This window comes from Trichoplusia ni, chromosome 15 (genome assembly GCF_003590095.1).
Source record: "Trichoplusia ni isolate ovarian cell line Hi5 chromosome 15, tn1, whole genome shotgun sequence".
NCBI classification, from domain to species: domain Eukaryota; kingdom Metazoa; phylum Arthropoda; class Insecta; order Lepidoptera; family Noctuidae; genus Trichoplusia; species Trichoplusia ni.
Genome location: NC_039492.1, coordinates 4,622,877 through 4,744,772, shown reverse-complemented (window position 1 = coordinate 4,744,772; position 121,896 = coordinate 4,622,877). Strand labels below are relative to the sequence as shown.

Here is a 121,896-nt window from a genome sequence, read left to right as displayed (position 1 = left end):
GATATTATTAATTATTAAAGACACCACAGACGGTCACAAATAATAAACCTGGTATGAAAACCATTTTTTTTGGAAAAGAATACACTAGAACCAAATAGGCAGGCCTGATATTAAGCAAAAATTAAGATATACCTTTCTAAAAACTAAAGTACGGGACCTACATTTGCTTTTACATTTCATAACAAGAATATAAGTTTTAAGAATGATCTCATTTGTGTATTAACAAGGTTGTCCATGTCTTGACTTGGGTTCGACCCGGAGCAATTGTTAACTTTACGTAAGGCTGTGAGGGTCACTGCGAGAGCCCCTGTCCATCGTACAACCCGCGCAATAAGTTTCGCAGATATATTTGACGTTTTGTTTAAAGAGCAGATTTTAAGTTTTGAAAGATTTTGGTTGAATACTGTACGTTGTTGGTAATTCTTTTGTTTTCTATTTTACTGATCAGTTATACAGCTGCCAAACGGTGAATGAGTGTTAATAAGCTTTAGGTGTCAAGCTTTTTAGTTAATTTGTATTTTAAGCGACCATTTCGTTTTAGGTTAATAATAGAAAATATTCATGGTTTAAAAAAATGTGCACAGCTTATTTTTTGACAGTTGTATAGGTAAAAGTAATGGTTGAATATAATAATTATCCTCGACATAAATTTTAACGCTTGAAATACCTAATCACAAATAAATTTAGCTGTCAATTACTAGTTTCTAGATTGAGTTTTGTACAGAAACCGTCATATTAGCTCATTGTTTACACTGAACACTATAAACTCTATTCCCAATTCGTAGCTCAGTTCTATAGCTTTACTCAGTAATGGCAATAAAATGGCTGCTAATTATAGAACTTTACATGTTTACCATCTTCGACTGTATTTTGTTATGAGTTCTGAACCTTGAAATATTCTTGGACTAAATTCATGACTGAAAATAAGTGAAATGGAAGAGGAGGTTTGTATTTTTTTAAAGAATTTCGGATTGGATCAACAGATTTTATTGATTATCTTTTCATTTAATGCGAAATAACAGCCTCTTAAAGATTTTATTAAGTTGGGCTGAGAGTAGTTTTTATTGGAAATTTCTTACATGTTTTTGTTGTTAAAACAGTAGTAACTATTGAATTATTCTCAACCAGTACTTTATATCTAACCTATTTCATCTTCTCATTATCTTCATCCCTATTTTCATCTTCTTTTAATCTAAAACAAACAAATAATAAATAATTGCTATAATCCCTTCATCGCTCTACTTAAAAACTCAGAAGTTATACTTACCTGTAAAAAAAAGTTTTAGTTCTTAAAAAAATAACCTCAAAATCTCCAACACGTTGCTCCCAAACTTGATATGCGTACTGTACGTTGTTTTCTTTCAGTCTGAGCTTATTATGATACACTTTAATAACGTTAGCATACATCATTATGTGTTCGCTGTCCGTCGAACCATGGGTAACATGCTACGTTCCCGACATGCAAGAAGAACACAACGATCCTATTTGGTAGAATACTAATGAACGTTGGCCCTTCGGTTCCCGCTATTTTCTTTATGGAAATCTGAGATTCGTTCGAGAATGAGTTTGGCTTCAAACGTAGTTATCTGGAGTTTGAACTGTATTAATTACAGTATGTGTGAACTATTATTTTAATTTTACATATTTGTTTCAATTTAGTTGAAAATACCAGCGCCATTTTTTGTGCTATCTAAAAAAGGTTTCTAGCCATTTCATTGGTACGCCCACAGGTTTAATTAATTATTTTTCGAACTTATTAATAAGTCTGTCGGATAGTCTGATAACTTACCGTTTATTTACAAGAATAAAAAGTTTGGTCATCAAAGAGTTTAGGTAATAGGTCCTATGAACACGACACACGTAAATATACGACTTCTAAATGCCATATAAATCAGCCACTTTTTTTTTGGTTACAGAAATAATCAATGGTTGGTGTAAATGCTCATTGCTGAATATAGGTATATGAGAAGATGATTATTGTAGGAGTATATTGATTGTATACAGGGTACTGCTTGGGAGTTTGTTGCGCCGTTTCTTATCTCACAGCAAGAGCACTTAAAAGGCGTTGAAGTGTGGGCGAATCTGGGTGCTGTCCGATGTAATTTGACATTCAAAAAGTGCTACCTAGTAGCTCAATTTGAATACATCAATTTTGATTTTCTTTTTTCTGCCTATTTAGCAATATTATAAGTTGATATTATAATATGTATTATTTTAAGTTTTAAATGTAGTTTAGTTAAAAAACACACAATAAGGTTTGAAGTTAGTAAAACATCGTTCAATAGTCCAAACGACAAGAGTTCAGGTGTTTTAGCTTCACTAAGATTTTTATAAAACTTTTCAGTCTGAACGATGCTCTGTTGTGAATATTTGAGGAAGACACTGGGAACAGTAAGAACGGGTCACTAAATAAGAATGTGTTGAACGGTGGTTTGTTTCAATTAGTTTAAATAGGGAGCAGTTACATAGTGGTTTCTTAGGTTTACCCGAATGTTAGACATTGAAATGAAACTACTTTTACGGATTTTATCGCGGTTTAATTTTTGATAAGGATAAAAGATAACCCAAGAGCAGCGCTGCAAGACATCACGACACGGTGAGCTCATACTGCGTGGGTCGGACCACAAATAATTAATTAAAAATATGAAGGTAGAACGAGCGACATCTTCTGTCAAGACGAACACCATCTCAGTCTGCCCGTGACCATGATACCTGCAAAGGTGTCGAATCGTCGCTAACTAAAATCAAAAATTAAACCGCGATAAAATCCGTAAAAGTAGTTTAATTTCATTTTAATAGGGAGCAGTTTTTATTTTTATGTGATGATTTGGAACTGCTTTTTATGTATGACCAGTGGTCCTCCGCCTGCTGGGTATATTGCTGTGAAGAATAATACTGATTTTTGAAGTTGATTAAAATAAACCCTATTTTACTTGTTATCCCTCCAAGAATATGTATTATTATGTATGCAAAGTTTCATGACGATCGGTTAATTATTTTTCGAGTGAACAAACTTACATTCATAAGGTATGTATAGTAGGGACTGAACATGTTTTTTTTTAGTTTATTATAGTATTTACAAAGATATATATACGTTAGATAAGTAGGAACCTATCACTTTTTTCTGCAAATAATTTCAACTGAAACTTTTAAATAATTGCCATAACTTACTGTTATTGTAAATACCTACCGCAATAAGTAAGGTCTTTTTCCCAAATTATGTTAAATGCATAGAAAAGAAACCAAGTAGGTATATGTAGCTACCTATGCCTAAGTAGATTTCTTTGCAGTAAGTTGTCCTTATTGAACATTCTTAGCGTCAGTTAACATTTAAACGCTAAGTAAATGCAACTTCCAGTATCCCGTCAAGGCCTGTCCTCCCAACTAAGCCTTCGCAAGCCGACACAACCTAACAGCGTATTGTATCCCTTTAATTCCCGCAATCCGCACACTAATAAATTAACGCCATTACTAAATTATTCCCAGCTTCTAGATTAATCTAGAAGTCGGGCCGCAGTCCGACGCGGCCTCTCTTACATTATTACAGCATTCATTAGAGTTCGCTAATTACTCCTTGCTTTAATGAATAAGCTCTAATGAACCACTTTCTGTTAATTAAAGGCGGCGCGGGGGGTGGGGGGGTGGGCCGACTGTAGGAGGAACTTTTCTCCGGGCTCTGATTGCAAATGTGAATTTGTGTAAGTCTGAGTGGAAAGAGTGTTTCCACTGAAAAGGGGTAATGAGGCGGTCGAGTGAGCCCGAATTAGTTGCAACTGCGCGCCTAGATAAATTACATGAGTCGCGTTGCTAGCTGTCAACAAATAAACTACTTACACAAGAGTGGCAAGCTGAAGTTTTCTTCTAATTATAATTAATTTAGCACTTAATTAGCTGTCTATTAGATATAGACTGTCTTATTATATTTGTAAGAATATTAAATGACATAATTTTTCGTTTCTACAAATTATAACGTCCACTATGATTTTTTTTTAATTTGTAAATATCTAAGGAAAGCTTCTTAAGGTAAATTAACTAAAAGTACCTAGGTACATAATAATTCAATCTCTAAAACCCTAGTTCACATAAATACTTAGACCTTTGTTTAGTCCTAGCTACCGCATTAGGTTAAGTAACCTGTAATGGTAGATTAGTGTGATAATTAAATAAATAAATAAAACATATTAAAATAGAAAATAAACCCTTTCAATTGAAAAACAAGACAAAATTCACACTAAAGACGACAAGAAAGAAAATATTATGAACTTTGAAGATTTCTTTCATAATTTTATGGTTACAGGCGCGTATTATAACCACATACCTACTGTAGACGTTCTGTAATAAGCAAATTAGACATGTAAATCTCTTCAATACTAGTTCTGTATGTAACATAATACATATTAAACAACCTTAATTATTATTGCTATCGAAAGCATAACGAGTGAAGACACAATGTATGAATCTATGAATATTTTCAAACAAAGATAGGCGCGCGGTACCGCGGTATTTTCGTAATACATTGTCCAATCGCTAAAATAGGTCCGCAGTGTGCTAATACAATGTTTCGAAGTGTTTTCTGTAAATATTTTCCTTGTAAGTTGTTTTTAGATATCCTAAATGATAATCTGTATTTTAAGATAGCGCTGGGTGGGCTATGTCAATCCACATTTAATCACCCTTCTTTCAATGCATTGGGGTAAAAATGCTTCTCATGTTCCTAGTGGTAATAGTTCCATTGCTCGGTTGGTTGTTAAGAGCGTCGTAACGCTAACTATCATTGTGTGCAATGTACCGCAGGTTTGAACCCAGTGTGGCACAGATATTTGTATTATCCATTGATCCACAGATCGCACACAACCCAGCGGCATTTCATTCGAATGTTCTTTGCATATTTCAATGTTTTTTGATTTTTCAAGAAAAAAATATTCTACCCTTTAGGGAGTTTTCTTTCCAATCACAAGATAATATAGAAAAAGCTTTCACCCCCCACAACTGTTAATTGACTTTCATCAGACATGTCTTCTCTGACTCGCTAATAATGCATCTTTAACACAAAACAAACTAAATTGAAATCGGTCAATCCCTTCGAGAGCTACGCCACAGACAGACTAAGAGAAACGTCAAACTTATAACACCCTTCTTTTTAAATTGAGGCTTAAAAATGTTCACTAGTTTTTAATGTTTAAACTCGACTTCAAAACAAACATTAATATCTTTCAATCTTCTATACTTTTCCTATAACGGATACAGTTTACCGAAATGATTAGTACTCTAAGCACGTCAAAACGGGACCAATAGAACACATAAATGGGGATCACGAAGCAGAATAATAACCAATCAAATCGGCGCGTTAACAGTACATGTATGGGACAGTTAACACGGCTGTTACGCCTTCATTAAGCGAAGCCACGGGAATTAGGACATGGATTGAGATTGACAAGACTACCATTGATTAGGATAGGCAATGGTAATACGAATATTCTATTGTACGACGTACTTACATATTCATAGAAAGAAATTCTAGCATGAGCTGGATGCAGTGCCGTATTATCCATAAGGCACTTTAGGCCAGTGCCTAGGGGCCCAGCGCTCCCGATGAAATACAAAAAAAAATGAAACCACGGTAGAAGCCCACATTATTGACACTTATGCATCTAAAAAAAAAGCTCGATAAATTTTTCACTGCATGAAAATACCTGGAACCAAGGGAGCCCCCACTCCTTTGTTGCCTCTGACCTCTGGGCCCCTAGATCCGGCCCTGGCTGGATGCGAGAAGATGAAGATAGATCTCGATGGCGTGCAATTGGGAAGATCCACGTCTGCAGTTTATGGATATGAACAGATAAAAGCTTTTGTAAGCATTTAAAATCTTGGAACTAACTCACCAACTTCATTGTAAATTTGCATGTGAATTCTTCATTCCTGTACCGGCAAATGTGTTCTGTTTTCGGGTAGGTACTGTCGATATCAAAAGTACAAGTGTCCAGCAATCTATTTTTTTTTAGAGCTTTGTAAATTAAATAAATCAATCAACTCAGCCTATTGAGTCCACTGCTGGACATAGGCCTCCCAAGTTGCGTCACAACAGCATTGCATTAAAGGTAAAAAAAAGATAGGTTGTAACTATCTATTACCATTTATCAGTAACAGTCTCTACCAGTTGCTATAGTTTTCTTCGTAAAGGCATGTCACTAAAAAATGTTGCAGATATTCTTTTAAGTAGGTATTAAAAGACGAGGGCACATACTAGTAACAAGTTATTAAGGTGCGGTCACAAGAAAGATCACCCCTCCGGCGTCCCACGGGCGTCGTAAATACTAAGACTGGATACTACCTAAGATGTTTTATTGCCAAAGCCACGGAACGACGTATAAGTCATCCTTCTGAATACTTTTAGTAAATAACAGTTAATGTATGTTACACTAAATTATAATATATCTTTTTAATGAACCGGTCAAAATAAAGTTTTGTAAGAAAAATAACGAACTAAAGCTCCTCTATATCAATGTAATAATTGTCTTTACACCGACATGTCCGTCACCGCACTTCACTCGGTATATTTACTCAATTTGTTTGAGACTTAAAAAAAAGTTAACACTCTTGGAGTGTATTTTAGTCTAAAATTCAGATATAAATCCAATGCGCCTAAAAACAATGGTAAACAACAATAAACATACCCAATCGAATACAACATTTAAAAATTCAGATATTTATTTATTTATTACGTGTTCGTATAAAAAAAAGACACAAAGGTCTATGAAAATATTGTTTACCTTTTTTAAATTCATAAACAAATAGAGTATAGTTAGGGTCCAACATCTCATGTTCTCAAATACTTTCTTATATCACTGTCACTCATTGTATCACAAATTCAAGGGTTGTTACTATTACTGTATTAGGTACCTACTTGACAGAGTAAAATGCTTGAATAAAGACAAACTAGCAAGACTACCTATAACCGACAAGCAATGAGCCCCCCCTCACACAATTTTATTCCTACTAGCCTTACCCACAGGAATCTGATGAAACAATTACGACGTTTTACTAAGAGAGCGAACGTAAACAATTAACTAATTACCGGTGGTTTTAGGACACGTTATGAAAATGTACTCGAAGGTGCGTAACTTGAATACTCAATAAGCGTGAAACTACCAAGGATTGTCAGGAATTGACAAATATGGAGTCGGCGAGCGTATAAATACGAGCATCGGGTCTAAAACTCATTATAACATTATACACACAGTTTGGATAACGTTCTCAGGCGCACTGACATCTAGCAACATGTTCAGTTTCATCGCGGTAAGCCGAAGATCAACGTTCTATCTTTACATGTTTAATTTTTGCTACCAGGGACAGGATTGTGACATTTCGTATGAACATAATGTGAAAGCTCTGTAATAATCGTATCCAGACGTCGATTGACTTTTTAGAGCGTTAGACTTTTTGGCTTCATTTTAATACTTGTAATGTATGGTAGATTATTACCATGTGTCGCATTTATTTACAGATTGCATGCTTGCTCGGCGTAGCGTCGGCTGCCCCCTCCGGGTATGGCGATCTACCCATTGCTACCAGCAGCATCGTAAGGAAACCTTCTATCCATCTAGAAAATTCTACGAAACAAAGTCATACTAATGTCCTTTCGTTTTCCAGTCAGTTCCTCGTTATGGCTTCAACTACGCTGTCAACGACCCCGTGACTGGTGACAACAAAGCGCAGACGGAATCCCGCGACGGAGGCGTTGTCAAGGGCTCGTACTCTCTGACGGAACCTGACGGCACCATCAGAGTGGTGGACTATACCGCCGACCCCGTCTCAGGATTCAACGCCGTAGTGAAGCGTATTGGCCCAGCCGCTCACCCACAAAGCTACGTCGCCGCTCCCGTGGTCAGCAAGCAGATTGTGGCCCCGATTGCTGCTGCACCTATCGCCCCTATTGCCGCCGCACCCATTACTAACGCCTACGCTTCAGGTCTTGGCCTCGGCGGCTACGCCGACAGCGGCCTTGACCTCGGCAGTTACAACTTGGGCTACGGTGGTCTCGGCTACGGAATCGGCGGTCTCGGCGGTCTCGGTGGTCTCGGCGACTGGAAGCACTAAGTGATAGCGTGATAGCAAGTGCCTGAACCCCAACGGACGTTATTGCGACCTTACTCTCCTTTCGCATCTGAATGTTCCATGTTCATAGGCGATACGAATAGTATAGGTTGATCATGTATTTGTGAAATACTGGAATAAATAAGTGTCACTGTGTTGTAAATACCTTATTTGTTTTTTTTAATACCTAATCTACACTTTAGTAGTTTAAGTTCATAAATATATTTTTTATCACTATAACGTAACTGCTGCCTACTTGACACTGAGGGTATTTTTTCTGGGCTACTTTTGAATAAGGCCGTGTTACTAACGCCAGGGACAAAATGTACATAGATGTAATAAAATAAAACAATAAAATTACATTTAGCTACACAATTATATTTTATAATAAATACCATCAACACATTTATCCGTCATATTTAAATGCACATATTATTTGAGCGGTTACACCGTCGCCATGGCAACCACATCGACAAGTAACGTACTTTGTTTATAATTTGAGATATTTACACGAAATATCCAAGGATTATATATTATTCAGATACTAGACTTGTGATAACGTTTCTAGAAACAAATACATACATTATAATAATAACGAAATAGTAACACACTTTTGCACGCAACTGTGTGCGTGACGCTTTTGTAAGTAGTTTTTTAAACGTTTTGATTTGAACATGCGCGTTTTTATATTAGCATTTTTTGCTTCAAAATTCAAACGTAATGTTTTAAACTGAAATATTAATGGAATGTTATTTTTTCGGTATCATAATATATAATTAGCATATTTTTTAAACAAAGTTTCTAGAATTCGAATATTATTATTAGTATTAAAAATATCGTATTTGCCTATAGAAATGAGTATAAAAATCCAAGTATCTATGTAATAATAAGTAATCTGTGAACAAAAACATTTGCCTATATTAGTAATACGATAGAATGTTGTCGCGTTGCGTAACATTCGGCGTTACGTCACTCTTCGCGAGAGACCCTCGCCGAACAGGATGAGGCAAAGCCGGTCCACCAGGTAGGCGAACACCATGTCTGCTATCAACACTTGGACAAGGATAAGCCGGTACTGAAACAAAATAATTTTTAGTTACTCATGTGATACATTAGCGTTCGAAGACATTATACAGTTAAATTAACTGTGAATGTTTGAGCAAATGTAATTTTCGAAATTACGAACAGACTAATCATATTCTACAATCGATTTTAAGGATAATGCTGCTGCAAAGTGGATTCACTGTGTCGGGAGAGGGAGTAACAAACGGTCACACGCACAGACTCGTCCATATATCTCCAGGTACGCAGTAAAAATTGAATTAACCTACATTCCTTCATGGGTTCATTCATCATACCACTTTTAAGTCATATTTAGAAGTAAATCATGATTTCCCGATTATGAAGGACTTTAGCGAATATAAAATCGCGTAGCTCCCTCTCTCGTCTCACTGAATCTGAGATGAACTCACGTCTGGCGGGAAGTAGACGATCTCGAACATGCTGGAGAGGTCGGGGAATACGCCGGCGGCCAGCGCCAGCACCGCGCCGCCCGACACCACGATACTGTACAGCAGCGGCTTGTTGTCGCGCAGGCCTTCCATAAACGGCTCGCCCTGGGGATAAGGGGAATGGATTGAAAAAAAAAACGAATCTTAAATTAAGTCATGGTATAGTTACCGCAAACCGGCGATGTGTGATATTGATTTTTTGGGTCCCGTTTGCGGTATGAAGAAAGTGTAGTGATTGGCCCGCAGCGCATCGCGTCAAAGCCGTCACTCGTGATTCCTTCTTTGATGCAGTTGCATGCACCTCAAAACGACGAGTACGCATCCGGCCAATTCAATTGATTGGCGTTTTATTTTGTCATGAGTGTACGATCCGCAATACGATCCCCAGTCTTCCGCCGAGGGCTCAAGATCCGTGCCGGTAAGTATAACTATCGTGAGGATGATTCATTATAAAATGATGCAAAGCATTCACGCGATTCTAGTAATTGCCCGACTAGTTTCGGACGTAAACGGAGTCCTTAATCTTGAGACGCCGCGTGATTGAGACTGATGTATCATTGAGCAATTATAACGCGTTTTAGGAATAAATGTCACAACTTCTATATGACAGATGTTTGATACTTGAATTAAGCTAGTTGGCTGCGACAGGGAAAGTATTATTGTATCAGACAAAGTAAAAACAGTTAGCCACATATTGACAAACATTCATTTTCCATTTTAAATAAATCATACACAAACTTAAAACTTACACCTCAATAGTGTTCTTATAAAACTAATTATGATCATAAGGGGTTTTGTTTCAGGATCACAATGCGTTACAAGTTTATAGCTCACCCTATAGTTGATAGCGAAGGTTGATATCTGAAGTGACATGGATATGATGTAGACGGTGCTGTTGAGGAGGTCCGGGGCGAACTCCCGGATTTCGTCCTCAGCAAGGTCCATCTCCAACTGGGGTTTCGTGTCCCTGCAAATAATATTTTATACTTTAAAACATGTACTCATCATCTCAGCCTATAGCTCCACTGCTGGAGATATGCCTCTCCATACGTTTTCCAGGGCGAAAGGTTCATTGCTACCTGCATCCAACGAGACCCAGCGGCTTTCACCAGGTCGTCGTACCAAATATGGTACTACTAAAGTAAAAACGCTAAGACTATATATAAAACGCTCTATCTCTTTTCCCACTTATTATCGGTAAAGTGTCTATAACTAACGGAATTATCATTAGAACAGTATTACAGCTTGCTTTAGAGTTTCGATATAGAAAACAAAACCAATTAAACTGTCAAGCAAAACCAATTATTACAAAAGCCAAACATTTTGTATCATGCAAATGTACATGTCTAAAAAACTATGAAATTAACTAAACAAGTTTCGATTTTTATCTTCTATTTACTTAATTCTTAATATGTATAATATTAGTTGTTACCTTCCAGGCGACCGTGCCGTGGCCTCATTCACCAGGTACACGAGACACACGAAGTGCACAGCGAACTGCGTCAGTACCGTCATTATTGTGTAAACGTTGAAGATGTTCGGCAATGGACGCTGCTTCGATAGCTGTTTCAGTGGCTGCAAATAAAAATACAGGGTTTAATTACTGCCGGAAATAAATTTCTCTAGGGACAGGTCTAAATTTGGTCACAGTAAGTTTTACTCCTGAAAAATTGACACAAGTGGCAACTCACGACACGCGCCACGTCAGTTCGTAATCGAGGACTACTTGGGGCCGAAACTAGTCGGGAAACCCAATAAATACGTGGGTGCAAACCTCAAATAAAATAAAATTATTAATTAGATACGTCGTAAAACGAAAAGTTATGATCCAAAGTATTAAAAAAATAACATATGTATCATTAGAATATTCTTTTTTACAAATGTCTACGAAAACAGTTTCGCCAAGCAGTTCATACCGATGTTGTGTAGCATGACAATCTCTTTTTTGTGAATGAAAAGAAAAACGCTCTCACCTTCGATCTAGAAATAAACAAGAAACAAGAGGCCAGCAATAGACTCTGCAGCGTGGCTTGCGTGTCCGAGAACTTGATGCCATCGAGATAGAGCACCGACTGACTGTACGCCAGGATGAGCGCGTTCAGAGCCAGGATCTTGAACATCTGCAGGGTAGTCACCAGCGTGCAACGACCTTGCTTGATTATGTGGCAAACTGGGGGCGAAAATTTTTAAATTCACAGTTTGATTTTTACTATTGCGGTTAATAAGTTATTTTTGAAACTGAAACCTAAACGATTATAGGTGAAAATGAAAAAGAAATACTTTATTCCATTTCCACTTTACTGTCTTGTCCTACGATTCCTGTACCTGTGCAGTAGTTTTGGTGGGTATCAATTTAAAAAAAAACTATTGAAAATACTTTAAGGGAATATAGATGGTCAGAAAATAAATCTACCTAAAATCTTTGCTAGGTTTTTACGATAAAAATAAAATAAAAACGCAAACATTTTAAAGATTATGTAAAACTCTTTGTCGCGTTAATACAAGTTAAGCGGATAGAAACATTCACCTGTTGATTTATGTTACGCTTTTGGTCTGCTACAATTAGTCACAGCACAAAGTACCAAGACATTAACTTGATGCACTGAGACTTACTGCAGAATATGCTGGAGAGTCGGCTGGTGAAGGGTGCCGCGACACTGGCGTCGCCGAGCCTCACTAGTTGCGTGTCTTCCTCCTCCAGCTCGCGCATGGCCCGGCGCAGGCGCGCGGCCGCCTCGGCGCGGGCCTCCTGCCTATTGGCGGGCCGACGCGGGGCCTCTTCCACAGCTCGCTCCTCCCGAGGCCTCTCTCGTGGCTTTTCCGGTGCGTTAGCGAGAATTGCTACGCCAACCTGATAAAAAAAACAAACATAATACCTCTATAGTAAATTTCACTGACACGAAAATTTTATGTATTTTTATTAATAAAATTTTAATCATCCTATTTCTTCGTTTCTGTGGCGCATTATCAATTTTTCGACTGAAACTTTTATTTTCGATTTGTTTTTATTATTATATTTACAGTAACAGATCTGAGCATGAAAATCATATATAATTTTTTGATTACAGTAATTTTACTTACATCGGCATGTTTCAGAGCACCGACGTCGTTTGTTCCATCACCGCACATGAGCGTCGTATAACCGAGTGCCTTCAAAGTCACCACGACGAACTCCTTCTGTTTCGGAGCAAACCTCGCGAACACCTTGATATGGGGCATCAGCTCCAACAGGAACTTGTAATGGTTCTCGTTCAGGTACGTCAGACCCTCCCCCGTTATACACAGGTCAAACTTCGCGGTCAACTGCTTCGAAGTCTTAAACGGATTCACAGGAAGGTTTACCTCTTCATCAATGGACTTCCAAGCCCACTTACTATCACTTTCTGTCAAAATTAGAACTTCCTTTCTTTGAGTAAACTTCAGTTCCGTAGCTACGTGGCACGCAGTCAATGGGTTGTCTCCAGTTATCATCACAACGGAATGAGAAGCATTCACTATTTCGGCTATCGCCCTCTTCGAGTCGGTTTTCAATGGACACGAAATAATTACAAATCCAACAAATGTCAAATCAGATTCAATGTCCTCGCGAGACATGTCCCTAATTTGTTGAGAACTTAATTTCCCTAAATTCCTATAACCTAACGCCAAGACTCTCGCACCTCGTCTCGAGAGAGTCAAGTAAACGTGATCATAATGACTAGGAACCTCTTTGAGCATAGACTTAACGGTTTCTGGGGCACCTTTTACGCTACTAATGTAATGGGTTTCTATAAAACCTCTTTCGTTGACCTGATAGCCTGCTATAACAGACATTCTTTTAAGGGCACTTGAGAAGTGGTTTCTGTGGACTATTTTCAAGCCTGGTGACTTTCCTTTCTTTGGCACGACAGCATCTCCTTTGGTCAAGTTCCACTCTGCTGCTTTCAAAGTAGCTTTCTCCAAAGGATCACCAACCACGCCATCATCCAATTGTACAAGAGAATGGCATGATGCTAACACTTGTATTGTTTCCATTGGTGCTTGAGATAGTGGAATGACTGTAGCATCTTTGTGGTTTTCTATACCGGCTACGCCTTCTACAACTAAATTATCACTTGTTAGAGTACCAGTCTTATCGAAACAGCATATTTCTACTTTTCCGGCGAACGGTATTCTGAAAGGTTCCGTACAAAATACTGCTAACTTAGATAACGACAATAATGAAGTATTAACAGCTAGTGACAACTCAATTGGCAATTCAGGTGGCACAACTGAGGTCAATATCAAAGTGCATTCTAAAAATAGTTTGTATCTGTTCCGCTCAGGATCCTCACAACCCTTAATCCAAACATATGCAGCCGCGGCAATCGCGAAGATAAGTAAAAATAAAATGAAACCAAATGTCTCAAGATTGTTAGCAGTCACCCTTTTAACACCAAACAAAATTGTTCTTAATAGCTTTCCTTGTGACGTGTTGAAACCGTTACGAATAACGTAACCAATGCACCCATTGTCAGGCGCCTTTAGAGCTGTTGAAGTGCCTTTGCTAGGTGAGGAATGTTGAACAATCTTGGTACCACCAAACAGCATGTGTAGTTTTCCATCACCTTCTGGATCTAAGTTTTGTTTGAGGTTTTTTTCATTATCAATAGATTCCTTCATTTGAGGGACACTTTCTCCAGTTAACATTGACTCGTCAACTATACATGAACCTCGGAGGAGGACAATATCACAAGGGACTAAGTTATCATTGGTAGACCTTATGAGAGACACAACATCCCCAGGCAAGAGCTGGTCGCTCATTATTTGTCGCCATCTCCTATTCCTGTATACATTTATATTATAGGGTTTGTTCCCCATTTTCCTAATTTCAGCCATGTTTCTTAGCTGCTGCTGTACTAGGGTGCACTCAAACATCACAAGCATGACAAGGGTAAATATAGAATAGTACCAGTACTTGTCTAAACACCATAGAGCAACACAGAACACTTGGAACACAAAGAATGGTGCGGTAGCTCTTTCTTTAAACAGTTCCATGAACTCGGGAACAACCTGGAACAAATTTTCATATTACCAATGACTTGTATGTAAGGTTGCTGAAACACAGACACTCTGTATTCATGAATTCTTTTGGACATGAACTGATAAATATTAATAAGTCATTTATATTCATAATATGTACACACACAAGCATAGTTTCCTGCAACATTCATAACTTGATGTGTAATATGTAAAAAAAGGTTTATTGTGTAAGATACTTTTAAAACAAGTCCAGTTACTATAATATGTATATTTTGTGTTGTATATGAGACATTTTAAGTGATCAATATGCAATGTTTTTCAACAACTTTAATACCAACTGTGATATACCCTTTGAATCAATTTTCTGCCTGACAATAGTTTCAAAAGTAAATCAATTAACAATACATAAAAACATTGTGTATAGCATTGATAGTTCCAGTTTCCAGTAAATTTAAAATGTGAAAATTCCCAATTAAATTAAAATGTTCTTCAATATGCCTATTGTTCTTAGATTGGTGAAACAGAAATGTTATGAGTAGGGTATGTTTCAAGGGTGTTCCTTAGTACATTCATAATTCCTTCAGGGGTTTGGTTTTTTATTATAATGTCTGTAAAACATAATATTTCAGTGATTTTAATAAAAAATTTAGTATTCTCATTTTTAATGGATTGATGCATATATTACACTTCATTAATGACTTTTTAACCTGACTATATGTATGTTTACTTATTATTAAAACGGAATGTGCTGTATTACCATAATCATTTCATTTTTCCCATACTCCTTTTCAGCTATATCGATGGCTTCATCATCAGTATACCCTTTAGACTCCATATACTCCTCATAAGTCTTGTTTGTTGGAAACTCAATGGTGTGAAATGTTTTCTTCTCCCAGTCATAAACATATTTGCTCTTTTGAAATATAAACCATACATCTGGATGAACACTACCTTTTGTAGTTGACTGAAATAAATGAAGATCAATGTGTAAGATGCAAAAACATGATGACAAGGCAGTGAAAAAAAAAAAAAAAGTACCTTAGTGTGATGAAGTTTGACAATTTCAGAAAACCCATTGTTAGATGTTGGTACTACTTTCACTATTTCAGCTTGAATTGGGTCCTTAACCTAAAATGCAAGAAAATAGGTATCTTTCAATTGATCACTCAGAGCAACAATATCATGACAGAATCACAACTAATTTTTTATCTGCAAGAGGTAATTTACTCACCGACGAACAGGATAGGAAACACTGAATATGCACGCTCCAATAGCAACAGAGACAAATTAGAATTTGTATGGTAGCTACCACCACGACACTCACAAACCCAGCCTCGAAGTTGTCCTCAAACCCGTACACAACGATCCATGAATAAAACACGATCGGGTAAATTATCAAAAAAGGTAGCACAGTCCCTTGCAGAACAGTGGGCACCGGCTTGAAAAGCTGTGTATATTGAACTAAATCGTCCAGTGACGACTGCATCTTATTGGATACCATATTATAATCCTATTGCGTCTTAAACTGAACCAAATTATCATTGACGGTTCCTTCTAACTTTTTAAGGTGTAGTTCAACATAATATTACATTTCACATAAGAAACTTATTCAAAATATAAATAAAATTCGATTTTTATTGAGTTTACTCAACTTGACAGATTGACAATCAAGAGAGGAGGGAGGGCAGGAGGGGTGAAGAGGAAAACCGGAAACAGCGTGCAGAACAAGGAGCATGCGTGTCAGGTGAGTTTCATAAAACGCAGAATTTCAAAATTGCGCCTTTCTAAGTTCATTTCAGTCTGTGCGTTTTTTATTACAGTTTAAATTAAATTCCCCAGTAGCACGCTGTACGTAACGGGCCTCAGGTAATTTTACGAATATGCAGATATAATCAGATTGATGAGTTTTATAAGTTAAAAAGAAACAAATGAATATAATTATTTGAGTTCAAAAACTGATTTCATTCACTAAAATTTGCCTTATATTACTTTAGTTTTCTGTGGTATAAGTATCATTATACTATATCACCGTATATCACTGAGGCCCCCAAAGACAATATACTCACTCTACTAGCGAGGCCCCACAACAACAATAGTTCAATGATGTCAGACGTCAGTGTCAAAAAAGGCGCCAAAAGGTTTTTGTTATCAATTCTTGTCAGTTACCTTGTTCGGCGAGTTAAATAAATGTTTTGCGACTCTCCTACTGTGCCCGAGTTTGTCAGCAAATAAGAATGGATCTTAATATACGAAGAAAATCTACTAAAGTCCAGCTATCCGGCAGCCTCGTAGAAACGTATCCTCATGATCTTCAAATGTACAAGATTCCACCTACTGAAAACATAACACTTCAGGAGTTCGAAACTTTGGCTTTAGAAAGAGTAACATTATTAAGATGTTTAGCCACGGCAACTACACTTAAAGGGCTACGAATGTATTCAGAAGAATGGACAGATTATGTGATCGGCGAGTTAAAAACTCAAGGTTTAAAATACTATGCGAAACTTTGTGAAAAGACATCATGTGCCACAACAGAAGCGGATTTGCAAGCGCGGCGAAAAGATCATATAGCACACTTTATTCTGCGTTTAGCATATTGCCGAACTGAAGAACTGCGTCGGTGGTTCATTGCTCGGGAATTAGAGTTGTTCAAAATGAGGTTTGCAACAATGAGGAGTGAAGCAGTCGAAACGTTTTTTAAAATAAACAATCTTTGCTACACCAACATATCGGATGAAGAGAAAAGTGAAATTTTGCATAATCTCAGGGAGTCCACCCCACATCCAAATATAGATAACATGAAGTTTTACAAAGTTAAATTCTATGAAGTGTTAGACTTGGTAAAAATGAGAAAGGTTTACCTTAGTGGTGGCTATGCATACATTGCCCACAAAGACTTCATATCTGTACTGTCTGCTCAATACAGGACACAGTTGAAGCAAAGCTTGGCCATAGCTTCTCACCACCTTGGTGAAATAGAACAAGACGAGAGATTAGTTTCCTTGTTGAAAGGCTTGCATCAATCATATTCTGGCGATGACTATAGCAATGCTAAAGCTATGATACCAATTGAGAGTCTGGACTCACTATCTGTTAAGTCATTCCCTTTGTGTATGCGGCAGCTACATGAACAGTTACGGCTAGCTCATCATTTAAAGCATGGAGGAAGATTACAATATGGATTGTTCCTTAAAGGTATTGGTGTCACACTAGAAGATTCTCTTAGATTCTGGAGAGACGAGTTTACTAAAATAATGGAACTTGATAAATTTGAGAAGCAGTATGCTTATAATGTAAGATATAATTATGGTAAAGAGGGTAGCAAGAGAAACTATTCTCCTTTTAGTTGTCTGAAAATAATAAGTAATACAGTTGGGCCAGGAGACTGTCATGGATGCCCTTACAAGCACTGTGATGTCAGTATCCTCAAGAACAGGCTACAAGGATATGGTTTTGAATCTCAAGGTACCTACATAACTTTAAACTGTTTTTATTAAATCTTTTAACAGGTTGGTAAATGGTAGACAACTTAGGACTATACCCTAGTTTTTAGCATAGCTTACACATGTATCATTTCTAAATAAAGTTTTAACTTTTGTATAGTTTGTGATGTCACAGACACTGTTGCTGCAATATATCTTGGCTTGGAATACGACTAATAATTGTTTTTGCTTTTCAGCAATCAATGAAATAATAGATATGACAAAGAAAGGACATTTCCAAATTGCATGCAGTAAGCATTTCGATGCTGTGCATCATAGTGACCTGGGATTGGCCATCAACCACCCAAATCAATACTTTGAGGAAAGCCAGAAAATTGCTAAAGGAGACATCAAAGTAGAGATCAAGAAAGAAGCCAAATCAGCAACAGTTAAAAAAGAGGTGGATGACTTTGATGGAATGGATTTTGAAGAAATAATGTAAAGGCATCTTCATAAAATTCGGATAACAATAAAACACAGAAAATAAATTTTCAAAAGATTTTTATTGATTTAATATAATATTACAATGATATCTATTTCATCTTAACATACAAAGCTTGTCTGACCAAATTGCCAAGGTATAAACCACATATAAAAATTAAACCTACAGTCGACATGCCTACGATTAGAAAGTAATTCTTATATGGTGAAGATGATACCTCCTTATAAATATCGCCAAAATTCTCTACCACGTTCAACTGGAAAGGAAAAACGAAAAATATATTTATGTTACCTCATTTAATGTATTACCATATTTTATTGTTTCAAATTTAAGAAAAAGGGATTTAGTATTTTTTTATTGTTATTACTTTTTTTATCAGCAAATTTACGTTTTTCAGTATCATTACTTAAACTTACCGCTGCCACATGCTTATACATTTCTAATCTATTTGTCAGTGCTTTCTGGCATTCAGCCTCTAACTTTCTATTACCATCATTGAGGATAATCTTCAGACATTTTAAGCCTGAAACAGAGAATGTTGGATATATGCTCTATATATGTTAAATACGATTTTGTGCAATTATAAATTCTATTTGGTTCACACGAATCACACTGGTACACTTTTTTTTAATTTTATTGCATGTATATACATTTACATCAATTACGATAGTACCCGTAAAATATCATCATAGTATAAATATTTAGGTGACTTCTTTGATTAATACATAGGCTTCAAAAGAAATCATGTGTTTTATGAACTATAAACGACATCCAGGCGGAAAAGCCTCGATTGAAAGCTAGTATTTGAAAATTACAAACAATGATAAAAAGACCAATTCACACAATCAACTTACGTCTGCCTGCACCATGCTCTAAGTCTTTGCAGTACTTCAATAAGTCGAAAGCACACGCCCTTTCCAGCATGGGGTCAGCCTCAATATCAACTTCAGTTTCTTCTATGATTTGCGCGACTTCATGGGCACACTCAGCCGATACAATCTTATGATTCAAGAGAGCATTTTTCAAACATTCTTGAACCTGTCAAAAAAGAATATGATATTGTAGATGCACTGCTACTGAAATAAGAGTTATTCATTCATTAAAATCAAATAATAAAGACTGTGTTCTAGCTAATTACGTATTTTATTTTAGTATCTATAGGCAGTCGCCGATAGTGAAAAATACCATCAAATTCCATCTCACGGCTCACATTCGGCAGCTGCCTATGCTGTTTGGTTTTAACATAGCCTAAAGGTCATACTTGGCCATCATCATTTTCTAAATCATTCGACTCTGCACATATTGTTCTGATTTCAGCTCTGCATAGTTTCTTTAACAAAGGATCAATACGATAATGTAAAGCCTGTTCTTTCAATACATTCGCTAATTCATTTTCACAGGAATGAGTTAGTTTTGATTGTCTAAACTTTTCCTTCAGACAATATAACATCTTTCCTTGCAATTCCATATCCTGTGGTTCTTTTGCTGCAAAATATTAAAAAATCACTCAGCACTTTATTTGTAGTCTGGATATTTAAAATTTATATTTGCAAATACCATAATAAATAATCCTTCTACATCCAGCTTTTCTTAGGGTTTCATGTGATCTACTCTACTAGTTAATAGTTTTTGTCTACCTAATGGAAAAAATGATTTTATACCAATGATGTTAGAACAATAAGTTGTAATATCCATTTTGCAAGCTATTTGCAAATTGTTATTAAATCTGTAATCCATATTTTGTTCTACCATCCTATTAACAACCACACGGTTGCACCATTCATCAAAAAGTGGTTCTCGACGGTGAGCCTGAAAAAGGAATAAAAAGTGTAGTAAGAAGAAAGTTTTGTTTTAGACATATTATACATTGTTGTCTATGGTATTCATATGTACCTTTAAACAATCTAATATATTTGACGTATCGGTATTATGGCAGTATAAGTCAATCATATCATTACAAGTATTCATCAGGTGATAATCAATGGCATTGTCAGTAAACTCTTGCTTCCTTACTACAAACAAAGCCTTTCGACAGGAGTCTGATAGTTTATCCCTAAATGTCTGAATACAGTTCAGGGCTCCTGCCTTATCATGTCCTGCACTTTTACAGTAGGTCTGCAACTCCTCCTTACAAGAATTTATTAATTCTGGGTCTAAGTCTAAATTCTCCTGTTGCTGATAGAGTTGTTGCCTCAACTGCTGGCGACACATTTTAGATATTGTATGCTTCCTCTTACTTATAGTATCATTTCTCACTATTTCACTAAGACAATTAACCACTTGGTTCTTGGTTTGAGCTTTAGGGCAAAACCGAACTACATAAGATTTGCAAGCATTTTTAAATTTTCGTGTAAATCTATAATTTTTTAATGAGATCAATTGTTCATGTTCAATAGCTGCTCTGCAATTTTCATTTGCTTTAATTTCCGGATCATTTTTATGAAATATCAAACACTCCATAACATCATCCTCTTCCTTCTTACTCTTAAGCTCTGATGAGCATAGCCTCTCCATAGGAACTCTACAATTTATATTTACAATGGTATTCAATTCAATATGGCCACTCTGTGTTTCAGTAAAGTTATTAACAATTTCTCTACACTTTGTAGATAGGTCTTTTATTTTATTCTGCAGGCATGATATTTCTTCTCCTTTACCAGTATTTTCAAAACAAAAGTTTATGAGATCATCCATGCAGTAATCCTCAATTTCTGGCATCATGTCTACGCTGATAGCTCTTTGTCTCATTACTCTTCTTACTTGGCTCTCGCAGGCAGGTTTCAATTTGCCTCTAAGATCAGGATCATAAGCATAATTATACAAGCATGGAAAGACACGGGGATCCTTATCTGACTGATGCTCGCTGGGATCAGCCCAGTGCAGTTTTGCTTGACATATAGTAACTGCATCATACTTACAAGCCTTGTATAGCTGAGGATCCAACTTGAAATTTCTGGATATAAAATATTGTATCTGCAATAGGGCTGCTTCACAGTCATTTGTCATGAAAGAAGTTCCCAACTTCTCCATAAGACATGACATGACTCTACCATTACCGTAACTAACTTCTCGACATGCTCTGTCTACGACAGGTTTGCAAGCTTTACGAAGAATAGGATCTACTCTCCAGTCTTCTCCTGGATCGGCCTCAAGGACTAGGACCTCTAAGGATTTCTGGCATGCTGAACTGATTCTTTTGTCCTTCCTCCTTCTTGGCCTAGCATGTTCCATAAGGCAGTGAATTGTGCGACCCCCAGCTTCAATACCTTTACATAATGTTGTAATATCATTGGCACAGTTCTGCATCAATTCTGGTGACAGTCTATAGTCATCCATGAGCATTTTACGATGGTCAATCATTTCAGTGGTACATTCTGGACTTAACTTTGTGCTTTCATTTCGTGATACATTTTCTAAGCATAACAATATTTGTGCTAGTCTCACATCCTTATCATCAACAACACCTTTTCTGCAGTGATATTTTCTAATATCCTCTTTACATGCTTTCACTAAACCTTTGCTGTTTTTATAATTCATAACAATTCCTCTTTGGTCATAAAACAGTTGGTCTTGGCACTTTTTCCTCATACCTGTAATGTAAATAGTTTTCCATTAAGTGAGTTCAATTAATGTAAATATGATTGCAATAGTCAATACATGGCATTTAAACAAGTATTATGATTATCAAATGTTTGAAACAATAATTACCATTTTCATACCTATGTCTCACAAGACATTTATACATTAACCAGGAGTCTGGCACTTCATCAGGACAAAAATTCTTTTGATCTAAGTTACAAGCGGCAAATATTATTTTGTCCAACTGCAGAGTATTATACTTCATTTCTTTCAGTACAGACACCTCAGATTGACACTCAGGTCTGAGCTGTACATCTTGATCATTTAAACAATTTAAAGTTTGTGTCTGTGACAGACTCTTTGGATCACGAGGGATCCTACCACACGTGTGGGCTTCTATATCATCATAACAATGTTTCAAAAAACTTCCAATAATTTGCCAATCATTAAAAATAAGAGATTCAATTTTGTTGATCATCCTCCCACATTCTAGAGCCCTTACACTTGATTTTTTCTTCAACACACAGTCTATTACGTATTCCGATGGACTCAGGCAGTTTAATATCGCAGGCTCTTCTTGACATGGTTCCTTCAGTTTATGTTCCAAATAAGCATTCTCCAAAAGCTCTGTTTGATGGCTCCATAACTTATGTTGGCAGACATTCAGCACTTGAGTTTTATTATATGACGCATTTAGAGAACAGGCCAGTATTGCTAGATCGTCATCTAAGTTCGAACACAGCTTATGATACAAACCACAACCAGATATGTCTAAGGAAAATCTATCACCGGGTTGGTTTATCAAGTTACCCAAAATTTGTGCGTTTCGATTAAATATAAGTAAATACGCAGTAAGAATTCCTGCTGTCTGAGATAAAATGTTATAACTTAACATTTCGCTGCCGGTTCGTGAGCTACCGTGGAAGTACGGTCAGCAAATTTTAATTAAACATATTTTTTTATTCTTTGAAGGGATGACTTACATGAAGCACATTGTTAACATATATTAGCACACAGAGCTAATTTGAAATGTTTCTGATAAATTATTGATACTGTTATCTTAACAAAGCACTATAAAATTTGTTAGGACTGTTTAGAGGCAGAGGTATGATGGTATTGTAGAACGATTTCATTCGTTCAAAACTTGAATTGCCATAATATAAAATTAAACCATTAAGTATGAACGAATAGATGATAAAATTAGGTAGGATAGCATAGACCTTACACTGATTTCCTTGTTGGGCCTGTTGGGCGTTATTATGTTAGGATTGGTACAAGTTAATTTATTATTAATTAGTTCAAATACCCTTACTATAAATACATGTCTAAAACAGTAATTTCTCACTTAGTATTAGATAAACTTTCTAAAATAATTCGAGTGTGTAAAGGCGTTGTGTGTTGGAATTTGTTTTACTTTTGCATAATTTTTGACAACTTTGAATTAATATATTTACACACAATATTTCCTATCCAAACCTAGTTTAAGTACGTATGATAATAACAGCATGGACCTTTTTAAATTAATTCGTTTAACCAGCACTGGTACAACTTATACTAGTACCGGTTATAACTAAACTACAGAGTATAGACCTTATTCATGCCACGATAGTTTTGATGATTGTTTTTTTACATGGTAATGAAACAATGAAATGACGTAAACGTTAAAAAAATGAAAACGTCAAGTCAACCAACAAGACCAACTGGATTCATTCAATATTTCGTTCTTAATTTTCAATTTGTTCCGTCCGCGAGTTCATTCGTCTCATTCATTGATGTGGTGATAAAGAAGAATTCGTTTCGATATAGCGTTTCGCATTCGTAACAATTTGGTAATACTTGTGTTTACGTGTGTTAAATAAATATGGAAGAATTTGTTGAAGTTAATCAAATATCGGATTTTATTTCTTATCTCCGCAGCGTAAGTATTGCTTACTTTTTTATTGTTCAGAATTTGTAATGACTACATTCTCAAAAATAACTTTCGCTTGAGTGTTTAGTATTGATTACCATGATAAGTGAAAGTTTTTTGTAACAATACTATGATATAAAATGCTTCACTAAACATTGGGACTTGCTAACATTGCGTCGAGTTTTGCGGCTGTTACAAGATAGTAGGCGGCAGCCGCGGCATTCGGCATCCACGGCTGTTTGAGTAACGACACAATTATTTTGCCGGTAATGTAGAGCAAAGGTGTATAATTTACATGTTTGCATTACATTAAACTTGTATAAACCAGTCAAACACTAAAAACGTTAAGTTAAGGCGTACGGTCATAAGCTATAATAGAAATATTTGTGGAAAAACATATTACTTAGTGATAAGGGAATCAAAAACCAAGAATTTATCCATCTCTATCAGTAAAATACTTCTAGAACACAGTCTTGCGAAATTTATCTTGAACACTAATGTTAACAAGATGAGTATGGTCTGTATTTACAATAATTAGGTTATTGCGAAATTTAACCTTGTACATAAGTAGATATCTGCATTTATTTTTATTATTTAAAATCAAACTGAATTAAAAATAAAGTCAGAATATTACTATAAATTCCTAGCCACTAAGCACTATGCACATCTAGTATTCTATATTCATGGTCTGTGACTCTAGCCAAGTCCAAAATCATTCATGTGGCCCTATACTTTTTGTATCCATGATATATTCAAGCCAGTATTAACGATGAGAATCAAATTGACACCTTCTGAATTATCACAATTACAATGGAACATTAAAACTTAGTTTAATTATTGCTATTATTGCTAACAACCTTAGGAACAAGTGTTAGTATTGACTATTTATTATGTATCAATTAAAAGCATGTTTGTTCATTTTGAATTTAAAAAAAGTATCAGGCTTATATAACTATACAATAATTGGTAATCATTGTATGGCAAATTCATTTATATGATGTTGCATGTAGTATTTATAAGTATTGTACAATCTATAATAAGCCTGAACAGCCACTGCTGGGCAAGGCATCCCTTGCTTATTCCCACATTTGTAAATTGAAGCCACTTCATCTTCCAATAGACAAACTGGGTAACCTGTAACAATTATTTTTTAGTAACACAATATTTTAACTTTTAATAAATATTATCTCACAATGATAAAAACTGCAATTGAGGCAACATTTATTGGTTATCATAATGTTAATAATAGCAAATATATATGATGTGTATGAACATTTATCTCCTGATGCTAGTGTTGTTCTATTTGTGTACAGACATTTAAACTATTATGACCAGCTGTAACCTGCAGAGCTACCTGAGACTTGCTAGAAAAGTTTTTGTGAAGGAACATTTTATTTGGTGTTTACTTACCATACAGTATGGCAACTAAGTAAAAAAACATGAAACTTTATTTTTTCAGGTTAAAGTAGCCTTCATTTTAATACAGAGTATTAGTTACTGAATAAAGTATGTTAATTGCTTAACTCAAATTGAGTAAATAGCAAACAAGTTGTACATTGTAAATGTCTTAAAAGTTCTTGCCAACTGTCTATTTATAATTTGTTTTGATATATTTTGTCTTATCTTATCACTAACAAATCTGGCCAAATGCCGATTTCGTAAATGTACATAGTATTTTGTTTTCGTGGAACAACAATTCTGTCTAATTCTAATTCCCAAAACGAAAATTCTTTAAATTTTAAGTGCATTGTTTTCACAATACAACAATCATTTATTTTGTCAATTTAATCATTATTAATTATTTTAAATCTGGAGGACACAACCAACTTGATTTAAAAACAAAATAAAAAAGCAAAATTCTGTATTTAAAATTGGACCTTGGCTAATAATTTGGTAGAGGTCATCCTAATCTGTGTTCAAGTTTGAATGTTGGCAATATATTACGTAATTATTAAAATCAGACAGTAAAAAAATTAAACAAATGATTATATTTAGAGATCTTATTAGCGTGACGGTTACCTGTGTGAATAACATTAGTTTGAGTTATGTATTAATCAACTGTCGTGCGAGAGAACAACATACTATAATTGTTCATCTATCGCCTTGATGATAATCGGATTCCATTTTTGAATTCGAGTGCTATTAAGATGATTCTGTAAATTCTGTTGGAAGATTGTCAGCGTCGTTCTAGAATAACTGAGAAGGAACATAACTTTAAAGGTTTTTAGTGTAACGTGTTTTCGAACCTGCAAGTCCTGTAACCACATGTGTTCGAATCCGGTCAATGACTCGTTGAGCCACGACGACAGTACTGCGTGCCAAAGCTAAGAAGTTTTATAAACAGATCGATCTTGTCAATAAATCAAGTAAATCTGGTTTTGAATCCGCGTTGGATTAGCTTTTTTATTGGAAATTATCTGTGGCTTGGAAATTATGTATGTATGTATTTTCGGAAATATCGATTCTTGTGAAAAACGTCTAGTGAAGCCGTAGTTTTCCTTAATTGCTGCTGGTTTACTATTTTGACGAAGTTCTATGTGTTAGTAGCTCAGAACAAAAATCTCTTGGTTTGTTACTTGATTAAAATTTAAAGTCTAAATATCAACAGATCTTGATAACGGTCGGCCCTGGCTAGAGTAAAATCCCCACAGACATACTATGCCATAGTGATAATATTGTATGGACCACCCTGTTAGATTAAATTACGCGAATGTCTAAGACCCACATTACTCGTTATCGTGCTTCATTTAACTTGCAAGACCTTGTCAAGTATTCCTCTATTCCCCTCAGGAGACAACTAAGCTTCATAGTTTTCATTTATTCTGATTTATATACATTACATTAACAGTTTTATCCTTGAGACTTCGACCTTAAGTTCGGCCCATGCCCCTATGAATCTGTTAAGCAAATTAAAATCGAATACGCAGTGAAACCTCGTTAAGTAACCTGGATTAATGAAAACCTGTATTCTTGATCGAATTACCTCCGCTAATGGGATTTTTCGAACCTTGGAAATGGGATTTGATTTCTGACTTTTTTAGGTTTACCTCTATACCTGTGACTTATCTACTTAATTGCCTTTATAAGAGGGACAATTTTTCACCTTTGGATATGTTTTAACACGATTGTTGTCAGACTTCACTGTACGTTTATATGATTCGAAACCAAGTGCCTGCCTAATACTATTATCATAGTTGTTTGTGTTAATAAGCTTTTAGCAGATTACACGGCAAAAAGGCCTCAGTTAAGTAGAGCCAGAATGAGATTAACACCATTACTTTTTGTATGAACTACCTTAAATTTGTTGCTGACAACTACAGCTCTGGAAGTGTGACAGCCCAATATACGGTGTCGACCGAAGACTCTTGTATATACCCTCAAAGATATTCTTAAAGACGTGGCTTTATGCCTTCAGTTTCATAGTATCCGTAAAAGTAGTTTAGACTCCTGTTTTTAAGGTAAGGCCTACCTATTTCACGAACGCTGGGTCATGCAAAGCTGCTATGGAGTTAGTAACGTCCTAAATCAGTTATTTAAGGTCGAGAAAAAATAAATATTAAAAGATCCTGTTGGAGCGTTGCCACAGAATTCACATCGACGTACAGATCAAACGCCGGAAATAGAATTGCATAGGCCATCCTCTCCAAAAATCTTTACACAATGTTTCCTTTGATCTAAGACTTGAAAAAGAAAATGCACGTCTTCTTAGAGCGCTTCTCCGCAGATATGTAAAACCCGTTTGAAAAAAATCATACAGATTTAAAAAAGATATTGAATAGGTACTTTTCATTTTATCACATTATTAAAAAGTAAAGAAGATTAAAAGCACTTAAGATGATGATAAAATTAAAAATAAAAGAAAAAATACGTAACTATCCAATGTTTTTTGAAATGTCGATATAGGTGTACTGTCGAATACACCTATATCGACATAATTATCACCGTAATTTTTTGGCTTCAAGTCACGGAACGGATTTATAGCATGTTAAGACAAGGTATCCGGATTACTAGGTTATAAATTATAATTTGAGTTCTTCTTGGGTCAACATCAAAATTTGCTATGGAGTGAAACATTTTGAAATACCTTTAGTCGTACATGCAGGCGACTCTTTGGAGTTGGACCATTGTAAACTTAAATTGTTACCAATATGTATCTTCATTTTAAATACTAAATATATCACTGGAACTATCTATAATTTTTAATTAATTATAAAGGGCCAATTTTTCAATCGCTAGATAACTTTTATTCGACGAATATGTTTAGACGTTTTGACAGATTTTGTATAGAATATATGTCAAAATGGTATATTTATTCCTCAGATAAAAGTTATTTGACGACTGAAAAATCGGGCCTAAGCTATCTTAATATATAACAATTAAAACATTTTAGCAGAATCGCTTTAAAGAACGGACTATCGTGGCAATGTAGTAAAATAGCTATTATCGATTAAAAACCAAATGCGAGATGCAATAATTACGCTACCCATACGCATTCATTGTGCAATCTGCGAGTTGCCTCAGTACGCTGTAGGTTACTGACACTAAAACAGTTTATAGACTCTCCCACACTTTGCAATGCCGTCCGGTATGGATGCAACATAATATTGTGCAAATATGGCGAGCAATCCTCCTACCCACGATAAATCTAAGAGATATGAGATAAACCTTTTTTACCTTTTAATTCTGATTTTTTAAGAATTAAAAGGTAAAAAATGTTATTCTGCTATTTCACTACATTGCCCCGATAGTCCGTTCTTTAAATCGATTTTGCTAAAATGTTTTAATTGTTATATATTATGGTAACTTAATTTATTCCTTTAAGACAGTTATCTTACTTGTCTTTGCTTTATCAAGTCACATTTGGCTTTTTTTGAACGCTGCATTTTTAATCTTCTCCTGCTCTTCTGTGATTAACGTCACGATTTTCTGTCAGTGCCCACGTTTTGAGTGGGTGGATTCCTCCCACTTTTGTATCCCTAAAGAGTCTTACTTATACTTTGTTGAAGTTTGTAGGGTATCAGTTCAAAGGGTGAATATTATTTTTAGGCTTGACATTTATATTGTTTTCTAAAGGTCATTTTTGAGCTCGCAAGAGGTGACTTTACCCTCCTTCGTTTTGGACGAAAAAGTCTAGGCTTTGTTTAAATTTTGTGGTCGTGAATTTTTAAAAGAAAATATTCTAGTCTGCCTATACCGCAATACGTATTTCACGATGGCCGTGAACTACAAAGTAGGCTCCATAAGCGATGACGTTCACTCTTGATTAATTACGTTACTTACTACCACGACCTCGCATATTGTTTAACCTCACTTTCAGCCTTTTTCTACAAATACAACATGAAACTCGATATTTAAATTCATGTTAGAGATTAGGTACTGAATGAATGTTAAACAAATCTTGTTATCATGAATGCACTGACGATAACTCTGAATCGGGGCTGGGTGTTTTAAAATGCTCTGTTACTAACTTATTTGAATGTATTCTTATTGTTTCGAACAATAAAAATCGCGTCGGTAAGAAAACACCATAATAACCCTAAATGACGAAGAAGTGATAAGTGCCAAAGTGTGCGAAACCACTACGAAAATAGCATCGATCATTTTAATTGTAAATTACAATGCTCGGACATGCTGTCTTACTGATTTAAAATTAAAATCAGTGATATTATGTATCACATCGACTACAACATGTGCGAATTGTTCGTGACAGTATTACGTCATGATAAACATCTATCGCTAAAATTGAAGACCCCGGACATCCTAACTTTTGAGGTTGTCGAAATTGCAAGTCGAAATATTCAAAGTCTTTATATTTACTGAATTTGGATGCTGATAACAGACTGTTAATGTTTAATTTTATTAATTAGGTACGGGAAAAAATATCCCAGCCATTAATGGTAGAACCGGTATATTTTTAATGTTATAACTTATTCGTTACTATTTTAAAACAATTACATACTTATGTTTTTCGAAGTGTGTGAACAAAATAGGTTGATATGACCCTTTTACAATACGACATAATTGTAATGTTTTGTTGTAACTACTATTAGACCTTCAAAGGGCCGTACATATAAATTAAAATGAAATTCATCTTTAATGTTTTTTATTAAAAGACTATGATGAAATACATCCCTCGTGTTGTTGCGAAATCATTGGACTGTTTATAGATAACACAACGGCCAAAACGTTGACTGCCCGTTGACCTTGAGACCATTATTTAATGTCCATCGTGCTATTCTAAGGCCAGAGATAGTGCTGTCACTGCTATCGAAAGGTCACCAACTTGTTTCACGCCTGCGACTGTCGTTAGTGCAAACTTGTTCGCAAAATTAAACGGCTATCCTGCAAATGCTGAGCTAAAAATATTTTTTGAATGAGAAAGTCTTGGTAGTGAAGCGAAGCTTTTATGGATCCTTCTAGTAACGCAGAGTTCCTCCCAGGGACTAGCTGGGCATACTCTAGAAACAACTGCTTTCTTCGCCAAGGGATGGTTGCTTTCTAATCAAAGTATGAATTAGGGATCGTCCAAATTTGCAGACTGTTTTTGGTTACGTTCGAACGGACCGCGGTCCATTCCTTTTGGGCCGTTCCGACTAAATACCCAAAGTCTAGCGATTCCGTTGCCATACAATAGAGCAATTACTACGATTTTAGCAAAAACTGTCAATAAAATGCGAATAAATGTATTATTGCAAAGTATACTCGAACTTTACCCGTGCCAAATATAAAAAATGTCTACTTTTTTATCATACCACAATGTATCCATATTATTATTGATCATCTGTTCCATATCGTTGCGCTAGTTTGAATTAGATAAAAGAAATGTTTACGATATACCCATCCTCCAGATTCTAGACGAATACGACACGACCTTTATTGGTATAAGGTTGGTACATATAGCAATATGGGATTATCTACAACAGAACAATTAATCATTGTGATTGTATCTAATTCCGAAATGAAATCGATAAAAGGAAACCTTTAATCTAGGTACCTACGGTATTAACCTTGACCGATAGTCTGGTGCGGTCTGTTTTGAAGGTTGTCTCATTATTTTTAATAAGTATTAGTGTTTTAGTAATCTATATACTAATATATGAAGCTAAGAGTTTGTTTATTTGTTTGAACGCGCTAATCTCAGGAACTACTGGTTTTTGTGTTGAATAGACCATTCTTCGAGGAAGGTTTTAGGTTTTTATTTTAGGTATATACCATCACGCTGCCACTAATAGGAGCGGAGATACAATGGAAAATGTGGAAAAAACAGAGAAAATTATTCATCTTCGAGTGATTCTGATCAAAAATTCCTAACTTAAATATTATATTCTAACCACGCGGATGAAGTCTCGGGCAAGAGCTAGTAAATAATACTTGTTCGGAAAGGTGGGAGCACTGATCACTCCGTTCTGTAGTGTAAGTGGAGTTTTCTAAAGACCACTTTGTTCTTTAAGTTTTTTTTACGAATCGTAAAGTCTTAGTAGCAGAGTGAGTGACAATTGGATCATCCATGAAGTAGTCTTGAAAGAAAAAATAGAAATTGGTATTTACTTACAAAAGCATTGTCGATCAAATGATTATTGTAGTTAGATGAGCACCAGAGCATTCTCTTTTTGAAAGCTTTCGATCAGAATTATTTGCCTTTTTGTCTGAGCGTCAATGTATGTCTGTAATCTGAAAATTTTGCAATATTGCAAGTTAAATTTGATCTGCTTCCCGTTTTCCAATTGGGCTGATAGAATATGTACAATTGCGTGACGATGCAATATTATTATATGACAGAGCTGATCTGAAGTCCGCTAAAAAACACCATCGAGTTAAAATTCGTTTCAATTGGCTTTTCGGGAACTTAGATAACAATCTAAAAGCTTGTTTACTTTTTGAAGAAATAATAGAGGATTAAAGCAAATTAACCAAGTTTCGTAGAGGATTAGAGTAAACTAAGAATGTCGCAGTTTTGCCGTAAGACGTAAATATACCATTAGTGTAATTGCCTCCAAGACAATTAGCGAAAAATATAGCTTAAGACTTGTAATAACAGGCTTGGACCCCAGTCATTGGTGTTTACATTTATATAGGTAAATTAAAGAACAGCGTTCTGATAATTATGTCATTAAAGTACTAATAGACAATTAAAAACAATAAATATTGTAATTCTGTAAGAAGTCGGTAAATTCAATTGTAACGCACAGAAATGCTTTAACGTTCACGACATCCCAGCAAGGCTTGGTCCGACGAAAAAGTAAAAAGAGACCGAACCGGTGCAACTCTGACATATCTCCGCGTTGTTTTTTCGGCCTTAGCTGAAGCTTTTTTTTACTTCGTTTACAAAATGGATTATTTTTCTCTCAGTATTACTTAAAAATCAATCAGCAAATAGGGATTATATTCAATAGTTAGCTAGGTACTTCGTCGTTTTAGAATTGATGCGATAACTTTTGTCACTTCTTATTCATTCATAAGCTGACGTGTCAATAAAAATATGGTATTTCGTAATAAAACCATTATAGTATAAACGTACATATATAGGTACTTAATACAATAACTAAACAGATGTTTTCTCATTATTTCAGATTGAATGGCGCGATCCCTGGCTCATAGCACTCATATCGTTCCACATTATTATAACATTCACATGTTTCTCCACGAGGAACTACGGAAACTTTCAAGTTATTTTATTCATAATATTATGTAAGTATCAGTTACAATTGTTTTTTAAGCTACGTCATACTAATGTATTATGCTACTCGTTGAACACCGGCCGAAATTCAAACGCGTTGGGATCTAGAGACTCGTAATGTCAGAGAATTGTATTGTCTCATGTAGAAACTGAATGAGTGCAAAATAATCCTCATAGTTCTGACCATAAATAACTTTGTTGAATCAGGAGGCTCTTACAAAAAATATTGGATGAAATCCCAACATTTTTCAGGATTATTGTTGTGGCATCACTATCCTTGTAAAGTATGAAGTCACGTTTAGTCGCAACAAAACAGGTTGACTGCTCTCTTATAAGTATGCAATCATCAGTTTTATTAATATGCGTGATTAAACCGTAGTTTTCCCTATCGATTGTTAATGGCAGTGTTTGATAAATAAAGTTTTGCATGTCCAGACAGCTACATTTCATCGCATATGAATCTAATCCGTTTGATCTCGTCCAGGCATTACCATAAATATTGTAACAATAAAATAGAGTGGTGGGAGGACGCATAAATCACCTTGATCCCCCCTAACGGCCTTGAGGTCTAGTTACAAGTTGTTATTACGTACGGAATAGCAATTTAAGACTATCAAGACTTCCACATAAATAGTACAAATCATATGCTACTCTCAATAAGGTTTTGTCTTTGAATAATCATTCACATTTTATCTCACGATCCATATTTTACTTCCAATTAAAAAAAAAAAACATATTGAAAAGGTCGTGGCGTATTTGCGCTCTAATTTAAAAAACGAATACAGAATTTAAAAAGTTGCGGCTGTGCGCCATTTGGCACTGCGACAAACGAGTGAAAGACATTATGAATTTATGAGAACAATAAAAAAGTGCAAAACGTTATTTGGTTTCTATTTTAAAATGTTTGTGTTTATTCTGTGACAGATTAATTAAAGTAATGTTATGTCGTAATAGTGGATTATAATCATGTAATTAATGTATAACCTTGAATTAATTGTTTCAGTGTTGCTAGTCTATTTTTCGGAGAATATTAACGAGGTAGCGGCGAGGAACTGGGCGTTATTCTCTAGACAACAGTACTTTGATAGTAAAGGCCTGTTCATATCAGTAGTGTTCTCCATTCCTATATTATTAAACTGCATGATAATGGTGGTAAGTTGATAATACATCGTATGATCTTAAATCTTTTATTAACGTAATGAGTGTGTTTGTTTACTTATCGATCTTGTTTTGATAACATTCATAGTTGGAAATATTTTAAATGTAACATTTGTTTTGTAACATTGGGATTGGGCGGGTCATGTTAGCCGCATGGAAAGCGATCGTTGGGCCAAAGTCACCACACTATGGGAGCCAACAGATGGACGGCGTCGTCGTGGGCGACCTAGGAAGCGCTGGCGAGACCATCTTAACGCTTACCGCGCGGGCTGGCTCCATGCAGCCCAGAATAGAGAGTCGTGGAAGATTTGGGGGAGGCCTTTGCCCAGCTGTGGGACACAGTGGGCTAGAGAAAAAAAGACATTCGTTTGTGTTTTGTTCACTTTTGATGAATTCCAATAACAATAACTGTATCTATATTTTAACTATGTTTCCTTCATATTTTCCAGGGTTCATGGCTGTATCAATCAACACAAATAATGACAAACATAAAGAAGGCACAGCTGAGACAAAGATTGAAAGAAATGAACATGAATCGGGAACAACAGCAACACTTAAAAGCTGAGTAATCGGTCGAGTCAATTATGTAGGTATGAAAAGAATCAATATTTTTGCTAGCATTGTGACGGAAAACGACGAATCTAATTTTAGGTATATGACGCAGTGATTTATTTATAATTAATTAATGTTACAAGGAATTTTCATAGGACTATGTCCAGTAAGCAATCGATACCAGCGTATGTAAATATTTCAAGTACGATTTAACGCAGCTGGTGTTCAATTCGTGGTCGTACGCGTCTATTAGATTTTGCTTGTTAATAAATTGTTATAGTAGAACTTCACGGTTTCGGAACACTTTTAAATCTATAAAACAATCTTGCAACCGCGATTATGTAACATTTTGTTGTCTTTGACAGTATTGGCTTCTTAGTTTGCAATTTTTCTGCATTTATTTTTGTTACAAACACTTTGTAAATTATAAAAAGTCAACTAACTAACAAAGTTTTGCCTAAATTAATGTTTCTTGCCGCATTCTATAAAGTTGTAAAACATAAATTAAGTTTCTTTCTTTTAACAATAGTTATGGCCAGTTACCGCCACGACGTTAAAGCATTTATTATGACGTCACAACACGTTTAGATGAGTAGCTTATTTGAATTTTCGAATGCGTGGGCTTATGTGTGATAGAAAGAAGGTTTATATAAGTTGTCACTTCACGCGTTATTAATGTGTTCATTTTGGGAAAAATAATAAGCGATTTGAAAACCTTGTTATTTGTAATTCTTCACAAAATACGAAGTTGGTTTCCCATTAACGACCAGGCAGGAAAGCTGTAGGACTCGTGATGATTTGTATCTAGTCGCCAGAAAAAATACATATTTTAATACCAACTATGAAAATAGGAGACAATATTAAGTAAGTTCTAAACGCAACATCGGCCGTTATGCTGGTAGCGCTCCTCGCGCTATTATGAATGTGGCGGTAACCTATAATTTGTTACTCAATGCCGAGTATTCATCTATCATCTATTCAAGTTATTATTTTGCTAAACAACAAGCAAATGTGCTATACTTACCTATGGTTTCCACGTTATACCCTACGAAAAATAGTAGGTAGGTGTTTCAATAGTTTGGAAAGCCCATATGTCTCGAACAGCGCGTCGAATTTGTGTTTATTATGATAATGGACACTGTACAGACAACATTCATTGCGTAAAAATATGAACGTGAGTAAAGCTTAGAACCTGAAAACAGCGGAATAATAGTTTTAACTAAAAAGATCGGAGTTTATAATTTTATTAAAATGTCCGTTTTGATTTCCACATGTGATTGTTGTGTTATTTTTAATCTAATATATTTATTCCATTTTTGTAACTACTTGCATTTTATTGTAACTTATGTACTTAACTAACTACGCGTCGCTTTTGTTCATACCACCTGTTTATATTGCATTTCTTTTAAATAATGCATCTATGTAAATTTATAAGCTTTGGCACTGTAACTATAGGACCTAGGTGCGAGAAGCCTGCTCGAAATTAAAAAAGATCAAATGTCATTTTTGTATTTCGAGTATCATAGATAAGTCAGACACAGCGTTTACAAAATATCGCACGTAGTACGTCACTCGTTACATAGATGTCGTTGGTAAAACATTTTATTTTTATAAAAGTTGCCATGTATTTTAATGTGGTGTAAAACTGTTTAGGTACCGGGATATCTTTTAAGAGTATTTTTATTTGGTGAGGTATATTATACAAATTAAGTTTTTTTTTACAATTTATATAATTATCTATAATTGTTACCAATTTGTTTTATAAAGTATAAACTATTTTCATTGTTATTGTGAATGTTTCTTTAGCTAACATTTATTAAACAAAGCAAACACTCGCCAGTATGTATAAATAATGAATTACTATCCTAATTGTGACAATATTTAGTAATTAATAATAGAAATTTTTAAGATAAATCTTGCTTACATCATCTATTTGCAGACAAAAGTGCGCCATTATCTTGGAGTGCTGTATTCCTGTCTTGCTCTGGTATCTCAATACATGTCTCGTGCATTGTATAAGATGACATAAGTGCCATTAACAAACATTCACAATGACTGTAATGTACGAGTTTGTGATAATTACTGTAGTAAATAGATGGTGCAATAAAAATAAGTTGGCTAGAATCGGCTAGAAAATTGTTTTCTTTTTTACATATATTTGTATGTTGTTTTTTCGCGCTAGTACTACATAAATAATAACACTTAGTTCCGTAAGGTAGAAAGGCATTTGAATAATTTATCGGATATAAATTATTGTTACAATTTTTAAATTACGATAAGTATTTTAAAACTAGAAATAAATAATGTCCTAAATCAGAGAAACACCAATATATAATAGCCTACTAAATTTTTAGTAGAATAGTTTTTAAACTATGCATTGAAATAGTTGCATCTCATAATAATTACGCGGCAACGTTGAAAATAACTTGTACGGAAATGAACGTTCTGCCTATAGTAATGTTACGTCCATGTCTAGTGTAATTTCATAGATATAATGTAAGCGACCGAGTTGCCGACGAGTAACGTATCGAAGACTGAGTTGTGTATAGCGTGAATTGGAAGTCATTTTATTTTTAAGTTTCATCCTTTGACAGTCTATACAACCCCTACCACGAGTCTACTTCACATTTTTTTGCCTTTTTACAAACATCACTCTACAAACAAATTCTAGTACTTTTAAACTCGTGGTAGGGGTCATTTTGTTTCTTTCACTGTGTATCTATAGGTAAACATGTACATGCTTAACACTGTTTTTATTATTCCTTTATGCAAAGGTAAATTTTATTTTGTTTATGCTTGAATAAAGGAATTGATCGAAGTTTTACTCTTTTATTTCACTAATGTACACCTTCACATTTTTGTAATGATTGTCCTACTAAAAAGAACGAAACAAAGAGGATCAACACAAAAAAAATATCACTTAAATTCATAAACCGTTTATTGCAACATCTTGTAAAGTTATTATATAAATCCACAGATATTTTTTTAGATATTTCTCTGAGTTTTATAAAAAAAAAGAAAAAATGCTTTGTATACGGCACATTTGCCTCCTTAAAAGTTCAATCATGATTTCTTGAGATTATCAAGTAAAATGTTGTGTTATGATGGGAGTTTCCCATTGGTGGCTATTTTCTCTTTAACCTCTTTTATCATAAGTGTCACAAGATTTTCCAAATCGACTTCGGGCTTCCAGTTCCAGTCGCGACGCGCTTCGCTGTCATCGAAGACTTGTGGCCAGGAATCAGCTGAAAACCAAAAATACATAAATAAGGCAGCACAGCTAGGTACGTATGAATCTAAAGTCTATTCTCATATTATTATTCCCCTGGCCTTATCCCGTTTATTTTTATTTGGGGTCGGCGCATGTCTTCTTCTTCCATACCTTTCTATCGGCAGTTATCTCACAAGAATCGCTCTTTGCAGCCATATCGTCATTAACACAATCCATCCATCGTTTATTTGGTCGTCCTCTTCCCCTATATCCATGCTAACGCGACATTTTCTACTAACTGACATTTTCTATTGTTCGTGACTCAATTTCTCATGCTATCTTGAATAGAGTATTTAAGGGGATACGAATACTTTTTTTGATAGCATTCGTCTTATGAGGGTACTGAACTTAACAAGAGTTGTTAAGTCCTAATTAAGGACTGGACTGGCCTATAAAACTCGAGTACTAATTTAAAATTAAGGTTTATTAACATGATACCAGTCGATTATTAGCGCTGGAGCTAAACCATAGAAAGTTCTGCCACCCAAGGTGCATGTTATACAATTTATCAAAGAGTACTGAAGTCGTTGGTACATCGCAAGTCATGTTTAGATACAAGTATACAGACTCAGAGCAATCATTCGTGGGTCGAACATATGCTTGACTTAGCGAGGATCGAACCCAAATTACGTCGCGCTCTTTAGGTTTAGCATGGTGAATTGATGACCAGTAGTAAATGCAACTGGATTATTCTTTAAGGAAAAACTACTCCCGTAGCAAGGAATTTAAACCTTGTGTCGCTTGGAATTTAACAAACATTCAAGACATATACACAAAGACACCCAAACTCAAGACAAATATTCGTGGATCACACAGTCGCTTGTCCTACGAGGGGTTCGAACCCGCCAGACGTCGCGCGCCGAGGGTTTGGTTTCCTGACCTGAACCACTCGGCTATCCGTGCAGTCAAATTCTTGGTCATTATGTATTTAACCAATCAAATAATAACTCACCGATATCCTGTCTGCTATCTGGCTGATAAGTGATCTTAAAGTCGGGGATATGTTTGCTCATAGCCGCCGTCAGTTCTTCAGGGGTGAAGCTCATTGACGTGACGTTGTAAACTCTCCTGACAAGCTTGTCATTGGGGGCATCGAGGAACTCTGAGAGGGCCCGGAGTGCGTCCCTCACGTGCATCATGGGAAGCCGCGTGTCCGGCTTCAGGTAGCACTGGTACGTCCCCTTGCGGAGAACATCGTGGAATACTGCGATAGCGTAGTCTGAAAAGTGAGGCATACAAATCATTAAATCTTTGTGATATCAGCAGAAAGAGTTTTTACTTCGGAATTTTCCTGAACTTCTTTTCGTCAATGAAACAAGCCCCATTGAATTCCCTCCAATCGAGATTCATTTATATAAAAATTCATGGTGGTTGAATCATTAAAAAAATTATTGAAATATACAAGACAAATATAGTAGTAGTTGTAGCTTGCATACAAATTTTACTTTATTAAAGTTTATTATTTATTTGTGGGTAACTTGTTTTTCTGTTCACTTTATCTCTTGTAAGTGCGGTAAAACCAGGGAATAGGACTGGTGGGGGAATATAGAAACGGATTTCGTTATGGTTTTAATGTGCTTTACAGGATAACTTTCAACTGTGTAATAAATTATAAGAAAGCTGTTTTCAGCCAAGCGAAATGATCGAAGTAGTCCTTTGCAAAATCTCTACCCTGCCACACCACACTCTCCTATGCAGCCTGTTTTCGAGACTTAGAAAAGAAAGTACCTACTTACAACATGGTCATCAGTTTTATTTGACTGGATAAAATAATTTAAAAAACGTATTTGCATTACCTGCATTTTAAAATTATTTTATTAAATGCGGTCAGTCAACTCTCAAGGCTTGAAACTTACGTAAAGCAATTTCACAAAAATAAATTATAAAGAATGTGCGACCATTGTTCATTATTTGAATTACGACAACATTTTGACAGGAAAACAAATAAATTATTAAAAAAGAGAATATTTTTGTTATGTGCTTCCCATTTGAATCGTTAAGTGACAGGCATATAAAATTTATGGGCCATTATATCAATTTGCTTAAAGTAATTAAAATTTAAGAAAATACAAAAAAATCCCTCACCTGTAGTGCCTCCGCCAGGAGGATCACTTGATATGACACCAGGAAACCTCAAACAACGGAAGTCCAAACCGAACTTATGATAGTAATATTCGCCTAACAACTCCGCATGCACTTTCGACACACCGTAAATTGTCCGAGGCCTTTGCACTGTCACATTAGGCGTTGGGTTCCTTGGAGAGTCCGGTCCAAACGCCCCTATTGTACTAGGCACGAAGAGCCTAAGTTTATACTGTTTAGCCAGTTCTATCACATTATGAACTCCTTCGATATTCACTCGTACAGCTAAAGGAACATTTTGCTCTCCAATTGCACTCAGTAGGGCCGAGAAATGGATCAGCCAATCAACGCCGTGGTTCACGACGACTTTCTGCAGTCCCTTAAAGTCTAGGATGTCCACGAAGATGTAGGGTCCATCATTCACTATCTCCTCGGTCGGCTTGATAATATCGGAGAGGATGACATTGTCTTTGCCGTATTTACATCGGAGATACCTCGCGCACTCAACGCCTAGTTGACCAAGGCCTCCTGTGAATGTAAACAAATTTAATAAATAACTTGCTAGATAATATTACTCAGATTGTAAACAAGTACGGTTATATATTGTCGCTGTTACTGCATCTCAAAAGCCTTCACTATTTATTTACTTGACTCCTCTATCATTCAATGAAGCATGGTGTTTTACGAGGAGACTGCGATATGTGTAGAATTATCTTAATCACAATACAATGCGACCCGAAAGTTTACCATGCAAATAACATACGTTAGTTTCCTTTTACATAGCAAGTTGAAATCATTGTTATTTCAATTATTGAGTTATTAAATAAATGCGAATGCAACATTGAAAACAAAGCATGCCATTTGGTTTTTCTCAGGTAAACATGTTATTGCCATGTAACTAACTATTACGTCTTGATAGTATTAAGATTACGCTTCAGGTTATTATTTTAGTTGGTAAACACATTATTCGGAATATATATTATACCTCACACAGAATAAGACTGTATTTTTCTAGAGCTATAACATGTTTCGGTCATAAAAAAACCAATCCAAAAACAAGTCAAGTTTTATTTATTTATGATTTGCTAGTCTTATTAGCTAGGTTCTAACAATGCTATAAGATTTAGCTTGCAATAGATACCAAACATGACCTCTAACTAGATCTGTACAGATACAGATCTAGTTAAGACGAATAAAACAAATCGTTTATCTGTTTGAAAAGTGTCGATTCTTTATTCTTTGTCCTTTTCGACCTTACGTTCTCAAAAGTCGAACCTGTATTATTATTTTGTTTCGCCTAGACATCAGGGAGCCTATCACCACCTAAGCAGTACCTTTGCAGCTTTCGCATAAACAGAGATGGCACTATGCGGCGTGTAGAGCACTATCTTTTTTCCACGACAGCAAAACTCAAGATATTTCTTGTATTTTTTTTTTAAAGGTCTTTTGAATAGGTAGTAGGCTAGCAGGGTTTTTAGGGATATCACAATACTTATTTACTTTATTTACCTAGGTTTATGTCACTAACAAAAAACTGAATGAATAAAACTTATTAAGATTACGTTTATCAAGTCTTCGCAGTTAGATTAGTTTTAAACATAACTTAATAAATTATTAGGTACGTATGGCTATTAATAAAAAATACGGTCAAGTGCGAGTCGGATTCACGATAGAAAGTTTCGTGAAAATGGGCTGAACATGGTCAAAGCAAATCGGTTGGCGAACAAATAAATGTTAATTATTGAACACTAAAAAAAACATCTTTTACGTTTTAGCGTTGTTAAACCTCGACCTTTACTTGGTTGTTGTAGAGGCAGCATAAATACATATTATAATCTGTGAAAATTTTATTCAACTGCCTTAGTATAACGGTTCATGAGATACCTATAGCCTAAAGACGGACGGATAGTGGAGCCTTAGTAAAAGGGTTCGATTTTTGCCCTTTGGGAACCCTAAAAGAAACATAAAAACGATCTCCTATTCGTCGAAATGACATAACACATGAAGATAAAAAATACAAAGGCGTCGTTTGTCTTCAACACTGGTCCATTATTTCAAATTGAAGGACTATACGGTATCAAATTTGTTAAAGACCACTAAGACGTTTGCTTAAACGGCATGATTGCAAATATCATGTTTTCTGGAACTGTTTGAAACTTATAAGGTTTTTCAAACCGAACTGTCGACACTTAAACAAGCTTTTCATTAAAACATTCAAACATCAATTCTTGTAAACCAGTTCCGTATACTCTCTAGTCAATCATATTTAATACTCCTTCGGCAAACGAAAGGAACCCTTTCGTTGATGATTATACTGCATCAAAACTATCTCTTTTAAACGGGACCTTTAGAATGCCAAAGAGGATCGATCAGAAATTAATTGTTACTCTGACTACGACTGACGAATTAAATGTACACCTTGAATTTGATTCTGTTAAAATAATTTAATCACAAGTTATTTTAGTCATTTATTGTCACCAGCGACGTGTGACCAAGTATTTGATAACCAGCTGAGATAACAAGAATGTTAATTTGTTCGAATTATAAACGTGTGTTGTATTAAATGTGTAAGTTGATTGTTGAGTGCTTCTACAAGAGATATTGAATAATAATAAAGTTTATTTAAATATTTGTCCCGAGTCTGGGATGTGGAGTGCTGGCTGCGATAGTTGATAATGTTTAACGTTTTTAAGGCAAATCATTTTCACGGAGAAACAACTTCTTCTTCTCTTCTTGTAGAGGAAATTGTATTAATTCGAAAAGACAGTAAGACCTCACAAGGCTTAACACAGTTTTTTTTTATAAGTGACGTTTTCAGAGATGTAGAGTCGAACTGAAGTATTTTTCCGAAGTCGAAAGTTAACCTTTATTTATGTGTATGTCATCGAATTAAGACCTCAGACTTGATACACTTTGATTCATGTCTTTTATTTCTGGAATGCATAATTTATGACGCCAAGTACTAGGTGCTCTACCAAATACTTTAAATATTGACCGAATCATTTAACCATTAGTTGTACCGGTTGGTTCGACCACGCGCTGCACGCCGGTCGGAATGCGCGGTTTAGGCAACAGTTGTTCCCGAGACACGCTTTCGCTTCAAAACTATCATTATTTTTATAAATAGTAAATACTATCACATTCCTAGTAAATAGGTTTATTGTATTTATACAACCTTCACAACATTATGATCCTTTCACTAACCGCACGTCTGTGACCTAAATTAAATTGCTAAACAGCCATAAAGGCTTATATTTTCTATATTTCTTGTAACTTTTACGGGTTTAATCTCTTTACAATAATAATTATGAATGCAATGTATGGTTATTATTACACCCAATCGAGAAAATACTTTTTTTATTTTTTGCGGAAAATTTGCGGCTGAAAAATTAATTCGTACGCCTAAATTCGTAAACAATTTAAAAAAACTTACCGGTAATCAAAATCTTTGGCACCTTAGTCTTACATTTATTAGCAGAATAGTTTCTAATACTTAAGTTAACAGTGTTCCGATATAAATTTCGTAGAAACATTATCACGGAAGACTGAACGTGGGATGCACGATAAAACACTGTGTGAGACAAACGGTAACTGCTAATACACAAGGTACGGAGGTCTGTCGCGTGAGGTTGAAACAGGTTGTACAACAAATATTGTTTGCTCGAGTGAAACATTTTAACTGCTACAAGCAATAATCAAACTTATATGTAAAATCACAAGGTTCATATAAGTTTAAAATGGGATACGAAAATTTGGTGGGTGTGTCGCGTCTATGTTAATTTTCGCACAAACTTGACATTGAATTTTGTTTTCGTTGGTTATCGAGCAATGGTTAGTAGTTTTAGATATGTACCAACTATATAAACAAACTTAAAAGTCTATCAAAAATAAGAGGATCCCTTAGGTTGTATCATCTTTCTCGATGTTATTTAGACAAACATGACCAAAATATATTTACGTCAGTTTGACAATTTACTTTTGTCTCGTTAAAACTCTAGGCTGTCATTTTATTTAGAGTATTTAATGTTTCGAATAATCTACCAATATTTTTGTTCAGGCAATTGTTTAGTTCAGGAGTTTGTATTAAAATTTAATTTAAACCTCTCTCTCTCATATGTGTCCGATTCGGCCATTCTCCAATAGAGAAAACCAATAAAGATATTTTTTCCATTCACTATTAATATTGATATCTTTTAAACTTTTCCATCAAAAGTTGTGTATTGCATAATATTTTCCGCGGCATTCAAAACAAAATTTCCGATCATGGTTCTATAAATGTTTCGCCAAATTTGACGTCAACACCCCAACTGTTATGCAAAGCAGACACGTGCGATGCTAAGCACGTGAAAATGGCACCATTACTTCAGAACATAATGACCTTGGCCGGTGCTAATACTTATAGGTGTACATGTACCTAAATGTTTGTTGGTCCAACCAGTAATTTATTGTCCTTAAAGTTGGTTAGCGACAGCTCTTTTTTTAGATAACTTATAGTTAGATAGATACACATACTATTATATCATACATTACCAACCAGCATAATGAAACAAAAAATCCTTCGCTCTATATTGGATTCCTTAGAGGCATGTGAGGTTTTCTAAGGTCAAAACATTAATCAAGGGGCCACCCAACTCCTAGAAGGGCTGTTGCAATTGTAAGAGAGAGACGCCGTTTTACGCTATATAGAGAATGTCTCGCTTCCACAAATTCAACAGCTTTAGCTTTAAAGATGGTTTAAAGGACTTGGGCTCCGCATATATTGGCATGCCTTCATTTTTGAAACAAGAGCCGAGTAGAGTCAAATCCTGACTCTGTAATAACATAAATATCCCTTATTCGGTAATCAGAATCAAACCGTACATTAACATAAAGTTATATAAAACACAAATTATGTTATTACATAACAATTAAAAAAACTCTCCAAATCACAATTCAACGAATTTGAATCTAATTACACATATTTTTCTGCGCGGCAAAGGCAGCGTGCCATACGTCCACAATCCGTGTAATACATTATTTTGGTAGGTAACAACGCAGATCGTAATCGCTCAGTTGTTATTTGCCGCCAAATCATTTATTTTTTGCACGTCGTCTATATTATATCAAGGTTAGCAGGATGTTAGCAAGTTTTCGTAAACTTACGAACTGGCGTAGCGATTAGCAAACAACTTTGAATTAGCATCGACATACTGTGATGACTGGGCGTTTTTTTCAAGACGGTATAAGAATCAGGTGTTTCTTGAAATACCATTAACCTAGGAAGCGACCAATTATTAACAACGTACAAGATTGGTATATTTCATATGAAATAGCAAAATAGCAGTATTGTTTCATTTCGATTACAGAAATACTCGTTTCAATAGAACAATTAAGGCGACACTTTGCAATTTCATTGTCCAGGTGGCCACCCTTCCTTGTTACCACATCGTACGATTTAATCGAGATAAGTCGCCTAAGCATTCTTTATTTTGCAACTTTTGGCCAAAGAATGGAAAATATTTGTAGAATAGACTCTACATATTTACAATTAAGTATGTTCTTCCATGCTATTTTTAAATTTTACCTTGTTTAAATATTATGGCCTTGTCCTATGGAGGATACTAAAATGTCTTTAAAGTCAACTTCGCTACTAAAATTGTTAAAAACACCGTCTTCCACTGTCACCGGTCACGGAAGCCATACAGCTCACCAGAATCGAAGTTTTCTTCGTGTGGAATTGGAAGAATTATGTACCTAAGAGTGATTTTGGTATTCAATTAGTTACGTAATTAAACCCTTGTGGTTCTCCTCATAATTTTACTGTTCTCTTGAACGTTTACATTCCTACTTGAGACCGAAAGTAGGGAAGGTTTAGGCTTCTGTAAACTGTTGCAGTTGTCCTCTGTGAGGAAGCTTACAAACCAAAAATTTTGAAAGTATTTGCACATCTGTAACTAAGGTGGGTAGTTACGCGCGGCAGCACGCGCCACAATGGTGAAAGATAAGTTACTTGGTGTGCATCGAGCTGTGAACCGAAAGTCTGGTGTTTACATGCGAAATACTCGTATCCCAGTTCATGTTTGGCCACCATAAGGCACGCTTGTTCAGCCGGGCTGTTGTTGTGATTGTTGCGTAATTGTGATCGTGGGTTCAGAGGAATTGAATTTGTGATCCAGCTAATCTTTGACGGTAAACCATCAATTTGTTGATGTACTTCAAACAAGATATTTGAATCTTCTGTGACTTCTGTGTAAGTTTTTGTGTAGATTTTAGATAAAAATAAGGTTAAATAGAATTGTGAATATTAGAACCTTAATTGTGTAAGGACTGAGAATTTTCGGGTGAGCGATTCTTACAAGATAATTTGGAAATGGTTGGATCTGAAAATTACAGGAAGATAGTTGGGGATATTTATAACAGACACTAAGGGGTCAGTTTGACTAAAAATAGGCTGTGCTCGATTATAGGAAAGGGTATGTGAGTAAACAAAAAAGAAATAACGTAGTTGTGAACCGTTAGCCCAGTCATACCATATTTTGATCCAAGCAGTCTATTTTTACTGCACTAATTTAAGAAGTTCTTGCAATTATAGCCTACTTAAATGTTTATATACTAAGCTATTATACACGTGTAAGTGAATCAACGTAGATGAGACATTGTGCTATTATCTTAGATGCCCTAGAAGTCTAAATATAGGCGTTTAAACTGTTATCAAAGAATCAGACGTTTCTAACAGTCGTGTTTATGATAGGTTATTAGTCTAATAGAGGTCTACAATGAGCACACTTACTATAATTACTTAGTGTTTGATTTTGATGATGTAAAAAATTCTTTGTAATACTTATTCATTTTTGGTCTGTAATAATGCAAGTTTATCTATCTTGTCTTTTATTTAAAACTTAAAAAAGATACGTTTTTTAAGCAAAGAAAATGAAACACCGCAGTAGACTTCTTTCTCGAACACAATTATGATTCGCGCCAAATTTCAATTCACAATCATAATTCGCGCCACAAACATTGGCGGGAAATCGGGGAAAGCCATAGACAAAAACTGAAAACAATTTATATAAAAAATTCAAAGCGAAAGTATGTAATGAAACGGTAACGGACAAATTCCCGTAATTTAGTTTACAAATATAATAGTGCATTTACATATATTCAGCTAATAAATATGCACAAGATTATTATCAGTTGGCGTGTGCAAGCATGCATCCACTTTCCAATCAGTGTGACAGACCTAGCGCGAGTTTTAGAATTTATTGCTGTACCTTCTATTTATTATATACGGATTCGAAACAGTTTCGAAGGATGTTATATTTATTGAACTTCATCATAGATATAGTTGTACTATGATTATGACAAACTATTAAATTGAACTGAATCGGTGGCATAATAATAATAATAATAAAAAATGTTTATTTTTCTCATTATCACAGAATGTTACAGTACTTATTTTGTGTACTAAAATAGAGACTGGTGTCTGTGATAGGTAAGACCTGTGTTACAGATCACCAGGCTACCCTCCGAGGAGACAATGTCGTTTATTCCTACGTCTTATTAATTATTAAACAAAATGTGAAATAGCCTAATTTATAACTTATTATGAGATCAACAATTTAAACATAAACTTAAAATTAAACTCTATATAAAGTTATAGTAGAATTATAATAAAATTAAAGTATAAAAGTAATTTATATGGACGAATAACTGGAAGTTTCAATTGGTTTGGGTGTGTGTGTGTGTGTGTGTGTGTGTGTGTGTGTGTGTGTGTGTGTATGACTGTGTGAATGCGTGAGTTTCCGCGTGATTGTGAGTGTAATGTTGTGGGTGTTGGTACAAGTTGTTCCTTATTTTTATGATATATTTTTTCTTACTCTTAGTTAATAGGTTTTAACAATTGCTCAGTGGTATTATAGTCTAATTCATGCAGCCAAGAACTTACTCTTTCTTTACATTTCGCCCTTGTAAGTGGATAAATTTGTAAATCTTTATTTATTTTATTGTATAAGTACGGACCCAGAAACATGTAGAAGTTTTGTGAGAGACTATTGTTGCAACGCATTCTTTCACAAACCGTAGAGTTTATTCTTTTAGTTGACATTTGTTTTTTATCAAATTGAATTTCAGAATGTTGCTTGAGAATTGTGGCCAAAATAAATATTTGACGCACTGTTAGAATTTTTAGGTTTTGGTATAAGTCATGAGTTGGGTACCGAATAGGTAAAAATTGGCTTACCTTGAGGATGGCTCTTTGAGCCCGCTCAAGGTTAATCATAAAAGATTTTGCAGCACCACCCCAAGAAGTTATGCAATACGCCAATAGTGACTGGCATAGCGCAAGATAGACTGATTTAATGATCATCTGATCAGCTACATGGCGTAGTGCCTTAAAAATATATATGAGTTTACGCGTTCTACCAATTAACGCTTCTAAATGTGGTTGGAAAGAAAGTTTCTCATCTATAATGATACCTAGATATTTTATTGAACTTGTCTTCGTTAATTTAGGGCAGGTACATGAGGTAGTGGTAGATAGTAAGCGGCAAGAGTGCGCTATGATATGGAGATCAGGATGATTAAGGTTTTTATTGCTGTAAGTAATAAATTTTGTTTTATCAACGTTTAAAGTTAAAATGTTTTCTTTTAGCCAATGTGTCACTTGGTTGAATCCTATTTGGGCCAACTGACAGACCTCTTCCCATGTATTAGCATGGAAGAGCAGGGCAGTGTCATCAGCGAAAGAGATGAGTTTACCATTTTTGATGTTTATTTGACATAGTTCGTTTATGTAAACTAGAAATAGGGTAGGGCCGAGGATACTGCCCTGCGGTACGCCATATTCAACCGGTAGCTCGTCACTCGTCCAATCACCCACCCTAACAACCTGTCTTCTTCCCTGAAGGTAGTCCTTAAAAAGTTTCAGTGGAAGGCCTCTGACGCCGAGACTTTCGAGTTTACATAATAAATTAGGTACCAATACGGTGTCGAAGGCTTTAGCTAAATCTAAAAATATTGTAATGACTTTTTGTTTATTGTCTAAGTTTTGCATAGTGATGAGCTTCAAGATTTTTCTTGAATGGTAGACCAAAGAAATCTGTCATTTTATTAATATTGTGAATTTTTTACAACTCTAGGCCTAGAAAAAGTGTCAACTACACCTGCCATTTTTCTTACCGCGTACACGTTTTGTTAAGTTTTTTTTTAATACGACGCGAACACTACCTACATGTTTTCCTTCTGTTAAATTTCCCAAAAACAAAAATGAAACAAGGAATTTATTTTCTCTAATTTATACCGATTAGGTTGTACCTTTTGCTAGGGCAGTGGGTTACTGTGCCCTGCATTTGATTTTACGCGTAATTTAATATGTACCGACCCTAAGCTGTGGTCTCGCTCTAGTTTCTCGCAGATTGTTAAATTGCGTAATAAGGCAATCAAATATATTATGAAAGTTATTATGCATTGATCTTCAGATGCTAATTTTCTTTGTTCAATAAGGAGGTATATTATTTAGAACATATTATGTATAGTATGAAGCATTGTTAACATGTGTGCGAGTCAGATTGGCAACACTAAGTTCCAAAATAAGTTTTTGATCACCCACGAAATATAAGACCGAAGTAGCTACTGAAGTTAAGATTGCTGAACCTTGATTATTTGATGTTTCTATGAGTCTGATAACAGAAAGACGGACATACAGCCTTAGTAAAAAGGTTCCATCTTTACATTTTGGGTATGAACAAAAAAAAAATGCTAAGTGACAATTCTAAATGAACAAAGTAAGGGAAACCTACAGGGTGCTACTTAATACATGTTAGCTATCTGGCTACCTAAGATATAGAGAGATATAGGCAAAGAAGGTAATGATAAATATTTATAAATAAGTTATTCCTGACCTAGTCCACTGGGGCCACGACACTGGTCTTGTCTAGTAACTCACCTCGGTCCAAACGACAAACATTATAGTTTATTCATAGGAACTCCTTTATTGAGAATTGCCATATGCTAGTATGTCGGTGTAAGTTTATAATAACAATTCATAATAATTATAGTATTTTCTGTTTCATATTTAGAGCGAATTTTAGGCTAATCATAAAAGAGAGAATCTCAGATCTTAAACATGCTATAAGATCGTAATTACTCGCCCAGTCGATATTGAAGTAGGTACCTACTTTATTACGATCCTACACTTTGGGAACGTTTGTTTTAAAATGGATGAAGAATCAACTTACAAAACAGGCTTTCTCATGAAAATAGTTTCATTTTTTTTGATTTGATTCAATTCTCGATTTAATCCTAAAATGTTGGTATCTACTATGCACCAGGTTTCTTGAACCAAATCAGGGTGGAATATCGATCCTGAGTTATAAGCATAATTAGCTGTCGATCAAGCGCTGTTTCAATTCTTACCTTAGCCTAAATTAGTGGTAGTCTTAGGTTCTAGAGTAGGTACCTACCATAACGATTTCAATTCGTTTGAAACAAAACTCGATTCTACCAGTACTTACAGGTGACAGAAATTAAGTATTTACTTCATACAAAGTCGCAACAATGTTTTAACTAAGGCCTAATCACACAATCGACCTAGAACAGCCATAATTCTGTATTACTAATAACAAGTTGTGAGATACGCGCTACTTTGCCTAGTGTTACAAGATGACAGTCAACAGTTAGATATAAATGCGATAACTGTACCATAATGGTAGGTGTCCCGTTCGCTGCATACGAACGTTATACGTACAGTCAGAAACAAAAGAACTTACTATAAAATTTACTGATTTAAAATATACAATAACACAACAATGTTTTTATTTTTCTTCTAGTTCAAGGTTTGGAGTTAAAAACATTCAATTAGCTAAGCTTGTCTTTTGAACGTCATATTTTGTTGTTATTTAAAAAAAATAAAAAAATAAAATACATTTTGTAAGCAAGTAAAAAAGCGAATACAATATAAGTCACTAAGTTAGTTTTAGGCTAGAAAACAAAAAAGCAACGACGCAACGAAAATTGTAGAGTTCGCTGAAAAATAATAGGAGTATGCAATTCTGACTGAATTTTGCTGCTGTCCGTACTTTTGGGATCACGAGAAACGTTCAGTAAACGACGTCTGTACTGAAACGGTATCGTAATATTTTCTTTTTACTTTCAGGTCTTTTGTAAAAAGTCATTACGTAAAAACTCTTTATGTACCTACATACTTTAACCAAGCAGTAGGTGTAGTGTGTACATTATAGTTTTCGTTTAGTTACCCAAAAATTGAAACTTGCTTTGGTGTGTAATAATAAGAAGGTTATTTTTATAATTCATAATTTATTTGACTTTTATTCTTATGTGCACAGTGCCAGCGTTAGGGGGGGGGCGTGATGGGCGATGGCCCAGGGCGACAAATTCTGGGGGGAGCCAAGGTCTGAAGTTGGAGTCTCTTGCCTCTCCTGGCGCAAACCCTCAGAACTGTGCTCTACGCTAGAGGTGGAATACTTCCACCGCCAAACGTAACGCTAAAGGAAAGATGAAATTCTTAATACAATTTTACTTGGGATCAGCAAAAAACTAACACTTGATATTGCTTCCCTCAAGTGGGCGCCACAATATTTTCGCCCAGGGTGTCAGTGGCCCTTACGCCGGCACTGTATGTGCATAACGTCTCATGTCAAGCATATTTTAAAAATAGGTAGGCAGGTGTTGTTGATGGTTCACCTTTTTAGAAATAACGGTTTTATGGGCATTTTCAACTAGCTTCGTAATGCAACCCTTGTTTGAATTATTGTGTAATTTTACAAACTAAATGGCAATATTCAAATCACAATATACTTACCGACTATGGTTGTGGTTTTCCGTTTATACATTTGCTCGTTACTTAGAAACTTTAGTAGGTACGTGCTAGTAATGTAAGTTATAGCCTTATATAAGTAGGTGACAGTCGATTTCAGATGACTTTTTGCCTGGTCTACAAGTTCAGACCTTAAGCAACTCTAAAAAAATCAATGATTAAGGACGAATCGTGACCTACATCTTCAGATCGACCAATAGCTTGCATAACCTTAAAACAATGACGTAAATATCTTTATACCCCATAGATCGCCGTTAATAACAATGGCGTACAAGTGAAAGTGCACTGAACCAGTGGTCCGTTCCGGAGGGCCATTGTTAGTTCAACACATTGTTTTCATTAGTGCCGGTCCTTGACGCCACCGGATTACGAATTTTCCTTCTTTTCTAGCACAGAATTAAGCAATCAGTCGTGTTATTCTTTTAATTTGAAGGAAATAGACTGGCCTACATTTTTAGCATAAATCCTTCTCGCTTTTAATAAGACATTGATTGCGGTATTGATTGGTTGTAAAGTTATGAAATATATCTAATAATAGGTCTGTCCCTTTCTTTATGAAGTGCATGTAAAATGACGTGAGGAACTTTACTTATCTTAAAGTAATAGACTACAAAGAAGGAACATTAATTTACCGGAGACGATGAGAAGGTTATTAGGTATAGTATGCTAGATATCTTTAACTCGTATCAGTAAACTCCTGGGTATATAAACTTTACCTATTTAATACTTAATTTACATAATTTCAGATACAAAGAGTTGAAACTACAATAAGCATGCGACAATGAACTCAGACGAGTTAGAGGAATGGACTCGAAAGGAGAAATAGGCTCATGGCTCCTCCTCTCGTTGTTAACCTTCGCCATCGGGCAGACATCGATATGTCCGGCCCCGGAGGCGATACTCCCATGCATATGCACAAACCGAAACGAAGATGTACAAATATGGTTCGTATGAGTAATCGCTAACATTTTATCCCTAGTTTGTTTGAATAAGTAATGATGAAATTTAACCCTCGTTACAGGTGCACACACAGCGATCTACCCCAAGTACTAAAGGGCGTCCAAAAAGTTGGAGAACTTGTGAGAAGACCAATAGATGAACTAATAATAGAAAATAATTACCTACCGTCACTGCCAGGAAAGATATTCCAAAATGTGAAAATTATGCGCCTTATGTTACGTCATAATGGCTTGGAGCGGTTATCTGCCGCTTGGCTGGAGACACAAGAAACTAATTTAGTCGAAATATTCATCGTCGAAAATGATTTGAGAAGTCTTCCAGCCGAAAGTTTAATGAAACTACAGAACCTGCAAGCAATAACAGTACAATCACAGAATCTTAAACGAATACCAGTATTCTCTGGCTTGCAAAAACTACGCTACATCAACATTCAATCCGAAAGTTTGAACGCTGTTAACGAAAATACATTCGAAAATCTACCGAAATTAGAAAGATTGTTTATCCAAGGAAGTGTCAACCTTCGAGTGTTGAAAGAAAATGCTTTTTACAATTTACCCAAATTAAGAAGACTGGAAATCACTAATTGTGGAATCAATATGATTCATATGAGAGCTCTATCATTACTACCTGCTTTAAGTGAAATTTCGCTGAGCAATAACAGAATTTCTGACGCGACTATGATTGGGAGGGCTATGAGAGATTTGCCAATGCTATCCTATTTAAATCTTGATCATAACATGATAGACAAGTTGAACGAAGGAGCATTCGTTGATCAACCCATGCTCGAGAATCTTTTACTCTCACACAATAATATCAACATTATACATCATGGTACATTCCACAGAGTGCCTAAATTAAGAGTAGTAGATTTGAACTACAATAAGATAAGTCAAATTCATCCAGAATCCTTCTTACAACAATCGGCCAGTGGAGTTGAGGAGCTGACTTTAATCGGAAACCAGATAATGCACATTTCGGAATTCAGAGCCTTACTGGATGCTTTGCCTCGTTTGAAATTCCTTGATCTAAGTGACAATTTGCTTCAAGAAATTCCGCGAGGCGCTCTGAGAGGTCATCCTAGCTTAGAAAGATTACATTTAAACAAAAACAATATAAAGTTTATACAAGCAGAAGCTTTTGTCGCTATGCCAGCGTTAAGAGAACTACATTTAAGTAATAATTCCTTAGACGACATGAACGAAGGTCCTTATTGGAATTTACCCGCTCTCAAGGGCTTAGATTTGTCTAATAACTATTTCACGCGTTTACAGCCAAAGTTATTGTACAATTTGCCATCGCTAAGACGGATAAACTTGAGTAATAATCAGCTAACGATCATAGACCCAATCACTTTCATGGAATCAACATTATTGGAATACGTTAACGTATCAGGAAATTCTCTTGTATCAATACATCCAGCTACTTTCAGGAACTTAGCAAACCTCTACGAGCTAGATGCTAGTTATAACAGACTGATTGAATTTGTACCTGGATTACTCAGGGGGCTAGAGAAGCTCTATATACAACAGAATCAAATAACGAGCTTACCGATGCCTCCGTCCCCAGACTTGGATTTACCATCCTTAAGAACATTGGATATATCCAGTAACGGGATACAGAAAATACCGCACGGTAGCTTAAAAACGTTACACAATTTACGCCGATTTTACATGAAACGCAACGGTTTGAGGCAAGTTGAAGTGACGACTTTCAGTGATTTAAGTCGACTGGAGATTTTAGATTTAAGCTACAACCAAATAATGGCTGTGCACCCTAAGAGTTTCAGCAAACTAACAGTACTAAAACAGATCAACTTGCACGGTAACACAATTGAAAACTTTGACTTCATGGCGATTCAGGATAATGCTGCATTGTCCTCTCTAGATTTCAGCAAAAATAAACTTAAGAGTATAAGTCCTAACATCGTAAGCAGAGCACTGGATGTCGAAACACTTAATATATCTTCCAATAACTTAATCGAATTACCGGCTACCTTAAATATGTTGTCGAAGTTAAAGATCTTGGATGCTAGCTTTAACCATATAAAGCGTTTTGATGGAAACTCAATAAACAGTATCAACACGCTGACAGATTTCAAAATGCCAAATAACAAGCTTATGGAACTCCAAACTGGAAGTTTTAAAGAACTAAAAGACCTTGCAACGATTGATCTAGACAACAATAATATCGAAGTGATTCACCCTAAAGCCATAACAAATTTGCCAAACTTGGTCTCTATTTATTTGAGTCGAAATCACATTATTGACTTGCCAGATCGAGTGTTTGCGAATCTTCCTAAACTAAGGATCATAGAACTGCAGGGAAATCGACTGCAATACATATCTTTGCGAGCATTTGAGAATATGCCTTTGGTACAATACTTGAATTTAAGCAATAATCAATTAACTAGTATTGATAGTTCGGGGCTCAAACAGTTATCGTCTTTGGAAGTTTTGGACTTGAGTTTTAACAAGCTCATGAGGTTAACACGAGCTTCATTTCAATACATGGAGTGGTTGGTTGAGCTTAATCTGGACAATAACATGATTTGCCATATTAGCGGGCAACCTTTTGACTTCATGCCACGGTTGAAAGTACTCTCATTGAGACATAATAAACTAACCACAGTAATGGAAAACACATTTGCAAAATTAAGAAATAACATAGCTATATTGGATATAGATGGTGAGTATTAAATTAAAGCCTTTAATTTTTTATCTCGTGTGGTTAATTCTGCACTTACAATATTAAAAATTGTATTTTTTTTCAGGTAATCCACTCATCTGCAACTGCAATATTATATGGCTTAAATCATGGTTATCAGAATCCACATCAATTGGACCGAAATGTGCTGACGGAACATACGTTAAAGGTATGCCTTTTGGAAGAAACGACTGTTCAAACCCATCACTCAATCAAATAGATGAAGATGATCTAAGATTATGTGTAACCCACGAAAACGAAGCTCTATTACCAAATTTGGCGACATCACAAGTATATTCAACGGTGGACAAAATAAAGGATTACGCAACACGTATCAAGAATACTTATCATGCTAACAAAATAAACAGACCGTCCCCTGAGGAGTCTGAGTACTTCTACGACGATTATGTTGATTACCCGTACAACGAAACTATGGTAGATGGATTAAACAGCGACCTAAGTTCATCCCATAATAACAACAGATCGTCAGGCGGTGTTCCAACGATATATGCGGCCATGAAAAATACAACTGATAAAACAAAACCAGTTGCTACCAGCACTGCCGGCAGTGGTTTCACATTCTTCGGTATGCCGCTTCCGCCGATAGACATGGGAAAATTGCTGAACACTGGCCGCAAAATCGACTGGCCTGATAAGAAACACAGTAACAGTAATAAATATCCATTACCAGAAACACCGAAATTTGAAACTGGAGGATTTTCGCCAATTTTGCCTGGAACAGCAGGTGGTTTTATGCCAATACCTGATCCAGCACTTAACGTTTCTCATACAGCCACACAAGCTCAAAGTGCTTCAACTTACAACAACCAAGGTAGTGTTGGACAAGGGACAGTAGCAGTATCAACTAAACCACCAGTTAAAACTGTTCACAGTAACACAACCCACCAGAAAATTAAAAGTGAAATACATGAATTACAAGCTTACATTGATGACGATAACAGTACTCATGTAGCTTACAATAGGACGAAAAATGTTGAAGAACAAAAGATGGATCCTAATAACTTGAGCAAATACAATTTGATGGAGTCAAACTTAACTATAACTCAAGTGACTGAGAAAGAAAGTATGCTAATAACTACAGATACAAGTAATGACATGTCTCTACAAGCCTGGATGGAGAGCAGTACCCTGTCCTACTCCTCATCTACTGCAGTCACATCTAAACCACCCATGAGGAAGCATATTGAACAGTCTTCACCCACCGCACTTTCTGCTGCTCTAATCCCAAACACAGCCGAGTTACATGAAAGAAATCCCAGCAAAAGACCTGCAACCATAACAAAAGTAAACCTTCAACAAATACAACAATTTGATCACAGAGAAAACTTTTCACCAAATAGAGAGCCAAAGACACGATTTTCTGAAATATTGAACACTGGCAATACTAAAATAAGGCAGATTGATGACAAAGACTGGTATTACAAAAACTATAATAATTCAAATTTAGAACCTTACATTGCACCTGGTGTACACAAACCCACATCAAGAAGTATTGTTGCTACTTGTAATAAGTTTATTTTTTATGTTATAGTGTGTTTAACTCTGTTTAGAGCATTTTAAAATTATGGGTGTACAAAATATTACTATAATTAATAAAGTATCATGATGAATTTGTAAATAAGTGGAATTGGTTATATAATAATAAATAATAATAACATATTTAGATTTGGTTTAATTGCTATACAAAAGATAACATTTTAATTACATTTATAGTATAACACTGATTAGATAAAGTCTATTCATTTGTTTTTTCTGTAAAGTAAGATTTGAACTTTTCTAAAGCTCTGTATCTATGGGATATTTTATTTTTTTCTGTCTTTGGTAATTCTGCATAAGTTTGACTGTATCCTTCTGGTTGGAAAACACAATCCCATCCGAAGTCTCTTGTACCTCTTGGCGATACTATCTGCCCATTGGTTACGCCTTGGAACAACATAACATCTAAATTTTCATTGTTGGCATCACAATAGGCGAAGGTGCACACAGCTTTGGCTGTTTTATCCTCCCAGCCTGTCAACAGTTTTGTGAGACCCTCAGGCTCTAATTTTTCTAAGAACCACTTGATATAAGGTCCTGGGAGCCCTTTTAGTGCATTAAAACATAAAGATGTGTCTTCAACTAACACAGGCCTTTTCAATCGGCGTGCAGCTTCTTGGCATTTCTTTATAGACACCTCATCTATTTCTCCTTGAAGTTCTGGCAAGTCTAGCTTGTGGCTAATTATTTCTAAAGGGAAGTTACCGCCGAGAATAGCCCTGAGCTCCTCTAGTTTTTTGGCATTGCCAGTGACGAAGGTTATAGTTCTCTGAGTCATGATGAAATGTTTTAATAGAGTTCAGGTTAATAGATATGAGTTCTTTGATCACTGACCATCTGGAAGCTATATACCTAATACTAACTTTACTTTCGAATGCTGTTTTAAACAAAACCAGTGCACGTCTGGTCGGCACGATTGACAAATGACAATTGAATTGACGTTGACATTGACATATTTTGAAATGTAAAAGTTATTTTTTAATTTGGTTTTGAAATATTGTATTTTTCGTTACTGAACCCGTAGACATAGGATATGCAAGATACACAAGTAAATGCCATCTAAAGCATGTGGCATATTCGTTGGGGTCATTTGTTTTAATATCGTATTTTTCGGGTGTCTGCTGAAAACTGATTTTAAATGAGTCGTGTTATCGAGAATATCATCTAAATGTATTTATGCATGATTGCCAAAATAAATAATTATTAAAGTTATCTGAGCCATAGACACTGGTTCTATAATGACTGTCAAATTTTAGTTTTGATTGCCGCTTGGCAAAAATCATTAGATTGTAGATTTTGAGCGAATTGTTGCTGTAAATTGTTATTGTTGTCTTATTTGCTGTAGTATTCGTTATAATTGTGAAGTAATTAGAAAATTTACACAGCAGCCATGCCTAGTCAAGAAGTTTTAACCACAAAAGTCGTGGTTCATCCTTTGGTCCTATTGAGTGTGGTGGACCACTTTAATCGTATGGGCAAGATAGGCAATCAAAAACGAGTTGTAGGCGTCTTGCTGGGCTGTTGGAGAGCGAAGGGCGTCTTGGATGTATCCAACAGTTTTGCAGGTAATTAGCTCTCTTTGTAAACTCGTCCTACGGCAGCCCTACCAAGCTTTGTGTTGTTTTTGTTTCATCACGATTTATTTAGTCAAACGTTGTTAAATTCGGTTAAACACATATGGGCGTCATACTCTGATTTGTACGGTTTTATTTAGGTTTCTGTGGTTGAACTTTACACAATACTAATTGATTTGTTTGATTTTTACAGTTCCATTTGATGAAGACGACAAAGACAAGTCTGTGTGGTTCCTTGACCATGACTACTTAGAGAACATGTACGGCATGTTCAAGAAAGTCAATGCCAGAGAGAAGGTTGTGGGCTGGTACCACACCGGTCCCAAACTCCACCAGAATGATGTAGCTATAAATGAGTTAATCAGGCGTTACTGCCCTAACTCTGTTCTTGTTATCATTGATGCTAAGCCAAAAGACCTTGGCCTTCCCACTGAAGCTTACCAGGCTGTGGAAGAGGTCCATGATGATGGTTCACCCACCACAAGGACCTTTGAGCATGTTCCCAGTGAGATTGGTGCTGAAGAAGCAGAAGAAGTAGGTGTTGAGCATCTTCTCAGAGATATCAAAGACACCACAGTTGGTAGTCTCTCACAGCGTATTACAAACCAGTTATTGGGCCTCAAAGGCCTCCACTCCCAGCTGAGTGAGATCAGAGATTACCTCATCCAAGTCGGCCAAGGCTCTTTGCCAATGAACCACCAGATCATTTACCAGCTGCAGGACATCTTTAACTTGTTGCCTGACATTGCTAATGACAGTTTTATTGACAACCTCTACATTAAAACTAATGATCAGTCTCTCGTAGTTTACTTAGCAGCTCTTGTCAGATCAATTATTGCCTTGCATAACCTTATTAACAACAAGATCACAAACAGAGATGCAGAAGAAGGAAAGAAAGAAGATAAAGATAAGAAGGAAAAGGAGAAGAAGGAGGGAAAAGATGGAAAAGAAGATGATAAGAAGGGAGACGAGAAGACAAAAGGAGACAAGAAAGAAAAAGATGAAAAGAAAAAGTAATTTAGAATCATCATTAGATTAAGTTGTTTGTAATGCTGAAATATTTTTAAATAAATTGTATTTACTAATTCAATATTCTCATTATTATATGTTGAATATCTAGATATCATATCTTTGATATGTTGGATATTTGGACTAGCTTCTGATACTGAGTTGCTCCATTATTTTTTTCTGGTAGACTGCTCATGAAAACGAAACGATCGTCGTTGAAAAGTTCCATCTATGAAAAAATGAAAAGTGAATCGTTCTGTCGTTGACCCGTTCAACGGCGAAACAAATGTCGGAGAAATGTTTCAGAATCAAAGTAACAACTATAATTACTCAGTTTAATAGCATGACTATAATATTTATAATATTATAATAATTCCTTGCAGTTTTGTAAATATATTTACAGCTAAAGCTTGATATTTCTTTAAAATGTACACAGTAGTAGGCAGTATGCAATACTGACTGACAATACTGACAGACAAACATCAGCTCAATAAATCATTACATGAAAACTGAACAAAAATAGTGGTGAAATCAGTGCACAAGTCTGGGTCAAATACAAGTCTAATTATTTTTAATCTTGCTTGTTATCCCTTTCAGCTAGTTTCAATGGTTTTGTGTTATAACACATTACTTACTAGTAGTTACTTAGGTACGATTATTGCAATATTTTAATACATATGGATTGTAATTAAGAATAAGAATAATTTATTGTTTTTAAAATTACAATTTTCATTACAATTATCGACAATGGTCACCGAACTAAGCTTGTATCTTGGGGGCCTGAGTGGTGGAAGTTCTTACAACAATGTTCTTAGTTAGTAAAGTAAGATTATTTTTAAACAATACCTAAAGTGAAATTTAAAATTTAGGAATTGTCGTTGTTTAATTGCATAAGCAAATGAAAGAAATAGATAAGCGATATTAATATCCTGATTACATCTAATAGAGTTTGAAAGGTTGAATTGATTGCCTATTATACATATAAGATCTAAATGCTACTTTGCTAAGTAGAAAGTATTCATTATCTTGTGTGGACCTTACCTTACCTTGTATAAACTATCTTTTTATTCCATTGCATGCATTGCGCAAACGGCTGGACCTATTTCGATGTAATTTTTGGTATGGATTCAGCTGACTGATTATAATTATCACTAAAGCTTCAACTTTGTCAAAGGAGGCTAATGTCTTAGCAACAATAACCGGCATCGAGGGTTTGGTTTTATATCACAATATATATATAATTAGGAAAATCGATCTAACTAAAGGAATAAGTACAAACTTATTTTGAATATCGTTTCCGTTGTCGATTAGTTATCAAGAATTTATTATATCTAGAGATCTTTATTGAAAAGTGAGCGGCAATGTGTAGGTACATGATGCACGATGTATCCCCAAACAGAGATGACCTTTGATGGATAAAAATAGTTGCTCTACAAGTTGACCGAAGCGCGGTCAGTTTTTTTTTTTGTTCTTTCTCTCTGCACAAATGACATACTAGATCGATGTATCTCATCCTCGAAATGCCACTTGGCTATATGGGCACTTGGTTTCGCCCCTAATATCTAATCTAAGAATCCATAGGTACTCATACAGTATTAGACCTTCGTTATATGATGTCTTCTTAAACGGTTCATACTTAACAACTTACACTGCTTACACAGTAGCTGTAGAAATCAACTATTCATAACAATCATTTTCATACAATTCCTAGAAAAATAAACTTAAATGATTCATTCTAATAATGAATATCGTTAATCTACACATATTTTAGTCTGATAGCTGTTTGGAATATGCTTATTTATCTGAAAATATTTCGATAAGTCCGACATACTATCAGATTCTGATAACGCGAGCCTGAAATATTGATAATATTTCAGTATTCAAACGATCATCACGCGGGGATTGCGATTGTAGACATGTTTAATATTCGTTTTATTGTGAAGTGAATCTCAAGACATAGTAATGGGTAGTCGCGTGCGTCTTTCAGTAAGTGCTCTTTTTATCTATATTTTCGTCTTAAGTGTTATTTACTCAAGCATCCTTATGCCCTTGTCTAAGGACTTCCGGACACTGTTATATTTGTTAGAATATTCATCAGAAACTGTGTATTGCTATTTAAAGTATGAGTTCAGGGTCCAAAGGTTTGCCACCCATCTGTTGTTTCCTGTGAAATTAAGGCCCCTAGCGATAGGTGCTTTAAAGTATTTTGTGGGTAAAAATACCTGTCTTGAACTTAGGACTTCTAACACCCAGCAGAAAAAACAAAGAAATTAGTACCAGACTTGTTCTCTTATATGGCAGGGATCGCTTATGTGCAATCCTTATACACGTTAGCATATCGTGCGCGAAACTAAATTTAGATAGAATTCCGATTTCTAATCACTTACCTAAGCACTTTTAAAATTTTGTTCATTGACATCTGAATGTTATGTAAATAACTGGCATGCTATGTTTACAAATATATCTGGGCCAAGGTCTCAGTTGTCATGAAAATCCTTGAAATAGACGTCAAAAGGACATTCTACAACTAAAAAGGCTCCTTACCGATACTGCCCGATATATATTACTGCCTTGGTGCCTCTTGTACCAGATATTGAACCTAAATACTAACCTTAGAGTATAAGTTTTTTCAAAAGAATCTCTTTTACCTTTCCAGGACCACGTCTGGCTAAAGCCGGTGGGTACGTCAGAGTTTGACGTGCCCATTGCTGTGAATGTACAAAGACAGTCGGGCGACAAACTTGAAGTGAAGGACTACGATGGCAACGTTTTCACGACTTCAGTTCAAAATGTCCTCAAGCCGCTACACTCGACGTCAGTCACAGGCGTCGAAGATATGATCACGCTTGGAGAACTCCAAGAGTATACCATCCTTCATAATCTTCATATGCGGTACACTAAGCAGCTAATTTACGTAAGTATACCTATTTATTGAATCTTGTTCATGTTCCAGATCGAGCAAAAAGGTCGAAAACTTTTTTAAATGGCTAACCTTATGGCAACGGTTAGAATTTATCAATTAGGGAAACAAAAGTGACAATGTATAGATTAGGTGTTTTTGTAAAATAGATAAGAGTGAAGCTAAGAGCATAATTAAGTTCCAAAAACGTTGGGTTCACTAATTTTGATACACGATGTGATAAATATAAACAGGACAGTGTTATGAATCTCTAAATACTTACCAAATATCCTAATGACATCACAAAAATAAACCTTATCAAACTTTACATTGATAAATAGGCGATAGAATTGGGTGGTTTATCTTTTAAATTATACCTAATCCATTGCAACGTGTATTTTAATAGAAACATTTAATAAATAATAACAATTTACCTTATGCAGATTAGATCTATGTTGCTTTGACAATAATAATAATTAAATAAACGGATCTCGCTCTAAGGAATTAAATCCTTGTGTTGCGGGGTATTTCCCAAACATTCAATTCACATGCACAAAGACACCCAGACTCAGAACAAGCATTCGTGGATCACACAAATGTTTGTCTTACGAGGGATCGAACCGCACGTGTCGCACTCTGTGGGGTCATTCTAGGGTCCAAGCTGATAGAGTTTCATCTCCATTTCAAACAAATTCTACGTGACAATGTATGTTTTTTACATTACAGACATACACAGGATCAATGTTAATAGCCATAAACCCGTACGAGATCCTACCTATATACACCATGGACCAAATCAATTTCTACCAAGAGAGGAGTTTGGGAGAAATACCGCCTCATATCTTCGCGATAGGTGATAACTCGTACAGAGAACTTTTGGACACTTCCTCTAACCAGTGTATCGTCATCAGGTTAATAATTCTGTTATTATATTGCTATCTTTATTGCCAGACCATTAAAGAGTTACGATAGTACAAACTACGTATTGATAAAACGATCGGTTGTTTCAAAGAAGGCTTGATGCGCCGATATGTTGTGTTATGAATTGGTATCTCGTAATTGCACTATGTAAATTATACTAGTTATGGTTATCTGAATTATAATTTGCTCACGATATGAGGTAATTAAGTTAGATTACATCCATTATTTGTGATTTCTGAAATTCAGTGCTCTTATTCATACTTTTAATTTAAATTGTATAAGCCGGGGTGTATAACGCCAACATATGCTTTAGAATAATGTTTATCTTTCCAGTGGGGAAAGTGGTGCTGGCAAAACCGAGAGCACAAAGCTGTTATTACAATACTTAGCTGCAGCTAGTGGGAAACACTCCTGGATCGAACAACAGATTCAAGAAACAAACCCCATTTTAGAAGCCTTCGGTAACGCTAAGACTGTGAGAAACGATAATTCGTCTAGATTCGGAAAATATGTAAACATTTACTTCAGCAGAAAGGGAATCATTGAAGGAGGAAATATAGATCAATATCTTTTGGAGAAATCAAGAATTGTGTTCCAAAATAAAGGGGAAAGGAACTACCATATTTTTTACTCGCTCGTTACTGGATTATCACCAGATGAAAAGAAGAAGCTAGATTTAGGTCGTCCTGAAGATTACAATTATTTAAATTCTGGAAATATGTTGAAATGTGAAGGTCGAAACGACAGCTTGGAGTTTAACGATATAAGATCCGCATTTAAGGTTCTTAATTTCCCTGATAATGAGGTATGGGGAACGTTCAGTCTTCTAGCAGCCATACTGCACTTGGGGAATTTGAAATTCAAGTCGTTTAACATTAACAACATCGAGTCTTCAGAAGTTACTGATGCAATTAATGCTAATAGGATTGCCACTCTTTTGGGCGTCAACAAAGCAAAGCTGTGCGAAGCTTTAACAAGGAAAACGTTCGTTGCACATGGGGATAAGGTTGTTTCGCCACTAAACGTGTCGTCCGCAATCGAAGGTAGAGATGCGCTAGTAAAAGCCATATATGGCCATATCTTTGAGTACATAGTAACCATGATAAACAAAACACTACACAAAGATCAACAACTTTCAAGTGGATCGGTCGGAATATTAGATATTTTTGGATTCGAAAACTTCGACTTCAACAGCTTCGAACAACTTTGCATTAACTATGCTAACGAGAACTTACAGCAGTTCTTTGTCAAGCACATTTTTAAACTTGAACAAGAACAGTATGAAAAAGAGGGTATCACGTGGACAAATATAAATTATGTAGATAATCAAGAAAATCTGGATGTACTTGGACTGAAGCCGATGAACATTCTTTCGTTAATTGATGAAGAGTCAAGGTTTCCTAAAGGAACCGACATTACTCTGTTGTCTAAGCTGAATAGTAATCATGGAGCAAGGAACTGTTACATAACTCCAAAATCGTCTCATGAGCACAAATTCAGCATCAGACATTTTGCGGGAGATGTGTCATATACAGTTCGAGGTAAGATTCGAAAACCTTATTACCTTACCTTCACATATATTATTATATGTGAAGGTAAACTAAATTCAAAAATAATATATGTGAAGGTAAGGTAATAAGGTCAGCTGCATATCCTTAATTTGTTTTCTCTTGCAGGGTTTTTAGACAAAAATAGGGACATGCTAACAGCAGACGTCAAAGAAATGATGTTGGATTCTAGTAACACATTCTTGAAAAATCTCTTTTCTACTGAATATGCGCCCACACAAAGTGGAAGCCGAAAAACTGTGTCATTGAGCCATCGATTCAAGACATCTCTCGACTCTCTGATGAAGACGTTGTATGCTTGCCATCCATTTTTCGTGCGATGTATCAAACCTAATGAATTCAAAAAACCAAGAGTGAGTAATTACAATCAGAACGACTCTTATTTTTTTTAACAATATAATAAAGTATGTAGAACCATTATTTAACATTGGACTTTATTTTCTTACAGATTTTTGATAAAGGCTTATGTGTGCGACAACTCCGATATGCAGGATTGATGGAAACCGCAAAAATAAGGCAAGCAGGATACCCCATCAGATATTCGTATTCGGAATTCGTTCATCGCTATCGTCTGGTTGTTCCCAACATACCACCAGCTGATAAAACGGATTGCAAACAAGCTGCTAAGATAATATGTAATTCAGTATTAACCGATCAAGAATATCGTTTCGGTCACACTAAAGTTTTCCTGAAAGATAGCCACGATGCTATTTTGGAAGACTTGAGACACAAAGTGTTGATAACTGCTGTTATTAAAGTGCAGACGAATGCGAGGAGGTTTATTTATAGAAGGAGGTATTTGAGGTTGCGTGCTGCGGCTCTGCTGATACAGAAGACTTACCGTGCTCGTGGCTACAGGACCAGATTCCTCATCATGAAACGAGGATATTACCGTTTACAAGCTACTATAAGATCCCGAGAGTTGCGCAAAACTTTTACAAATATGAAAGTATTCTTCAGAAAGTTCCAAGCAAACTGCAAAGGTTACTTGATAAGAAAGTTACTCAAAGAAAAGCGTCACATTATTGCTGCTTCATTGAAGCAACTACGAAAAGAAAAGAAGAATTATGAAAATACAGGTAAAAGTACTCACTCTGCTGAAGACGCTCATGAAAAGAAGTATAACGAAATGATGAAATCAATTTGGTTCGTGAAAGAAGTACCAGCAGAGAACACTGTTCAGAACACATCGGTTATTGATGACAGATACGTTGATGACGTATTTGGTTTCTTGAAAGATTCAGCAACACCGGCGGGTACGGTGCGAGGTACAGGCTTCGGAGTGGTGAGTAAAAACGCAACGACTAAACAGACTACTGCACCTTTGAATTTATTCAAATTGAGTTTTTATTGTTATATTTTTTTATTTCAGACCTCTACAGCCAAACCTCAAGCCTCATCAGTCATTCCATTACAAGCACTAGAGCCTGAAGATGAACCCTTCGACGAATTGAACTTCAGAAAGTTTGCTGCCACTTACTTCTTAGGAAACACCACACACCAGTATTCACGAAAGCCCTTGAAGCATTCCCTTTTAGACCTTCCCTCACCGATCGATAGGATGGCTGCACAAGCATTATGGATAACTATACTTAGATTCATGGGAGATTTAGCAGAACCAAAATACGTCGATGATAAAAACGATAATATACCTATAATGACGAAACTGACCGATACCATTGGACGTGCTTTCCAAAAGAGTAAGGAGTTTGAAGTAAGTTTTCCGTGAAGCAATTAATTTACACTCTATATTTCTTCTGATGTTTCATACTAATTTGTTCTAATAATTTTAGGAGTACCTGCAAAAAGATAACGACAGCCAACAAAATAGGTCAAAACTAATTTCTAAGACCTTAAAACGACAAACTAAACTGAACGAAGATTTGATGAAGAATTTACTCAATGACGAGGTGACTAATGACATGTACAGCCACTGGCTTAACTCGAGACGAAGTACTAATTTAGAAAAACTGCACTTTATTATTGGACATGGAATAATCAGGAAGGAATTGAGGTAAGACCCGATCTTTCAAAGCACATAAAGTACAAACTAAATAGTAACATCTCATTTGCTCTTGTATTTATTTCAGAGATGAGATATTCTGCCAGCTATGTAAGCAACTTACTAATAATCCATCGAAAGCTTCGCATGCCCGTGGATGGATTCTAATGTCTCTCTGTGTGGGCTGTTTCCCGCCTTCCGAAAAACTAGTCAAGTATCTACGATCCTTTATACGTTCTGGTCCACCTGGATATGCTCCCTATTGTGAAGGTAGACTCGTAAGAACATTCAAGAATGGACCACGAACACAACCGCCAAGCTGGCTCGAATTGCAAGCTACAAAGACTAAAAAACCCATGTTACTCACCGTGACTTTAATGGATGAGTCCATGAAAACAGTACAGTCAGATTCAGCATCAAATGCCGAAGAGATTTGCCAGCAAATAGCAGAAAGTGTAGAGCTAGTCGACACGTTTGGTTTCTCATTATACATTACCTTATATGATAAAGTCCTGTCATTAGGAAGTGAAGCTGAACACATAATGGACGCTATTTCCCAATGTGAACAATTTGCTAAAGAACAGGGTACACCCGAGAAAAATGCGCCTTGGAGACTGTTCTACAGAAAAGAAGTATTTACCCCTTGGCATAACCCTATGGATGACCCCGTCGCAACTAATTTGATATATTATCAAATAGCGAAGGGAGTGAAATTTGGGGAATACAGATGTAACTCTGAAAAGGACTTAGCCATGATTGCTGCCCAGCAACATTATATTGAATTCGGTCCTCGTATTGATCCAAACATTTTGAGAAAAGTTATAGTAAACTACATACCAAACCAATTTCTTCAGTCGAACGATGCAGCAATAACGAAATGGGAGCATTTAGTTACCAAAGCATTCGATACGTCAACAAGCATTCAAAACAAAATAGATACACTTAAATGTAAGGAAGATATTGTTATATTTGCAAAACTAAAATGGCCGATGCTGTTCTCGAGATTCTTCGAAGCTATTAAACTAAAAGGAGACACGATAAACAAAGATATAGTGATCATAGCTGTTAACTGGACTGGAATTTATATTGTTGACCAGCTAGAACAAATTCTGCTAGAAATATCATATCCTGAAGTCACATATGTGGCATACAACGCTGACAAAGATTATGATAGCGTTGGAAGGATTACAATAAGGACCATACAACAAGAAGAATTTGAGTTCCAAAGTGTAGATGCCAGTGAAATGAGTTCTCTAATCATATACATGATTGATGGATTGAAGAGAAGATCAGTTTATGTAGTTGCTCAGTCTGATTTACAAGGTTATAGTGATGCATCGTCATTCCTTCAATTTAAGAAAGGTGATCTTATTCAACTTCAGCAGGACAATACCGGAGAATCATTAATGAATGCAACATGGGGACATGGTCTTTGCAATGGCCAAGAAGGCTTATTCCCAACTGAACAAGTTTATATTTTGCCTACATTAGAATTGCCTTCGACTACCATTCTTGAAGTATTCAAGAAGGGTAACATTAATACTGAGAAGAAAACTTTCTCTCAATACAATACTATTCAACGGAAGAGAATGCATACACTTGAAAAATATGCAAAAGAGCATTTCAGAGACAACTACGATATCAATGCTACAGTTTCAAGACAAGCGACGCTGACTACGGCTAAAAGGGCTATTGCTGGTGATTTATGGGCTCATTCTAGGGAACCGCTCCGAAAGCCATTACTCAAGAAATTGTTGGATGACGAGCTGCAATCGAAAACAGCAGTTTCAGCATTCTTTGGGATTCTTAAGTATATGGGAGATATGCCAGCTCCAAAGGCTCGCACTGTTACTGAATATACGGATGAGATATTTAGCGTAGCTGCAACAGATTCCGCCTTACGGGATGAAGTTTACTGTCAGATCATGAAACAGTTGACAAATAACAGGATACAATTGAGTGAGGAAAGAGGTTGGGAACTAATGTGGCTTGTTACAGGCGTCTTCGTTTGTGGACAAACACTGTTCAAAGAGCTGGTCGAATTCCTTAAGTCACGCCCACATCCGATCGCCAAGGAATGCTTGAAGAGAGTTTTCAAAACACAAAAGAAGGGACCAAGAATGTATCCTCCTTATGTAGTAGAGGTGGAAGCTATTCAACACCGAAGTATGCAAATATACCACAAAGTCTACTTCCCAGATGATACCGACGAAGCTTTTGAAGTAGATTCTTCTACTAAGGCCAGAGATTTATGTGAACAAATAACTGGAAGGCTCAATCTTAAGAACAGTGACGGATTCAGCTTGTTTGTGAAAATTGTTGACAAGGTGTTCTCAGTGCCTGAAAATTATTACTTCTTCGACTTCATTCACGAACTTGTAGAATGGATGAAGCAAACACGCCCCATTCGAGGTGGTAAGTTGTCGATAACTAGTTTTTCAACTATGTTGACTTGATTTCTTTATTGTTGTTCTTTGTTATCATCATGTTCTTTTTCAGGCGGGTCACAAATGCAAATGAACTACCAAATATTCTTCATGAAGAAACTATGGATTAACACAGTTCCCGGCAAAGATAAGAATGCGGATCAGATATTCTACTTCCCTCAAGAGTTACCGAAATACTTAAGAGGCTACCATAAAACTTCCAAGCAGGACCTAGCAGAATTAGCCGCATTAATTTATAGAGCAAGATACGGCAGCGATCAAACTTTACTTGCACAAATTACGACCATGCTTGAAGATTTCATACCTTCAGACATGATAAGGATCCAAAATAACAATCAATGGAAATCGGCAATCAGCATGACGTATTTACAACAGGGAGCTATGTCAGAAAATGATGCCAAAGAACAGTTCCTGAAGAAAATTTACCAGTTACCAACATTCGGTACTGCCTTCTTTGAGGTCAAGCAAACATCTGACCCGACCTACCCAGAAATGGTTGTGATCGGAATAAACAAAAATGGTGTTAGTGTGATTCATCCTCAAAGTCGAGTAAGTAGAAATTATTGTTGTTTTTAACTGTTCTGTTAACTATTGTGATATGGAATACTAACTTTTTAAATTTTTCAGGACGTTTTAGTAACGCATCCATTTTCTCAACTTTCAAACTGGTCATCGGGTAACACTTTCTTCCACATGACTATGGGCAACTTCCTGCGAGGAACTAAAATACTTTGCGAGACATCACTGGGATATAAAATGGATGACCTGATTTCTTCATATATAGCAGTGTTAAGACAGTCTCTAAATGCAAAATCAAGATCATAGAAACTAATATTATTGCTATAATTACTACTAAATAATAAAAGATTGTAATAATAAAGAATTATACATAAATACCTACCTATTAAAAATGAAAATCATGTGGTGGTTTTATTATAATACACGAAATATATTTTTTACGTGTAGCAAAATGTACTTCTTTTTAACTCTTAGGGTATCAAAAAGCAGTGCACAATTATAATACATGGGAAGTAATCATGTACTAAGATTGCGCATTTATGCTGCTTATGAGTTATTTTGCTGTAAATTGTACATACCGCTAACAATTTTTTTAACAACATTGTTTTCGAGTTGCCATATAAAATAATCACTTGTCAATGTCAAGTAGTCTAACTAACTACCCATACTGTCAAAGCAACATTTTGTAAAAATAGTAAACAGAGAAAACTTCGCGCTTTTTGTAAGTTATATTTTCAGGCGTACTTGTAGTTTCTGTAAAAGATGTCTACGAAATCTCTAAGCTTTATGGTTGAAAATGGGCTTAATTTAAGGTGTGTTTTATTCAAAAAGACTCTTTTTTTCAATTGTATTATAGTAGGTTACTGTATGAAACAAATACTTGTTTTTAATTTATGCCATCCCTGACGAAAGCATGCAATACTACTTACTTTAATTACCATTTTCTTCACAGAGATATTGTAACAACCGGTTCCATTTTACATATCAACCAAGACTCCGATGAGGTTGATTTGAAATCAGAAGGCCATGCTGACATACCAGTAGATACCTTAGGACAGCCAGTTCCGTCGTTTGCTGGCTTATCGGAGCTACTGGTTGCCATTAATGACACTAGATATGTAAAAAAGAAAATAATTGAGGAAGGAGGTGGCTTCGCTCTCCATGCAGGTTGCACAGTGTCAATTGCATTCTCTGGTTATTGGGAGAATGAGCCTAAACCTTTTGATATGGTTTCAGTCGATAAACCAATGGTAATTGTCTTCTTTTTTGTCTTAAACCTTTATAATACATACAGAAATATTCTGATCAAATACATTTTTTTAGGTAGTTGATTTAAAAGACAATGGTTTACTACCAGGGTTGCAAATGGCTGTTGAGTCTATGTTAGTGGGAGAAACATCAGTATTTCTATTAACATACCAAGTAATGTATGGTGAGATGGGAATCCCACCAAGAATTAAACCAAAAGCAGATTGTGTGTTTTATATTAAAGTAGTTAAAAGTATTCTCTCACCTAAGGAAGGGTAAGAACATAAATAAGTATACAACTTTTCATTATAATTAAAAGTCATTAAATACTAATTTGTTTGTTTTTCCTGTTCGCAGAAAAATAGATTTTTCAGAACCAAATATGTTTCAAAGAGTACACCATGAAGTTAAGAAGTTGTACAGTTCAGGCACTACCTTATTCAAAACAAACAATTACATGGCGGCAACACAAATGTTTAAGAAGGCAGTCAACATGCTTCACAGGTGCCGACTTGCTGACGAAGAAGAAGAAAAAGTTCAAGAAAAGCTACTCATAAAATTGTATATAAACTTGGCAATCTGTTATAATAAAGTAAACAAACCCCTCATGGCTTGCACAGCATGTAATGAACTAAACAGACTAAAAAGCTTATGGAATAATGGGAAAGTACTCTTCCAAAATGCAAAGGCTCTTAGGACTATTGGAGCCTATGAATCTGCAGAAAAGAGACTGAAAAAAGCCATGTCCTTACATCCAGACAGTAAGGAAATGAAAGAAGAATATGAATTACTGCAAAAAACTTGGAAAGCCAGTATAGAAGCTAAAACTAATGCAGAAAAAGCAAAGAAAGCTGTCACAGGACTTATAAGTGATGAATTTAAACAAGAAGTTGATGAATTAATTAGTAACTTTAAAAGAAATGAAAAATATCAACTTGTATTACCTTCGCACTTTAATTCTGAAGAATTAGAATATCTTAAAGAAGTTTGTATAAGGGAGAACTTGTTCTTTAATAAGTTTGATAGAGGTGAAATACCTGATTATGAAGAAAGCCAGTCTGATACAGGAACAGAATTAAAATATGTGTTATACAAGTTGCATGAATGATCAGTAAATGCGAATTTTAAGTTAACACTAGCTGACTCCGCAAACATTGTTTTGTTATATAAATTATTTCTAGAGAAAAAAACATTACTCAAATTATAATAGAACTAATAGATGTGGCAGTTTTTGTACGAGTAAAATATATTAAGTTTAAGATTTGTTGACTCAGTATAAAAGTCAAAAAGTCTAGGGCTGTGATAAAATATGTTTAAAAGTATTTGCTTGTTTGTAGTTGTAAATGCAGGAATTAGTTTTCTTTACAAAAAGCTATAAGCTACATGCATGTCTATTTACTGTATTCAGTTAGTCATATATTAAGAGATATGAAATCAAATGATTTTTTGTGCAATTACGATGTCATCTTTTTTTCGAGTACGCCACCTGGAGTCGACATTTCCTGTCTGACAACCATGAGGAAAAATTACGAAACAAACTTAGGGCTCGAGGTCTCTTCAGACAATTTTAGCATGAGATTATGAGTATAAACTAATGCAGTGTTTCTTTGGACTGGCCTTTGATAGTACTTAAGTATTAATTACAGTTAAGATTTTATGGCATCATATCGGCAGTTTCTTCCCATTATGAAACTAAGCTAGTGCAGGTGAATAATTAATGTTTGCAATATATTTTTTGTACTTTCTTTACTTGGTTTGTGCATAAGTAAACAAGTCTTCCTATCCACTTTGTTTTTTTTTTTAAATTACCACTTATCAGTTTTCCTATTTACTCTGAGTTGAGTGTATATCGAATGTAATTAATTGGCAACCCATGTGGTTTTGTGATAAGGATAAAAAGAAAAACGATTAAAATCAACAAAAATTATAGTTTAATGCGTAAATACAATTTTTCATAAAACTAATATGGACTACTATCTATTGGCGCAACCATACCATAGTCTTCAACAAATGCAACATACTTATACATTATTTTGTGTTGTAAATACAAAATGCAATTGTATTGAACCAACCCCGATTCTGTAACGAACACGTCCAGCGTTATTTTAAGGGATGTTTACTGCTGTGTGGGAAGATTTAAGAGGACATTTTGTCCTTGTGGTAGGTAAGTAACGTTGCGAGATTTGGATAGCTGGTAAGCGATGTCTTCCGCGGCCTCGATACGACGGAGCTCGACGAGACCTTCTCCGGCCTGGCCGAAGGACTTGGCGAGGAGTACGGCGGCCTGGGCGTCACCCTCGGCGGCGATGACAGCAGCTTTCTTCTGTTGCTCAGCCTTTTCGACAAGGAATCGCGCCTTCTCAGCCTCTTGCTGCGCGACCTGCTTCAATTCTACGGCCTGTGTGAATTCCTTTCCGAACGTCAAATGTGTAATTGAAATGTCGTCAAGGATCAGTCCGAATTGCGCTGCTCTCTCAGTCAAACTCTCGTTGACTTTCTGTGATACGACCTGAAAAATAATTACTTATTGTAAAACATCTTGATTACTTTTTTTTCCAAATAACAACAACATTGATTGAAAGTTGTTCTTTCAGGAATTTTAAATGGTAAAACAAATATTTTGACTACTTTTACAATTATAAGACACACAAGTTATCATGAGTTACATAGTAAGAGCACAAACAATGAAATGTGTAATCTTATCTTTAAATTGCAACTGTAAAAGGCATATCATTTGTATTTTTGTTCAATGATGAATATTAAGAACACCAAGTATTTTAAATGCTTGATGACAACAATGGTAGGTAGTTTTATCTGCTAGTTCTTGCAATATTCCTAGACTGTTTTATCATAATAAAATATACTAAAGGACTAAAATAAGCATTTTTTTTAATCAATGTAGCTGGGCTCTTACATTTGCAAATATGTATTATGACTGAAGAGAACAGCAGAAAGCTAAAAGAAATAGAATGAGGAGACTGACTAGAAGTTTTTAAGTCTAGAAGTGAACTGAGCTATTTCTTGTTTATTATTAGTACAGAAAAAACCACTTACACCTTGAAAAGCATAAAATTAAACTAAATAGTAAAACATCACTCAATCATAGTCTCATCTTGCAGTACACCAACTAGCTAAGATGGACTTGCTTTCTTAAATAAGAATAAGGAGACTAGTCATTACTTGAGATTCAATTTTCTTTTTGTAGAATGCCATCTATTCTCGAACTAAGTAAACTTTTCACTTTGACTTGTAACTTGTCCCGGGTATAACCTACACAGAAATGAAGAGATAGTTTACAATGTATAAAACAATACCTCTCGCTGTGTGATAAGCTCTCCAGCATCAAACTGTGCAACAACAGCCTTGAGGACCTCAGATGTGATTGAAGGCAGCACTCTCTCATCATAATCAATACCTAGGATGGTGTAGATCCTTGGAAGCTGGTCGGGGACCGGTCTGAACAGGATACGGAGTGTGATGTTTACATTCTGGAGATCTGGAAAATTTATATTGTATTATTTCATTTGTAGCCTATATGTTAAGTGTATATTATGTTAAACATTTACGAGTATAAGCAAGCAGGTAATCAAATCGCAAGGGAGTAAGCATTTTTCTATATCTACCCTAAAAATAAAAAATACAAAAAGCCATCACTTGGTTGGTGACCCAAATAAAAAATAACTACAAGATATGTTTCTGTTTTAAATTTTGGCCTATTTAATATAATACCACTATCAAGGTTAATAAATTAAACAAAAGGATCTCCTTACCTTTACTGCCAGTAACAGTAGGAACATTTCTGGGACGTGATCTGATGTCAAAAATGATGGGTCTCTGCACCCAAGGTACGAAGAAGTGGGTGCCTTCTCCAACAACCAAGTTCTTCACACCAGCAAATCTGTCGAAGATGACAGCCCTATGACCACCATCAACTGTAATTTGAAAAGATAATGTTTTTTATTCAGCTCTTAATTAAAGTAGGTTTAACTGTTAATGTTGCAAAGCCCAACTAATCAGAATTCAACTAGATTTTTTACTCTTGAAGTAGTAGTAGATCAAGCTATAGACTTCCTGCCAAGGCTATCAAATTAATTTTAATAGCTAGAATTATTGGAATCTATTGAAAAGACAACTCAGGATAGACATAATTGCTATAGATAAATAACAATCGCTTGTTGTTGGTGTTCTTTGGTTATAAAATATATAGCCGTATTTACCATTATAAAGAGCGGAGTTGACGACTCCTCCAACAAGCGCCACTCCTAGACCCACTTGTCCAATTCGGTTGAAGAGCTGAGCAGCCATTTCTATAACAAACAACAAATCTTAAAAATTGTGACATTAGTACAGCGTCGCCGACTTGCCGCACTATTGCAGCATCGGATAAGAGATTAACTCATTCGGACTCGGGTCGTGAAAATTAAGATCAAGATATTTAAGCTTTTACAAACAAATTGAATTATTAAAATACACAATTCACGTTATACTTGTACAATAAATACGAACAAATACTGGAATCCACTCACAAACTCAAAAATTACCTAATTCCACGATTTTGATAGCTAACCTCAAAATACTTATGTGAGGCAGAACAACCTTTTTACGTGATCTCTTTTAAAATAATGAAATAGGGATTTTACCTTTAAATTGACTTTGTTATTATTTGTATACTTATTGTATATTCAGTAATATTAAGTAAAAATTAATATCTGTCTCAAATTCAATCGAAAACCAGCAAGATAGAGCGCAGACAGATAAAACAAGTTCAAAACTGTTACGTTTCGTTCTTCGTACATTTTATTGATGTTTAAATGTAACAAAATTCAGTCGTGGTTTAGACCTTTCGTTTTTAATGGTAAACTGCTCGCTCCTCAATATTCTGCTTAAGAATATAGTTTAGGTCAAACGTAACGTAACGTATTTAAAAAAAACTAAATTAACTTATTACTGAAATATAATTATTTTTTAATAACCAAACGTTCCGTTTAATTATTTTCTGAGGAAAAATTTTGGCAACTAAAAACAACCAGAATTTTAAATGACTTATTGATAATGAGTTCAACTCACTTTTTCATTCACTTTTAAAAATAAATCGTGGGTAGACTTTGCTCGGCAGCGGAAAACAGTGAAAAGAAAAAGAACACTAGCGGCGGCGACACTAGGCGTCATTTATTCGGGCCGAGGCGCCTTTTACTTAAGCACAGACACAGTACTCATGTATCTATTTGCTATGACATATTGTATCGGCGCGTTTATAAGCCGCCGCCGTGTGGAGAGGCCCTAAGAACTAAAGCGCAATGATACTGTTAGGTAGAAATACATTGAAGGTGGTTAGTAATCAGCTTCGATTAATTAGAAGGTATCTTTATTCACCCATCAGACAGCTGTAAAACCTACTATCTAGATGAGATCTCATTCAGAAACAAGTACCTAAATCATTAGCAATAAACTTAATATCAAAAGTAAACTATGGGTCGTAGGGTCGGGTTACACGATACTGCATTAGTTAAATCAGCAAACAAGCCGCTAATTCGGTTAACTGTAACCAGATGGTAATTGAACGAAAAATAAACAATGAGGGGGATAATCGGTGAGCATGTTGGGGGTCGTGCCGTGGGTGGCTCAATTATGTAATCACTAGCAATGAGCGAATTATTCGCTAAGTGCACAAAGTACGTAGGTCAATATCAAGTAATGTTTATGTTTTGAGTACGGACTTCTTAGTTTCCTACGGTAGAAAGACCGTATTACTAATTTCTGGGACTGATAAATACGCACCAAAATGCATCAAAAGTGTAGATACCACCGATATCCACTTGGATTTTATTAACAGCTTTTGAATTTGAAACACCGTTTTTTTTACTATCGGAAAGATTCAAACTTACTCTATCGGTAGTATGTACCTATAATTTTTGAATGTGTTTCGCAATCGTAGATGACGATTAGTTCTTTATCGGCTCTATCCAAGTGAAATAATAAATTCTGGCATTTCTTTTAGATGATAATGCTATCATGCGTTTTTTTATACTTTCATGCGTTGACTTTCTACTTATTAAGGCTTTAAGAAGTTTGCCCTTTTATCAGGCTCGAATATACCTACTAATATCTTGCAAAGGAGATTTAGACAGCAGCCCAAGAAGTAAGTAACTAGCAACAATGTTTCAGGCAGGACTTGATAATCAACATCAATTTAAGCTTCAGTTGAATGAACTTGAAAATTTCTCGGACATAAACACACTGATTAAACATCTAATTAAAATAACATTGACAATATTTATGTAAAAAGTCAATGAACTTATTGACATTGTGAACATAAAGATGTTGTTTACATAAACTGTAGATCAAACATAATCAATAATAAATGCATAATAATAGTTTTATTTGAACAACGGTTCATGTAGTGTGTCCGTGCAGATATTATTGCGGGTTTTTATTTGTTTTTGTATAGTTTTTAACGTTTTAATATGTATATCAAAGTGCCAGAAGTACGGAGATGTTGCTGCTGTTTCCCTTTACGGCATGGGATTATGTTTTTCGGACTGATTAACATAGTAAGTAACTATAGACTTAGATACCTTAGACTTTTTGCATGCCTACGAGATTATTCCGTTTCACATATGATCGTTGCAACACCTGTAATTCAGGATCTACAATAAAACTTTAAACAAACACCGAAACCTTTAGCTAAGTGTGTCCCAGAGAAACTATAAACTTGGGATCCGCGAATAATAGAAAAAGTAAAAATGCGGTTTATGAAACGAGGTCTATTATATACATTTGTTTATATTGGGGTCAGTTAAATTCATATGGGGTCAGCAGCTACATGTAGATATGGATGTATTCCCGTATTCTCTGCTTTTGCAAGAATCGCACATTTCTATGTTAGTGAGGTATTCTGAATCAAGAGTCAGAATATTAAATTGCAATTTTGTCCAATTAGAACTAAATTGGTGTGGTAGGTTTTGATTCCAATACGTCATTTGAATTAGGTAACATTTTTATCAACAGATATTTTCCATGGTAGCTGTGACATGTCTAGTTATAACTACAGAGTTAAAAAAGAAGAATTTAATAGATGGCTCGTCTCTGGAAGTGGTGACGGCAACCATTTTATTCAGCATCTTCGGGATGGGCGTCATTTTGAACCTCATGCTCCTGGTGGCTGGTTGTCAGGTGGGCCAATTTAACTTGAAATAAAGAAAACCCTTATGATGATAATTGTGCCAGATTTGATCATTTGAAAGAACGAATATCTTTAATTGAAAGATTGCTAAAGTAATTGATGTTTTGGTTACCAAAATCGGTATACTGATAATTGGGCTCAAAATATGATTAAAATCATATATTGAACTAGAAAATAAGTTTATTTATAAAAGAAAAATACAAACCGGAAATTCAAACTCGACGTGAGCGCTGCCGTAAAAACATATTGCATCCTACTTTCATGTAGGTAATCATATAGGTTGTTATTCTTATACATGGGTATAGTAGTAGAGCTAGTCGCTGGGCGACCCTGAACTAACAGTTCATGTGGAGATGATCGCAATCAAGCTAATTCTTTGATCTGTTAAAACAAAATCGAAGGTTTGTTCATGGTTAATGGAGAAGCTGCTCATCTTATCTATACTAATATATAAAGCTGAAGAGTTTGTTTGTTTGTTTGAAAGCGCTAAGCTCAGGAACTACTGGTCCAAATTGAAAAATTCCTTTTGTGTTGAATTGACCATTCATCGAGGAAGGCTAGACTAATAAGAGCGAAGATACAATAGGAAATGCGAAAAAAACAGGGCAGGTATAAATCATAACTTATATCTTCAAACCACGGGGACGAAGTCGCGGGCAACAGCTAGTTAGGCATATAGTCGCACACATAACTTATCATTGTTTTCACACGACAGACGAATAAAATTACCGAAAATTTTACATTTCTGTACTTGAAATGTCCTTGGTTATTATGCTAGGTATTATGCTTTTAACAATTTCATTTCCCTTAAACAATGTGTATTTTCAGAAAGACATCTTGATGTTGCGCCTGTACTTATACTATGGTGTTGTCACGACTCTCGCGGCACTGGTCCCTACATTCATACTGCTGTCTAGGATGATGACAGGCGACGTTTGTGTGGCTTTGGCTGCTATATGTAAGTTCATTTTGAATATGTACTACAAAACCCATAGGATGTAGAAGTAGTAGCCCGAACGTTCTATGGGAGTCTGCTTTAAATAGCTGGATAGATCTGTTTAAATCGTTCATATTACATTGTCTTATACTGACCTAGGTCTTAACCATTTGATATCAGTCAATTTTTTCACGCTTGACGCGAGCTTTCGCCATGTCACTCAAAAATTGTCTGAAATGCTGACAAATAACAGTTTGGCAGTTGCCTTTGAAGGAGTACAATAAAATGCAGGGTTAGGATGAGTAACAGAAGTCCTGTTGAAGCTATCCTTGACTTCCTTTTGTTTTATTGGAATATTACCAGAATACATTGCATGAGATTTTAATAATGATATTCCAAGAAATATTCCTTGGACAAACGGTCACATCAAATGTTTAGTTAACTAAGATATCGGGGTTCAAGTCAACACCACAGCTGTGGTTGTAAATGCAAATTCTTACTACCATTGCTATCATTAATACCCACATGTTATTGGCAGTCACGATTGAGCGGTACTTACGAAACTTATGCCTCTGCCTACCTCGCGTATAAAAGAAAGTTAAATACGTGACCTTACATACCCAGCAGGTATGCTAAAATCTTAAATGTGATATAAATGATTATTTGTTTCAATTGGCCACGCGTACTTAATAAACATAAATTTGTTATATTTACCATGTATAAATTAACACAGAATCATGTATCCTGTTATCGAATCAGTTCTTAATTTCACTTTGGGTGTTGTCCTCGGATGCCTAAAGTCTGTTGGCAGTGTTGGTAATGTAAACGTATAATTATTTCATCCAGTGGGGGACCACGTTCTATACTGTGGCGGAACTTGAGGGAGGTCTACGTTCAATAGTGGTCCTCGATAGATGGAATTGATTGCGTTGTTCATGCGATCATTCTAAATACTGCATATAAAGATAAGAGCATAGTAGTAAAAGATTTCTGCGACGGTAAAAAACGCACCATCCGAATATTTTTCGTGTGGAGTTCTATCTCAAATCGGAAGTCTCATCACGAATAACACAGTTTCATTAACATTGCAGGTACTCAATGGTACGTCATCATCTTAGTGAGGAGCGAGATCATGAAGTTGGAACAGGCCAGTATCAGGTCAGAGGAAAGGCAGCAGGACCACGAACCTGCTGTTGATGTACCAGACAGAGTGACATTACTCTAGGAATTATAGAGCAAAGAGAATGGACTTCGTACTAGATGACTTACAGATCAAGGAAATAAAATATTTTGCAGTTTAAAACTTTTTGTTCTGGTTTCTTAATACTCTATGGTTAAGTACGTTTCTTTATTACTAGCTGTTTTATTTAATTAATTTTTAGTACAGGAATTGCGTAAGGTGTCAGTGGGGAAGATTAAAAATAAAACACTTAATTGTGATTAATCTTTTTATTGCCCTTTTCACTTAGCTCAATCTCAAGCTTAATCAAATCTACTAACATTTTATAGAGTTATTCGTTATTCGTGTGTGGCAGTAGGAATTTGAGAACTTCGAATCCCATAAACTTTTCAACTTACAATTACAAAATATACTCAAAGTAGCCGCTCTTTGTTCAAAGATCACGCTCCCAGTAATGATGCCGTCAAATTATTAAAAAAAATGTGCCAAAATATTTCCAAATTTTCATGTGGCGCACAGGTGGGTGCCCGCGGGTCTGCAAGTCGTGACTTACTCCGGCGGGGCCATTGTCAGAGCCCCATACTGTAAGGATAACGTCGGCTTTGAAAACGGCGGCTCATATTGTGTTGTGACTACCCTAAATTGCCAATTACACTAATAATTGAGGCTAAAAGACACCGCAACACGAATGTTTCGATTTAATGCGGAAGTATTTAGTTGCGTGTTTGGGTACTAGATCTTTTGGCAACTTGTTTCTCGGGATTTTTTTATTCTAAAAGATCCTTTGATTTAATTTTTCTGATTCTTATACTTGCCTACTTATTTCAAATCTCGAAATACAACAAAACAAAACTGTATTTTTTTCATGAACTTTAGTTTTGGTTATGCCATTAAACATTGTAAATAAGTGAGTAGGTATGTTTTATTCAAATTGATGCTTGTATAATTCCCGTTCCGTTGTTATTACAGTAATTTGCAATGTTTTACGCTAATATTACATGAAACATGTATTTAAATGCCATCTGGTATTCGAATGAGAAAATTCTGGAAGCCACAAGTCTGTGGGCGGTGCTTCACGACGCTCACCAGAGACAAGTTTAAGGACGAAGTAATTAAATTAAAAGTAAATAATTATTGTGTCGATACAGGTGGAGTTGGGTTATAGAAAATGTATTAACATAAGTTAATAGCTACAAGAAAAAAAATGGTCTTAATTTCTAATTAACTATTCTAACTTGGACTATATTCCCGAATTCCTGGTCTTGGTTTCGTAATGTAGGTACCTAAGTAGGTATTATGCGGGATAATTACGATATTTACAATTCCTTTCGACTTTAATGCTCATACATTATATAATATAAAATTCGTTAACGCCACTATTTCAAAAGCCTGCTCTTATTTAATACAGACGGCGTCGCTAATTTAGGGGTAAGTACTTAAAATTCTCATTATTAATTAAACAAATTGCTTAATAACGACAATTAGCAATCATTTTAATATTCAACTGAATGGAAAATGGCTGAGGCGGCCATTTAAAAAAAAAGTAGAGGCTTTAACTATGGCACTAAGGAGTCCTGTAAAGGAAAATGCACTTATTAGCTGAGGAGGGCGCATGGAGGGTTCTGCCTAATGGTTGCTATTCACGGCTTGAATGGAGACGCGAAATTGCTAACAATTATATACTCCCGCAATGATAACTGGTGGATGTTCTGCCTCTCCGCAAACTCAGGTTTGGTGCCGTGCGGGGGTTTGCTCGCGATCTGTCTACTTGAGAACATATTGTTTTGCGTTCTCGTTTCTATGCAGGAAAAATGCTCCTTAAACGAATAAAATCTTAGAATCTCAGTGTAGTTGAATTAAACTTGTAATGTAACCAAGTATTGTAGATACGGATGTTTGCAAATCATTAACATGTCAGATTCAAAGCTGTGACTAGAATTCCTTCGGAGCCGGGAAATAGTCGATTCTGAGTGACAGAACGATTCCAAAATCTAACCAGAGTGTGTGGCATTGTGTGGAGCGTGCGCCGGGGCGAGGTGACGTCACAACATGGCCGGCAGGTAGGCAGGAGAGCGGAGATAGGATCCGGTCATCCTGCCCATTTCCGGTCTTCACGCGGCCGTGACGCTTCCGGGCACGCGTCGCCGACGCCGCTCACATCGCTGCTAATATACTGGAAGTGAAAATTTCGGTGTTTAAAGGATTTGATGTGTTTGTTGATTATAATCAGGGTCAGATGTTGGTTTTTGGACAGCCGAACACTCTGTTGGTAGAATTATCAAAGATACTGAATTTGTTTCACGATAAGACAAAGTGATGAAGTATTATAAGTTCAACTGAAATTACTTATCAAAGTCATAAAAGTTTTAAGTCTGACGTTAGATAAGAAACTAAACGCTTTAACCAAGAGACTTGAACTATTGATTAAAATGATTTAATCTTTATATTTCATACATGTTGATTTTTAAATATTACCTAAGCTAAACAGCGAAACAGAAAAGCGTACTACATTAGCCTAAACGAAAAATAAGCACGCCCGTTGTCTCTTCCAAAAAGCAAAAGTTTTCCCGCCAAGTTCTGTGTCATGTCGTCACACGACGTCTGCAAGATGAGTTTTGTAAAATGAATTCGTTTGTAGCTACAATTGAACACGGTCCTTGTCGCTCTCAGCTGTTGTATCCAAGCTAGATTTTCAGCCAGGATTCTGAGTTAAAGAAGTTCAGGACTTTTTATGTCAAGAACTTTTTGGAGTGAGTTGTTTTTTTAATTGGTTGTCTGGATTTTACATTCATTATAGATAGAACCTTTGAGTTTATAAGAAATTGCGTATTTTCTTTTATTTCATTGTTTGAATGCTCAAAGTTATGGTTAATAAATATTTTTTAGCAATATGAAACAATTACTTTTAGAAATTAATGGCTAACCAGGTAGTTGTATGGAAAATACTTGGGTTTGTTGTGGTTATAAATTAGAAAACATACAAGTGCTGTGTTCTGTATTAAAAAAAAAACATGTTTCCTTCAACAGTTTACAAGGATTTTACAAGTACGCTTCAACACTTCTCAGAACCGAGAAAAAAAACTTAGAAGGCTTTCCATAAGCGTCAATTACTGTAAAAAATCTTAATTAAATTTTATTTACCAGCATTTTTTTTTGCGATCGTGACGCCAAGAAGCTACGTTGGACGTCAGCCATCTTCGTTACAATTTCATAATATTGACAGGTGCCTCAGGGGCCACCTGACAGCGGTCATGCCCATATGTCGGCTTCCACTGCTCGGCAGGAACGCACGCGAACTACGCCCTTTACTTAATAATAATAATATCAACAACCTACTACAAATTCCATTGAAGTTCTTGTTCATACAGTCGACAATATTAGGCTAGATAAAGAGCAATGTATACCGTGCGGTTGTAAATAGTAGATCCAAAAAATACTCGAATACAGTTCTTAAGACGCAGTAGCAAAGAAATATGAAATAATATTTGAGTGTTACAGTAAGCGACTGTTACGAGTAATTAAAGTCGTGTTTTGTGCGTCGCCCTCTTAATTTGTTCCCCCTTTTGTGTGGGGACGCGACATGTGCGAAGTGCCACTCTTGCCTAGTTTTTAATCATCTCAGGTTTTTTTAACTCGCTCTGTTAATTATTTTAATTATTGCGGTTTTTTAAATGGCGTTTTGTTGGTAGTCGCCATAATGTCAATGTTAAACATTGCAATTGCAGTATGAAAATATGGTATCAAAACGAATGTCACAGAAATGTCTCAGTTATTGTTACTCCCAATAGCTATAAATTATCTGAAAGCGGTAATTAATAATACGAAACAGGGTGATGAAGAGATTTTTTCTGAATGCAACACTATTTTAATCTCACAAAACCAGCAGAAAATAATTTATTAGAAACTCAAAAATAAATAGCTAGTGTGGCGTGGACGGGCGTGACGAAAAATAATATTTTGTTTTTACGTCATTTTTGGACGTGATACGACTTACAAAAAAGGGTGACGACGCGGTTTCGCTCTGAGACAAAAAGGTCGAGAGCGAAACGAATTTACGTTTTTCGATGTACATACGCGAACCTATAAGTGTAGAGAAAAACTCTATCGACGTCACGTTATATAATAGTTATTAATGTTAAATCGGCAAGACTTTTTGTACTTGTTTACTAGCGGCATTCTTTGGAGTACTAATAAAAAACAGGTAATCATTACTTAACAGGTTTTAATTCGTACCACTGAAAGATTACAGCAACTATTTGTAAAGAGTTTCCACCACGCACTGCGATGACTACTGTTCCTGAGAAAAAAAAACATTGCAACCTTTTTAGACAAACGTTCTACTACACGCACAACCTACGCGGAGAAAAAAAGTTTAACACAGAAAAGGCCACCGGTCTAAATAAATAAATAGTAAAATTAAAGAAACCTGGAGATCCCTCATATACCTAATGAAAAACTGTTTAAATTCTTCTGAATTTGTAGCTACATCAACATCCTCTGAATCTAAACCAAAACATCAAAGAACTTTGTATCACGTTACATTTCGGATTTCTAAATAGAAGTCACTCCAAAATACAGGTACGCAGGGATCCAGCTGATTGAAATCGACATATGTTATGGTAGGCTAGTGATTTCCGTCCCAAATACGTCCTAATACGACGTGTCTAATACGAGCCTTTCCGAATTAATGAGATCGATGTGGTTTCGATAGATTACTTTTTATTTTAACGTATTAAAGTTAATTTTGTAAATTGCACCTATTATTTTGGACTAGTTTGTAACGGTTCATTTGTTTCTCGACTTTCGACATCACTTTGATTTGGTTTATACACGCTTCTTCTTTAATGACTGCTTGATTAAGTTGAAAGTAGGTGTTATGATTCTTGAAATTTTTCCAGGTACCTATGGATTAGATAGCTACACTCTAAATATTGCGTTTTGGAGAACAGACATTCAACACACATTTTGTTTATCATTTCAAACGTATAATCTAGGTAATGTAAATGCCGTGTTTGGTATCTTATATTTAGGTATCTACCATAGATTTCGAAAACATTAAGTTGATAAAATTTTTGTTGTATTGTGTTTTAGAATCTGCAAAATATCGCAAATTGCTTCTAATAATAGTCCTGTGGAATGCAGAATATTTTATTTGTCATAAAAAAAAACAATTTGAAAATAATCCAGTTTGAGTTATTTACACCTCGCATCGTGATACAGAACTTCTTGCAAAACTCAAAACGTGAAGTTATTCCAGCGACGTGGGATCACATATTTGGAATAACAAGCCGTTTAAGAATTTTAAACAATTCCAGTGTGTCCCGTGGACTATTAGCGTCGGTAATGACCCATAATGACAATATGCTCGTATAATAAGGACATTAAGTGATGTGGACGATGCCTCGGGCAGACGCCATCGCGCCTCTGCTACGGCCGCCGTCGATCTCGATTCTCTGTCGAAATTCGATGCTACTACGTGTGTTTTTAGATGGAGACAAGATTTACTTTTTATGTTAAGACTCCGATTTTATTAAAATCGCTGGGACATATATTGATCGTGATTACTTATACGTGATGCGGGATGTGAGACTAAATAATTTGACACACGATTGCCATCACTGGTTAGCGATATCAGTCTTTATTTTGGATAGTATATTCATTCACCAATTTTAATTAACAACTTCAAAGTCACAAATAACAAAACAATTACATTAATATTGTCCATTAGTAGTGGTATTCCATTCGTGTGGCATTCTTCCTCAGAGGGTCGCCTTAAGCTTACGTTTAGTGACTGAACAGTGCGAAATGAGTGCGAATCGTGATCGAACACACCGGAGAAATACTTTACTGTCATTTGCTTTGACGGCCCTTTTAATTTTGTCGCATCCTTAGGGCAAAGGACAGACCATTGAAACGATCATTCAATTTGTTATGATTCTTATTGTAAATGGCGTTGTATTTTGAAGATACTGATTTCGAAATTCATGCTCATTTTTATGGAATAGTCTTGATTTTAAAGGTCTTTTAAAGCGACGCAAAAATAGTTCCAATTTTTTTTTGTCAGGAAAACTGTTTTACTAACGAATAAGAGAGCATGAAGGTTATAAACTTTTTTTAAATCACCACAACACAGACCGAAAACCATTTGATGCCATAAACTTACATTTAAGAAGAAATTAAACTTAAGCCAGATATAGCCACGTTTGCAGCTTTCAATACGAGGTGAGAGTTAGTGTTGTGTTAGTGCGTCGGTACTTCGGTAGTGTACCTCAAAGGGCAAGTTTAATGATAATATGCCCTCGGAGTGCACAGTCACGTCTAGTAACGAGGCTCGGAGAACCTCTGATGCACCGTAAGTCCTCACTGTTCGGCCATCGACTGTTTATTGCAAATGTTATTCAAGTAAGACCGAGCTGCCTTATTAGAATGTTTCTGTAATGCTTGTTGGATACCAATAACTTGAGGCTTCGTAATTTAATGCGAAGAAATTAATTTTCGTTGTAATAAAATGTTATGAACCAGACAGGTCTTGCGAGGTGTTACTGCGTTTTAAGGGAAGTTTGCTCAACGAACAGAAAATATAAAAGTTTTAATATATGCTAGTTAAAGAACTTTTTAATGTATTATCTATTGGTAAAAACATAACATAGTCCCAAATGAAACAAGATAGATGCTATCACATTTTAGGCGTCGTTTCTTCGGACTTTACAATCAATGCAACAACTAGGTAATTATGTCAATACAGTAGCCCAAGCACAAAGAATGCCAACCATCAGATACGTAAGGGTCGGACAAAGCATTAATATCGCCGAGAAACAATAAAAAGTAGTTGGTTGAATAATACAGGCAACAAACTCGATTCGAGCGTATCGGCCACCAACATCAGAATTCTGTGCCTGCGTATCGCATTACACATAAAATATTTATTATTTATTGTGTGTAATTAATTAAAACAGTAGGAGTCACAAAAACAAGTAGCCCAACAGGAAGCTATAATAACTCAATCGCGAGAACATCGCTGGGGCCGATTTGTTACAGTCGAGATCTGATCTTGGCCGGGGCTCGCACAATGTGAACACTATTTTATTCGCTCACGGTAGCTTAATGTCTTAACATGATACGATGGAGCCTACCGCGTTTACGTAGAAACTGCGCTTGCGCACCCGACGCGGGACAAATAATTACATATTATGTAACCTGTCTTTACTTATTGTGGCCATTTCAAACGTGTGTTAACGTTAAGTGGATGCACTTTAGATTGGTTAGATTGCTGGTTTGTCTTAAGTGATTCCAAACCATGATATAGCTATTGAACATGATGCATGTTTGGTTTTTGGGTTGAAATTACTGCCTTCCGAATTTTTGCTATCCCGCAGAGATATTATTTTACGCTTCGCTACAATGTAAATAAATAAATGCGGACAAGATAACAAATATTGTTCTGAACCCAAAGTAAGTTGCTAATGCACTTGTGTTATGGAATTCAGATAAAACGAAGGTACCACAACTATCGTAGCTCAAGGTAAAACTTATCACATATGGTCTAGATAATAGTAGTAAGAGATTTTATATTATACGTATGCTACTGAAAAAATGGATTAACAGACTCTTGTAATTTATCTGTTTATCAAAGACAACTATCTAGTCCCCTCCAATCTATAGCATCAAGAAGTATAAATAAACCTACTGAAAAGTAATTTCACCCGCGTACGTACGGGCGCTATCTTACACCTTTTATTTTACCGTAATAAACTACCCACATTACTAGCACATGGCGCATTTATTAAAATATATTCATATTTAATGTAAGCAACATTTCACACTAGCCGTAAGAATCGCAGTTTATTCGCGTGACAAGGGGCGGCGTGCCGGGCTCCCGCGGTCGTCGCTCGCCGCGTGGGCTTGAATTACGAGTATTGTGCTATGTGTGGAAGGACTTTATTAAAGTTCTCGTGAAAATGCAACAATGAACCGGTGGTCGCACTAACTTAATCTAAGAGAATGAATCCGCAAATGAAATCTAGTATGAACTGGTTTAATCTCGCGCGTATCAACGCTTTTTTGTTGTTTTCGTGAAAGAATTTTGTTTTTGGTCAGTTGTTATGTTTTTTCGGTGTAATTTTATTTTTCCTTTGTAATATTAAGATCTGATTACTGCTGGTAATTTTTTTTATATGCGTTTTTACTTTAGCAATTTTTATTATTATATAATGGCGACTTCAAAAATGGCGTTAAACATTTACTAAAATAAATGATTCGGAAAATATCTGTAACTTCAAATTCAGAATGGCTTCGCATTACATAAAACCAATACTATTATACAATAAGTATAAAAATATTATAGTTTACATAACTAAGCGGTAAGGCTGAAACTAAAAGTACTTCGCTCGCACAGCGGCCTGCTTAGTCAAACTTGGACGATATTTTACTACTGGCCATAAAATCAACATTAAATTATATGTCAAGTGACACTTTATTCCAAATTTAAAATGCGATAAAGGCCGTTTAAAATTGAATAATCGATAGTTAAAAATTAATTTGCTTTTGATATATTGACGTTTGTTTTGACGATTATAATGCATTAGTTTTATAAAAATAATATTAACTCTTAAAAACGTGATAATTTTCACTTTTTTGTCATCAAACTCTAATTAAGTATATTATTCTCTATGCTATACTCTAGTAAGCCTCTGCTACAAGGATTTAAACATGTAAAAAACTTTGTTCACATTTTGCATGGCAAAAAAATGTAATTGGTATCTTATCAAATAACAACATCGTAGCTAATGTAATAGTACCCTGATTGGTTGGTTGTATCTGTATCACACGAGTGAATCAATTAAGATCTAATTACGCGAATCATAACTACGTAAGGAGGTACCTAAATCTAAAGCTAATTAACATTCCTTTATTAAAAGCTTACGAGCAATGATCAAAATTCCAATTTCATCACGATGATTTCTCATTGCTTTTGGTAATTTCCAGCTTAGAAGAATTCAAAATGTATATTCAAATGAAAAAAAAAAGAAAAGTACCAGGTTTCGTATCTGCACCTACATGCATTTAATCAAATCGTTTATCGCAGGCTGTGCCAATAGGACATGTTTAATGTTTATAAAAGTCGATATATTTAAATTAAGCACTTAATATTATTACGTGACAATATCATTTATTTAAATTTCGAGCATATATTAAAACACCATACAGCTTCCTGAATGCTCTACAAATAGCGAACCAAGTATTTACTTTACTTAACCACAGATAATTTCATTCAAAAGCCACGTTTTTGCAATCACTGCTCTTAAAAGGCAAACCAAAACAATAACTTATGTTATATCTATAAGTAGATACATAATATGTTACAGCAGGAGGTCTACCACTTCATGTTGAAGTAATAATGGTCCAGTGTGGAAGCTAGACAGAGCTTTACACAACGTAGAGCGGCATCTCCCTTCCACAAGCGACAATCTAGCATTAAAATGACTGCACGGATAGCCGAGTGGTTGAGACACCAAGCCAAACCCAATGAGCTCGACGTGTCGAGTTTTCGATCCTCGCGAAGGACAAGCATTTGTGTCATCGACAAATACTGGGTTTTGATTTTTAGTGTGGGAGTAGTTTTTTTTCTAAATACAGTGGTAGACCCCCAGGCCCATATAAGTACGAGTCATTGTAATGTTCTTCCATACGTCAGTACAATTACATTGAAGATACCAAGTGAGTCGGATTGCACCCGTCGATGCAAATTAGTCGAGATGATGATTCATTTTTTTTATAATAATCCACTTATTATCGTTGTTCGGTACTCGATAGGTCGTGTGAAGTGTCAGCGGTTACATAGTCTTTTATAATTGTCGATATTTCGTGAGAATTTGTTTGGTTGTTAATAGATCGGCAGTTTGGTAGCTGAAAATATTCGAAATGTTAGTCTGATGTATAAGCTAGTATTGGTTGGTAAAGCTGTATGTAGTTCGCGTAATAAAAGAAAATTGAAAATGGATTGAAATGGAAAATCCTTTTCGACAAGTGACGTAACTTTGAATTGTCAGTTCAAAACCTATCGAGAATCAAGATTTTTATTAAACTGATTATTCGCAACTTTTTTAAATTTCAAGACCTTTCTTTCAACGGGTAAGGACAAATTGCGGACAAATGCGGACAAATGCGGACAACATCACATACATTGATCTGAACCCAAAGTAAGTTGCTAAAGCACTTGTGTTATGGAATTCAGATACAACGAAGGTACCACAAACACCCAGACCCGAGACAATGTAGAAATAAGATTTTTTTACATTGACCCGACCGGGGATCGAACCCGGGACCTCAGAGCTAGCGACACCTTGAGACCGGTGCGTACGCCACTCGACCACGGAGGTCGTCAAAGGTAAGGTTCGGAAGGTTGTCAAAAAATATTTATGATTAAAACCAAGTTATTATCATGTACTCGTACAAAATCCACAACAGCTCAATATTAATAAAATGTGAATCGTATTCCTTGACCTACCACGAACTTGTAACCAACAAAAATAACTGACAATAACTAGCAACAAGTAATAACTACATACAAATGGGAAAATAAATTTCACTTAAATCGACTGTCCGTTGCTCGCTACAGTAGCCGTTTCATAAATCTTCGCCCCCGCAGACGCCGCGGCTAGGTCACACCGTATGGTCACGACTCAAGGGCCCTGTGCAGGTGTAACTAAGATAATGTTCTAACATACATGTGAACTGACTGAAGTGACCTTTCAATGAGGTGGAGATTTAAATTATTTAGTGCATTATAATTGTTCTTGTTTAACACTTTTACTGACAATGTTCGAAAAATAATATAAGCTTTTATGGGTAGGTTGCCAAAAAAATGTTTTCCTATAAATTTATTTTCGAAAATATTTTTTATTAAAGTCCTAAAGCAGTTATAACAAAAAGCATTTCTGTCATGATTTCCTCTGGACAGTATAAATCTTCGTGCGGCCAGTGGGACGGCGATAAATAACGAAGCTTACAGTAGGAACTGTCCGAGCTAAGACCTCTGATACTTATATATATAATACTTATATAACTGTCCGTACATAAGTACCTAATACTGTTTGTACAGTGAATTATTTACCTCAAAAAGGTTTTTCTTATCGTTATCTTGTTTGTTTGTTAAAACTATGAAGGTTCTATGGACGTTTGAAATTTAGTTTCGTAATGTTAGAAAAAAACGTCTCCAAAACGTATTATTTATTTGATAAGCGTTTAATAGTTGCATTAACTTTTACCATCATCAGCGTAATACTACGCGCAATTGTTACAAGCGATGAACCTACTTAAAGTTGACACGCATTTTTCACTCTGTTTGAGTTAATAAAAAAAAAGAAAACAGTATATTGAGTCAAACATGGACCTAGAAGACACATCTATTTTTATAAAACTGGCCACAAACATTATTGCACTCAACACTTATCAAAAAATTTCGCTTCAAATTCGAACCTCCTTATGTAATAACACCTAAAAACAATGCAATCGAAAACAGTCAAAAACTTATTTCAGTTTCAAACCTCTTTGTCGACATACAAGCACCAGTAGTAGAAATTGGTGACACAAGCAATCAACAATCTTAGTACATAGCACTCTCGAACACCAGTTTCACGTAGGATCGATGCCACACTCGCCACAAACCGGATCGAAGCCTATACGACTGTTATAAATAAACCTCAAACGTTTTACTTAGAATATATTAAACGTTAGAATTTCCTTCCTGTCTAATAAAAATGGCACCCGCCTGTATCGTATCTCGCAGGAAACACGGCAGGTCGTAATAAGTCTAACAAATAAAATAATTCCTCGGTAAAATATACACACTAATGTGACTAATATTATAATATCTTACGGTAAGGATATCTACTAGTAACGCCGGGAGATTTAGGTGCGCTTCGGGATGGTTTCATGTGACATGTTGTAACTTTTATAATGTAAAGGGTTTTTTTCTACTCCCAGTATAAGTTCTCTTCTCGTAACACAGTATGAAGCAGGAGATTTTCCAAGGTTGGGTTTTCAATAATATCAGAAACATCTGAATCTCAGTACATGGCGGCACATGAATTGTGTTCAATTAGTAATCTATGGTTTCTTCAGCATGCTGAAAAAATATAATCCCTTGATCTGACAAAAAAAAACTACTTCTATTCAGAAATACCGCATCTCATTTAACGATAAGATACTTATTACTGGCTTATTTTAATGGAGACTTTTTGGCTTCACTGTAACATAGCATCATCCTGCGCGCACGCAGCAGCAAGGCATCGTAAACCGCGGGACCACACGCGGGCGGAGGTGTGAAGGAGCGCCCGGCCTGCGCCCCGGGGGCCCAACATAACTCACTAGCAGCGGGGCGCCGGCCATTCATGCCTACCTGCAAGCCAGTACGTAGACATACTGTCTCGGCTCTCGTTACCAAATTTTTGGTTGCGGTATCAGTTGATACAAGTTTTCTGGTGTTCATAGAATAATGTTGGAGCATAGTAACTATAGCTTGATAACCTCTTTCTTAAAGTGGCTTTGACTATTTTCGCATTGAACACTGATAAATTGTTTGTCATCAAACCACACAATTCAAGTTTAAAATTTGTAAGAAATGAGCAACTAGGTAGCAATTACCTTTTTTTTTTTTTTTTTTTTTTTTCGGGGGGAAATCCTCATGGACTTCCTCCGCCCGGGGAGAGGCGGAGGGGTGTGCCGGACTCTTACCGGCTAAAACCCCCCGGTGTCTCCTCGCACGTGGGCACGCGGGGCCGCGGGAGTCCAAATTCTTCCGCAGCCCCGCACTAGTGCTGGCCCGGTCAGTCCAGGCCTCGCCTCGTGCACGGGGTAGTGAGGTGTTTGCCTACCCCGTGCACCGCCTCAGAGGCGCGCGCCGACACTCGCTCGCGCCTCCGCCTCGGGTCCATGGAATAGGGGGCGGGGGGCTTCCCCAAGTCCCGCGCCCCTGAACCCATTCATGGGGGCTGGAAGAGGGCGTTGTCCGCCCTCCTCCTGCGCCCGGTGCGCTTTCTGCGGCCGGGGAAGGGAGTCGAGATCTCCCTCTCCCGCTCCGCAGCTTCCTTCTGCGACATCACGTCCTCGCAGAAGGACACCACCGCGTCCCACGACTCTGCGCTACCGACCATCTTCCGCACTACGGCCGGCAGCGACAGATCGCCTCCTACTTCATTTGTGAGGACACGGCGCTGCTCTTCCCAAGCCACACACTCGGCGAGAGTGTGTTGCGCCGTGTCCTCCCCGCAATGGACGCAGTGGTGGCAGGTAGCAATTACCTACATCAAGTGTCACCACTTTGGGAGTTGAATCCATAATCGTACAATACATCTGGTCTATTTCTGCAGAAACTCCAACAGCTGTTCCTGCTTATTCTTCTACTTTCAAAGAAGAAAAAATAGACAATGCCAGGTTTACCTATTTCACTGGTTAGCATTACTTTTGTTGATTACCTAGGCTTCTGCAAGTTAGTCCGCTTAAGGTAGACCTGTACATAAATATCGGGAACAGCCTCCATCATAGTTTATGACATCTTCAGATCAGTCGCAACCGACGACAACCTGTTAAGTAATGCGTCTACTTTTGGAGTGAACAAAAAATCTATTTGACTGAGATGTGCAATCGATGTGCATTGTTCCACATTCACAAAGTGCGGACCATGGGTTAAGGGATAACTGTAACCTAAAAGGTACAAGAGAAGGGATCATTACCAATTTTCTGGCTTAACAGAGTGAAGGTCTCGTAAGTATGCCTTGATAACCGCTGTCGAAATTATCATCACCACAGGTGTCAGATAAATAACTAAAAAATCCGGAAGGAATTTCTACTTATGGATATAAAATTCCTCTTTAGCCTGTTTATTCATGTCTGTGACAGGTAGGTGGTATTCTGTGGTCAAACGACCAAGATATACTACTGCTTACTACTTATTCAAACTCCACTGCTATTAACTCTACCTTGTAAAATATCCCAAAATGATAATAATTTACCATACGTCTTACGTAATATAAAAACGAAACAAGGAGCTTCCGTTTTATTGAGCCCTCGAACTAATACGTATAATCATGGTTGAACAAACTTAACCAAACATAATTCTTGTGCTACGAGGGCCCGTCTAATGACATATCTCTAGCGCGTGGCATCGTACAATTTCCCTCTTATAAATTAGACATAACCCGTTATTTAAGTATCGGTAGCGGCGTAGCGTGCATCGTTATTGTAATTTGATTTCTTTCACGAATCATACCTTCCTTACGTACGCCATTTGGCCGCTAATAGGGCCCGTTGCGGCTCATCGCTTAAAACGCGCACCAATTTGACTTAAAACACAAAAAAACATGAGTTATAACCATAAATTTACATGAGTTAAGCCGATTTGACGTGAGCTTCGTGCAATTGGTTATTGCTCATTATGATAATTCGTCGGCTTTTAAGAGATGCCCCTATTACGTGTTCTTATGAGGCATAACGCTTCGACTTGGAGATAACGAGAGATATTAAGTGTTGCTTATGGCAAATTATAGCAATGCAATACGAATTAGTTTGGAAGGGACGTCGGTGAGATTTTTGATGAATAAGCGCGTTGGTGTTGTTTGAAACAAACGAAACTGTATCATTACGTTTAAAGACAGGCTGTAATTAGGTAACAATGGCATTGATTGAAAGTATGAATGTGGAACGGAGTGTGTATGTAGGCGTGCCGAGTTGACGTGGCTACGAGTGTCTAGTTGGGAAACAGAATAATGGTTAGTAATTATATTCTGCAGAAGTTTCGACTTGTCTCTTGGGTTTTACAGACCGTTACAAAGTATGGAAATGCCGTGTTGTTTGTCTTGCGAACTGTCTGGGACGCATGTGGGTGTATGAGACTATGTGTGATGTTTGAGCTTAACGACATAATGCATGACTTAGCGGACTTAACTTTCTACCTTAATGATAGGATAAGAGCTTTAAAGGAAGAAATATTGTGACTGACAGTTTTGTTTGAAGATGGGGATTTGTGGTGAAGTGGTATCTGATTTCCAATTATAATTTAGTCTAGAAATGTACGAGACAAGAGCATTTTAAAATGAAGTCGAACGTGTATATACGTGAAATAAGACTAAGTCAGAAATGGAACTAACTCGTAGTGAGTTTACTCCTGAATTTGAATTACCCATTACCAGATCAGTTGTTATTTTATTATACTTCTTTTCATTCACGGGTTAAGTTCATGAGAAGAGACCTGGTCCTTTTTAATGGCGTGCACGGGGACACAGGTCCAAGGTGCAGAGGCCGTCTTGAGAACTATGATCTACAATGTGATGGGGCATCTACTAGGGATCATTCACCTCCGCTCTGTGAGAAAACGGACATGAAGAATCCGAAGTAGATGCAAAACTATTGCAAGTATGTCAAAATAATTAGGCTATTACATAATGAGACATGTTGGGTGGACCAGTTCCTTAGATAATTCGGAGAACTATGGCACCTGCCTTTTTACACATGGTAATGCAAAACAAATTGGCAGGCGGTGACCCGCCGCTTACTAGATGCATCTACGTTTAAGATAAGATAACACTTCTAAATTCGCTGACACATGAACTGGTTGGTCATTTCTCAAAAGCCAATTTCTCATAAATTCGCTTTTTTACGTTCAATTAACACTATAGCTACTGGAGTATAATATAGTAACAATCAACAAGCAATCAGTGATTAACCGTTACCAAGGCCCGCCCGGACGTGACGTCACATGCAGATCACGGCGTGCGCGCGCGCCGGAACCCTCCCTGCGAGCGGCGCGGGCGCAGCTTCCGCTTCCGATGTCACACACTTGTCGGACAACCTGCACTGTGCTCTAGAATTAATGGCATCTGATGTTATCTGATGTTTTATGACGTATTTATTTATAAAGTTTATGATAAGTGTCGTAAATATAAAAGATAAACCATAATCTTGATATATGTAAGTACTTCTGTTTGTATAGGATAAATACATTCAGCCTGTTATTTTATGACACTAATATTAAAGGCTGAAGTTTTTTAGAATGTTTGTTTATAAGTTACTTCACGCTAAGCGTTTGAAACAATTTTTAAATTTTGTTTCTTCGACGTGGAACTTTACTAATTTTGCAGCAATTTTCTTTTATCAAATTGGGAAATATACTACCGGGACAAATGCTAGTCTATTTTTCTAGATTCATCTAGAATTTAATTTTAAGGTATTGTTTCAATGGCATTTGTTTCATTAGAATTGAATGCTACATTTAACTGTACTGAGTAGGTGTTACAAAAACTAGACCACCCAGATACTTGATATGACGCAGATATCTGACGATCTAGTTCGACATCCACCAGCTGTTAAAGTTTCGCTTTCCTACAATCTCTACGAATTGTGATGGCGTACAACATGGTGGAAACGGGTCTCTCTTCCACTTTAGAGAAGGTGGTAGGACCGTAATCTTGATTAATTTTCAATTGGAGGACTACAACCGTTTTTAGGATATAAGAAAGAAGTGATTTTCACACACAACCACATAACCGGATAAAGTGCTCTATCTGCACTGCTATGTGTAAAAACAATCAAGCAGGTGATAGAAAAAGTTGGTTCAGTGATGTAGTATGAAAAAATGAATGATACAATAATTGTCAATAACAGTACAGTCACACAGCGAAAAAGTAAGGTGTACCCTAAAAAATATGTGCCTCAGGCGTATGCTTATGGAGTAAGAATCGCTTGGAGCTTGGTGCATGAAAGGGCCCGATGATACTCTCATGCCTGACCAACACTTACGAGATAAGTCATCAATATTATATTCCCAAACAAAGTATTCCAGCCAACAACTAATTCACTCAAAATATCTGACCTTAAACTAGATACAAGCTTTAATTTTAATCGAATCTAGTTCTAGATCATAAAAAATGTATGCCAACAGCAACACGGATGTGAATCGGAACTAAGATCCGTGTGTCGTTTGGGCGTCATACATCAGCGGTCAGGGCATTGACCCCTCGTAATTGTTCCGGATGTGTGACAGGTAACATGTACCGTGGGTGCTGCCGATGGATTTTTGTTTTAAATATATGTGGCTCCAATCAGAGGTAAAGGATTTATTTTCGGCCAGCATTTCGGACCGTAAAAAGGTTCGTAGCGAAAATAACGACAATTTTTTTACAGGTAAATTTTGAATTTGAAGCTGTATTGGAAAGAAAATATTTTCTTTATCGATTATATAGCTGTCAAACTTAGGTATATGTAGGTACTTATATGGAAGTGTTTAGTATAGTCATAAAAATTGTTCAGAGACAAAAAAATTCGCGGAACCACACTTTGGCTTCGAATACAGTTATTTTTCATGATGGGAACTTTGATACTTGAGTTTTATCAAATATTAAACCCATACTTAAATTGACGACAATATAAAATACACTTTTATGTACATAATTCCTTATATGGCGAGCTGGTTGATAGATGACCATGAACGGGTACTGCTAGGTCGCCAAGCCTACCTTTGTTTCTCTTGTTGACTCTATTAATCTATCTTCTCATTTCATTGTTTTAAATTTCAACGCAACCATTGTTTTTAAATAGGAAGACAGTGTACTGCTAGGCAGTTCGTTACGTCGATTCTTCTCTACAGCGAGCAAAGACGTTCTTTTTGACGTTTGTTTTTGACGTTCGGAAAGTGCTACATAGTTACTTAGCCCTTATTTCTCAAAAAATCTTGAATTTTTGTTTTTAAATATTATCTTCGACAGCCATACCTGATATGGCCACGAACGAATCTGTTAAGGCAGTTTTACACCAAAAGCTCGTCATAAAAAGTCGTAAAACGTATTTTAACATCCATCCGATAATCAATCTAACACGTCATAACTTTGACATCCAGCCTGCCTGGACCTAAGCCGTACATTAAGATCCTCTTGTAGAAAAACAATTCATAACATGACACAATAGAATTCATTTTCCGATGACGAGACGAGAATGCAAAAAAAGAATTCTCGACGAAGATCGCCGACCAAATGAGTCTCTATATAAACATGTTAATTCATAATAAAAATGTGGTTTTTGATGCACAAAAGATACTATATTTACTAACAAATTGGTAAGTTATATCTAACCGTATTAACGGACATTTTTACTAATTGTTTGTATGAGATAAGGCTAGAAACAAATTTCGTGTGAACACTAACGGTACGTCTAATAACTTATTAAAAAAAGTGAAACTAAATTGAATTGGAAAGTAACATTTCAGAATGCAAATTCGATCGTTTTTTAATGCATTGTAATTTGAAATTCAATTATCAAATATCACGCATTTCATCTTAGTGTTTAATAGAATTTCATTTCGTCGTCGGATAATTTCAATCACATTTGTCATCTCTATCATCTAGTCAGTAATCGATAGTGACAAAAAATCCCTCAAATCCAATGCACTTAAAACACAATGCTTTGAAACTCGGGTCGAAAAAAGGATGGGTTTCGCTATTCGAGATGCAGAATTTATTTTAAGAATTAACCTGATTACGATCGATTCAACATCAGTGAGGAATGTATAATAAAAATATTTATTGATATAAAAAAGGAATAGGACATTGGGTTTAAATGAGACCGACATGTTGTACAAATCGCTACATCATCGTGTTGTGTGGCATGCGCTCGCGCTGCCCACCGCGGCACCGCGCTGACCGCATCGGCGTGCCTTACGAAATCGAATTAAATGATTTAGAAAGTAATTAATGTAGGGAAAAACGATAACGATTTTCGCGGTTGATAACTGTAGCACGTTGTGCGGTTATATTAGTCACAAATGACGGATCATTATAGTTCAAGGAGCCGTGATTTATGGGTTTGTTTCTCTCAGTCTTGACTTTATTACCATATTTTGTACCTTCTTTAGAACATTGCTTTATTGTTTTACTTTGGGCTATATTAAAATAATATTACACAAGTCATTCAATATTGTAGAAGATTTTACTCAACTATCATTCGATTAAGCATTTCTAAACAGCCCATTTCAGGTTCGCGTATTAAAAATAAAACCACTTGATAGTGATACATTCCACTAACGAACATTAATAAACATACTTTTAAATCGAATTAACCATCACTCAAATTCGGGCTAAGTATCAGGCAGTATCATTCCGATCCATCGAATGCGCGGCTAATGAAATACCAAAGCAATACTTTTATACCTGTTAATATAACACCCTGACAGGTCCGTGTAGGTAAATATGAAATTCAAGGTGTATTCTGGACTGTATGATTAATCACAAACACGAATGTTTTGATTTACGGCCGGCGGTCGGCGCGGATCACCGACACTTTTTGTCGTTCGATCGACGAATAAATAAAACTGTTGCGACTAATCGTAGACTCTCGTGTCTGTGGAGTTGCGATTAGAGAATAAATCTACTCTAGAATAAAGTGTTAGTTAGTAATTTTGGTTTATGGATTTGTCTTGATCTATAAGGTATCGTTGCTGGCATTATGAAGATTTTGCTAGGTACTCAGTCATATTGAACAGTTTTTGTTTTAAATTGAGGTTTTCAAGTAAAGTAAAGAGAGGTTCTTACTTACTTACGCTCCTCAGTATTCTACGCAGTCCTAATTTCACACGTTCGTGTAGAGCTTAGACCAGCAGCTTTAAGCATGAGCACACTTCGCATCATTTTGTCACACACCGCACCTATCTTTGTACGTACAAACATTTTCCTACATTAAATCCTTCGCATCACAGGTCTAGAAACTAATCCCGCCATAATTTCCTTCGCAAGGTCTTAACGTCGCACTTCTCGGAAACTGTATATCATCCGAGAGATGCATACGAATATTTTAGCGCAATAACAGCGACGGTAGCTATCGCCTCAGTTGTAAATCTCGTTGACGCAGGCGGCCCATCTCAAAGGACGCAATCAATGTTAAATCATAGTAAAGTGACACACATCGATACTCCACAGTTGTATAAAAAATCGACACGAGAATGTGAAAAAGATCCCGACACTAGATCGCAGCCGGCTTTAACCCTTGACTCTGAATACGTAAGCCGAGTCATTTATCAATAGGCGCTGTGACCATAAAACTTAATAAAAATCTCGGACCTGCCTTTATTTCACTCTCGCTTTCTCACTTAGACGCTATTCCGTCAAGCAGTCATTTTCCAAGTGCATTTATTTTATGAATATCGTATAAGTAGTGTAAAGTATGCGCTATTGTAATTCATTTAGTGCGAGTCCATAAAACGTCTAAAAGGTTGGGGGCACTAACATTAATAAATATAAATCTCTTCATCTGGTACGTATAACACGTAGTGATGCTGAGTGATGGCGCGGCGCGTTTGTGGGGGGAGTCAGGTGCGTGCGCGCAAAGACCGAAGCGCATTTGTCACTGTTGCCGGCGATTATTCATCTCATTGAAACATTAACGCTCTCGAGAACTAATCACGCTGACTAATGGAGCCCCCCGTCGACACTTCCTAAGTTTCACACTCGTGTGAAACGCCGACGCACGGATTGACGCCTCCATGTCAGTTCTGATTTAGTTGACGAGAACGAATGATCTGCTATGATCAATGAGTGTACCAATTAAACCTGCGAAGGGGTTCAGTAGGCATCGTGTCGGGAGGTTTCTTTCTAAAAAGGTTATGAGTAACGCTTGTTGATGATAACTTGTATGTGCTTTTATAAATGTGTAGGTGAGATTGATTAAGGACGAGAATTTCAAAAGCGACCTTTTTTTAACGTCTCGCATCATAAGCCTTTGATTTAGATAGTTCTACTGTCTCGTGTTCATAAAAATGGTATTTCAGCACAATAAAGTAAATCTAACTGACGTACTTGACCAACACCACGGGCGTAAAGTTTTCGATTAATGGCTTTGTTGACGTAACGACGTATGGCACGCAGATCGTGACCGTACATACATTAGCACTCGGATAACCTCAGCGTTGGAAATATTGACATTAAAAACGATAAAACATTTGAAATTAAAGCAATAGCTCTCTTCAGACACGTTTTAAGTGTTGGTCCTGAGGACAGGTACGTGTAATGATAAAGCCGGGGTTTATGTGCGTCCCTGGCTCGTCTGCAGTACAGCCAGCAAAAAAGTACACCATAAACAGAACGTTTATGACGGCAAATAAAGGCCGTCGTCTTCCCCGTAGTCCCGTAGTGAATTATTGCTTTATTGCTTCAGAAATATTTCACAAACAGAAAATATTTTATGATTCTCCAGTTAAGAGCGGTCATATATCATTTTAAGCCATAGATAATAAAATTCGTAAGTCACCAAGCTGGACGAAAGTGCAGAAACGGGAAGTTTGTGTTACGCATGGACTGGATACGTCACTGACGACTGTGTGGAGGTCACACTGAATTCAAGGCCTTATACCTATACGCTTCATCTTACATAGAAAAGGAAAGAGCATAGAATAATGATGATGGTATAGTTCAAAACTACATACGCATTAAAAAAAAATAGAAATGTGAAAAAATGCATTCTAATCCTAAAATTAGTTTAATTTATTTGGACTTTATATAAACTCGAAAAGGATTATAAACACAACACAAATTGTTCGAAGTCGACAGAAAAAACAAATGATGATAGCTTTTCAAGATCTTATTCTTATATTCGACATTGTTCATAGGTAATGTTTATTTTACTGCTCCAACTATTATTGCCTGTAAGATATGCCCTTAAAATATTAATAATTCTGCGCTGGTCAGAGTCAAAACATAAAATTGGAATAGTTAATGCCCAGCGAAATCGTTAACCGACTGAACACTGTAATTGGAAGACATTAAAATAACCAGTTGTTATAGCTGACTGTTAAATGTTTTATCGTGGGCATTAGTCTTTAGTATTTACACATGTGTTACATTGTTAGCGCCAGATATAATATTGTACCTTCGATCCTACTTCAAACGAGTATTGTTCCTGAAAGTCGCGAACAGGCTGTGCGTCGTAAATGAACTCTTCTACGCGGGATTTTCAGTAGAAAAACTACTGTCCCTAAAAAGTTGTTGTATTTATTACATTGTCAAAACATGTGCCTTGCCAACAAGCCCGTCGCCGCGATTCGGCTCGCTCTGGGGGCGATGCGTGCGAAACAAAAGAAAGTCACCGTACCGTTCCCCGAACGTTGCTACATTTGCTACAACAAAGTTGTACCTAATTGTCGAATTTTTTTACCGTCATGCTCTGTTCTTGGAAGGCCGAAGGACGTCCCAAGGTGTGTCGTGATTACTTAAAAAAATTGGTCCACCCATTTACAGAAAGATTTGTGGTGCTTGAACTCATTAGGATGCCTCGGACGGTGATGGTAAACATTAACTCTCATTGAAAAATTGCAGTGAGGTTTTGCGGACTATCATCATCCATTATGCCTGACGCTTCGGCCTGATTTGACAACATTATAAAGTACATACAAGATTAAAATATATCAGCTTTGTGCAAAAAAATATGGTAGCGTAGGTCATGATTCACTTCTGTGACGTTGTATGGACTAAGAATTTAAATAAATCATTTTTTGATCCGATTTAGAGGTGGCTTGTGGCTAGGTTACTATGATCAGAAACAGGTCAAGCTACATTTTGCACGGTCTGTCCGTGGATGTCTGGAATATGTGGAACACCATCGGGGTGTCATGGCCATGGGTAGTCAGAAGCCGGAAAGTCTGAGAACCTATTTGTTTGAAGGGTCGTGTTGTCTTGGTAATTGGGTTGAGGAGGTCAGAAAGGCAATGGATCTCTGTAAACACTGGCACTTAGCTGCCTCTGACTGGAAGCCGACCATAACAAAGATATGAAAAGGCTAGGATGATGATGATATCTTAAATTCAAAATATTTATTTTATAAGAAATTTCATTCAGGTAATAAATGTTTCCAATAAATGGAAAAGCTCCAAAGAGATGTAACAAACATTTTGTGTGCCAGAGACGCTATACCAAACGAGACGAGCACAGTCGATAAAATTAGAATTTCGCAAAAAGAACATCAGGTAAAACCCCACCGAATGTTGTGAGCCCCCGTTATATATGAACCCGGCTTGCTGGGGGTTGTTCATGTAATTTTTCAGCGTTGGCAGTGCAATCGGAAGCGCGCCGGCGGCGTGTACCTTTTTGTTTCTGCTGTGGCCGACGCCGTGATGGTTTTCGGAAGCGAGGTCACCACTCATCGCTATTCGAATATCGACCAATATTTCACATTTGACTTATTAACGACGTCACAGTAGCAATTCACTTGGCCTGCGAGAAAATTTCGTTGCTTTTTCATTTCTTTTGCATTTTATTGGCTTTCAGTTGCTCTTTATGGAGGGAACAAAACTGGTGACAGCGTGATTCATTCTCGTGCCGGTGAATTTACTTTCGTTGCCTTTGTTATCGTGTACACACGTAGTTTAATAAAGTAACTCCCCGTTTATAAAGGGTTTATACTGTTCTTTTAATAGTTGAGTTCTGTGTATTATTACGAACTTATGGACACTTGTCTATCAATTAGTGCTTCAATTGTCTTATGCGACTGTTTCTAGATTGGGTTGATATTGCAAATGGCAGGTTGGTATCACTTATTATAACGATAACTATTTACCTATTACATGTTTACCTACATACCTGGTATATTTATATTTTAGGTACATATTTACAGCAAAAATTTAACATATATTTTGATATTAGTCTTCGACATTCTTTTTTAAAAGTCGTGTACGAATTGCTTTTAAATATAGCCGGATATACAATATGTGCTAGCACTTTCTTACTATACCTACTAAATTAATTTCAGGCATTCAAGACCATGCGGATCACTTCAGCCTTTTGGGACAACCGTGAAGTTTACATATCGAATAGATTAAAAGAAGGAGTATTTACTTCAAAAAAAAACAAAACAAAAAACAGTAGACACCGTATAGTATTAAACAAGCAATTCGAAAATAATTGAAAATAGAACGCGTGGAAAAATGGCGCTCACGTTCCCAACTACACGTTTCATTTAATAAAATGATTAGTTTCTAACGCAGGAGTGTGGGAATGATTTACTTTCACATGTACAATGTGTCTGAATATCATTAAATTATTACGCACATGTCCAAAATTCACGTTCATTAATCCGTGAGAACTTATTGTTCAGCTTGGCGTATTATCAAGCGAAATGTCACGTATTAAGTTGTCTTACCCCGTATTATATTTCCAATTTGGTTTGTTTGTTTCTAAGTGTTTAGTTCGGAATAAACAAACTATTATGTATTGCCGTTATAAAGGCATTGAAGTGTCTTCCCTTAGAATTTGTATGATCTGATCAAAATTGGTTGGATTTTAAATGGCAGGATCGTCATTTTTTTGAGGAAATCCTTTGCTTCTGTGGAAATTGGACATTGGCTCCGACAGTATTGGCTCCAAAACACGTTAAGTCTCAAGTTAATCGGATTTCAGTTTCCTTAATAGGTTTCAACTTATTTCTTTTGATAGACAAAACTTTTTTCCTAAAATGAAATAGTTTATTCTGCAAGGTTTATGCTTCAATCCACTTGCATGCTTCCCGTGTCAAATTCTTTTGTAGAAAAGGGATATTGAAATTGTGAGATCTCCGACCAATTATGCAACATTTTATGATAGTTTGATGTATAAATAATATAAATATGTATTAGTTACGACCTAATAAAGTCTCTTAATATCTCAAGTTGACATTGTAGTAGTGCTTGACACAAGTGCTTTCATTAGAAGCTGTTCGAAGTAGTTCTTGCCCAATATTTGTAGGGTATAGCCTTATTTAGATACTAGCTGTCCAGTTTAAAGTGACTCTAGGCAGTATTTTTTTGATATATCTCTTAAACCAAGTTGACTTTATACTTAATTTTCATTTTTTCCTCATTTCTATTTCGATTCGATTAATTGTGAAACAAGCATAAAATGTTTAAGGAGGCTTTTCTTGGCCTCTGTATAGTTAGTTTTCAAAAAATCTTTAAATAAAAATTCAATGTATAATATTTAGTGTTATTTTTAAATGACATGCCTTTATAATTCGCTATTTTTAACCCTAATTTATCAATACATTTTCAAAATATCTATGGTTGACTACTAACAAATAAGTAGGTAACCAAAAAAAAGAAAAATAAAATACTTTTTATTTCATATACGCGTTTTTTCAGACAAAGCCCCAAAGGTGCGAAGTTCCAAGATGTCATTCGTGAGGAGAAGTACGGTTAAGAATTTTCGTAACTTAAAAGTTTGAAAATAAAGATTTATCCAATATTATATATCTTTCGCAATTAGATGTATGTATCAACAAAATCGTAAAATAGTAAAATTTGTAATTTACTCTTATTACATTCATAAATGAACTAACAATATACAGTATGTGTCAAATAACTAAATTATTGTGTAACACTTATTTATATTTTATGATCATTCGATAAAATCTATCACCGTTTACAAAAACAAAAAAAGCTTAATTTAATCCGGGATGAACTAATTGATTTATATTTTTATAGCCTTATTTAAGTTCCCTCGTTTAAGTTATTGGTTATTTATAAACAGTTGGATGGGACAAGGAATTAGCTCTCTATATAATTTATATGGTAACGTTTATGATTCCAATTAATTTGTGCTTTGCATCTATTAGAAGTACAGTCAGTGAAATAATACTATCGGGGGAAAAAAATAGACGTTATGGACTTATCTTCTGCTAAGCCGTTTTCAAAAGGTTGACTAAGAATGAGATACTCCAGCTTCTCTCGGTTCATCTAAGCCCAACGCAGTAGTAGTTGTACTAGTTAGCTAAAGAACAACATAAGATGTAATACATTTGTTAATTTTTATTCTTTACCTTCAAATACTTTTGAAACCCACCAACAAATTTATGATGGTTACAAACGTTACTTACCTCGATCTTTATTTTATTGCTTGTTCATGAATGAGTTATAATTTTAACTATCTTGCTATCATGGTTCATGAGATTTAACCTGGTAATGGACGAAAGGTCTGACGGCTGAGAGTAACAGGGGTAAAAAAACTGTATACCATAACATTAACACAAAAATGTATAACACTTACACTTCGTTTGCTAATAAACATATTTATGCATAAACAAACTTCTATACAACATTTCAGTATGGAATCCTAATTCGTTCATAGTCTAAAAACTTTTCTTGCCGACTCTACAAGGAAACGCTACAATATCTAATAGGCTTAAGGCTATGTATAACTCAATTAAAATAGGAGTGCTTTTTAAATTACCATCTTAATAACTACTGGCGGCATCGCTACCTGATTCCGTAAACAATTACCTATAGATACTGGAAGCGGTATTTGTTTTATTTATTGGGTTTATTTATAACGTGCTCGTAAAGTTGAGGTCTTTTATTCTAGATTAGCGTGGTATAATGGCTTTATTGTATTAACAATGTTTATTGATTTTAGTTGCATTTTTTTATCATCGATTGATGGTCTTTATGGTTTTCAAAAGAGATTTGATTATGACAGTAAATTATATGATTTTTTGAGTTATTGAAACGACTTCATGTTTTTCGGTTTTTGAAGGACACGCATTCGAGGATCACACAAATGCTTTTCCTTCGCGGGGTTGGAATCCACGACATCGCGACACGTCGAGCACGATGGGTTTCGTGTCTAGACCAAAAGCACTGGGTTGTCCGGGAATCAAAATTAGGATTAGATTTTGATTTAAGCTGTCATTCCATGCATTATGTATCACTATCTACTGAATAGTCTGTATTTTAGCATAATATGAAAATATTTGTCATCATCTCATATTAAAATGATCAAACAAAGGAGAACATTAACGAATCCTAGAAACGAATAAAAATTACTTCTACCACTAAACCATTAGAATTTTCAACAGCAACCATCTAGCAGACAGTTACCTCCTCAAAACTTAATAGCTTCGATTACCAGAATTGTTGCTTGTCGAGAATAAATAATGAAAAATAGTGTGTAATGTGTTTTGAGTCGCGACGACTGTGGCAATTAGCTTTGTCATCCATCAGCCTGTCAAGATTAGTTCCCAGTCAGAATTGGTATTGTACCTATAACGGGTTAGAGGTAATCTGGGGGCCTACCATCACCACTTAAAGTTATACTCGTAGAGGTATTGAAGCGAGACAGCGCGCTACATTTTGTAGAGCGGCATCTCTTTCCCACATAAGCTACAGCTTTTCTTTAAAAGTTCCTGGTAGGGGTTTTGAACGGAATATTGTGATGCGTGCTGCTAAATCGCATGTGTCGGCTAATGTGCTTATATTGTGGTGTTAATTCGAACAACTTACAAGAATGGAACTTGTTTCGTTCTTTAATTCACTTGTTTTTTTATACTCGTTTGTCGTTACGGAGCTTCTAAACTGTTTTTGGTTTGAAAGAATGTCAATGACATTTTAAATGACAAATTGTTTTTTTTTTCAAGTGATTGCAGATCCTGCTTCGGTGTTGATTCATGAATATAGTTCACACTTGGCATGTATGGCACTACACTGTGTGGCAAAATTACCTCGGATTTTTATAACTGTAATCAAATTAATTCTCTATTTAATCTTTTATTTCATGGCTTTCATTTCATGTCATCTAATTACAAAGTAAATTAAAAAATTTAGCTGTCAATAATAATAGCTGAGGAGGAAATCACACAAAACCTACTATGTCTTTTTTTGGCCGGAGTATCCTCATGGACACCTACTGCCTCGAGATAGGAAATGGGTAGTGTGAAACTACCCATTTCCTATCTTTATACTACTAGTGTCTCTTAATGACCATTCCTTAACCGCCGTGCTACGTCAACTGCGTTTTTGTGTCAGTGTATGGCAATGTGTTGCCTGACACGGATCAAATTCTTTGCACACAAAACTAGTCGATAAAAAAAACTAAATAGAGAATTAAACACATACACACCAAGACGTACTTAGGAGTAGCCTGCGATTGTTTTTATCTACACTATGTTTGTATATTTACAATAAACGTTTATACGAATACACGTTTACCTAGATGTACTGAACTGACTCAAGTGTTGACATGACATACTTGCTGGGGTCAAAGAGTACGATGCCATTTTGTTTGTTTGAATCCATTTACTAAAAGATTACGTATTTGTATAATCACTTGACTGTATATTAAACTGAAGTTAAATAAAGCTGTATTTCAATAAAAACACGTTATTTAGTTTTCCATATTTAGTTAATCATCATTATATCGCAGTATAATTTGTATAGTGAATTTACAGTGATAAAAAAGAGGTGGGATTTCAGATTGAATTCATTGATTATATAGTAGTTAAAAAAAGACTTAATTGAGCAGTTTGTCAAATAATTTAAGACACTGTTAACAGTGATGAAATAAAAAGCAATTACTAAAGTTTTTCCGAAATGATATTCAATAACTTCTTTCACTTGTGGGGAAAGTTATCTTTGCCCGTCAGAAGGACAATTGTAACGATCAAGACTTCATAATTTGAATCTGGAATCAAGATCTCCAAAACACACCGAAAGTGTTATTCGTTAAATTTTCAACTCATCAATAATTACGAGAATGATTTTCCGCATCGAACAAAAAATGGAAAAATAAACAATTTTAACAGCCGTAACTGGTAAACACCATTGTGGTTCAAGCCGGCTTGATGACGCAACGAAAAAAAAGTATTAACAGCTAATTAAATCTATCCACGATCGTGGCGCAACGGCCACGCCTTCTTCCCGACGGTAATTAGAGAAAGGATTAGATCTATCTTTATTATCTTAGCATCTAAAGTTGGGGGGTCAGACGCAATTAAATTGGATTAAATGCATTTCATTGCTCATTAAGAAACTGTAACTGATACGTAAGTTTAGGACGCATTGGATTATTAAATGTGTTGTTTGTCCTTTTCTTGTGAGTAGTCTAAATAATTTAGCAGGTTACATTGTAGACTTGCCGGATTCAGCCGAATACCGTGTTTGCCATGGAAACATGCAACTCTCTGAGATCATTTCTTTTTTAATGTTTTTATCGTTTTCAATAAATATGAATGACCAATCCAGCTGAAAACCGGTCTAGTGCGAGTTGAACTTTAATGATCTAAAATAAGCAGATTTTATCCTTCGTATCCATAACAAAGTTTGAGAGCAACTATAAAAGCCATATGGATAGCAATATGCAGAGTTATTGGAGTCTTTGACAACAAAATACAGAAGCTTCTATTTTCGGTGATATGCCATGGAAATTGACCATGTCTATGTTTATGAAAAGCAAAGCCTGAAAAGAGAAACGTGAAAATCTATGAAAGTTCTGTGAAAATAAAATTCATATTCTGCGCCCATATTATAGTACCGAAATGTCATCACACGTGTAGCCTCTCTGATTTAATAGTAAAGCGATACAGCGGGGTTATAATAAAGTCATCAAAGTGACTGGTTTTGAAACCCTGTCAGCATAATTGCAGCATTGCGACCTTTTAACTTCGTGTTAGATGATAAAAGCTCTTAAGAGAGAGCAGTGGCTATTTATTTTTCATTAGGAAATTCGATTGTAATAGCAGATTATAACTGTATATCATATCCTGCGAACAGCTGAACCTAGATATGACGTAGAGACGAAGAAACAATGGATATTGTTAATAACTGTGAACATTCGCTTCTGTCTCTATTGATATCGAATGTTCCATTGAAAACTAAAAAAGACGAACCTTCATGGTAGTCATCCCAAAAATTAAAAATAAAACCAACATTTAAAAACAGCTCGTTAAATAGCTAAAACAAACGTTCTATTATTAAAAATCGCAATTCCACGAACGCAGTGATTTCTGTGCGTGCGCGTAACGAGCCGTCGACACCTACCGATAGCATCGCTATGACTGGCTGGAAATTATTCCGAATCGTAATTACAACGATTATTCACGGCGGGCCGGGGGCGGCGGCCATTTTTCAACAGTCACCGTTCTTAATTATGAGCCGCGCTGGACGCCTGTCGAAGCTTTGAGTCGCGCCGTCACCTCGGGCCGACTTCGCGCCGCTGTAGTAAGAGTATTTTGTAAGTTAAGAGTAAGTTCGTCTACGTAACTCTTCTGTGGGATTAACTTGACGGATTAGGAGACAGAGTAGAGACAGAAAGTCGCTCGATTATCATTTGTTCTTGGGTCGCTCCGTAGGGTTGAAGATACCAAAATTTTCAGAGCTTCGTGATACGTTATCAGATCGGAACTATACAATTTTGACAGTTGTATGTCTAAACTGAAGATTATTGTGAAAACGAAGAAGTGAAAGATTACTTATCACAGATAAAGTGACTTAAATACTAATACAAAATCCCTCTCATTCTTGTTTCACCGATCTAAGAAACTTCATTATATAATCAAAACAAACTTGAAACAGCCCGCTCGACATGCTAGCGAGCACTTCAATAATATCGCTCCGAACGTTACTCCACACGAGAGCTCGACTAGTGTTTATTTATCGTTTTGGAAGGCTTAGAGAAGACAGATGGAATGTTGTGTTTTTTACTCCAAGATGAGGTTTAGAGTAGAAATCATCTTTTTATTTATAATACGATGTGTAAACAAAGTTCTTTCGTTTTAATTTCGTGACGTATGCCTTTGCCGTTTTAGGTAGATGCGATTTGATATTCAGTCTTTCTTATTACTGGACATTTGAGACGTAACGCTTTAATTTATTTTACGAGGCAAGCAGTCGTATTTATTACACGAAAAACGGTATTCTTATTAAAAGTAGGATAAGAGAATGATTAAAAGTGCTGCAGTGCGAGCTCGTGAAACGACTTCTAGATAATAATTGAAATCGCCGTCTGGTCACGACCATAGCGTGTACACTCGATGACAAAACGCTTCGGGACGTTTTTCTCTACTGTTATTCTTTGAATACTTTAAAAAACTATAGAATTAAAAAAAAAAATCGATCTCCATTGTTTCATTCGCGAATTTGAATCTAAAAATCTCTTTCTTTGCTACTTTAAGTACGTGCAATAAACAGCAAGTTTCCTATTTTTTTAATTTCAACATCTGGCTTTGTCTACTTCACTGGACTAGGAAAATTCTCTTTACTATCTACTATTTTCAGTATAGATTCTGACACGACGATCTATCAAGAACAAATGACGCTGTAACGAAATTCGAAGCTTGTTCTAAAATGATGAATACCGTTCCCCGGCTTTTACTCGCAAATTTTAAGCCCGCAGTTTCATACAAGCTCCATGCAGGCTTCATACAGGGCTAGAGCCCATATTCTGCGTACAAAAGGACCAGCACGAGATTTAATCGTAAACAAAATAGTGTACACGACAGTATCCGCCTAGTGCCGGGCATGCTGACGCCAGCGAGTCTAATCGGCGTTTATTGGAGAAAACCGATTACTGGCAACGCCACGGCCGAAACGGTTTCGACATGTCACCACTACGAGATTGGCGTACAACGGGTTCCAACGAACACATTTTGACAATGGATGGGTTAGTTTAACTTGTTGTGTAGGAGAAAAAAGGTAAGAGTTAGAATAACATGGCCATGCTGAAGAAAAATAAGAAAACAAAACAAAAAACTACCTAAATGTCATTATTTTTCATTTTCAATTTGAATAATTTCCACTTCCTATCCAAAAATTGTGGTGTAGTGTTTTTTACTACATACGCGGTGTTTTTTTGGTAGCCGGATCAATACACGTTCACTTATAGCACGTGTTTCAAGACAAAGGACAACTTAATGACGCTTGTAATAATCATGGTGATTGAATTTGCGGAAGACTGGACTTGGTGGTCTGTTAATGATATGCCATTTTGATAATTAGGTTGGTGTACACGAGTTTATATTTCAAGTATTGAAATAATAATAATAACCTTTTAAAGAAAACATTTAAATTTCTAAAAAGCATGAGAGTTTATGATGAAAATTGTATAGGCCGCCCAATTCTTTTTGAAAAAATACTTTATTATAATTATCCAAGTTTGGTTTTGGATCCAAGTAGTGCTACATAACCCCCGTGGGGCTTCTTGAGAGAAACCTACGTCTTGCAAAGGACCATAAAGTCGATCGTCTTTGATTGCTTTTTTTTCTTCATCGAAGAAATTATGCCACATGCAAATTATGAACTTAAAGTACTTGACTAATAGATCCGTTTTTCCCTGTCCTGTTAAAAAAATCCGTACTGGATATGCTCGTTGTGTACAACTTCGTTTTAAGTCCTAAAAATGACCGATAACGATTAAACAAAGAAACTTAGATGACAGGTACCACAAAATATAAAAAAAAGAAAATGTGTGCTATGTACTGGGAAAATGTACAACTTTTGTATATTTTAACAGCACATATTATTTTTACTAGTAACTCAGTAAAGTACTGCTAAGAGTTCTGTTTACGCCGCCTCACGTGTAGCGTCATAAACACGCTGTTGCCAACTGCCTACTTTCTTTGTTTGTTTAACATTTTCCTCACTTGACTTAGATTCTACATTTTGTGTACATTTCAGTTGATAAATAAAGATGACTTTTGTCATCTGTGTTAGTCGAATAATGTTTTTGATTCGACTACGACTGTCTACCATTATACGAAATGAATGTTCGTTAAGAAAAAGCCCAAATAGCATTTTAATTGAAATAGCATAATTTTTTTTTTTATGGAATACGGCGTCATAAATTCTAAATCTCCATAGTACCTAATTAGAACGTTTACATAATTAGTATTTCCTATTGTCCTAAATAATACTATTTATACTAAAAGTTTAGTAAAGCACGTCTAGGTAGGTGTCGCAATGTGAACATATCCTTATGGTTGATCTAATTATCAGCTTAATGTCATTATTATTTCCATGTTTAAATATTTTTTTGTTCCATACAATATTTTGTGTTATATTTTCATTTATTATAGAGCTGAGATGAAATAAAACTGGCGCTACTAATAAGCTTTCATAAATGCCTTTATTTTACACATTTTATTGTATAACAGAGTGACTTTGAGTTCCTAAGCAAATTAAATGCTAAAATTACTTCGAAAATCGGAAATATCAAAACGAAACGTTTTCGTCAACTAAAAGTATTACAGACAGTGATTAGAAGTTTCGCTTTCAATTTCAAATGGGAATCAATTATAGAAATGGATTTAGGTATTACTTAGAGGCAGTAACATGGAGGTTATATTATAACTGGTAACTGGGTAACAGGGCACAGTGGGTACACAGGCGGTACCTGGCAGGGCACAACTTGCGAGTCACGAAGGGCGCTTTCTGGTAAAAACTACAAAAAGTAAATTATATTGATGGAATCGAGCGCGTTTGATTGATGATGAGTGAGCATTTTTTAATTTATTTCGAGGATTCGACCGCGCCGTCTGCTAAGGTCACATCACATAAAGACCCGTGAACGTTCTAGCGTTTGAAGGTTCAGTATAAAATATGTGAGACCAATTAATTTTCGTTTCAATTTGTTTGATGTTTCTTTGCAATAAATACTCGTATGGCGCAAGAATTCAAGGCTCTCAGACTTATTACGGTGCAGTCAGGTTTTGTTGGATATTTTGGTTAATTAAAGCGTGCATATTCTAATAAATTTAGTATCTTAATTGATCCCGGAACTTTTTTAATTGTCCTCCTTGGTTAAAATGAGTGAAACTATCAGGCCTTTAAATGTAACTTAAAAAGGTGGGTTTAACATAGAGTACGGAACCATTTGATAATAAAATACAAGAGCTATAGTCGGTCCCGCGGTTTTTTCCAACCGGAATTTCTGCTAAGGTGTCTATTAATATTAATTGACGTTTGTGAAATTCTGTTTCTAACATACGCAGAACAATAACGATGCAATGTTGCCGATGCGATGGATTTTATAATGTGTTTCGTTTTCTTCTACAAATTGTTATTTAACTAGCCGAAATTTTATTTAAGTTTCGATTCTCTCTCCGGAAATTATAATGGCGGAGGTTTTAATTAATTGTTATTTTTCTTTTTTCATATTTGAATTTAGAGGAGTTTGGTTTGCGATCGAATTTTGTTTTTATTTTATCTTCCCCATTTTACAAGGAAGGTATTTAAAAAGAGGAACAAAGTGAATCATTATGATACTTACTTTTGTTATTTTTGATAACGAATCTATAAAAAATAAAAAATAATATTTCCCTGTGCCTGACTAGCAGCGCTTTGTAGAGATAAATCAATATGCTAGTGTAAATCTATTCAAAATCTTTTAAATAAAATATTGAAACAATGTTAAAAACAAACTATTTGAAAGTACAGCGGCACCTGTTGTTACATATTCTGTTACGTACACCACATATGTATTTAGATCACAACTGAACTAACAAACGTCATTTGGAGGACAGAGACGTGTTTGCGGGGAATTTTAATTACGATTTGCATAGATTTGATAACAGCATAGATTTTTTTAGTATGCTACTTTTTTCCTAACTAACTCAGCCGCTGCATTCAATAAGATTCAAGATTTTAGTAATTACTCGCATGCAATGCATGAACATGACATTTCCATTGATTTAAGTCACGTGGAAATACAAATGCTTCAGTACCCTAATTTGGAGTGTTGCATAAGGTTTTTTTTTCTGAAAGTAAAGGCATTTTACATTTTCAAGATTTGACTCATACATTTCAGCAATTGGATCTGTGATAACTACGTGTGGCCAGTGTTAGATAACTGTCTTAGATAAAGAGACTGTCAATTATATATTATGTTCTTAGAGAGAATAGTATTGTTGTTTTCCTTGTCGATGGTTTCCTTTGCTCTGGTCGGGTTAAAAAATAGCTTATGGAATGCACTCGTTAAATTATCAAATACTTTAAATTGGAATAGTGCTATGTATTTAATCGAATGTTAAATATCTCTGAACGGTATAGATCTTATCAATTAATGTAAACATTTTGCGGTTTCAAAGTAATCAATATCGACTACCGTATTCATTTATAACATTTTAAACTAAAAGTTGTTTAACATAACTTCGAATACACCTACTAATAGATTGAAATTGGATCACCTCTTAAACGTAAGCAAACAAGTTCTATTATATTTCGCGTCCGGGTGTTAACTGGGTCAAGATTTTATTAAAAAAAAGTATAAAGAACATACTAACATTACATCAAGTAACAGATAATAGAATACCGGTTAACGGTCAAGTAAACGATTTGCCGAAGAAAATGCAATTATCAACCAACTGTTTCGTGCAAAAAACCCGTCTTTCAATTTAAAAAAAAAAGCAAGCAAAGGCAACGTATGAATAGATTCGAAATCCAAATAAAGAAGAGAAATGACAAACGTTGACATTTAACCGATTTAAATTGATACCTTCATTTGTTTATCTGACCCTTGGATTCACGCAAGTGTTATCTAAGCGATACCCCTTTTGATGTCCTGCGAATCCTTTCTACTCGATACGCGTATACGAGACATTTTATCGAGTAACAAAGGCGATTAACAAGCCGTTTGTCAGTCTCTACACTAGTTTTGACTTCAATAGTGTTGGGAACGCTTTATCTATACGTCTAGGGTACCTTAAACAGGTTTGGAGTTTTTGTCAGATTACGTCAGAGCAAACGGCTCGGAGATATGAATAATTGCAATAGTGAGCGTTGTTTATGAACTTAGGTGGCTGTGTTAATCTATTAGGGACCTAATAGTCTAGATTTACATAGGTACCTAATTAGGTAGAAGGATTTAAGTTCGTAGTGTAAAGGTGAAACTTAGACAATGTTAAAGGTTAAGTCGTTGCTAAATATCTGAATTGGATAGAGTGGGTATGAATTTCATTGTTGTTAATAATATCAATGCCGAAGTTGTACGAGAAGTTTGTGCGCAAACTAAAATTTTGTCGTTTACTGAAAAAAGAATACTTTTTTGTCTTTAACTGACTAAGATAAACTGTTTGTGACGTAACGACTAAGCAAAATTCGTACATAGTATTGATGTCATGCAAAATTGATCAATGTAAGTTTTCGGGTAAAACGACGTAAAAAAAACATGTCGTCGTCAGCCTATTACTAGTTTTACGTACATACCTACGTAATATGAACTCACAAGAACCTTGCATATATCAATTAGCATCTATTACAAGCTACAATAGAATTATCTAAAAAACTGCAGTGTTTTGTTTATTTCTTCGTACTTTAATGATACGTCAACAGTGAGTCAGCAATACAACGATATCTGAGTATAATAAAACTTGTTTCTTATGTTTGTCCGTACTCCGTGCTCCATAGTATCATAATATTTACATTTAAGTTCTGACGTCACGAATACTAGGCTTTTGAGCAATTTTGAGTCTTAATAGTGGAAATAAAATGATATACTCTATTTAAAAAAAACAACTGTGGATTTAGATTTAGTTCTCTAAGGATCTAATTAATACAAGAAGGTGCTACATTACTTGTTGATAGTTTATTAAAGCTTCCGAAAATATCAGTTTGTTCTCCAAATACGTAAGTAAGTAACATTTATAACTGTACAAGTGTACAATCACTCTCGCTGTACGCATTGCGCTGTTTAAAAACGGCAATTTGCCGATTACAAAGAACAAAAGGAACTCTTCATTTCTAACAATAATCCACACATGATGCGAACAAAATCAAAAACTCGACCGATATCCCTAAAAAATTGTTCAGTAAAAGCGAAAGTCGTAATTTGCATATAACAATGCAACACCTGTTAGTTCGTAGTGGCATGTGGGCGCGGAGTCCTCACAATAGTTCCCATTCAACATAACAGTTGCAGTGTAAATGAACCTTTTTTATCATTATGAATCGCCAAGGTCACCTCCTTTATGTACCATCATATGGCCGCTATTGTGTTCAGCGGCGTTAAAATTTATATTGTAATTATCGAACGATGTACCCGAGTGTTGTCAACAAAAACTTTGATAGTTGAGTGACCGCGTGCTTCTCGGTTTTCGGAAACTGTTGATAGCTGGTCTTTACCCAAGAAGACTTACAAAATATTATTGGGATAATTATTACAGTGGAGGTAGAAGATTAAGATGAATTCTTAATACCATCGAAGACATATTATACTGATTTGAGCATCAAAAACGACGAAAAAAATGTGAAACAGAAAAAATATATATTTTTTGTTCGCTGACTTACGCTTAGCTTAATCGGATGGTTAACTTCACAGCTCTTTTAAAATCAATCTGAAACATAACAGTCATACAGTCTAATTTAAAGTTACGAACAACTTATGATCACGTCAACGCCGGCACTGTATTACCCAGTAACATATAACGCCTTCGGAAATCCCGACGCGACGAACTTTATACCGAGTTCTTCAATTCAAAGCGGCAAACTAGACATGTTATAACTTGGGGCGTGAATTATCAGCTCATCTACAACCTGAACACCGATTAGCAAGTTAAACAAGCCTCGACAAGTTATATCAAGTTATCTTTACATTATAAAACACGAGTTTTGATATGAATCTACTAAAGAAATGTTCCCATTATCTAGAATTTACGATCCAAAACACTTTCTTGGTATAAAAGAATTTGCTTTATGACAAGTGATCAATTGTTATATTCGCGAGTGAATGGGTTATAATGGTGTAGGGCTGGTTAAACAGGGACGGGGTTATTAAATTACAATAATTCTATGAGGAAGCGAGTTCTTCCTTGGGTTGGGGTTGACCAACGGTCATCGACGGATCGCTAATGTGTCGTAAGTTGGGACGGGGATAATGGGTTTATATCCCGGACCGATATGACACGAATGGTTACGTTGCATTCTGTTCATTGTTAACTTACACCCTATTAATATGATTTCAGATAGTAACAGTTGTTGTAGATAGTTTTGTAATAGATATGTCCTTGACCCAGTATATTTTGTATTTAATTTAATAACACAGATTTGCTAACGACGACATAGACTCGTTCAAATTCATGAGAAGTTATCGTAAAACTGTCGAAAAGTTGAGTCAAATAAAATTGCTCATAATCTTTATTTTGCAGAACATTGGTTTCGTTAAGAATTACATAAAACATTATTTTTGGGGCCGAAAACCATTTAAAACCGACTAAAAATAAAAGAAAAGTCTTTTTTCTTAGAACGAGCGTTGCGTAACTACACCTAAGGCTTCACAAATCGGAAGTTTGTTTTTGTTGCCGTTACGATATTTCGTTCGATTCGTTATTACATTACAACACTCTAACGTTCGTAAATCGTTATAACGAAAGTTGCGTAACCTTGTGGTTTAATTTCGTTATATTTTATTTCACACTTGATTGATTGCATTATTTGGCACTGTGTTGGTCTAAAACTGTAACGAAATAACGGAATGTAACGCCGTTGCCGTTTTCTTAGGCATTTGTAACGCACGTAGGCTCGCTTTTTGCGACTGATGACATAGATCATTTTTGTGGTTTGATCTACGAAATATTGTGCAAATATTTGGATTAATTTATTGTTATGCAAATGCTAGTCATTCCTCTACGATTATAGGACCCTTAGGTCCGTATTACAGAAGGCTACTCAAGTCCTAATCTCTGTTTAAAACTAGATTTGAGTTGAGATTTCATTTTAGAATGCTCCTCAAGCATAGATTCGGTGATCATAGTTCAGCTGAGTGTAGATCTTATTCTAAATCATTACTCAGTTCTAGATTGATACTCAAGTAGAGATTTGACAGTGATTACTCAAGTGTGGTCGACACCGCGCTTGAGCAGAGAATTCCCTTTGAGTTAAGCAAATAATTGTGTTGTAATAGAAATAATAGATATTTTTGAAGAATTTGATTATTATGATAATTTATTAAACGTTAACGTTACGCAACGTTATTTAACAATAATTTATTTAAGATTTTAAATAAAACCTACAATTAAAAAGCTTAATCGTCTTTAAATCAAAATATAATTATTAATTCGGTTTGAAACTAAATTCTTATTTTGAGTATGTTGAACCAGAATTTCGGGGAAGATACATTTGTAAACGAAGACAGTCTGATTCATAGACAAGACATATTCTCTGCTTGAGACGCGATTTGAATCTCGATTCAGCTGAGTGAAGTTTGAATAATGTTCTGAAATAAGAATGACTCTCAAGTGCAGATTCAATATTTAAACTATGATCAGGTGATTTAAGATCAAACTGGACTTGAGTAGCCTTCTGTAATACGGACCTTAGTGTGTTAGTAGCGATTATGAATGAATTTTGCATAGTATTTAGCTTAATGTTTACGACTACAGTTATTTTTCGAAATGGTAATAAATTACACATGTAATTTTTGTGAAAATATTGTTAAAATTTGCGATACTGAATTTTCTTTTAGTGTTTTTTTAATAAATTTAGAAGTATTCTTCTGAGTTGAAATTCGAATACAAGCTCTGTTGATATGTCGTATATTTCATGCTGTTATTTGCTACGTTAACACTGAACATCGTATCTAGACTCCATATCTATTTCTTTGAAGTTCGGAATATATATTTATGTTATATATACCCTTTGTTTGATTGTCACGTGAAATAAGCAAGTTGCAAGTGTTACACTTGCAACGGGAACATACAATCGGTACAAAAACTAAATCCAGGTTATAAACTATCTGTACACCAAGTTTAGTCTAAATCCGTTCAGCATTTCTGCGTTAAGAGTATCAAACATCCATACATACACACTTTCGCATTTCTGCTATTAGTACCACTAAGAATTGAATGCACTTTCACCGATTCACACCAATCAAAGCGGTACTATTGCAACAACATACCGACACATCAAAAATCATTTACAAGGTGGTTCACACAAGTAGGGTGAGACTCGCTTGGGGTGTCACGGGGTTGTTCCCACGGATGCAACCACTAGCCGGTTGTGCTACCTAGACATGTCATTACAAGTCGTATGCTTTTTGTTTTTAATTCGTCTTTTAAAAAAATAATTCTTTATTTGCATTCAATGTGCAATAGTCTTAAAGTATAATTTTGTATCTATCGTGTGGCAATACAAAAGTAAGAGAGGAGGACAGTTAAATGAATTTATTTTTGTTTTTTTTTCAGTATAATAATTTTTAGTAGGTATTGATGTTTTTTTTTTAAAAAATATTTTTTACTTGTCCTGCATTGATGTCTGGCAGTCTATGCATTTCCTACGATTTTTAACCTACTACTTACCTTTGACTTTTGAGGTGAATCTGAGATATAAATGACAGTTGATTCAAATGTCTACAGTCTGTATCTATTTTAGACATGAATGAGGTTTATTTTAAGTATTCTGTATTCTATCAAGCAAGAACTTAAAATCTCTCAATGCCGTGCCATATCGTTTGATGGAGAACAGATAATAAAAGTAGGTACTTATAGAAGTAATAAGTGTGTCTTTATATTTAGATCAAACGATGGAGGCTTTCTGATATTAACAAAACGTAATACTGTTTACATACAAACGCTTTATAGATATATGTATAATTATTTCGACGTACGTACTTATAATACATTCAAAATGTTCCGGTTTGGTATAATAATAATTGGTGCAAAACAGACAGGACGTCCTGCGTCGAATCATAGTTCACAACACAACGTTACTTTTACCGTTACGCGAAAAACTGCCAAAGAAAAATGAACCTTCAGTTAATTGAACTAGGATAGTTATGATATAGTTGAGTGGTACAAAAATACGCATGCCAATCTACCGAGCATCCCTTATCCGCGTGACGGGTCAAAATCGCGATTTTATTTATAACATGTCGTATTATACCAGCTGGGGTTTGTCAAGACGAAAAAAAATGTAAGAAAATGATTCGAAAGACCCCTTCGGGTCTCGAGGGCCCCAATGGGCAGACCACCCTTCGAACGGGTTCCAGTGTCGTAAATCCCACGTTCGTTTTCAAAAGATATTTTAAATGCGTATAAAATTATTCAGGGCAGAAATAATTTGGTATAAGGTATGTATTTATATATTTATGATTTGTTGCGATTTATATGTGCACGTGTTGTTTGTGTGGGATACATAACTATTATGTCGCATTTTGAAGCTGTTTTAAAATAATTACGGGTAAAGGAGTTTGTTTCATAATTCGGGAACTTTTTAAGCAATTGTTTGTGTTTTCTGCTACATTCCAAAATAATAAATTGTAAGGGTTTCGTCACTTTCGTCAGTCGCCTGATATACATTTTCTCTGAACCCGTTTAACTTTTTCCACTGTGACGTAATCGGTGTACAAATGGGAACTTTTCGTTAATCTCGTGATTCATAACTCTTTCGAAACATAATGCTAATATAACTTTTATTTTCGGAAGCCTCATAGGAAAGAAACGTAATTTATAATTACGGAATAAAGTTGTGTTTAGTGAAACGGGTAAAATTAGGCAACAGTGGCTTATTGAGAAGGGATGGAACATAATACAAAGATCAGTTAATTCGGTTTAATTTGATTAAAATAATGCCAAATTTCAGAAGCTGGCTCGGAACTTCTTATACTTCAATATTGTTCTATTATTAACATTTCAACAAGACTGAAAACCAATAATAGACTAATTAATCGACATTATAAGCCATCTCACATACATAGTGACACAATGGTGCATTATATTTACCAAACATTGTTGCACATATATTATAAAGAGTAAACTTGAAACAATTAAAATTTTGAGAAAAGAATAGCCATACTTCACTCATCTTCTCTTAAAAGAGTTGCAGATGTTGGAGCAAGATGGCGCACTAACCAACGTAGAACGGCGT

General features: G+C 35.8%; 13 protein-coding genes across 20 annotated transcripts; 8 read left to right on the top strand and 5 right to left on the bottom strand.

Moving 5' to 3' along the window:
- The first annotated feature begins 2,998 nt into the window (after window positions 1–2,998).
- Window positions 2,999–8,259, top strand: LOC113501496 (larval cuticle protein A2B-like). Of its 4 annotated transcripts, none has more exons than XM_026882668.1 (4): window positions 2,999–3,027; window positions 7,088–7,296; window positions 7,505–7,579; window positions 7,651–8,259. In XM_026882668.1, exons 2-4 carry the CDS (start codon window positions 7,279–7,281, stop codon window positions 8,095–8,097), a joined length of 540 nt encoding a protein of 179 aa, XP_026738469.1. In that variant the 5' UTR covers window positions 2,999–3,027; window positions 7,088–7,278; the 3' UTR covers window positions 8,098–8,259. The 4 variants fall into 4 exon arrangements, with proteins under 4 accessions (XP_026738469.1, XP_026738471.1, XP_026738468.1 ...); XM_026882670.1 differs by lacking the exon at window positions 2,999–3,027 and adding an exon at window positions 5,276–5,464; XM_026882669.1 differs by lacking the exon at window positions 2,999–3,027 and adding an exon at window positions 5,797–5,851.
- A 192-nt stretch (window positions 8,260–8,451) lies between these two features.
- LOC113501493 (manganese-transporting ATPase 13A1) lies at window positions 8,452–16,527 on the bottom strand. Its single transcript, XM_026882662.1, has 10 exons — window positions 15,838–16,527; window positions 15,645–15,734; window positions 15,364–15,570; window positions 12,687–14,636; window positions 12,219–12,456; window positions 11,579–11,775; window positions 11,038–11,180; window positions 10,440–10,572; window positions 9,567–9,710; window positions 8,452–9,169 (listed from the first exon to the last, which is right to left on the bottom strand). Exons 1-10 carry the CDS (start codon window positions 16,105–16,107, stop codon window positions 9,059–9,061), a joined length of 3,483 nt encoding a protein of 1,160 aa, XP_026738463.1. The 5' UTR covers window positions 16,108–16,527; the 3' UTR covers window positions 8,452–9,058.
- A 159-nt stretch (window positions 16,528–16,686) lies between these two features.
- On the top strand, window positions 16,687–18,588 carry LOC113501495 (DNA primase large subunit). Its single transcript, XM_026882666.1, has 2 exons — window positions 16,687–18,071; window positions 18,286–18,588. The coding sequence occupies exons 1-2, from the start codon at window positions 16,841–16,843 to the stop codon at window positions 18,528–18,530; spliced, it is 1,476 nt and encodes a 491-aa protein (XP_026738467.1). The 5' UTR covers window positions 16,687–16,840; the 3' UTR covers window positions 18,531–18,588.
- LOC113501494 (Golgi apparatus protein 1) lies at window positions 18,573–23,253 on the bottom strand. Of its 2 annotated transcripts, none has more exons than XM_026882663.1 (7): window positions 22,239–23,253; window positions 20,424–22,120; window positions 20,168–20,339; window positions 19,792–20,015; window positions 19,385–19,568; window positions 18,947–19,053; window positions 18,573–18,786 (listed from the first exon to the last, which is right to left on the bottom strand). In XM_026882663.1, exons 1-7 carry the CDS (start codon window positions 23,002–23,004, stop codon window positions 18,622–18,624), a joined length of 3,315 nt encoding a protein of 1,104 aa, XP_026738464.1. In that variant the 5' UTR covers window positions 23,005–23,253; the 3' UTR covers window positions 18,573–18,621. The 2 variants fall into 2 exon arrangements, with proteins under 2 accessions (XP_026738464.1, XP_026738465.1); XM_026882664.1 differs by having other exon boundaries at window positions 20,192–20,339.
- Window positions 23,254–23,820: 567 nt separating this feature from the next.
- On the top strand, window positions 23,821–35,727 carry LOC113501498 (transmembrane protein 18). The gene is made up of 4 exons (XM_026882672.1): window positions 23,821–24,027; window positions 32,589–32,706; window positions 33,699–33,847; window positions 34,303–35,727. The coding sequence occupies exons 1-4, from the start codon at window positions 23,971–23,973 to the stop codon at window positions 34,420–34,422; spliced, it is 444 nt and encodes a 147-aa protein (XP_026738473.1). The 5' UTR covers window positions 23,821–23,970; the 3' UTR covers window positions 34,423–35,727.
- A 1,598-nt stretch (window positions 35,728–37,325) lies between these two features.
- LOC113501488 (L-threonine 3-dehydrogenase, mitochondrial) lies at window positions 37,326–43,471 on the bottom strand. The gene is made up of 4 exons (XM_026882658.1): window positions 43,192–43,471; window positions 39,762–40,286; window positions 38,629–38,895; window positions 37,326–37,650 (listed from the first exon to the last, which is right to left on the bottom strand). The coding sequence occupies exons 1-4, from the start codon at window positions 43,430–43,432 to the stop codon at window positions 37,505–37,507; spliced, it is 1,179 nt and encodes a 392-aa protein (XP_026738459.1). The 5' UTR covers window positions 43,433–43,471; the 3' UTR covers window positions 37,326–37,504.
- LOC113501486 (protein artichoke-like) lies at window positions 37,660–56,824 on the top strand. 2 transcript variants are annotated; one of them, XM_026882656.1, is made up of 4 exons: window positions 37,660–37,689; window positions 52,314–52,511; window positions 52,589–55,212; window positions 55,298–56,824. In XM_026882656.1, the coding sequence occupies exons 2-4, from the start codon at window positions 52,372–52,374 to the stop codon at window positions 56,809–56,811; spliced, it is 4,278 nt and encodes a 1,425-aa protein (XP_026738457.1). In that variant the 5' UTR covers window positions 37,660–37,689; window positions 52,314–52,371; the 3' UTR covers window positions 56,812–56,824. The 2 variants fall into 2 exon arrangements, with proteins under 2 accessions (XP_026738457.1, XP_026738456.1); XM_026882655.1 differs by lacking the exon at window positions 37,660–37,689 and adding an exon at window positions 45,365–45,987.
- A 79-nt stretch (window positions 56,825–56,903) lies between these two features.
- LOC113501491 (inosine triphosphate pyrophosphatase) lies at window positions 56,904–57,727 on the bottom strand. The gene has a single exon (XM_026882661.1). The coding sequence runs from the start codon at window positions 57,563–57,565 to the stop codon at window positions 56,987–56,989; it is 579 nt and encodes a 192-aa protein (XP_026738462.1). The 5' UTR covers window positions 57,566–57,727; the 3' UTR covers window positions 56,904–56,986.
- A 295-nt stretch (window positions 57,728–58,022) lies between these two features.
- Window positions 58,023–59,451, top strand: LOC113501489 (26S proteasome non-ATPase regulatory subunit 7). Its single transcript, XM_026882659.1, has 2 exons — window positions 58,023–58,352; window positions 58,555–59,451. The coding sequence occupies exons 1-2, from the start codon at window positions 58,178–58,180 to the stop codon at window positions 59,376–59,378; spliced, it is 999 nt and encodes a 332-aa protein (XP_026738460.1). The 5' UTR covers window positions 58,023–58,177; the 3' UTR covers window positions 59,379–59,451.
- Window positions 59,452–61,243: 1,792 nt separating this feature from the next.
- LOC113501485 (myosin-VIIa-like) lies at window positions 61,244–70,108 on the top strand. 3 transcript variants are annotated; one of them, XM_026882651.1, is made up of 11 exons: window positions 61,244–61,355; window positions 62,026–62,283; window positions 62,995–63,179; window positions 63,523–64,730; window positions 64,866–65,110; window positions 65,206–66,042; window positions 66,130–66,471; window positions 66,551–66,771; window positions 66,848–69,174; window positions 69,259–69,755; window positions 69,834–70,108. In XM_026882651.1, the coding sequence occupies exons 1-11, from the start codon at window positions 61,332–61,334 to the stop codon at window positions 70,029–70,031; spliced, it is 6,342 nt and encodes a 2,113-aa protein (XP_026738452.1). In that variant the 5' UTR covers window positions 61,244–61,331; the 3' UTR covers window positions 70,032–70,108. The 3 variants fall into 3 exon arrangements, with proteins under 3 accessions (XP_026738452.1, XP_026738453.1, XP_026738455.1); XM_026882652.1 differs by lacking the exons at window positions 61,244–61,355; window positions 62,026–62,283 and adding an exon at window positions 62,409–62,467; XM_026882654.1 differs by lacking the exons at window positions 61,244–61,355; window positions 62,026–62,283 and adding an exon at window positions 62,516–62,622.
- A 36-nt stretch (window positions 70,109–70,144) lies between these two features.
- On the top strand, window positions 70,145–72,759 carry LOC113501487 (inactive peptidyl-prolyl cis-trans isomerase shutdown-like). The gene is made up of 4 exons (XM_026882657.1): window positions 70,145–70,537; window positions 70,678–70,975; window positions 71,049–71,248; window positions 71,331–72,759. Exons 1-4 carry the CDS (start codon window positions 70,488–70,490, stop codon window positions 72,079–72,081), a joined length of 1,299 nt encoding a protein of 432 aa, XP_026738458.1. The 5' UTR covers window positions 70,145–70,487; the 3' UTR covers window positions 72,082–72,759.
- A 128-nt stretch (window positions 72,760–72,887) lies between these two features.
- Window positions 72,888–75,735, bottom strand: LOC113501490 (protein l(2)37Cc). Its single transcript, XM_026882660.1, has 5 exons — window positions 75,614–75,735; window positions 75,191–75,280; window positions 74,744–74,905; window positions 74,288–74,469; window positions 72,888–73,482 (listed from the first exon to the last, which is right to left on the bottom strand). Exons 2-5 carry the CDS (start codon window positions 75,276–75,278, stop codon window positions 73,090–73,092), a joined length of 825 nt encoding a protein of 274 aa, XP_026738461.1. The 5' UTR covers window positions 75,279–75,280; window positions 75,614–75,735; the 3' UTR covers window positions 72,888–73,089.
- Window positions 75,736–75,979: 244 nt separating this feature from the next.
- On the top strand, window positions 75,980–81,613 carry LOC113501443. The gene is made up of 4 exons (XM_026882576.1): window positions 75,980–77,524; window positions 77,982–78,146; window positions 78,985–79,114; window positions 80,185–81,613. The coding sequence occupies exons 1-4, from the start codon at window positions 77,438–77,440 to the stop codon at window positions 80,316–80,318; spliced, it is 516 nt and encodes a 171-aa protein (XP_026738377.1). The 5' UTR covers window positions 75,980–77,437; the 3' UTR covers window positions 80,319–81,613.
- Window positions 81,614–121,896: the final 40,283 nt, after the last annotated feature.

Bases quoted from the DNA above. Each gene is read 5' to 3' on its own strand.
- LOC113501496 (XM_026882667.1), top strand. From the start codon at position 5,684: ATGAAAATACCTGGAACCAAGGGAGCCCCCACTCCTTTGTTGCCTCTG. The intron at 5,852-7,504 runs GTAAGCATTTAA...ATTTATTTACAG, and splicing joins ATGAACAGATAAAAGCTTTT to ATTGCATGCTTGCTCGGCGT. The intron at 7,580-7,650 runs GTAAGGAAACCT...TTCGTTTTCCAG, and splicing joins CCATTGCTACCAGCAGCATC to TCAGTTCCTCGTTATGGCTT.
- LOC113501493 (XM_026882662.1), bottom strand. From the start codon at position 16,107: ATGGTATCCAATAAGATGCAGTCGTCACTGGACGATTTAGTTCAATAT. The intron at 15,735-15,837 runs GTGAGTAAATTA...CTTGCATTTTAG, and splicing joins GTTTCCTATCCTGTTCGTCG to GTTAAGGACCCAATTCAAGC. The intron at 14,637-15,363 runs GTAATACAGCAC...AATTTGTTCCAG, and splicing joins GGAAAAATGAAATGATTATG to GTTGTTCCCGAGTTCATGGA.
- LOC113501495 (XM_026882666.1), top strand. From the start codon at position 16,841: ATGGATCTTAATATACGAAGAAAATCTACTAAAGTCCAGCTATCCGGC. The intron at 18,072-18,285 runs GTACCTACATAA...TTTGCTTTTCAG, and splicing joins ATATGGTTTTGAATCTCAAG to CAATCAATGAAATAATAGAT.
- LOC113501494 (XM_026882663.1), bottom strand. From the start codon at position 23,004: ATGTTAAGTTATAACATTTTATCTCAGACAGCAGGAATTCTTACTGCG. The intron at 20,340-20,423 runs GTACATATGAAT...TTCCTTTTTCAG, and splicing joins ATATATTAGATTGTTTAAAG to GCTCACCGTCGAGAACCACT. The intron at 19,054-19,384 runs GTAAGTTGATTG...TCTCTGTTTCAG, and splicing joins AGAGCATGGTGCAGGCAGAC to GCTTAAAATGTCTGAAGATT.
- LOC113501498 (XM_026882672.1), top strand. From the start codon at position 23,971: ATGGAAGAATTTGTTGAAGTTAATCAAATATCGGATTTTATTTCTTAT. The intron at 32,707-33,698 runs GTAAGTATCAGT...TAATTGTTTCAG, and splicing joins TATTTTATTCATAATATTAT to TGTTGCTAGTCTATTTTTCG. The intron at 33,848-34,302 runs GTAAGTTGATAA...CATATTTTCCAG, and splicing joins TAAACTGCATGATAATGGTG to GGTTCATGGCTGTATCAATC.
- LOC113501488 (XM_026882658.1), bottom strand. From the start codon at position 43,432: ATGTTTCACTCGAGCAAACAATATTTGTTGTACAACCTGTTTCAACCT. The intron at 38,896-39,761 runs GTGAGGGATTTT...CTCACTTTTCAG, and splicing joins TCCTGGCGGAGGCACTACAG to ACTACGCTATCGCAGTATTC. The intron at 37,651-38,628 runs GTGAGTTATTAT...TTTGGTTTTCAG, and splicing joins AGATAGCAGACAGGATATCG to CTGATTCCTGGCCACAAGTC.
- LOC113501486 (XM_026882656.1), top strand. From the start codon at position 52,372: ATGGACTCGAAAGGAGAAATAGGCTCATGGCTCCTCCTCTCGTTGTTA. The intron at 52,512-52,588 runs GTTCGTATGAGT...CCCTCGTTACAG, and splicing joins AACGAAGATGTACAAATATG to GTGCACACACAGCGATCTAC. The intron at 55,213-55,297 runs GTGAGTATTAAA...ATTTTTTTTCAG, and splicing joins AGCTATATTGGATATAGATG to GTAATCCACTCATCTGCAAC.
- LOC113501491 (XM_026882661.1), bottom strand. From the start codon at position 57,565: ATGACTCAGAGAACTATAACCTTCGTCACTGGCAATGCCAAAAAACTA.
- LOC113501489 (XM_026882659.1), top strand. From the start codon at position 58,178: ATGCCTAGTCAAGAAGTTTTAACCACAAAAGTCGTGGTTCATCCTTTG. The intron at 58,353-58,554 runs GTAATTAGCTCT...TGATTTTTACAG, and splicing joins TGTATCCAACAGTTTTGCAG to TTCCATTTGATGAAGACGAC.
- LOC113501485 (XM_026882651.1), top strand. From the start codon at position 61,332: ATGGGTAGTCGCGTGCGTCTTTCA. The intron at 61,356-62,025 runs GTAAGTGCTCTT...TTACCTTTCCAG, and splicing joins GTAGTCGCGTGCGTCTTTCA to GACCACGTCTGGCTAAAGCC. The intron at 66,772-66,847 runs GTAAGACCCGAT...TATTTATTTCAG, and splicing joins ATAATCAGGAAGGAATTGAG to AGATGAGATATTCTGCCAGC.
- LOC113501487 (XM_026882657.1), top strand. From the start codon at position 70,488: ATGTCTACGAAATCTCTAAGCTTTATGGTTGAAAATGGGCTTAATTTA. The intron at 70,976-71,048 runs GTAATTGTCTTC...ACATTTTTTTAG, and splicing joins TTTCAGTCGATAAACCAATG to GTAGTTGATTTAAAAGACAA. The intron at 71,249-71,330 runs GTAAGAACATAA...TCCTGTTCGCAG, and splicing joins ATTCTCTCACCTAAGGAAGG to AAAAATAGATTTTTCAGAAC.
- LOC113501490 (XM_026882660.1), bottom strand. From the start codon at position 75,278: ATGGCTGCTCAGCTCTTCAACCGAATTGGACAAGTGGGTCTAGGAGTG. The intron at 74,906-75,190 runs GTAAATACGGCT...TTCAAATTACAG, and splicing joins CAACTCCGCTCTTTATAATG to TTGATGGTGGTCATAGGGCT. The intron at 73,483-74,287 runs GTATTGTTTTAT...ATTATTTTTCAG, and splicing joins AGCTTATCACACAGCGAGAG to GTCGTATCACAGAAAGTCAA.
- LOC113501443 (XM_026882576.1), top strand. From the start codon at position 77,438: ATGTATATCAAAGTGCCAGAAGTACGGAGATGTTGCTGCTGTTTCCCT. The intron at 77,525-77,981 runs GTAAGTAACTAT...TTTTATCAACAG, and splicing joins TTTTCGGACTGATTAACATA to ATATTTTCCATGGTAGCTGT. The intron at 78,147-78,984 runs GTGGGCCAATTT...GTGTATTTTCAG, and splicing joins TCCTGGTGGCTGGTTGTCAG to AAAGACATCTTGATGTTGCG.